This window comes from Pantherophis guttatus, chromosome 14, assembly GCF_059756535.1.
Source record: "Pantherophis guttatus breed Tessera chromosome 14, ASM5975653v1, whole genome shotgun sequence".
Taxonomy (NCBI): Eukaryota; Metazoa; Chordata; class Lepidosauria; order Squamata; family Colubridae; genus Pantherophis; species Pantherophis guttatus.
The window spans coordinates 20,188,603-20,309,407 of record NC_142076.1 but is presented as its reverse complement, the minus strand read 5'-3'; the positions used below and the strand labels follow the sequence as shown (position 1 = coordinate 20,309,407).

General features: G+C 47.0%; 2 protein-coding genes and 1 long non-coding RNA gene across 4 annotated transcripts; 2 read left to right on the top strand and 1 right to left on the bottom strand.

The window, feature by feature from the left end:
• The first annotated feature begins 6,540 nt into the window (after positions 1 to 6,540).
• LOC148112123 (uncharacterized) lies at positions 6,541 to 15,972 on the top strand. Its single transcript, XR_015729878.1, has 2 exons — positions 6,541 to 6,790; positions 15,751 to 15,972. It is a non-coding gene; the product is annotated as an uncharacterized LOC148112123 (long non-coding RNA).
• A 6,263-nt stretch (positions 15,973 to 22,235) lies between these two features.
• Positions 22,236 to 48,281, top strand: LFNG (LFNG O-fucosylpeptide 3-beta-N-acetylglucosaminyltransferase). The gene is made up of 8 exons (XM_060684067.2): positions 22,236 to 22,714; positions 40,290 to 40,338; positions 41,671 to 41,770; positions 42,121 to 42,274; positions 42,514 to 42,599; positions 43,389 to 43,554; positions 44,191 to 44,276; positions 45,482 to 48,281. The coding sequence occupies exons 1-8, from the start codon at positions 22,313 to 22,315 to the stop codon at positions 45,546 to 45,548; spliced, it is 1,110 nt and encodes a 369-aa protein (XP_060540050.2). The 5' UTR covers positions 22,236 to 22,312; the 3' UTR covers positions 45,549 to 48,281.
• Positions 48,282 to 52,367: 4,086 nt separating this feature from the next.
• On the bottom strand, positions 52,368 to 113,354 carry TTYH3 (tweety family member 3). Of its 2 annotated transcripts, XM_060684043.2 has the most exons (15): positions 112,970 to 113,326; positions 85,701 to 85,870; positions 81,120 to 81,231; positions 80,028 to 80,248; positions 78,669 to 78,764; positions 78,014 to 78,086; positions 77,110 to 77,185; positions 73,131 to 73,186; positions 70,228 to 70,320; positions 70,019 to 70,111; positions 67,275 to 67,411; positions 65,490 to 65,666; positions 64,493 to 64,568; positions 60,392 to 60,495; positions 56,642 to 56,716 (listed from the first exon to the last, which is right to left on the bottom strand). In XM_060684043.2, the coding sequence occupies exons 1-14, from the start codon at positions 113,108 to 113,110 to the stop codon at positions 60,415 to 60,417; spliced, it is 1,602 nt and encodes a 533-aa protein (XP_060540026.2). In that variant the 5' UTR covers positions 113,111 to 113,326; the 3' UTR covers positions 56,642 to 56,716; positions 60,392 to 60,414. The 2 variants fall into 2 exon arrangements, with proteins under 2 accessions (XP_060540027.2, XP_060540026.2); XM_060684044.2 differs by lacking the exon at positions 60,392 to 60,495 and having other exon boundaries at positions 52,368 to 56,716; positions 112,970 to 113,354.
• Positions 113,355 to 120,805: the final 7,451 nt, after the last annotated feature.

Here is a 120,805-nt window from a genome sequence, read left to right as displayed (position 1 = left end):
TTCCTGCCCCACTGGACTCTTAATCAAACATTTTTCCAGTTAAAAGGAAACAAAAATAGGGAACTGACATGCTGGGGAGGCAAGAACCAACCACAAAGTTCATGTTTATTCATAGGAATCCCACCCAGCGGTCACAAAAATCTCACTGGGATGGCACAAGCCTGGGGAACTAATTAGGGATGCTGGTAGGTCGAGAAGTAATTTTACCCAGAGTTTAACAGAATAACAGAATAACAGAGTTGGAAGGGGCCTTAGAGGTCTTCTAGCCCAACCCCCTGCTCAAGCAGAAGACCCTATACCATTTCAGACAAATGGTTTCCCAATCTCTTCTTCAGAACTTCCAGTGATGGAGCTGCTACAACATCTGGAGGCACAACTTCTGGAGAGCCCACACTCTTAAGTTGAATGTTCTGGAAAGTCCTACTCATGAAAAAGTACTAGTCATCGTTGCCGGCATTTTTAATCTCAGAGAGACCTCTTCAGTGTTCTTTGAGGTCAACGAAATGGCTCCAACCCATCAGCCAGTGTCAAATAGGAGGGTCCCCCATTTGAAGAAGACCTTCTTGTCTTTCTACTACCTCTTCATGGTCCACCTCAAGCTGTAAACATATAAAGAACAGTTGCAGGAATTAGATATGTCTAGTTTAATGAAAAGAAGGACTAGGGGTGACATGATCGCAGTCTTCCAATATCTCAGGGGCTGCCCCAAAGAAGAGGGAGTCAAGCTATTCTCCAAAGCACCTGAGGGCAGGACAAGAAGCAATGGGTGGAAACTAATCAAGAAGAGAAGCAACCTAGAACTCAGGAGAAATTTCCTGACAATTGAGACCAATTAACCAGTGGAACTGCTTGCCTCCAGAAATTGTGGATGTTCCAACACTGGAAGTTTTTAAGAAGAGACTGTACAGACATTTGTCTGAAATGTTATAGGGTTCTTCCCCTGAGCAGGGGGTTGGACTAGAAGACCTCCAACTTGTAATTCTGCTATTCCGTTATTCTGAAAAGTTGAATGAGTTGACTGGTTGAAAGTTTGGAAAAAGACGTTTGGAAAAAGTGCAGAGAAGCACAACTAAGACCATTAAAGGCCTGGAGATTAAACATATGAAGAACGGTTGCAGGAAGTGGGTATGGCTAGTCTAGAGAAAAGAAGGACTAGGAGTGACATGATAGCAGCATTCCAGGATCTGAGGGGCTACCACAAAGAGGGGGGCGGGTCAGACTATTCTCCAAAGCACCCAAAGGCAGGACAAGAAGCAATGGGTGGAAACTAATCAAAGAGAAAGCCAACGTAGAATTAAGGCGAAATTTCCTGGCAGTGAGAACAATTAACCAGTGGAACAACTTGCCTCCAGAAGTTGTGAATGCTCCAACGCTGGAAGTTTTTAAGAAGAGATTGGACAGCCATTTGACTGAAATGGTCTAGGGTTCTTTGCCTGAACAGGGGGTTGGATTAGAAAACCTCCAAGGTCCCTTCCATCTCTGTTATTCTGTTGCTCGGGATTTCCTCTCCAGCTCGGGAGGAGAGGACCAGAAGGCAGAAGTGACACCATCGACAGCAAGCACCAGCCAAGTTCCATCTGTCAAGTGTTAAAAAGCAGTGGCTGTCTAATTCCACTTAACAGCTCCGCTTTTGTTGCCTGTTCGAACAGCAGTGAGTGGATGCACCGGGAGCTTAATGAGATACACGCAGCTGGGAAAAGTTCCCATGGACTGGTTCACCACCTCCCTTACCTTGTCTCATCCCCTTCGCATCTGGCCAGCAGGATTCATCACTGTTTAACTAGCCTTCCCCCCCCCCCACTCACTCCCATGCCCACCTGCTGTTTCTCCTGAATCTCACAACCCTGGGAAATTTAGAAATCCCTCCGGGAGCAGATGGCTTTAGGTTCCTTGCTTGTGGGAGAAAAGAGGAGGGAGGGAGGGAGGGAGGGAGGGAGGGAGGAGGAGGAGGAGGAGGAGGAGGAGGAGGAGGAGGAGGAGGAGGAGGAGGAGGAGGAGGAGGAGGAGGAGGAGGAGGAGGAGGAGGAGGGCTGAGCTTCAGGCTTGCTTCTGTTCCTGATGGTCGTGGAAAACAAACACAATCCTGCACGATAACAGCACTCCAGCCTGATAAGAGAAGTGATAATTCTTGGAACTGAGTCAAAAAAAACCGAGTCAAGGATTTACCAGCGTAATCTTCCCAGCGTCCAGTCCAAGCAATTTTATTCGATTATCCCCCTTTGTAGCTAGTCCAGTGAGTTGTTGTTGTGGGTTTTTTTTTTTTAAATTCTTTTTCAGTTTGCCAACTTACCAGAAATTAGATTTATTCCAGATGCCTCTCATGCTGAAGCAACTCTGGAAACACTTAACTTTTTTCCTTCCTTACTTCGTGAACAATGGTGCAAGTGTGCATGCAAATTTGTACACGGCCCATGTTCAGATGCGCTATAGGCTGGGGTTGGAGGTTTATTTTGAAGGTTGTTGTGTTATGTTTGTCTTGGGCCGTGATGGTGAACCTATGCCACGTGTGCCACAGGTGGCACGCAGCGACCTCTCTGTGGGCACGCGAGCTGTCGCCCCAATTTAGTTCCGCCGCGCATGTGCGCATGTGTCCCACCAGCCAGCTGGTTGTCGGGTCTCTGCCGTGCAGGTGGGGGGGGGCAGGGTGCATGCGGGGGGCCGCACACCAGGGGTGAAATGCTCCCGGTTCGGACCGGATCACCTGATCCAGTAGCGATGGAGGTGGGTGGTTCCTCCCTCCATAGAAGCAAATTTCAATTTCCTGCGAAAGGTTGTTTAAAATAGAATAGGATAATGGGATTAAAAAAGGCGGATTTAAGCTACGATTATGTTACTGGGAGTATGATCCACTGTGCAACATCAGCCAAGGATCTAAGATCTCAGTTCCCTTTCTCCATCTATTCTTCCCCTTCTTTCCACCTCCCCTCCCACTCCACAAATATTATTTGGGGTGGGGTGAGTGGAAGTTTGGGCTGGTCATCCCTGCCTTTTGCCACCGAAATGTCACATGCCTCTGAATATCTTGCGGTGTTATTCACTGTCCTTCCCTACCGTGGTTACTCAATTTGTAAATCCCCCAAAGCCTCGTGTGGGAATTGCTGCTGCTCCCGTCACCTTGGCTGGTCCTGAGAAACAATGTGCAGAACTAAAGAGCCAGAATGACATTTTGGAAGTTAAAGTCAACAACTCGACGCTTTGCGGGTTGACCAACATCTCCTCGCTGGTGTTGACAGAACTTGTCGGCGTATGAAGATATGAAGCAGATGGCCCCTGGTGACTTCCAAAGGAACAGTTCAAGCCTGTGAATGCCTTCACCAAAAAATAAAGGGGAAAAAAAAGGGAATGGGGTGCAAAAGATTTGGAGGTCTAAGTGTCCAATTCTGACCTTAGAACATTCTACCCCAAGCTCAGGAGAACGTGAACCTAGAACCTTTAGAACTAAGGCGAAATTTCCTGGCGCTGAGAACAATTAACAATTAACCAGTGGAATGGCAGTTGTTCTGTTTCTTTTGAGCCTCTTCCCCTGCCCATTATCCAAATATGGGCCATGCTGTCTCATATCTAACTGTTCCGTAGACAGCATTAGGAGCCGCTGTCGTCAGAATGTGGTATTGCAGGCTAATTCATTTCTCACTGTCAGGAGTTCGATCCTGACCGGCTCAAGGTTGACTCAGCCTTCCATTCTTCCGAGGTCAGTAAAACGAGGACCCAGACTGTTGGGGGCAATAGGCTGACTTTGTAATCCGCTTAGAGAAGGCTGAAAAGCATTGTGAAGCGGTATATAAGTATTCTAGTCTAGTCTAGTCTAGTCTAGTCTAGTCTAGTCTAGTTTCGTCTCGTCTCGTCTCGTCTCGTCTCGTCTCGTCCATTCCATTCCATTCCATTCCATTCCATTCCATTCCATTCCATTCCATCTCATTCCATCCCATCCCATCCCATCCCATCCCATCCCATCCCATCCCATCCCATCCCATCCCACTATGGGATAGAATGCCATATTGCAGGCTGAGTCTGCTCACTGTCAGTAGTTCGATCCTGATCAGCTCAAGGTTGAGTCAGCTTTCCATCCTTCCAAGGTGGGTAAAATGAGGACCCAGATTGTTGGGGGCAATAGGCTGACTTTGTAAACTGCTTAGAGAGGGCTGAAAAGCATTGTGAAGCGGTATATAAATCTCTATTTCTATATTTCTATTTCTATTTCTATTATTTCTATTTCTATTATTTCTTCCCATCCCGCTGTGGTGGTGCAGTGGTTAGAATGCCATATTGCAGGCTGAGTCTGCTCACTGTCAGTAGCTCGATCCTGATCGGCTCAAGGCTGAGTCAGCTTTCCATCTTACCAAGGTGGGTAAAATGAGGACTCAGATTGTTGGAGGACAATGTGCTGACTCTGTAAATCCGCTTAGAGAGGGTTGTAAAAGCACTCTGAAGCAGTGTATAAGTCTAAGAGCTATTGCTAGCGCTAATAGTGCTCTCTTCATCCGGTCTCCCAAGGTCTTTCTCACAGGCTGTTCATCTACCTCTGTCTAATCTGGCAGGAAGGGCAGTTGGCAACCCCAAAAGATGGCTGAAATTGGTAGGACCAGAGTCAATTCCTCCTGTTCCTTTGAGAGCCGCCTACTCAGCGTCGGAAGGAGAAGCATCCCTCATTAGGATGCTGCTCATGCGCCTCTCTTTGGCAGGTTTCCCTCCTGCACTTGGACGCCACACCAGTTCTCACCATTGTGCCAGTCTCTTCCAGGCGGATGTAACCTTCTATTCTTCTGCCCGGCTTCTCACTGGAGTATCCGTCCCAATTAAGAGCCTCCTGGCACCATTGCCCTGGCAATGCAGATCTCTGATGGCCAGCTCCCCCCACCCTCCTCCTCCTCGCCTCCTTACGTGGCTCTCGAGACCAAGGACGCCCAAACAAAGAGATCTCAGTCCTCCTTTTGTGCGAAGAGTTTCTGGCTGATTAACGGTAACATGGTGGCACTTTCCACTTGGCTGGAATGGAGAAGACAATAAAGGATTCAGGACGTAGGATTTGGGGGGGGGATTCCCCCCCCAAGTTGTTCTTCTCGGGGTAATTGACCGCTTTTGCCCTTCCGTGAGGGGAGATGGAGATGTTGCTTTTGGAAACGGCCTACGTTCTTAGAGGCCTTGATTTTTGGGGAGAGATTTTTTTCCCTCGGAGTAGATCATTGTTTGGTGTTCTTTCATAACTGAGACTAATTAGGAATCCTCGGGGTGGGGGGTGGGGTGGGGATTCCTGACTGATTCATCCAAAAAGAGATTTGCATCAGGGATGGGAAGCAATCCGGTGGAGAAGGAAGGAACGGGGTTCAGGAATCATCTGGTCCATTGAAGCAGAATGTTGGAACCAGAGTGACACAGCCCATTGTTTGTGTAGATGTTGAAGTCCACCCACTGAAATCGTCCTCAATGGAGTTTTGAGGAACATTTACCCTCATGGCACGGTGGCTCAGTGGCTAAGACGCTGAGTTGTCGATCAGAAGGTCGGCGGTTCAGCGGTTCGAATCCCGAGGGCCGCGTAACGGGGTGAGCTCCCGTTACCTGCCCCAGCTTCTGCCAACCTAGCAGTTTGAAAGCAGGTAAAAAATGCAAGTAGAAAAATAGGGACCACCTTTGGTGGGAAGGGAACAGCGTTCCGTGCGCCTTTGGCGTTGAGTCATGCCGGCCACATGACCATGGAGACGTCTTCGGACAGAGCTGGCTCTTCGGCTTTGAAACGGAGATGAGCACCGCCCCCTAGAGTCGGGAACGACTAGCACATATGTGCGAGGGGGAACCTTTACCTTTACCTTACCCTCAACTAGTGAATCCTCAACGACTTTAAGATGGGTAGACTTCCACTCCCAGAATTCCCCTGCCGGAGAGTTGTTAAGTTTGCCCTGTTTTACGACCTTTCTTGCCACAGTGGTCAAGTGGAATCCCTGGAGTTGTGAAGTTAGTAACACGGTTGTAAAGTGAACCCAACTTCCCTGTTGACTTTGTTGGTTAGAAGGTTGGAAAAAAAAAAGATCACATGACACACCCACACACTGGGACGCTGCAACCGTCATAAATATGAGCCAGCTGCCAAGAACCTGAGTTTTGATCACGTGACGCTGGGGAAGCTGCAACGAAACGGTTGCAAGGGTGAAAAATGTTCCTAAGTCACTTTTTTTTCAGTGCTGTTGCAACTTTCGTCACTAAATGAAAGTTTGCAAGGGTGAAATCCACTTCTATCATTCTATTCTCAGCTGGGATTCCTGATCCGGTTTCTTTGCTTTGTCCCTGCAACCTGCAGCCGTGAAGGGGGGGAATCCCTTGGTGATCTTTGGATCTCAAAAACATCCTTTGTTCATCGCATTTTGCAAAGGCGGGAAGTCCGTGGGTGGGTGGCGGATTCCACCAGGGAGCACTGCAATTTTCAGTGGGTGTGTTTTCTTTTTTTTTTTTCCTTTTTAAAATGGGAACAGGAGGGTCACGTTTATGGATTGTAGTCAGTCTGCTTAATCTGCCTTGTGAATCTGTTTCCTGCCTTAAAAAACAAGGGGAAAGGACAACACCTATTTTTGGCAGGCAACCTGCCCTGTTCCAGCTGGAGGGGGTTTGGGGAATTGGACGGGAAGCACTTGGGGGCCGTGGAGAAATCCTCTGTGGGTTGCTGCCCACACATACGCAGTGCGTGCCAGACGCACACTGTGTGCGTGCATGCGTGGTGCACGCCAAACACACGCTGGACACATGCACGCACAGTACGCACCAAATGCACCCTTCGTGCAGAAAAAGGACCCATTTGAAGGTAGGTAGAACAGCGAGTGGGGGAGAAGAGCTGTCCCGCGCGATTAAGATTGGCTACAATTTTTTTTTTTTTAATTTGATTTATATGCCGCCCTTCTCCGGAGACTCAGGGCGGCTTACAATGCGTTAAGCAATAGCCTTCATACTTTTGTATATTTTATACAAAGTCAGCTTATTGCCCCCACAAACTGGGTCCTCATTTCACCTACCTTAGAAAGGATGGAAGGCTGAGTCAACCTTGAGCCTTGGAGAGATTCGAACCAGCAGTAATTGCAGGCAGCTGTGTTAATAACAGGGTGCTTAGACCACTGTACTATCAAGGCTCTCCTACTTTCTAGCGAATATAAATCGTGCGGCACAGCTAATCGTCGGAAATACCGGTTTAGATGAACCGGTAGCTTTTTTTTTTTACTACCGGTTCGCCCGAACTGGTGCGAACCGGTAGCATTTCACCCCTGCTTGGGGGATAACACAAAGTGAACCGTAGGCTCTCTTTTCCCCATTTTTTTTTGGGGGGAGGATATGGTAGGAGATCTCAAGTGTTCTGAAGATATTCAGAGTTGCAACTTAGAATCATACAGTTGTAGGGCTGAAAGGGACCGTGGAGGTCTTCTAGTCCAACCCCCAGCTCAAACAGGAGACCCTATTCCATTTCAGACAAATGGTTGTCCAATCTCTTCTTGAAAACCTCCAGTGTTGGAGCATTCACGACTTCTGGAGGCCAAGTTGTTCCACTGATTGATTGTTCTTCCTTTCAGAAAATCTCTCCTTGGTTCTAGGTTGGTTCTCTCCATGCTTAGTTTCCATCCGTTGCTTCCTGCTTTGGAGAATGGGTTGAACCCCCTCTTTCTTTGCGGCAACCCCTCAAAAATCGGAAGACCGCTATCTTGTCACTCCAAGTCCTAGCAATGATGAATTCTTGCAACTGTTCTTTGTATAATTTAGCCTCCAGTCCCCTAATCATCTTCGTTGCTTTTCTCTCCACTTTTTCCAGAGTCTCAACAACTTCTTTATATTGTGTCTACCAAAATTGTATTTTCCCGAACACTTTTATTAGGTAAAGGTAAAGGTTCCCCTCGCACATATGTGCTAGTCGTTCCCGACTCTAGGGGGCGGTGCTCATCTCCGTTCCAAAGCCGAAGAGCCAGCACTGTCCGAAGACGTCTCCGTGGTCATGTGGCCGGCATGACTCAACGCCAAAGGCGCACGGAACCCTGTTACCTTCCCACCAAAGGTGGTTCTGATTTTTCCACTTGCATTTTTTATGTGCTTTAGAACTGCTAGGTTGGCAGAAGCTGGGACAAGTCACGGGAGCTCACTCCATTACGCAGCGCTGGGGATTCGAACCGCTGAACTGCCAACCTTTCGATTGACAAGCTCAGCGTCTTAGCCACTGAGCCAACGCATCCCCACACTTTTATTAGCAATTATTAATTTACACACAGGATTCTTTTTAACAACAACTGAGCTGGGATGGGAGATCGGCTGTTTTTTGAAAACTGGGTGCAGAGAGAATGGGACGCTGCCATTTTGAACCTCCTGCAGCTTCACAGCCTCAACATTGGGGAATAGCTTCTCCTCGTTGTCCCTGCCTCCTTGATGCAGCTCTCCATGTCAGAACCGGAGATGACCGGAGCATCATCGAGAAACCGTTGCAATGTGAAACTCGGAGGCTTAAAAAAAACAAAAAAAAAAACCCACGCACCATCAAGCAAGAGCAATGAACTGTAGCTGCAATTTTTGCCGATTGCGTATCGTTGGGAGAACTTCCACGAGACGAGGCTGAGCTATACGGTTGGTATGTATACATTGTTTATCCTCCCATCAATTGCACATACCAGGCGTGAAGGAAGGATCTCCAGATGGGAAAAACTCTGTCGAGCACATCTGGTCCAAAGCTTGGAGGTCTTCCATCCATGGAAGCGAATGGAGCCCCATTAAAACACCAGTGACGTCAGTCGGTATAGGGTAACTGCAGATGTGGCAGCTTCGGGATTTTTTTTCTCATCCATCTGGCAGGGAATAAATTGCACATGGCAAGTTGATGGATGATGCCAATCACACATCAGGCATGTTTTAAATCCCAGGGATTGTGTCTGATTGCTTCCAAGCTTGCAGGCAGCAAATTATAGCCTAATTCTGGATCAATTAAGGGGATGGAATTTGGCAGAAAGAATTGTCATGTTTTGTATCTGGTTAGGAACAGTGTTAGTAATGTACGCTTGTGAAAGTTGGACCACAAGGAAGGCTGAGGGCCGAAGAATGGATGCTTTCAAATTGTGGTGTTGAAGAAGATTCTTGAGAGGACTACAAGTCATCATCATTCATCATTGTCTATCCACTGCAGGATGAAGGCCTCTTCTGTGTTTTTCCAACTCAGATGGTCTTGAACTTCCTTTTGCCAGCTGGGCCTGCTGATGTTTGTAGATCCACCTTGGTTTAAGTCTCTTTTGTGAATGCTTTTTTTATCAATTGAAATTGATTGGATTGGATCGATGGTGAAGAGAAGATCCTTGAGCGTCTCTTTTGACAGCAAGGAGATCCAATTGGTCGATCCTGAAGGAAATCAACCCTGAGTGTCCTTTGGCAGGACAGATCCTGAAGCTGAAGCTCAAATACTTTGGCCACCTAATGAGAAGAGAGAGGAACTCCTTGGATGGAGGTGAGGTGGGGAAGGTGGACCAATTTATTTATTCGTTTCCATGTTAGTCTAGTTACGTGCTAGTCGTTCCCGACTCTAGGGGGCAGTGCTCATTTCCGTTTCAAAGCCGAAGATCCAGCGCTGTCAGAAGACGTCTCCGTGGTCATGTGGCCGGCATGACTAAATGCCAAAGGCACACGGAACGCTGTTACCTTCCCACCAAAGGGGGTCCCTATTTTCCTACTTGCATTTTTTTACCTGCTTTCGAACTGCTAGGTTGGCAGAAGCTGGGACAAGTCACGGGAGCTCACCCCGTTAGGCAGCACTAGGGATTCGAACCGCTGAACTGCCGACCTTTCGATCGACAAGCTCAGCGTCTTAGCCACTGAGTCACAGCGTCCAATCCATCTCTACTGTCCTGTTTTTATTTGTATTTGATTTTTTGGTAGGGCCTATAAAGATAAGCCGAACAGAAACTGATCAGAGTGATTCCCAGGCCTCCGAATTGCACATCCTCTACAGAAAATAAAAGGAAGCCACGGTCAGTCAGGTTCGTTTAAGAGCCAAGAAGCCAAGCTTCTTTTAATTCCAACGGCAAAACCCAATCGGAGGATTGCTCCAGAGGACTCGGTCTTCTCCCAGCGACGCGACGCATTGGACACCCCGCCTGGGTAACGCGCCCAAGTCGAGAAGTGGGAACATTTAAACTGGGTTAAAAGCTCGCTGGGCCTCTTGAACCCTGAGTTAAAAGGGGGAGAAGAAGAGGAAACGGTTTCTCTCCGTGGCAAAGTCTGGATGAGAGAGATCCCTTTCTCTATTGTTCGTTGACTTGGAGGCCTTTCGATTCCCATAGCCGGACGGACAATCAAGACCCAACCAAGTCCTCTGGGAGAAAACCTAATCTCAGATACCGAGTCCTTTTTTGAAAAGCGCGTCCTCCGAACAACAGAGAAACAGAGAGCCAAAAAAGAAAAAAAAGGAAAGAAAAGAAAAGAACTCAGTGAAAAAGAGTTTTGGGTCCCCCTGAATTGGCAGACACCTGATTCTCCTGCTTGGGGCATTGATTGTTCAAGCCAAGCCCCCTCTTCTGAATGTGACACTTGTTTTCTGAAAGGCAAATGGAAAAAGAGGGTGGTGGGAGTCACGGGAGGCTCTCTCTCTCTCTCTCTCTCTCTCTCTCTCTCTCTCTGATGTTCCGAGTAGTGCAGTTTTTTGCAGTTCCGCTGGTGTTATTGCAGGAAGCTGCAATTTCTTGATGCGTTTTGTAAAATTCTTAGACATGGTACCAAGTGCCCCGATGACAAGGGGTATCCCTGTTATTATTATTTGTTATTATTATTCCCTTAGGCAGAGAGTGACTTCAGTTTTTAATCCTGAATTCCTCAATCACTAAATCAATAATTCTAGTAAAGTGGTCTACTGTGGGGAATCAGAGCCATTGTCATTTGGTTTTTAGACGGCACTTCCCTCCCTCCCCTGAGAAAAGGACTTTTTTTAAAAAAAAATTCCTGGGTTTTTACTTTTTCCTTCTTTCAATGATTTGTCTCCTGCTGTTTTACTGCTCTCGTTTTTTTGGCCTGTTTCTTTGGGCTAATTAGTCGTTATTGGACTGCTAAATTTATTCTTAAATGGAAGGCAGATGTTTGTTTATGGAAAAATCTGCTTTCTGTGTTATGTTGGGTGTCGCTTGAAATGCAAAATGCAGATGGTGGGATAGAACTGCATTTCCTTCATTGCTTAGATCAGCAAACAAGGCTTTTTAGAGGAATAAGTTTAGAAAGAAAGCTGTGAGAGGTTCTGGTAGAGAAGAAGGAGAAGAGGAGGAGAAGGAGAAGGAGGAGGAGGAGGGGAAGGAGAAGGAAAAGAAGGAGAAGGAGAAGAAGAGGAAGAAGAAGAAGAAGAAGAAGAAGAAGAAGAAGAAGAAGAAGAAGAAGAAGAAGAAGAAGAAGAAGAAGAAGAAGAAGAAGAAGGAAGAAGAAGAAGAAGAAGAAGAAGAAAGAAGAAGAAGAAGAAGAAGAAGAAGAAGAAGAAGAAGAAGAAGAAGAAGTCTGCTAGCATTTTTTCTAAAAATTATTTGGATGCAACCAAAGAAATAAATCGCAACTTACAAAACTTGGCTACCTTTGATTAAAACGTGGACGCATCCGAGGAAGTGAGTTGCAGATCACGAATGTTGTTGCCTTTGATTAAAATTTGGGCGCATCCAAGGAAGTGAATTGCAATTTACAAAAACTGGTCCTTTGAATTAAAAGCCGGATGCATTCAAGGATGTAAATGCAATTTACACAAACTGGTACCTTGGATGCAAAATTCGGGTGCAACTGAGGAAGTGAGTTCCAGGTCACAAAAGCTACCGCCCTTGTTAGTTGGAAAAGGTGTGATTTTGATGGTAGAAGTCACATACAGACAAAATTCTTCCTCCGTTAATCTTCTAGATCTATCTGGAATAAAGTGAGTTATAAACAAGACAGTTCTAGGCTGCATAAACAGAGGGATAGAATCAAGATCACATGAAGTGTTGATACCACTTTGTAATGCCTTGGTAAGGCCACACTTGGAATCCTGCATCCAGTTTTGGTCGCCACGATGTAAAAAAGATGTGGAGACTCTGGAAAGAATGCAGAGAAGAGCAACAAAGAGGATTAGGGGACTGGAGGCTAAAACATACGAAGAATGGATGCAGGAACTGGGTATGTCTAGTTTAATGAAGAGAAGGACCAGGGGAGACATGATAGCAGTCTTCCAATATCTCAGGGGCTGCCCCAAAGAAGAGGAGTCAAGCTATTCTCCAAAGCACCAGAGGGCAGGACAAGAAGCAACGGGTGGAAACTAATCAAGGAGAGAAGCAACTTAGAACTAAGGAGAAATTTCCTGACAGTTAGAACAATTAATCAGCGGAACGACTTGCCTCCAGAAGTTGTGAATGCTCCAACACTGGAAGTTTTTAAGAAGATGTTGGATAACCATTTGTCTGAAGTGGTGTAGGGCTTCCTGCCTAAGCAGGGGGTTGGACTAGAAGACCTCCAAGGTCCCTTCCAACTCTGTGATTCTAACCTAAACCAATTAGGAGTTTTGGATGTTCCCTTGTATCATTGGAAACAGCTCCAAATTATTATGTTTTAAAATTTTCAATTCTGACCCAATTAAAAGCATGCGGATAACTTAGACTGGGTTAGGAATATTTATTTAAACCATATCATAACGATAGTTCTTTAATTTGGAGAGATGGGTAAAATATTATTTGTTTCATTCTTTTCAAATGTAAGTTGCCCCACAGTCACTCTGGAGGGCAGCAGCCTTGAAACCAAGCCAATGAAGAACAAAATGAAGTTGAATCCAATCCCTTCCTTGGAAGTCTGTTTGGTAGACTTTCTTTATCCCTTCCCGATAGGGATTTTTTTTTTCCCCCAAGTGTTTATTTGTATGTGGTTAAAAGATTAAATAACTTTTTCCCCAGGGAAAAAGTAGGAGGGATTTTTATCCTTGGTTAGCCATGAGGAATACATTCCATTGCAATGACAAGTTTGCACGCTTGGGGTTTTTAAAATGGACTTTTCAGTAAAATGTATATATATATGTGTGTGTGTGTGTGTGTGTGTGTGTGTGTAATTATATATATAGATCTGAAGAAATGCTTTTTAGAAAACCAGCCGACCGCTATGGAGCCCTACCCACAGCATTGGAAGACTTGAAACTGATTGCATCTTGAAACGGTCAATTCCATCGTTGCAAATCTGGAGCCTCCGTTCACGGACTAGGTAGTTAGGTTCACCTGACATGCTAAAGACATATCACTGCTTAGTTAGGGCTCTAAGGCATTGACTGAGAATAACCATTGTAGCTTGGTTAACAGTCCAGGAGCCGGTTTGGTGTAGGGGTTAAGAGGTTGGCCGAGAAACCAGGAGACAGTGAGTTTTAGTCCTTTTCTTAAGCATGAAAGCCAGATGGGTGACTTTGAGCCAATCACTAGGAGTCTGTGAATTCTAGTTCTGCCTTAGCCATAAAAGCTAGCTGGGTATCTCTTGGCCAATCACCAGGAGACGGTGAATTCTGGTTCTGCCTTAGCCATAAAAGCTGGCTAGGTAACTTTTGGCCAATCACTAGGAATCGGTGAATTCTAGTTCCACCTTAGATGTGAAAACTGGCTGGGTGAGCTTTGGCCAATCACCAGGAGACGGCGAGTTCTAGTCCTTTTCTTAAGCATGAAAGCCGGCTGGGTGACTTTGAGCCAATCACTAGGAGTCTGTGAATTCTAGTTCTGCCTTAGCCATAAAAACTAGCTGGGTATCTCTTGGCCAATCACCAGGAGGCGGTGAATTCTAGTTCTGCCCTAGCCATAAAAGCTAGTTGGGTATCTCTTGGCCAATCACCAGGAGGCAGTGAATTCTAGTTCTGCCCTAGCCATAAAAGCTGACTAGGTAACTTTTGGCCAATCACTAGAAGACCGTGAATTCTAGTTCCACCTTAGATGTGAAAACTGGCTAGGTGAGCTTTGAGCCAATCACCAGGAGACGGTGAATTCTAGTTCCACCTTTAGGCCCGAAATCTAGCTGGGTGACTTTTGGCTAGTCCCTCTCTCAGCCCACCCCACCTCACAAGATTTTTGCTGCGGGGAAAATAGGAGGAAGAAGGATGCATGATCGCTGCTTTGAGCTACTTTTAAAGGCGAAAGTCTAATGAATAAATAAAATAAATAGATAAGATAGATAACATTGATGGCTCAGGACTGTCAAAACCAGTCCTAGCTCTGAGAAGATCGGCCCTCCGAGCTGCCAACGTGGAGGGAAACAAAAACAATGTTGGAACTCACTTAAACCGTCCACCGAGGTTTGGGTGGGTCCCCTTTATTTATTCTTCACACACACACCCCCAATGTGAAAAGTCAGCTTGAGTGACATGCATGAAAAAGCCGGTTAGGGTGAGGAATCCCCCTCCCACCGCCTGCTTTCACAGACCCTCAAAGCTTTGTCTCCGGGACTCCTTGTGTTCCTGACACCCATTTCTCGGTGCAAGAATGGGGTAACTAAGAAGGTTGTGGGGGTTGCTGGGGACGGAAGAATGCCGCAGGGGAAGGGCTGTGAAAGAGAGAGAGAGAGAGAGAAAGAGAAAGAGAGAAGGAGGGAGGGAGAGAGAGAGGGATCTCCTGCAGGAGTTGCCACAAAACTCCATTCAACCGAGCAGAAGAGAAGAAATAAAATCCCTTTAAACGGGAAATCAGCTTTTCTGAAAAGAAAACTCACCCCCTCCCCTTTGTCTCACGCCTTTGCTTTCTTATAACTGGGCGAGGGGATAAGCTACCCCCCACCCCCCAATGCATTAACCAGTTTTCACTTTGTAGGGCGTGCCACAATGGGGGTCTTCGTTCAGTGGCGCTCCCCCCCATTCCCCGTCTCTTTCTTCAGCAGTGCTCTTTTTCATTCTTCCTTTCTCGCCCTCTCTCCATCCATTTTCCCCGTGGCTCCTTCCGAAAGGCCCGATTCTCCTCAAGGATGCTGCGTGGCCATAGACCCCCTTCGTTCCTGAAATTAAAAGCAGAACGGTGGGGCTGACCTTGGAGGAAAGAGGCTGTCATCAAGGGGGAACTTCCAGAAACGTTGACTCAGCCCCAAGGACAGAAAGGGTGGGAAGAGAAACTCAGACCTGTCCTTGGTTTTATTGAGTGTTAAGAGGAGAGGAGAGAAACCCGAAAGGGAGCTATTAAGAGATTGTCATTCTTACCCTACAACAATGAAGAACAGAGGTGTCTGCAGAAGCCACCTGCAGAGAGGTCAAAGAAAATATAGGTAGTGCTCAACTTGCAACGGAGTTCATTTAGGGACTGTTTGAAGTTGCAACGGCACTGAAAAACAGTGATTTAGGATCATTTTTCACACTTACGACCGGTGCAGCATCCCCAGGCTCACCTGGTTTACGTCCAGATGCTTGGCAACGGACTTGCATTGATGACGGTTGCGATGTGTTGTTGTTTTTTTAAAAAAAAAATGGGGCAAGATTTCAACTGCATGATTGTGACTGTCCTCTTGACAGGGGTGAAATCCAAAATTTTTCCCTACCGGTTCTGTAGGCGTGGCTTGGTGGGCATGGCAGGGGAAGGATATTGCAAAATCTCCATTCCCTCCCCTCCTGCGGGAAGGATATTGCAAAGTCTCCATTCCCACCTCATTCCTGGGAGAAGGATATTGCCGAATCTCCATTCCCTCCCCACTCTGGGACCAGCCAGAGGTGGGATTTGCCGGCTCTCCGAACTACTCAAAATTTCCGCTACCGGTTCTCCCGAACCTGCTGGATTTCACCTCTGCCTCTTGACCTTCTGCCCACAGGCACCCTTGACAATGACCCATTCCTGGAATCCTTGCCTGGTTGCATCTTGACCTGGACGGGAGAGCGGATCCGTGCCAGGGTTCAAGGAACTGGACCATTGGCCCAGCAAGCCTATTGACGTCCCTCAAACCAACTTTACGCTTCCTTCCTGAGATAGGAGAAGGGGTGGGGGGGAAATAAATAAATAAATAAATAAATAAATAAATAAATAAATAAATAAACCAGGCTTTGCACATGTGTTTCGGACCTATTGTTCCTTCCTCTCCCCCACCCGTCCCTTCCCTTCTTTGCATTGTTTCCACCATCCCACCTGTTCTTTCTAATCCTAAAGCTTCTCTGAAGTCAGCCGAGTGGAGAGCAGTGGTGATGGGCAAGCTCCTTTGTCCGGATGAAATACGCAACCAACCGACCGCTTTCCAGAAGTCGAAAGGGGGGGGCATCGGCAGATAAGAGAAGCCTCCGAGCCAGCCCCCAAAATAACCCCGGAGACACGGGCCCTGTGGGAGGGGAGGGATGCTTGAAGGAGAGCCAGAGAAGCAGGTGGCTCCTGGGGTGTGAGATTTCGAAGGCCACCGCTGGGTTGGGAGAGAGGCCGGCTTGCCCCTTTGACTTGCAAAGTGTGCTTCCCAGGCTCCGCACGGGCTGGGAAAGGAAGTCCCCGGTCGCACGTCCCTCATTAAGGCCGCCTGCTTTCTGGCCCCACGGACAGGAGGGCTAATCATCCAGCGGGTGAAAAATCTCACCTGGAAGAAGGTCCGTTTGGCTCCAGGAGAATCTGCCGAGAGGCCTTCCCAGGCGTTTGTTGCGGGTTCCCATCAGCACAACTGCCAACAACACCCACCCCCCAAGAAGACAAACGGGCATCTTTGGTTCATGGCCCCCATCTCACCTCTGCCACGCTGGGTCACATTTTCCCAGTGGAATTAGCTTGGCCAGTTTGACTCATGACCCCACCACACCCCAATAAAAGCAGTGACCCCCCTTTATGTAAGCGACTGTTTTTTGGGGATAGCAATTTTGTTTTGGAATGATGTTCGTGATTCCTTCCTTCTTTCCTTCTTTCCTTCCTTCCTTCCTTCCTTCTTTCCTTCCTTCCTTCCTTTTCTTCCTTCCTTCCTTCCTTCCTTCCTTCCTTCCTTCCTTCCTTCCTTCCTTCCTTCCTTCCTTCCTTCCTTCTTTCCTTCCTTCCTTCCTTCTTTTCTTCCTTCCTTCCTTCCTTCCTTCCTTCCTTCCTCCCTCTCTCTCTCTCTTTTCTTTTCCTTCCTTCTTTCCCTCCCTCCTTCCTTCCCTAGCTTGACTCCCTCTTCTTTGGGGCAGCCCCTCAAATACTGGAACACTCCTATCATGTCAACCCTAGTTCCAATCAGTCAACTCATCCAAGGTTTGGGAGTAACAGAATAGCGGTATAACAAGTTGGAAGGGACCTTGGAGGTCTTCTAGTCCAACCCCATAGGGGAAGAACCCTATAACATTTCCGACAAACGAATGTCCAAACTCTTCTTAAAAACCTCCTTGGAACATCCACAACTTCTGGTGGCAAGTTGTTCCACTGATGAATTGTTCTCACTGTCAGGAAATTTCTCCTGAGTTCCAGGTTGCTTCTCTCCTTGGTTAGTTCCTATCCGTTGCTTCTTCTCCTGCCTTCAGGTGCTTTGGAGAAGAGCTTTGATCTCCTCTTCTTTGGGGCAACCCCTGAGATATTGCAATAAGGCATATATACCTTCCAAACAAATCCTGCTTGGGAAGGGAAGGGACAGCCTTGTTTGGCCCCTCGATGCCTTGGCTCCGGGTTCAGCAGACAGTCATCTCCCACAGCCCCAGCCAAAATCCCGAAGTGACGCCTGGAGGGGAAGTCTGGGGAGGGGACAGCCGGCTGGGATCCAGCGCCTTCTCTGGGGAGCTGTACTCCAATGAAACAATTAGCCCGAGCGGAAGTTGTCTTTCTGTCCTGCTGAAGTGGCAGGCGGCATCCTTGGCAGCCACGCTTTCCTTCCCAAAGCCCGTGCCACCGAGAACTGAATGCCCAACGTCCAGCTCACCCCTCCCTCCCTCCCGGATTCTGCCTCCAGCCAAAGGGAATAAAAAGGGGTGGGGGTCGTCTGAGATCCATTTTTAGAGACGCTCAAAGAGGGGAGGCTTTGTGGCGGGGATACTCCGCAGGCCTGGAATCCTCAGAACTTGATAGACCAGCCATTGTTGGGAAGCCATGGCCAAGGGATGGTCAGCAGGACAGGAAATGGAGAAGCAGCTGGCCTGCCAGAGAAGCTAACATCTGCCTGATGTAGCTTCAGGCCCAAGAGAGGAGGAGTCAAGGCGTTGAGATATAGCCCGGCCTTGTGTTGGGACACCCTTGCATTTAAGAGTTGGATAGGACTCGTAGGTCTTCTAGTCCAAGGGTCTCCAACCTTGGCAACTTTAAGACTTGTGGACTTTAACTCCTAGAATTCTGGGAGTTGAAGTCCACAAGTCTTAAAGTTGCCAAGGTTGGAGAGCCCTGGACTAGTCCAACATCAGTCTGGACAAATGGTTGTTGGGTCTCTTCTTGAAAGCCTCCAGTGATGAAACCCCCACAACTCCTGGAGATAAGCTGTTCCACTGTTTCATTGTTCTCACCGTCAGGAAATTTCTCCTTCGTTCCAAGTTGGTTCTCTCCTCGGTTAAGTTTCCACATCCATTGCTTCTCGTCTTGCTTTCAGATGCTTTGGAGAGGAGGTTGACTCCCCAACCCCTCTTCTTTGTGGCAGCCCTTCAAATATTGACTGACCACCACCCCCCTCCTCAAATATTGGCTGAAATTTAGCTGGTGGGTTTCCATGACTGGATTTTGCTGGTGAAAAAAAATCGGTGGGAGGACCTCCTTAGTTAGGAAGTTGTGCCACGCGTGTTGAAAGCCACGTTAGATCATCTCTCATCCATGGACATCAAAGCTGGGTTAGATGCTCTACTGCAGGGAATCGATCTGTTCCCTGCATGGCTTGCTCTTGCTTTGTACCTTGATGGACTTGTCCAGGGGACAGGGAAGTCTTCTTCAAGGCAAGCTCAGCTCCTGGCAACTTCTGCAGAACTTTCTTTTGGGGGGGGGGGGGTGGACCATGTGAAACTGTTGGCCAGAAGGTTGTGTGCGTTTTGCCAGCTTCCCAATTCAGTTTCAGGTGTTTTTCAAAAAATATTTACAATAATCCATGGTAAATCTTACGATCTCTCCCACCCGCCTGTTACTACTCTGTGTAACATCCAGCTACCTTAAGGAAGCCACATCTGCTCATCCAGCTGCCCTATGCAAATGGCTGCCTTTACCAGTGCCCTGCACTTAAGACACGGGATGGCACGGGCTCAGAAGGACGCCAGCTCCAGGGGGCAACTGGCAACGCCTCAGGAACCCCCTCCCCTTTGCAAGCTGGCCCTTTAACAACATCCTTCTCCAGCAAGCCCAGCGCCACCCCTCCCCATTTGGCACCAGACCTGACAGGCAATACACACACACACACACTCTCTGTTACTTTCTCTCTTTCTCTCTCTCTCTCTCTCTCTCTCCTTTTCGTGGTCTTTTTTTCTCTCTTTTTCTTTCTCTCTCTCTATCTTTCTTTCTCTTTCTCTTTTTTGTTGTCTTTCTTTCTTTCTCTCTCTTTCTCTTTTTTGTTCTTTCTTTCTTTCTTTTTCTTTCTTTCTTTCTCTCTTTCTTCTTTCTCTTTTTTGTTGTCTTTCTTTCTTTCTCTCTCTTTCTCTTTTGTTGTCTTTCTTTTTTCTTTTTCTTTCATTCTTTCTCTCTCTTTCTTCTTTCTCTTTTTTGTTGTCTTTCTTTCTTTCTTTCTCTTTCTCTTTTTTGTTGTCTTTCTTTCTTTCTTTTTCTTTCATTCTTTCTTTCACTCTCTTTCTCTCTCTTTCTCTTTTTTGTTGTCTTTCTTTCTCTCTTTTTTTGTTGTCTTTCTTTCTTTCTCTCTCTTTCTTTCTCTCTCTATGTCTCTTTTTTGTTCTTTCTTTCTTTCTTTTTCTTTCTCTCTGTCTTTCGCTCTCTCTCTCTTTCTTGTTGTCTTTCTTTCTTCCTTTTCCTTCCTTCTTTCTTTCTCTTTGTCTCTGTCTCTTTCTCTCTCTCTTTCTTTTTTGTTGTCTTTCTTTCTTTTTCTTTCTTTCTTTCTTTCTTTCTCTTTGTCTCTGTCTCTTTCTCTCTTTCTCTTTCTCCCTCCCCCCTCTCTCTTAATCAATCAATCAATCAATCAATCAGAATACAGCTGGGAAGGACCTTGGAGGTCTTCTAGTCCAGCCCCCTGTTCAAGCAGGAGACCCTCTACCATTCCAGGCAAGTGGCTGTCCAGTCTCTTCTCAAAATCCTCCCGTGATGGAGCTCCCACAACTTCCGGTGGCAAGCAGTTCCACTGGTTAATTGTCCTCACTGTTAAGAGGTTTCTCCTTCGTTTCTCTTTCATTTCCCCTTTCTCTCTCTTTCTCTCTCTCAAGGGCAGGTAAGGGGGGGGCAGCCTCTTCCACCACGCCCCAAAGGCTGGATTGGGAGGGCAGGGAAAGGACAGCTAGGGACACATTGACGCCATCTTCACTGCTGGCCTGCTGGGATGACCAAAGGCCACTGCGATTTTGCAGCCGGCTGGGATAATGGAGGTGTGTATGGGGGGGGGAAGCCTCTGGCGTGTGAAACAGATGCTTCGACACCTTGGGACTATGCTCTGCAGGCTCAGGTGCCAAACCCCCTTAACGGGGTTACTTGACAGGGTGGTGCCATCTTCTTTTTCCAGCTGCTCCGGCACCCGGGGAGAGTTTGCATCACAAACCCAGGCCCGAGTTGGCTGGTTTGGCTTGCCAATAAAACCCCAGGATGAGTCTCACCCCAGAAGCAAAGGCCAAGTCAAATGTTTCACCACTTCGCTCCTCTAGTTACGACGGTAACTGAAGCTTCGTGATTAATGCGGGCGAAATGCTTAGCGGTTCTCCCTGCCTGTCCATTCTTGCTTTCAAAGGAAGGCAGAGAAAAGGCAGAGCTTAGTAGAGTTTGGAGGCTGGCTGGGCAGGAGATGGATCGGGGGGGAGGGCACCATTTTTGCATCTCTCCCCTGAGGTGGCTGGGTGGGGAGTTGGGGTCCCACCAGCATCTGGAAGGCTGCAGCTCCCAACCCCCCGAGAGGAAGGGAGGTTTATGGGGTTCTGGGACTCAGCTGGGCCAGAGGGGTTCAGCCAGTTCTGGATCAGCATCAGAGCCTTCGCTAAAATGGGGCTGGTGGGTTTGGGGGTTCCCTATGCCTGGGAATACAGCCGAAGCATATACCGCCAATGACAGATGTCCTCCCTGGAGGGAAACAGTCTGGGGATGAGATGGGTGGATACCTAGATTTGACAAATAAATAAAAAGGAGGGTTTAGATGAGTGTTTTCCAACCCTTGGCAAATTGAAGTTGTTTGGACTTCAGTGGAAGGGAGGGAGGGAGAGAAAGGGAGAAAAAGAGAAAGAAGAAAAGGAGAGAGAGAGAGAAGGAAGAAAGGAAGGAAGGAAGGAAGGAAAGAAAGAAAGGAAGAAAAGAAGAGAAGAAAAGAAATGAAAAGGAAGGAAGGAAGGAAACAGTCTGTGGATAAAAAAGAGAAGGAAAAAGAGAGAGAGAGAGAGAGAGGAAGGAAGGAAGGAAAAAGGAAAGGAAGAAAGGAAGAAAAGAAGAAAAGAAAAGGAAGGAAGGAAGGAAACAGTCTGTGGATAAAAAAGAGAAGGAAAAAGAGAGAGAGAGAGAGAAGGAAGGAAAAAGGAAAGAAAGAAAGAAAGAAAAGAAAGAAAGAGAGAGAAGGAAGGAAAGAAAAAGAAAGAAAAAAAGAAAGAGGGAAGGAAGGAAAAAGGAAAGAAAAGAAAAGAAAAGAAAAGAGAGAGGGGGAAGGAAGGAAGGATAGAAGAAAGAAAGAAAAGAAGAAAAGAAAGAAAGAGAGGGAAGGAAGGAAGGAGGAAAGAAAGAAAAGCAAAGAAAGAAAAGAAGAAAAGAAAGAAAGAGAGGGAAGGAAGGAAAAAGGAAAGAAAAGAAAAGAAAAAAAGAGAGAGGGGGAAGGAAGGAAGGACGGAAGAAAGAAAGGAAATCAAAGGAAGAAAAGAAGAAAAGAAAGAAAAGAAAGAAAAGAAGAAAAGAAAGAAAGAGAGGGAAGGAAGGAAGGAAAAAGAAAGAAAAAAGAAAGAAAGAAAGAGGGAAGGAAGGAAAAAGGAAAGAAAAGAAAAGAAAAGAGAGAGGGGGAAGGACGGAAGGACGGAAGAAAGAAAGAAAAGCAAAGAAAGCAAAGAAGAAAAGAAAGAAAGAGAGGGAAGGAAGGAGGAAAGAAAGAAAGAAAAACAAAACGTTGTTTTCTTTTCACCGCTCCCTTCACACTTCCCTCCTTCCACTCCCCCACCCCACCCCCACGTGGGAGACCCGCGGCGAGCCCCAAAGTCCGTGGGGGGGGGGGACCCCCCCCCTTCTCCCCAGCCCTCCCTTTCCCTTTTGTCTCCGTGGGCGGGGCGGGGGGAGGTTTTAAAAGCCGGGCGGAGCCGGGCGAGGACGCGGGACGACCTCGGGGAGTGCGAGCTTCCTCCGCGGCCGCCGCGATGCTGACGGGCTGCGGGCAGAAGCTGCTGCTGTCGCTGCTGGGCTCCACGCTGACCTGCCTGCTGGTGCTGATGGGGGAGCCGCCGCCGCGGGGCCAGGGCTTCAGCCTGGGGGGCGGCCAGGGGGCTCTGCTGCGCCGCTTGAGGAGCGGGGAGACCCCCGCACGGGACCCTCGCCCGCCCAAGGGCTCTTTCGGCGGCTACTTCAGCCAGCTCAGCCGGGCCAAGAGAGAAGCCGGCGGGGGCAACGAGCAGCAGCAGCAGCAGCAGCAGCAACCGCCCCCCGCCCGGGAAGAGATTTCGCCCCGGGACCTTTTCATCGCCGTCAAGACCACCAAGAAGTTCCATAAGGCGCGGCTGGAGCTGCTGCTGGACACCTGGATCTCGCGCAACAAGGAGATGGTGAGTGGGGTCTGGGGGTCCCCCTTTGGGGAGGGGGGGGGGCGGCTGCTTTTTTTTTTTTTTTTTCAAATTTGATTTATATGCCGCCCTTCTCCGGAGACTCAGGGCGGCTTACAATGCGCTAAGCAATAGCCTTCATCCTTTTGTATATTTATACAAAGTCAGCTTATTGCCCCCACAAACTGGGTCCTCATTTCACCTACCTTAGAAAGGATGGAAGGCTGAGTCGACCCTGAGCCTTGGCGAGATTCGAACCTGCAGAAATTGCAGGCAGCTGTGTTAATAACAGGGTGCATTAAACCACTGTACTACCAAGGCTCTTGCTTTGAAACCCCCCTCTTGGGAACCCATCCCTAGCACAGGTCTCCTGCGTGGAGGAGGGGGTTCGGCTAGATGACCTCCAAGGTCTCTTTCCGACTCTACTGCCACTGTCACTGGCCGCTATCCAGGTGCTGGAAGGAGCGGCGCTCGGGGCATTTCCCCGGACAGGCCGGCCCTCTGCACTAGCCCAGAGGCGCTCTTGCCCGCCTCTGTCCCCAGCCCGAGCGCTCGCAAAAGCGCGGGTGCCTGGAGCGATGGGTAGGGAGGGCCCGCCGTGCCACGGGAGCGGGCGGCGGGTGGGTGGGCGAGTCGAGGCAGGCTGGGCGCCTTGATCTCCGCCCGCCCCGCCTCTGCCCCCGGGACTGGAAAGTGAGGAGGCACGCTCCGGCCCGCGCTGCCTTCCCCCTGCCGCCTCCCGCCGCTCTCTTTCCCCTTTGCGCGGCAGCTGGCGGCGGTTGGAATCCGGGGGCCCTCCTGCTTTGCACTCTGTGCATGCTCAGGGGTCTCCGGGGTAAAGACTTCTTGGCCGGCGGTGGGGGATCTGAGCTTCGCCTTCTGGAGCGCGGAGATAGGAGGGAGGGAGGGAGGGACGGTGGGTTCTCCTGTAAGAGAGGAGGGGGAGATGCTCCGTTGGTTTAAGTCAAGGTTGCAGGTGGGAATTGACTTCTTCTGTGCGGGGAGCTTTCCTGAAGGGCTCTAACCTAAACCCCTGATTGTGGGAACAGGGCTAGAATTCAGGAATGGGGTTGAAGGGTTGTGTGAATGAATGCAGGCAGTGCTGCCTTTAAATCAAGGGTGGTCAAACTCAAAAGCCCGTTGGGCAGGATCCGGTCCGCAGGATGCTTAGATCTGGCCGACCTGGAAACAGCAAAGGACTGGCCCTCGTTGCCTCTGCCAGGCTCCGATTTTGCTGGCAGAGGGTTGCAGGAAGCCATCGCGGCCGAAAACGGAGCTCAAGAGCCCGTTTTCGCTGGCAGCCTATTCTCGCTGGCAGCCCGTTTTCGCTGGCAGCCCGTTTTCGCTGGCAGCCCATTTTCGCTGGCAGCCCGTTTTTGCTGGCAGCCCGTTTTCACGGGCAGCCCGTTTTTGCTGGCTCGGGCCACCGTAGCTGCCCCCCCCGTCACGAGTGATGTCAAGCTGGCCACTCCTACCCTGGCCATGCCATCCCCAGCTCCCTCCCCACCCCCCCACTCTGAGGTCAAACAAAACCCTGATGCGGCCTTCAATGAAATCGAGTTTGACACCCCTGCTTTAAATGCATGAATTGGGCAATGGTGGTGGGGGGGAAGGGGCTGCACTAACTGGTATCCGGAGGGAGGGCAAACCCTGCTCCGAGGCTCTAGAATAAGCTCTTTCCCCTCATTTTCTTCCCTGCTGGAGACAGTTGGTAAAAGTGGCTGCATGTTCACACCCTCCCTATGCCTAGTGTTATGTCCCCTCCCCTATTTTAAGTGACATTGTAGGCCGTCTCGCTTGGCTTGCTAGCAGCAGATGGAGGAAAGCTGGCTTCCGTGTAGATCTGCATAAGCGTCATCTGCTCGTATCAAAGCTTTAAACTGGTTAAAAAACAAACACACCCAAAGACCTTACAGCATCTCATTTAGGACCTCAAAAAGAGGCGTAAAAGCAGTGGTGAAATCCACATTTTTTTTTACTACCGGTTCTGTGGGCGTGGCTTGGTGGGCGTGGTGTGGCTTGGTGGGTGTGGCAGGGGAAGGATACTGCAAAATCCCCATTCCCTCCCCACTCCTGGAGGAAGGATATTGCAAAATATCTCCATTCCCACCCCACTCTGGGGCCAGCCAGAGGTGGCATTTGCCGGTTCTCCGAACTACTCAAAATTTCCGCTACCGGTTCGCCAGAACCTGTCAGAACCTGCTGGATTTCACCCTTGCGTAAAAGGCCATGACAAAACAGATGGACCCTGTTTACATTGTGTTCGAGAAATCCTAGGAAGTCACTCTATTGTCACACAGTTTTTGACTTTTTTGACTTGGTCTGATGCCCCTTCCTCCATCCTTGCAACAATTGAACCCATGCTCCTCCTCCCGAAACTGTGAACCATGGGTATTGGGGAAGGGAGGGGGTCGTGATGTCGTGGTTTTTTTTAATTGGTATCATTTGTTGAAAATGGTTGAGAGGAATCGGATTGACCTTTGGGGAGAGGTGGGGACAGGGACGGGGACGGCAAGTTTGCGAACCCCAGAAAGGGTGAAATCTAATCATCTCTGGATTGGTTTTTCTCCTGACCTTAAAAACCACATTCCCACCACGGGCTAAACTATGGTTTGTTTAGCTAAGAGTTAGTCTATCGACTGCCGTTGTTTAAAGTTCGTGCGACACCTGACCCCCCCCCCAAACTAAGCAAAACCTGGCATGTTTCGTGAACTGTCCTCGCTTCAACAACTCTGGTTCTCTAAGGGTTGCCCACACAAACAAACAACACACCGGCACAGGTGTGCATTAATGTTTGTCCGTTTGCGCTGTGCAGGTTGAACAGATGTTCAGGCTCAGACTGAACTCTGGATCTGAATCAGCTGAATTTTTATCGCTTCCCAACTCTGATAAAGAGGCTAAAAAATTCACTGCACTTTTGCAAAGTTGTATTTGCAGGGAATGGCATGTTCCAAAGAGATTTATAAGCAGGAACAGAGGGTAATAAATCCTTTCCCCCCCACAATTTTTTTTTAGCAAACATCAGCTAAAGATGCAGTGACCTTCATTTTAAAGGATGGCCCGTTATTTCAAAATATGGCTCTTTTATTCGTTTTTATAAAGTTTTGCTCCAGTTTTTTTTTTTGTGCTTGAATTTTTCCTTTGAGAAACAAAGTCGTAAACATAAGCAATTCATTTTATTTTTTAAAAAAATCCTTACAAACTGATGTCAAATCTGCCCCCCTTTTCCAGTTTGTCCTTTTTATTTTATTCCCAAGAAAAATGTGGTCGTCGTGGCAAGACTGTTAAAAAGAGCGTTGCTGGTTTCTCTAAGGAAGGAGAATCAGAATAATAGTATTTCTTCCCCCACATCCCAAACCCCCCCCCCAACAATATAAAATGCAGAGGAACAATAAGAGTGGGGAATGGCAGCACCCCTCCCCCTTTGTGGCCTGAGCTTTAGGGAGTTGCTTGAATTGTTTAAAACCAGGTTACCTCGGGATCCCAGCCATCAGAATTACAAATTCTCCTTTTGTCTTGAGTTGCCTGTTTTTATTCATCCTGCCCCCCCCCGGCCCCTCCTTCCCCCCCTCCAAGGAGACAGTGCTGGGGGACCATGAAATGGCCTTTGAGCTTGTCAAATTAGAAAGTGGAAGTCTGGCCTTTAACTTCAAAGAAGAAGAAAAAAAAAGTTCTCAGCCTGGTTTAGGGCGAAAAGGAGGGTAACTTCTAAGCACCCTTTTGATTTACCTTTCTCCGGCCTTCATCCACAGAGATGTAAAGCAATTCTGGGCCTTCTTGTAACCTCTCACAAAGGAAGAAAGAGATGTTGGCCCACAGTCTCTTTCCTGTGGGATGCTTGGTGGCTTCTTGGCAGACGTTTCATTATCCAGATAGGTAACATCATCATGTTAGAAAGGAGGAGGATGTACAGCGTGGAGGAGGAAGAGGAGAAGGAGAACTATGGGGGTCCTTGGTTCTCTCTGAGCTTAGTGTTTTTCTTCCAGACATTTCATGACCCAACTAGGGAACATCATCAGTGCTAGAAGGAGGTGGGATTTGCAGAGATGAGGAGGAGGAGGAGGAGGAGAACGACAATGATAGTGGGGCCCTTGTGTTCTCTGAATTTGGTGGCTTTCTTGTAAACCTTTCACTACCACACTAGGTAACATCAGTGCTAGAAGGGTTTGTGGAGCGGAGGAGGAGGAGGAAGAAGATTGTAGGCTCCTTGGTGCTCTCTGAGTTTAGTGGTTTCTTCCAGACATTTCATGACCCAACTAGGTAACATCATCAGTGCTAGAAGGAGGTGGGATTTGCAGAGTTAGCTTAACTCTTCCACTGCCATCCTTGCTTTTACTTTTCAGCATTTATCGAGTCTTAAAGTCTTGTAAATTAAGCAATTAAGCAGCTTTAGCTTAATTGCTAAAGGAAGAAGGGAGGAAGAAGGAGGACGACTGTGGGGTCCCTGGGGCTCTCCGAGCTTGGTGGTTTCCTTCCAGACGTTTCATAACCCAACTAAGTAACATCATCAGTGCTAGAAGGGAGCGCAGTTTGAAGAAGCGGAGATGCTCCTAGAAGTATAGACATCTTTACTGAGCTTTCTCCTTTGCAGAGTGGTAGGACTACAGGCCCCATAATGGGGAGGGATTGAGAATGGCGGTCGTACATACCTAGAAGGGGCCGGCCTGGAGACGTTGCTGGGCCCTCCCATCAACGTCTGTAGATTTAGAGCCGTCTCACACCTGATCGGATTGGTAGACTTGCGGAAACTTTGCATTCTGCAGGCCCAGTTGGAGGAAAAAGCTGAAATTTGGATGGCCAGCTGCTGCGGTTCTCTAGGAGGGAGCAACAGGCCCCCATCTTGGGAACGGCTCCCCCTTTTTTCCCAGCCATTCGGCCTCGGTTTTTTGGGGGGAGGAGGAGGGGAAAAGAGAGTTTGTTCCACCTCGTTTGTCCTTTGGGCTTCCCAGCGCTTGGCGGCTCAGCTCTCACGCTGTCTCCCTAGGCAGGCTAACAAAGCCTCTTTTCTCTCGGGGGCCGAGGAAAGAGTCCCCGGCTGCCGCTTGTGTGGTACTTCGGCCGTGGGAAAACGCCGGGGTGGGGGGCGTTGAGGAGGGGTGGTGGGGGGAGGCAAGCTGGAGTTAGCAGGATCCAGGTCAGGTTGCATAGAGATGAGGGGCTGGGTGGACCAGAGAGCAGACGGGACCCACCGAAATCTCTTGTTCTGAAATATCTCGCTTATGGGGCAAGCAGGAGGGGGGGGGCTGAAACCCCCTCTGCATTTCTGTTTTTGAGGGCCTTTTCCCCAGCTTCAGCCTATCCTCTTCCTGAGCCCTCCCCCTGCCCGTCCCCCGCCCGCCCCCCAAAATAGCATTTGCAGGTAGTCCTCGACTTACAACACTTCATTTAGGGACCGTTCGAAGTTACAACGGGACTGAAAAAAAGGAACCTTTTTTCCACAGTTGCGACCTCCGCTGTTACGACCTCTTTCCCCCCCCTCCCCGCCGTGATCAAAATTCAGATGCTTGGCCACTGGCTCACAGTTGTGACCGTTGCCATGTCTTTTTGTGACCTCCCGAGGGGAAAAGTCAATGGAGAAGCCAGGTTCACTTCGTAACTACCGATTCGCTTAACAACTGGGGGCCGGCGAGGTCGTAAAATGGGGCAAACGTTTCTCGTTAACAGGAACGTGGGGCTCACAATTGTGGGTCGGTCAGTCAACCTGTCTCTTCTCATCCTGAGGATGCTGTCCTCATCCTTAGCGAATTCCCCCTCAGCTCATTTGCTATGAACATCACTTCCCCCCTCTTATACTCATATCCTCCTAGGTGGTGTTAATCTATTCAACGGTGTCCTTTATTACTTTGCGGTTGGCTGGAAGGATGCAACTTTCTGCAAAAACTGGAGTTGCCAGCTAAATGCAAGGTTGGCGCACAAGGATTGTTCCCTTGTAGCTTCCCCCCCCCCCAAAAGACACACACCGGTGTGTGTAAACACACAAACCTACTTAGTGACTTTCCAAAACAACATCTCTCCTTGATGGAAGAAATTCTTTGGAAAAAGCATTTAAGAATCATAAAGCGCTACAACCATTGTGTGGATGATAGCAGTGGGGTGGGAGGGAGAGATTGATTGATTGATTGATTGATTGATTGATTGATTGATTGGTTCGATTTATATGCCGCCCTTCTCCGGAGACTCAGGGCGGCTTACAACGCGTTAAGCAATAGCCTTCATACTTTTGTATATACCTGCTTAGTAGGGCTTTGCCCCCCCCCCAAGCGGTGTTCTTTTTCATACAAAGTCAGCTTATTGCCTCCGCAATCCAGGTCCTCAATTTACCTACCTCGGAAGGATGGAAGGCTGAGTCAAACCTTGAGCCTGGTGAGATTTGAACTCGCAGTAATTGCAGGCAGCTGGTGCTACTCAACAGCACTTTAGTCTGCTGCGCCACCAAGGCTCTTGCTTTAATGAAGCTGGGATCTTTCATTCTCTCTCTCCAGGCCCCTTACCTGCGCCCATCAATGAGAGGCTGAGTTTTTTCCCCTATCTGGTTTTGATTTTTCCTCTAACACAGTGTTTCTCAACCCCGGATAACTGGAAGACGGATGTATTTCAATTCCCAGACTGGACTGGCATTTGTCAGAAATGATGTAGGCAGGATCTCCTGCCTGGGTAGGTGGGTGGGTGGGTTGGACTAGATGACCTACAAGGTCCCTTCCAACTCTAATCTAAGCCCAGAATTCCCCAGCCAGATATGCTTGTTGAAGTCTTAACAAACATAGCTGGGTGGGGAATTCTGGGAGTTCTTCCCTCCCCTCCATCTTTCAGTGTCCCAGGTTGAGAAACCAGATCCAGATGTTTCTCTCAGCACTGGGGTGTGTGTGTGTGTGGATGAAAGTCGCAGGTCACTTTTTCACGGATCCCCCAAAATCCATGGGTTAAGAACATCTGAACGCTGCCCAGCCTGTGGCCAATTTTGGGGAAGCAGAAGCGTGCTCCGTGCCCCCATCCGCGTTCAGGAAAAGCATCATCTCCAGCCAGTTCAAAGATTGCCAAACAAGACTCAAAACTTTTGACCTCTGCTGCATTTTGCAAAGGGCCTGCAGTTAAGCATCAAAAGAACTCCTTCTCGTCGAGCTGAGCTTCTGTTTTTTTTTATCTCAGTTCTTCCTCTTTTGGGTCTTTTCAGACTGAGAAGGTGGAGATTTTTGAGGCGCTTTGGAAATTCCCGAGGCGCTGCCATCTGTGACGGGTATCGTCTTCCCTGAAATTCCCCCCACCCACCCACCCTGGTAAATCAATCTTTCCTCCCCTTCTTTTAAGGCACAGATCATTACCAGGCAGGAGTCATCCTTATTTGATGGTTAAATATTAAATAGCTTGCCCTTTTAGGTTAACACAGTTTTCCACCTGGACCGCACATCCTTAATCGATTATCTCATGCTTCATTTGTTTTGCTTCATCAGGCCAACTGGAATTGGGCTTCCTAAACCTTGGATTGTCCCTATGACTTGTTCTGCAAACCACAAAGAAAATCGTGGCTTAAGCAATTCCAAATGTGGGAATGCAGCCTCTTTTTTGATCCTTCTGGAGAAACTAACCAGCATCAAGCAAACCTTGCTAGTTTCACCAGGATTCCCCATTGCAACCATTCAGAACAAACACCGAGTGTTTTATGTGCAGACTTGAGACTGGGATGGCGGAGGGTGGGATGAGCCCGTGTTTTTGTGCTGAATGGGTGAAATTAGCCAGAGTTTCCTTCCTTTGGTCCACAAGTAGGCATGAAAGAAAAACGTGTGCTGTGTTAAGTTACTTAGCAGATGTCGAGATGAGGGATGGTCAGAGCAGCTAACAGCATTTGCAGTTTGCAAGGTGTGCAAAGCCAGATGGGCTTTGGGCTCGAGGCAAAAAAAATGCATTGTCTGTGCTGCAACCTTTCCTGTTTAAGTCTTTTAAAAGTTATCTTCCTTTTCGGTTGCTCCGAGCGCTTCGAAAACAGTTAGTTATTACAAGAAGTGGAACCTCAGCTTACGTTCTTCCTTCCTGTGGTTGAAGCTTGAGCTGTTAGGCAGAAGTCTCTGCAGGGAGCAGTTCTGCAAAACCGCAAAATCAGCCAGCAGACGAGGAAGAAGACTGGTGGCACAAAAAAATCTTTGGTCAAGTTGACAGAAAAGAAAAGGTTTTCCTTCTAAGAAGGAAAGGCCGATGGCGGGTATCTTTCAAGATATCTTGAGGAGTTGAATTGATAGGTTAGACAGGAAGATCCACTCTACCTCCGGGTGCTATTATTATTTTATTATTATTATTATTTAATCCCAGGCCTGTTTGGATAGTGGCATTGGCATTTTAGAATTTGAATACTGTGACGTTTAGAAAAGTCAGGTTGATGATGATGATGATGATAGGGATGATAACAGGGATAGTAAGGATGGAAAGGCAGACCTGAAAATCTTGAACTTTTTAGAGGAGTTTGCAAGAGGATTTTTTAAAAAAAATGTAGCTGGATTCACTTAACAAGCATAACAAAAAAGGGTGTAAAATCAGGCTGACTCTCTTAAGAGCAGATTTGCTTAGTGATGGAGATTCTGGTAGATAGAACCTATATCGTTCTATTTCTCCATCCATCCAACCAACCAACTCTTTATGTATCTATATCTCTGTATTTATTGTCTATTGATTATCCATCCATCCATCCATCCCTATATCTATGTCTATGTCTATGTCTATGTCTATGTCTATGTCTATGTCTGTCTGTCTGTCTGTCTGTTTGTCTATCATATCTATCTATCTATCTATCTATCTATCTATCTATCTATCTATCTATCTATCTATCTATCTATGCATCCATCCATCTCCTCCCTGTCTAAAAACAGGGAGAGGATGGTTTCCTTTCCTCCTCCTCCTCCTCCTCCTCCTCCTCCTCCTCCTCCTCCTCCTCCTCCTCCTCCTCCTCCTCCTTCTCCTCCTCCTCCTCCTCCTCCTCCTCCTCCTCTTCCTCCCTGCAAACCCCACTCCCTTCTAGTACTGATGATGTTCCCTAGTTAGGTAATGAAAGTTCTGCAAGAAAACAGCCAAGCTCAGAGAGGACTAAAAACCCCAACAGTCCTCCTCCTTCCTCCTCCTCCTCCTCCTCCTCCATCATGGAGAAATAACTTCTGACAGCTAATTCAGAGCTTAAAAACTTGGCCAGCCAGAGAGAGGAACCGGGGCGAACCAGGAAAGTGGCGGGAAGCTCCCTTGCCAAATTCCTGATGCGGTGAAAACTTTGCCCCAACAGGATCACACAAGAAAACCGATCCTCCTCCTGGCATTAGGAGCCGAGAGCCAGGAGGTCCTTCCTTCCCAAGGAAGGTGGTGGGTGGCCAGGCGTTTCTGCAGCCAGGGCTGGGCTATGCCATGACCTGAGCTGGCAGAGGCGCTTGCCACCAAAATGCCCATGATGAAGTTCTGCAAAAACATTTCTTGGGGATGATGAAGCCTCTCAAAAGGATCCAAGTGGGATGGGCCAAGTGTTTGCTTTTCTCCTTAGAGAAGAGCAAAGCAAACTTTTAAAAAATGAGCACACTTACATCCCTGGAAAGTTCAGATTTGCTCCTTAAAGTGTCTCCAAATAGAAATTCCTTCCTTCTTCCTTCCTTCCTTCCTTCCTTCCTTCCTTCCTTCCTTCCTTCCTTCCTTCCTTCCTTCCTTCCTTCCTCTCTCTCACACTTTCTCTCCCCTTTTCTTTTCTTTTCCTTTCTCTCTCTCTTTCTTTTTCCTTCTTTCTTTTCCTGCCTTTATTCCTTCCTTCTTCCTTCTTCTTTCATCTATCTTTCTCCCACTTTTATCTTCCCTTCCCTTCCCTTCCCTTCCCTTCTCTTCCCTTCCCTTCCCTTCCCTTCCCTTCCCTTCCCTTCCCTTCCCTTCCCTTCCCTTCTCTTTCCTTTCCTTTCCTTTCCTTTCCTTCCCTTCCCTTCCCTTCCCTTCCCTTCCCTTCCCTTTCCTTCCCTTCCCTTCCCTTCCCTTCCCTTCTCTTCCCTTCCCTTCCCCTCCCTTCCCTTCCCTTCCCTTCCCTTCCCTTCCCTTCCCTTCCCTTCCCTTCCCTTCCCTTCTCTTCCCTTCCCTTCCCTTCCCTTCCCTTCCCTTCCCTTCCCTTCCCTTCCCTTCTCTTTCCTTTCCTTTCCTTTCCTTCCCTTCCCTTCCCTTCCCTTCCCTTCCCTTCCCTTTCCTTCCCTTCCCTTCCCTTCCCTTCCCTTCCCTTCCCTTCCCTTCCCTTCTCTTCCCTTCCCTTCCCTTCCCTTCCCTTCCCTTCCCTTCCCTTCCCTTCCCTTCTCTTTCCTTTCCTTTCCTTTCCTTTCCTTCCCTTCCCTTCCCTTCCCTTCCCTTCCCTTTCCTTCCCTTCCCTTCCCTTCCCTTCCCTTCCCTTTCCTTCCCTTCCCTTCCCTTCCCTTCCCTTCCCCTCCCTTCCCTTCCGGCACAATTCAATGGTTCGCTTAACAATCCTGGCAAAAAAAAAGGGGGGGGGCTGTGAAATCAGGGACATGCTTGCTTAGCAACCTCTTTGGGGGCTGCAGCCTCTTCCCGAAACATGAGGACTAGCAGCTTGAGCTCCGAAGGACTCTACTGGCGTGAATGTTTGACATAGGCTCCTTCATACATAGGTCGGAGGGGGGGGTGGCAAACGGACTTGGCCTCATCATAAGGAGCCTGAGTGGCGTAGGAGGTTAATGCCTCCTACTAAGGCAGCATTTAACATCCAGCTGCCTGCAATTACTGCGAGTTCAATTCTCACCAGACTCAAGGTTGACTCAGCCTTCCATCCTTTCTAAGGTGGGTAAAATGAGGACCCGGTTTGTGGGGGCAATAAGCTGACTTTGTATAAATATACAAAAGGATGAAGGCTATTGCTTAACGCACTGTAAGCCGCCCTGAGTCTCCGGAGAAGGGCGGCATATAAAAAATAAATAAAAAATAAAAATAAATAAAAATAAGAAACCAATCCTTTTGTCCCTTCAGTTCCGGATTTGCGAGCCGCTTTCTTGCAGGATCTCTTGGGTTTTTTTTCTCCTTCTTGTGGGGGGGTTGTGGAGGGGGGGCATTGTTTTCAGACCAGCGCATTCCAACGCCCAATTTTTCCCGCCCCTTGGCTAGAATATCTACCCTGGAGCAGACAGGCAGAGGCAGGCAGGCAGGCTGGGGTGCGTGCCGCAGTGCAGTCTGCGGCACGCACCCCCCCCCTTAAACCCCACCCCACCCCCGATGGCTTCTGTGTACAGTGTAAACACGGCTTGGCTTACTGTTTATACTCCAAACACAGGTGGAGGACTCAGCTGGCTGCCTTGGCAGTGCCGGCCGAGTAGTTTGGGTCATTTGGCTATGGCTTCAGCTGGATTTTGGGGGTGGGGTGTGGGAAGAGCCAAAGTCTCCTGCCTTTGCAAAGATTTGAAGGGGGGGGGTTATGGTGACTGTTAGGGATGCTGCAACAACGGTCGTAAGTGTGAAAAACGATCCTTTTTTCCCAGCACCGCTGTAACTGGTCACTAAACGAGCTCTCGTACGTCAAGGACCGCCTGGGTTTCTTTCTTGTACATAAATGTGAAATGGATAAACGGATATTTCTTCCTATGACCCGTTTCCGCTGGGTTGCTCCGTTCTTCCGAAGAGCTTCATTCAGAGACCCCAAATTATTTTCTATAACTCCAGAAGCCCTTAAGACAGTGTTTCTCAACCTTGGAAGCTTGAAGATGGGCGGACTTCAACTCCCAGAATCCCCCAGGCTGGGGGATTCTGGGAGTTGAAGTCCACCCATCTTCAAGCTACCAAGGTTGAGAAACACTGCCTTAAGAGAAGGGGAGAAGGTCTCCTTGAGTTGAGCAGATCAGTTGAAGGTCATAATAAACCAGGGCATCCGGCAGACGGAGGAGAATAAGAACCCAGGTTTAAAAACAAACCAACAAACCAGGTTAGCAAAGCCGGAGAAAACTTGCTAAAACAGGAGGTTTCTTGGCTCCATTTTTTTCCTCCAAGAAGACCAACTTGCAAAGTTCTGAAGGAAGACAAGGGGTTAATTGTCTCACCAGCCTTTATTACAGTTCCTTAAAAAAAAATCAGATTGCTGTTGGTGCAAAGGTCAGCAGACGTGATGTATGTGTTTCTCTGTGGGTGTTGCGTTTGATGCAAAACTCTGCAATCTTGTGCCCTCGAAAGGGCCGTTTTCCAGAGAGGTTCCTGCCAAGGGCACCGGCAGGAAAGGTGGGGAGGCCTCTCTTCCCCCCCCCAGGACCCAACCGGTTGGCTCTTTCTAGGATGCCCTAACCCAACAACTTGGAGAAAGTTGGCATTTTTTTTTTTTTTTGCATTTTACAGGGCTCCTTTTGGGTGAACAGGAAGGGGAAATGAGTCACGAAAGCACGGGGGAAATTAGGGTAAAGAGAAGAGAACTCCCACTGACCACCGATGGGGGCCTCCCCAACTGAAGGACCATCTCGTGGTCTGTTTTCTGGGGGATCCTGGATCCCCCTTCCCAAAACTCTGACCTGGCGAGACCGGCTGGGTTGTTTTCTGATGGGACTCGGCTATTGTTCTCCAGGACTCCATACATCCTGTGTTTCTTTCAAATGCAGCCTTTTGGAAACAATGCGGTTTCCTGTCTATCCCCCAAGCTGGGATGCTTGGACAATGAAGGCTCCAAAGTCAAGCTAGGCAGAGAAACCGTCTTTTCCCCTCCTTTGATTTGCAAGGTTTCCCCTTCGTCTTTGACAGAGACAAGGAAGCAAGAGCGGCCATGTCTGGTGGTATCTCTGGAACGGGGGGGAGAACTTCAGCGGGAGACCGCAAGTTCCACATGGGAAAGTCGCCTTGCTTAAAAGGGAACTGACCCTGTTTGGTGGGACACCGTCTGTCAGGTTTCGAGGTCGTCTCAAATAAATTGCATTTCAAACGAAGTCTTTGAAGGAAAACTCCTATTTATTAAGCAAGACATTCTAAAATCCGACTCCATCAAAGCCAACACAGACCCAAAACCCTCCCTTTCCATTCCCCACTCCCCTGCACTCATTGGCCATCTTCCAAGTCATTCTACCCCTAATCTACTGCTCCAGCTCAAAGGAATTTCCCCCCTCCCATCCCATCTCCTAGGGGATATTATCTCCAGGGAAAATAAGTAGGTGAAAAGTCAAACGTCCCTTTCCAGACGCCTCCGCTTCTCCTTCTTATGTCAGCACTAGAGTAAATGCAGCTTAAAGTGCTGACACCGTTGCTCTTCCAAACAGCGTTGGAAGATCTACAGAAGATGGATGGTGTAGGAGAAGGAGTGGCAGAAGCTGAGGGTGGAGTTAAAAGAGGAATCGGCCTAGAATCCCCGAGTAGCCACAAGCGAACTAAGTCCGGCCACTTTGAGTGCCCTTGAACCCTATCTAATTCCGAGCACGTGTCTACTGTTAAGTTGAGAAGATTCCTGCGCGGAGGCTTTTAGCAATAAAGCAGTTTCATTGAATCTTCACCGGCATCTGGTCTTCAGTGCCTGACAGAGGTTGACCAAGGGTTGACTCTGGTGTAGCATCTTGGTACACATGTGGAGAATAACAGAATAGCAGAGTTGGAAGGGACCTTGGAGGTCTTCTAGTCCAGCCCACTGCTCAAGCAGGAGACCCTACACCATTTCAGACAAATGGTTGTCTAATCTCTTCTTTAGAAAAACCTTCACAACTTCTAGAGACAAGTTCCGATTGTCACCATCATGCGTCTCCTCAAAAGGGGAAGTTTCTGGGCAGTTCCATCATTTCAGGACCTTCAGAGTTTCTGGGGAGGGAAGTCCAGTTTTCTGGAGGCCTCTTGCCAAGGCGGGGTTCTCTTCCTGTCGGAGCAGCTCAGCTGGGCTTCTCCTGCTTCCAAGAAGAGGCGTTGGCTTGATTCTTGGCATCTTCCGGATAAGCAGCCTGGGCATTAATCAAATGAAAATATAATGGTCTCCCTTTGGGTTATTTTTAGCAGGAGGTGGATGAGCACAAGGCTATTTTTGGGTGCGGAGTTGCTAGCGATGGCAGGCCTGATCTAATCTAGTAAATATGATGGGTTTTTCCCTCCCCCTCTTTCCTTTCCTTTCTTTTTTTTTATGAAATTCCCGTTCAAGGGTTTTCAGCAGATCTGGCCTTTTCTGGTTAGCAGGCCGGCCACGATTCCAGTGACATCCTGGTCCTCCTCTTGCCCTTAAACCCCGGTTGCTTCCTTCGAGAAACGCTGAAATAACCAGGAAGGCGGTTTAAAGAGCCGAGGTGGCACAGTGGTTAGAGTGCAGTACTGCAGGCCACGTCAGCTGACTGCTAGCTGCAGTTCGACAGTTCGAATCTCACCAGGCTCAAGGTGGACTCAGCCTTCCATCCTTCCCGAGGTGGGTCAAATGAGGACCCAGATTGTTGGGGGCAAGAGGCTGACTCTGTAAACCGCTTAGAGAGGGCTGTAAAAGCACTGTAAAGCGGTATATAAGTCTAAGTGCTAAGTGGGAAGGACGGAAGGAAGGAAGGGAGGGAGGGAGGGAGGGAGGGAGGGAAGAAAGGAAGGAAGGAAGGAAGAAAGGAAGGAAGGGCCATGGTGGCGCAGTGGTCAGAATGCAGTACTGCAGGCTACTTCTGCTGCCTGCCGGCTGCCTGCAATTTGGCAGTTCGAATCTCACCAGGCTCAAGGTTGACTCAGCCTTCCATCCTTCCCGAGGTGGGTAAAATGTGGACCCAGATTGTTGGGGGGCAAGAGGCTGACTCTGTAAACTGCGTAGAGAGGGCTGGAAAGCACTGTGAAGCGGTATATAAATCTAAGTGCAATTGTTATTGCTATTAATCCTTGACTAGGTCTACTGGACTTAGACGCAAAACTCCAGATGGCCACAAGGGGAGCCAAGGAGTTTGGCTGCCTTCTGGAGTTTTGTAGCCAGGGGTAGTCCTGCTGAGGACTTAACCTGAACCTTCATGGCTTACCTTACCTGGCCAAAAAAAGCGAAGATGGAACGAAGGCGGGGATGAACCAGGCCTTCATCCACATGCCTGCCATGGTTGTTATTGAGTTTTTTTTTAATAAAAAAGTTTTATTTTCTTTATACCCCAGCTGCTTCTCTGAAAAATGCCAGGGATCAACCGGGAGGCATAAATGTTGGGAGGGGAGGATGCAACCGTTTGTGGCCAGAGAGGTAAAGAGAGGTTACTGCTACTTGTCCCCTGGCTGGACACCGGGTGCAAAATTTGCTGACTTTGCAATTTCTTTCAAACACGCAAACGATGGTTTATGTTTAGTTTTATGGTTTATTTCAAGACGGTGGCGCAGCACAATTATCTCGGTTTGTAGGACAATAAACTTTTCTGTGTTTCTTTTCCTGCACATACTTATGGGGTTGTTTTTTTTGTTTAATGGAAAGACACGTTATAAATCATAGGGGTTGACCTCTGAATCTGCAGGGACGAAGTCTTGACGGGGCATTGAGGGTCTTTTACAAAGGGCCAGGATGGGCGGGGGGGGGGGGGAAGAGAGGAGGAGGAGGAGGGGAGGGACTTCTCTTTTGTTTTCCTACTCTGTGAGTCTCCCCTGTTTCTTTGCTCTTTGTCTCGGGCGATTAAACCAAGTTTTTGGCTGTAGACACCCTTCCCAAACATCCCTGGCCTCCCTCTGGTTAACCAATCCAGCTGTATGCTAATTGAGAGCAAGTTCCAGCCTCCCCTCTTGCCTTAAGTTGGCTGCAGGACTATTGTTCAAAATCCCTTCAGCTTCCTTTGGCGGAAAACTTTTTTTTTTTTTGTTCTTTAAATGGAATGGGAACGAGGGGTGGGTGGGTGGGTGGAAGAATACCCCATGGACCAAGTTAGAGAGAGCAACTTAACTTTCTTTCTTTCTTTCTTTCTTTCTCTCTCTCTCTCTCTCTCTCTCTCTCTCTTTCTTTCTTTCTTTCTTTCTTTCTTTCTTTTTCTTTCTTTCTTTCTTCCTTCCTTCCTTCCTTCCTTCCTTCCTTCCTTTTCCTTCTTCCTTCCTTCCTTTTTCTTTTTTCTTTTTCTTCTTCCTTCTTTTTCTTTTTCTTCCTCCCTCCCTCCCCGTTCCTTCTGTCCTTCCTTCCTTCCCTTTTCTTCCCTTCTTCCCCTCCTTCCTTTTCTTTCTCTTTTTCTCCTTCCTTTCTTTTTCTCTTTTTATCCTTCCTTCCTTTTTTCTCCTTCTTTCATTCCTTTTCCTTTTTCCTTCCTTCCTTCTTCTTTTTCTTTTTCTCCTTCCTTCTTTTTCTTTTTCTTCCTCCCTCCCTCCCCATTCCTTCTGTCCTTCCTTCCTTCCCTTTTCTTCCCTTCTTCCCTTCCTTCCTTTTCTTTCTCTTTTTCTCCTTCATTCCTTCCTTTTTCTTGTTCTTTCATTCCTTTTCCTTTTTCCTTCCTTCCTTTTCTTTCTTTTTCTCCTTCCATCCATCCTTCCTTCCTTCCTTTTATCTTTTTCTCCTTCCTTCCTTCTTTTTCTTTCTTTTTCTCCTTCCTTCCTTCTTTCTTTCTCTCTTTTTCTCCTTCCTTCCTTCCTTCCTTCCTTCCTTCCTTCCTTCCTTCCTTCCTTCCTTCCTTCCTTCCTTCCTTCCTTCCTTCCTTCCTCTCATCTCTCCCAACCAGATCCTGAACAATCCCCACTCCTTGCCACCCCCACCACCACCACCCCCCAGGCTGCCAGCCCTCCCAGACAGGCAGCAGATGCCAGGCCCTCCCTCCCTCCCTCTGTCAATAAGAAAGTGCAGCCAGGCAGGTGGTGGAGATGGCAGGGCGGGGCGGCCTTCGCCCGTTTTGGCTTCTGTTCAGGTGGCCGTTGGAGGCGAACCACTTCCAGGCAAGGAGGGGTGGTGCTGCCACCCGTTATCAGCAGGGCCTAAGGGGCAGGTGTGGGTGGAGGGTGAAGACCAGAGTTGGCAACCCCTGGATTTGTGGTGTGATCACAGCAGCTTAATGGACAGATGAACCCAGAAGGTGGGGAAGCAGGCAGGCCTTGGAAGGGTTGGGGGAACCACAGCAGGTGTGCCGTGCCCGAATCCCCCAATTAATGCAAATCCTCAATGCAATATTCCAAAGGCAACAGATGGACAGGTGAACAGTCACCTGGCGAAGGCACCCACCTCTTCATTTTTTTCTCCTGACCTTCCCTGGCTTTTTGAAGTGTTTAATCAATAATCTCTTTGCAATGCAAATGAAGCTTGTGCTCCAGGCTGGGTTTATTTTCCACTTTTATCTTTTTTTCCCCAAAACTTCTCCTGGGCCTTTGTGCAAAAACTTGAGATCTCCCTGAAATATCAGCGAACTCAACCTGGTGACCCGAACGCTTACAGTGGGAGGGGTGGGGGTGGGGGGCAGAGGCACCAAAACAGCTTGGCTTAAAACAACGTTTACCCAAAAACATCCCAAGCCTGGTTTGCACCCCGCTCTATAAGCTTCAAGCCATGATTTATGCAACAGAATGCTTATGCAAATCTCCATCAAACGGCTGCAATTTGCATGGGGGATTTGAATGAATGCAATCTTAGATTTGTAACCCTCGATGCCCTAATACGTCGTCGGCTTGACATGATTGAAAGCAGCACATTCCTAAATATTTTCCCCTCCCCTCCCCTCCTTTTTAGACCTACATCTTCACCGATGGCGAAGACCAAGAACTCAAGCAGAGAATGGGTGAGTTGATGGATTTCCTCTTTGGGCAGGTGTCGAAAATGCCCCTTTCTTACAGACCCTAATGGTGGGAATCCGAGGGAATGTGGCGATTAACTTTCCCGAGGGGATGAGGGGAGAAGGTGGATACTTACTCAGTGAGTGTTTAATGAGACCCCCCCTCCCCTCCCCGCCTCTCCTCCTCCCAGGCCCTCCTATTCTTCTGATGCTAATGGGCTCTATTCATGCCTTCAATTGATTCCCCTCCAGACAGCCAAAGGAGTAGCAGGTGGCAAATGATGAGAAAAGATTGGCATGAATAAGCGGGACAAGGACTTCTCCCCCTGTTAAAAGGGGGCTGGGAAAGATCCAGTTTTCTGTTCCACTTCCCACGTTTTTCCTTTCTGAGTTAACACTTGGCTGAGTTAAGGCTGGGAACAAAGGGACTTCCATTTGGTCAACAAGAAGACAATGCATCTGAGTTTGTCTTGGCCAATAGTTAAACATCTGCAGAAGGTTGCTCCTTTGGGGAGGAAATATTCCGGGAATCAGCTTGAAGCTTTAGCTACTATAAAGACATGGAGATTCTCCACCATCCAGGTCATGGTTGTCCCAAAGGTGCTTTATCAAAGGCAACTGAACTTTATTGGGTTTTTTTTCTTCTTTTGCTTCTCATCCAAGAAGCTCCTTCAGATGAGAAGTGAAAAGTGTTCAAGGAAGAAATCAAGAAAGTCCAGTTGCCTTTTGGCAAAGCAACTTTGGGTCTACTATCAAGGATGGTTTTCTTGTTGGTTACTCAAGTCATCTTCTGGTTTTGAGGAATTGGGAGATATTCCCAATTCCTCAAGGGAAGTGTGACTCTAAAGGTATCAAAATCCTTGGACAGGTGTGATGGTTGCATGTTTCTCCACCCACCTTCTGGTTGAACTTTCCTACTTACAGCCTGAAATTTTCAGCAGGATGTCCCGTGCCTGAATATTGAGCTAATAAGCTCAATACAGTATGAGAACTTGAAGTGATCTTGTAGGGTTCTGATCCAGGGATGAGGAACTTGATCACAGGGCTGGATCAAACCCCTAGCTGAGATCTAGATGGTCAAGATGGATTGATAGATGCAGGATAATGGAGAACATCATAAACCAAATGGGTCCGTAGGCGGGAAAAATATCCATAGTTGGACATCACTGTTTTGAGGAACACCACAATGTCCTCAAAGAGGATGCAAAACGTTTGAAAAGCATCCCCTTTGCTGGGCCTAATGAAGATCCTTCTCATGTTACGGATTTTTGAATACAGTTGTAGTAACTTTGTCTTTTAAGTCAATTGAATATTTTTTCCCCCCTTGTCTCTCTTTAGGAAACGTCATCAACACCAATTGTTCTTCTGCGCACAGTCGCCAAGCCTTATCCTGCAAGATGGCGGTGGAATACGACAAGTTCATCGAATCCGGACGAAAGTAAGAGCAGAGAAGAGGGTGGTTGGGGAGGGAGATTCAAAGCCGTGGTTTCCAAAGCTGTAGGATCTGGATACCCTTCTTCTGGAAGGGAAGATAGTTCAGGTGTAGGACATCCCCTTGATCCACGCAAGTTCAACACTTAAATGGAGGACTGAATTCTTCTCCTTTGTCCTTCTTGAAGGACATATTCTCCTTGAATATGGTGATCCTGCCCACTGAGGGTCAGTTAAAATGCTTAAAGGCTAAAGTTCTTGAGTTGGTGTCCTAATAGATCAGAGATCAGTGATTTAAGCATCTTTGAATTCCCTGGTTCCTGACCTAATCCAGTCTTGTTTTCATCCTTGCATTAGGTGGTTTTGCCACGTGGACGATGATAATTACGTGAATGTCCGGATGTTGGTCAAATTGCTCTCCAGCTATGCTCACACGCAGGATATCTACATTGGAAAACCCAGTCTGGACAGGCCCATCCAGGCCACCGAGAGAATCAGCGAGAACAAGATGGTAAGCCAACAAGGAGAATGAGGGGACTTGGTGGTGAACATTCGGGGTTGTCCATGCGCATCTTCTGAAGGAAGGGACTCTCCTGGTCACCCATTTCTTGGAGAAGACCTTGGATGGGATTCTCTCTCTAGGTCCCAACTATCTCTGGGATGTTGGCCAAAGCTTTGACTCCATGTGCTCTTCTGTGTCAAAGAAGACCCTTCTTGAGTCTTCATCTCTTGATTCTTCTCATCCCACAGCATCCGGTCCACTTCTGGTTTGCCACTGGTGGTGCTGGTTTCTGCATCAGTCGTGGTCTGGCACTGAAGATGACCCCTTGGGCCAGGTAAGAGACTACTTTTGGTTGAGTGTAAAGTAGAATAGAATTCTTTATTGGCCAAGTATGATTGGACACACAAGGAATTTGTTTTTGGTGCACATGTTCTCAGTGTACATAAAAAGACAAGATACATTCGTCAAGAATCATAAGGTACAACACTTAATGATAGTCATAGAGTACAAATAAGCAATCGAATCATACTAGGAAACAATCAGTATAAATTGTAAGGATACAGCAACAAGTTACAGTCATGCAGTCATAAGTGGGAGGAAATGGGTGATAGGAACGATGAGAAGATTAATAGTAATGCAGAGTAGTTGCAATATGGAAGCTGGAGGATTAAAAATAAGCAAGGTATGCATATCAATCATCCCTGACACATTTCAATGGTGGCTTACAGATCAAACTCCATAATATTTATGGGCTACTTTTTAGCATCTTTGATGTGGAAGGCCGTTTCTTAAAAGTATAAAGCAAGGTGCTTCCTGGGACACCAAAGTTTTAGCAAGTTTCCCCCTTAATTTTCCAAATTTCCCTATGCTCTGGGTTTAACCTCTTAGGAGACCCAATTGTGCTTAGCAAGTCGCGGCTGAATGCGACACCTGAGATTCCCACCAAGTTGAAAAACCACATTAACGAATTGTGTTCGCACTTACACATACACAGATATAAACGTGAGGGCTTTTAATGTTAGAGTTTTTGGGTTTTCAAATGGGGAACAGGCGGAATAATAATAAAACCTATTTTTTCTGACTCTTCTCCAATTCTCGTCCTTTTCTCTCTCTCCCTCTCCAGCGGTGGGCACTTCATGAGCACCGCGGAAAAGATTCGTCTCCCTGATGATTGCACCATTGGGTACATCATAGAATCTGTCCTGGGGGTGAAACTGATCCGAAGTAATCTTTTCCACTCGCATCTCGAGAATCTCCATCAAGTGCCCAAATCCGAGATCCATAAGCAGGTAAAAACGCTAAAGGATTTAAGTCACCCAGGCCCAGAAACAAAGCTTTAAAAATGCAGATGTTCAGAGGTTGGGAATCTGGGTCAAATTTACCCTAGCTGAAATCATCCTGGGAGGAAGGCTACAAAGTTGGCCAGGAGATCCTCATCTCTCCCCACCCCCACACACAAATAAATGTTCTAATGAATTGATATTTTGGGTTGGAAGGGACCTTGGACGTCTTCTAGTCCAACCCCCTACTCCGGCAAGAGACCTATCCCATTTCAGATAGTGGCTATCTGGTCTCTTCTTAAAAATCTCCAGTGGTGGAGCACCCATAACTTCTGGAGGCAAGTTGTTCCACTGGTTAATTGTTCTCACTGTCAGGAAATTTCTCCTTAGTTCTACAAGTATCTTCTCTCCTTGATTAGTTTCCACCCATTGCTTCTTGTCCTGCCCTCAGGTGCTTTGGAGAAGAGATTGACTCCCTCTTCTTTGGGGCAGCCCCTGAGATATTGGAAGACTGCTCTCATGTCACCCGTAGTCCTTCTTTTCATTAAACTAGATATACTCAATTCCAACAACTGTTTTAAAAAGGAGCGCCTCTTTGCTGCCTTTGTAGCTCAGTCTTGCAATTTTTTTTCACTTTTTCCCAAGGTCACTTTGAGTTATGGGATGTTTGAAAACAAGAGGAATTCCATCCATATGAAGGGGGCTTTCTCGGTGGAGGAAGATCCTTCCAGGTAAGAATCACATCTGTTTGTCGTCTGATTTAGCTGAAATTTACACTGTATGAAGGAAAGAGGTTAGAATGACAGAAAGGAAAATCAACGATATTTCCACCCCCCTAATCTTTGCAGATAGATAGATAGATAGATAGATAGATAGATAGATAGATAGATAGATAGATAGATAGATAGATAGATAGATGATAGATAGATGATAGATAGATAGATAGATAGATAGATAGATAGATAGATAGATAGATAGATAGATAGATAGATAGATAGATATGGATGATGGAGGGAGGGAGGGAGGGAGGGAGGGAGGGAGGGAGGGATAGATAGATAGATAGATAGATAGATAGATAGATAGATGATAGATAGATAGATAGATAGACAGACAGACAGATGATAGATAGATAGATTGATAGACAGATGATAGATAGACAAATGATAGATAAATAATAGATAGACAGATGATAGATAAATAATAGATAGATGATAGATCGATAGATGATAGGTAGATGATAGATGATAGATAGAAGATACTGTAGATAGATAGATGATAGATAGATAGATAGATAGATAGACAGACAGACAGAGACAGACAGATAGACAGATAGATAGATGATAGATAGATAGACAGATGAAAGATAAATGATAGACAGATGATTGATAGACAGATGATAAATAATAGATGATAGATCGATGGATGATAGATAGATGATAGAAGATAGATAGAAGATACTGTAGATAGATAGATAGATAGATAGATAGATAGATAGATAGATAGATAGATAGAAAGATAGATTTTGTCAGAAGTCCCTCTGGCTTCAAAGGATTTACTTCCAAATTGTGAGATTTAGTTTTGCAACCTGTTGGGCATCCGCAGGTATTTGCAGTGGCCTTTCACACCACACAGGCAGTCCTCAACTTAACAACCGCAACCGAGCCCAAAATTTCCATGGCTAAGCAAGACGGTTGTTAAGGGAGCTTTGCCCCCTTTTGCGACCTTCCTTGCTGCCTTTGTTAAGCTAGTAAGGCGGTCCTTAAGTGAACCTGGCTTCCACGTTGGCGTTGCTCATCAGAAGGTCGCACAAAGGAATCCCATCCCCCCCCAAGACGTTACAATTTAGATCACAAGTGTACGCTGATACTGATCTGGCTGTGTCCTTCTTTGACGTTCCTCCCAACACCCGTATTTTTTCTTCTTCTTCTTCTTCTAGGTTTCGCTCCATCCATTGCTTGCTCTACCCGGATACGCCTTGGTGTCCTCCCGACGTCGTGTACTAAAGATCTCGACGTCCCTTTAACCTCGTCCCGAGTTCTCCGGTATCCGAAGAGCTTCCGGGACCCGTATTTTTTTTATGATCGTGTCTGTATGCGTGCGCCCTTCGTTTGCTGTGAAGCAATGAGCTCCTAATTACTGTGGTTAGTTCACAGTGTATGTATGTGTCTGTTTCCACCGGCTGCTGTGTGGTCTTGTGGTCCTCGCTGCGTCCGTCTCCCGGTGACTATCAGGGTATAAATATTTTAGAAGCTCCCGATGCAAGAACAATTGTGATATAGTTGTTGTAAGAGCTTCAAGGCTGGTTGTGTTTAAGAAGATCTTTCCTATCTGCCACCTGCTGAAGAGGCAACTCTGCAGGTTTCTTTGCAGAAAAAAGTCAGCCCTTCTCCAGAATATTTTGAGAGGTGCATCCTTTCCCTGCCCATCCCACCCCCCTCCATTTCTCACGAGCCGTGAAAAGCCCAAAACACACTGTGCAACCTGCCAAATCTTAAGCACTTTTAAAACCACGTATTGTGGCAGATGCTAAGCAGGTATGGGATTGCCCCCTTTTAACTGGTTGAAAGAAAAGTCCAGTAAGCGTTTCTCAAACTCGTAACTTTTAAGACGGGTGGATTTCAATTCCCAGAATTCCCCAGCCACCTTCCATGTAAAGCGTACTGGCTGGGGAATTCTGGGAGCTGAAGTCCATGGGGCTTAAACCATGCTAGGTGGTGGGGAATTCTGGGAATCGAAGTCCACGCGTCTTAAAGCATGCTGGTTGGGGAATTCCGGGAGCTGAAGTCCACCCATCGTAACTTTGGGGAATTTGAGGAGTTGAAGTCCACCCGTCTTAAAGTTGCCCAGTTTTGAGAAACACCGGACTAACGCTTAGCCTGGTTGTATAGTGGTTTGGGCTGTTTAAGGCTACCAACATCTACAAGATGGCGTTCCACAGCATTGTAATCAAAGCCAAGATGCCATTTTGCAGATTTTTCCACATACCCGCCTCCCACCTCAAACCTGATCTTTTTCAGCTGGGATCCTTTAGCTTTGTGGCACTCCAGTTCCAATCATTTTTCTGGCTGGGAACTATTGGAGTGGGAATCTAACATAGCTAGCAGACGTCCCCTTGAAGAAAAAGCTACTTTTGGCCATTGGCTATCGTTTTTCCTCTTTTTTGCATACCTTTTCCCCCCGCCCCACCCCTTTCCTGCTTTTTCAGGCTCCGCGTAATTTTTCAGATGAAGGTTTACATAGGAAACAAGTTTTTTTTTGCTGATTTGCTCTGTGTGTGTTTTTGTTCCTTTCCCTCGTGCTGTCTGTAGACTTTCCTCTGAGAGGTATTTTTTTTTTCTCCCCTAAATTCATTTAGAGCTGGTCTCTTCAACGATCGCCTTTACAGAAGCTTTGGTGGGCTTCTTACGAGTAAACAGGCAAAGGATTGCAAAACTGCACCTAAGTCCAGAACTATGGAATGCACCCGTAGTTGCGTAGTTGCATTTAATTCTGATTTAATTTAATTAAATCAATATTCAATACCAAATGTAAGCAAGGAGTTGATAGCAGATTGGAAGGCTACAGCTCCAGAAATCCTCAATTCCTATCTGTCTCTCTCTCTCTCTCTCATCTCTCTCAGTATCTCTCTCTCTCATCTTTCTCTCTCTCCTATCTCTCCCACTCCCTCCCTTCCTCCCATCCTCCATCTCTCTTTCTCTGTCATCTCTGTCTCTCTCTCTTTCTCTGTGTATCTTTCTCTCTCTCCTATCTCTCCCTCTCCCGCCCTCCCTCTTATATACCGTGTATCTATCTATCTATCATCTATCTATCTATCTATCTATCTATTGCAAACACTCACTTTGCTGTATTCCTAGTTCTGTCTTGCTGCACAAATGTCGGTAAGAATGACAACAGAAGCCTATGTAGATTCAGAATTTTAGACCCTTTGAAGATGCAATTATTTTGATTCTACTAAATATAATTTATATATATATAATGAGCAATCCTCTGTGGAGTTTACTCAGGAGGAGATCCTACCCTGTTGAATGGGGTTTGTTCCCAGGAAAGCACAAGATGTTGGCTCACGACATAGGGCCCCACCTGAATTAATATTTAAGTAAGTAATTTAAGTCATATTTAATTTTACTTACTGTAAGTAAGTCTTTTAATTTTATGGACCAATTGGGAGGAACCCGTGTCCGTTAAAAGCCAAATGTTCATTAAACCCAACGTTATGTCACGCCCGTGAATGTTACGCGATGTTCATAATATTTATGTCGTATACCCATGTACTTTACAAAAAAAAAAAAATTCTATGCGCATGGTCTGATTTACCAAGCTGTTGTTTGCCGAAGCCACCCAAATGCAGATATTGTCTGTTAAATCCAAAGTCTGTTGAATCAGGGTCTGTAAAATCGAGATGTGATCGTAGCAACATCCAGGCTCAACGTTTTGCAGTTGGTAGGAATGACTCATGTATTAATTTAAAAGGAGTATAAAGATGTTAGAAGCAATGAGGGATCCCTGGTAAATTGGACATGGTCTCCTTTCGCTGCAAACTTCTCTGTCTCTGGGCCGGGGAGATTTGGCTGTAGCATTTTCACCACAAGAGTTCAATTTAACTCTCCTGCAAAATGCGGTATGAGTTTTTTTTCTTCCTAGGTCCCAAAGACAGAGACGGAGAGGCGAAAGCTTCCCTTGCAAACGAAAAAAATAAAAAAATAAAAAACAAAAACCAACAACAACAACAACAAAAAGGCCCATACTGGGTAGTGTTTGTAAATATTTTATTGCAACAGTGTTATTTACTGTGCCTTTTTGTGTGTGTGTGTGAAAAACGTTGAGTCCTGTGTGATTTTTGTCAAGGGTGGGTTTCAAAGTGTGTTTTTTCTTTTCCTTGTGGATCAGCAAAAAAAAAAAGGAAAAATGTTTGTTTTTTTTCCTGATCTTTTGAAAGAACAAACAAATGGAAAAAATTTTTGTGTCGTTTGTCACTTATCTGTAATTTATAAATCCCAGTATCTGGGAAGTTGCTTTCTGTAAAGTAGTGTACATATACATACATATATATATATATTATGTGACTCTCGCTATAAATACATATATATATATATATATATATATTAAAGAAGAAAAATGTGTGGGAGGGAAATAATGATTAATATTCTCAGGGAATTAAACCTGATCACTGCCCCAGAGTGCCTGTGGCCTGTGTCTTCTCTGTGCTTTCAATAAAAGAATTTGTTGGCTAATTAATTACTTGAAGCTCTTCTCGTTGTTTTTTTGACCACTTATTGCTTTCTCTGCTTCCTGGGGAATTCTGGGAGTTGAAGTCCACACGTCTTCAAGTTGCCAAAAGGTTCCTTCCAACTGTTACTCCGTTCTAAATCATAAGAACTAACCTAGCTTGTGAGTAGAGGCTTGACACCCAGGAAGGGCAGTGGGTTGGACTAGAAGACCTCTAAGGTCCCTTCCTCCTCTGTGATTCTAGGAGTCCACATCTGAAAGCCCGATGGAGGAATTTACAGGTAGTCCTCGATTTACGACCACAACTGAGCCCCGAAATGACTTGACGCTAAGCCAGACATTTGCGAAGCGAGCTTTGTCCCATTGTACCACCACTCTTGCTGCACGTTGCTAAGTGAATCCCCGCAGTTGTTAAGTTAGTAAGATGGTTGTTAAGTGGATCCTGCTTCCCCTTTGACTTTGCTTGTCGGGAAGTCGCAAAACGGAATCACGCAACCCCCCTCCCCCCGGGAGGCTGCGACCGTCATAAATACGAGCCAGCTGCCAAGCGTCTGAATTTTGATCACGTGATCAGCGGTCGCAAGTGTGAGAAATGAGTGTGTGGGGTTTTTTTCATAAAGAAACGGTCGTAAATTGAGGAATACCTGTATGCTAATTCTACCTGATTTTCAATGGAGAGTTCTCCTTTGTCCATGGAAAACGCAGACAGGTGCTGCCACCTTGTGGAAGGACTAGGTACAACCCACCAGACAAATGATAAAAGCCACTAACAGCGAACAATATAAATCAGGGGTGAAATCCAGCAGGTTCTCACAGGTTCTGGAGAACCGGTAGCAGAAATTTTGAGTAGTTCAGAGAACGGGTAAATACCACCTCTGGCTGGCCCCAGAGCGGGGTGGGAATGGAGATTTTGCAATATACTTCCCCCAGGAGTGGGGAGGGAATGGGAGATTTTGTGATATTCTTCCCCCAAGAGTGGGGAGGGAATGGGGATTTTGCAGTATCCTTCCCCTGGAGTGGGGAGGGAATGGGGATTTTGCAGTATCCTTCCCCTGGAATGGGGTGAGAATGGAGATTTTGCAATATCCTTCCCCTGGAATGGGGTGGGAGTGGGGATTTTGCAGTATCCTTCCCCTGGAGTGGGGTGGGAATGGAGATTTTGCAGTATCCTTCCCCTGCCACGCCCACCAAGCCACGCCCACAGAACCGGTAGTAAAAAAAAAATTTGAATTTCACCACTGGAATAAACCATTCATTAGCCGAAGCAGAGCCTTTTCAAAGTTGTTTATTTTAAAACATGAAACCCAAGCGGAATAGAAACCACAGGAATTACATTTAGAATCATTTCTGTTGTAATATCTGCAGAACAGAAAGAACACAAACCAGTTCAAAACAAAACAAAAAACAGCTACAGTACAATGTCGTAAAAATCAACCAAAAATTCAAAAGAAAAGTTTTTTTTAAAAAATAATCGTCATCAGGCTGAAACCCCACCCCCTCCATTTAAACCCCCGTGAAATTTCAAAAATGTTTTTTTTTTTCGGAGGAGGGGTATCCAGTGGAGAACTCTGAAAGAAGCTAGTCGTGTCTAAAGGCTTTAAAAAATTATATTTATATATATTTCATATACATATATTATATATGTATACATAAAAGTAGAAGGCTGTATTAACCATTGTGGTTTAAAGCAAAAAACCCGGGTTGAAAACGCCAGTTTGGAGTTTGACTTGGTAGAATTTGCCACACCTCTCAAATAATAATAATTAAAAAATTGGAGATCGACAGAATTAAAGTTACAATCAATTTCCCAGGTTTGCATCTCTAATGAACAGAGGAGAAAATACAATTTGCTGGTTGCAAACGGACCCCAGCGCCAAACTCACCAAATTCACGGGCAGGCAGGAATTCAGAAGGTGAAGCTTGGCCCTTGCGTCATAAGAGGTGGCGTTGCCTGCCCAATTTAGGCTGCGTGTTGGGATGGGTAATAAACCAGGATTCTTTGTAACTGGGGTTTTAATGGGCTTGCTTGCTCTGGGGGCGAAACATGAAAGACGCAGCCACAATATCGGCAAGCCTGCTAAGAGAGACTTCAACGCAAAATTGATTGAAGTAGGGGAAAGAGAATGAAACAGGGCCCAGTTCTTGACCGCAACACCAATATTCCTGGGAATCAGAAGCTCTCGAGGGATTACAATGCCCAGAATCCCCATCCAACCTCCCTGAAAAACTGAGTTGATTCAGGGAGACGTCAGCCCAACTCCCAACTAGATTGGGGAAGCCTGAGAGATGGATCTGGGTTACCAGAGAGGAGAGGGGTGAAAACAGGAGGAACGTCCCACCTTGCATAGAGACAAAAGTGTGGTTGTTGAATACACAAAGCACCAAAGAACCAGCCTGACGCTAGTCCAGCAGCTGCCGCTGGTGGCTGTGGTTGTTGCGTTGTTGAAAAGCGTAAGAAAATGTTCAGCCCTGCTTACTGTTTGGTCCCAGGCGCACCGTGTTCCCCCTCTCAGAAGCTCCCTGAGGTTGGGAGATGGTCTACAGCAGGGGTCTCCAACCTTGGCAACTTTAAGACTTGTGGACTTCAACTCCCAGAGCCAAGCTGGCTGAGGAACTCTGAGAGTTGAAGTCCACAAGTTTTAAGGCTGCCAAGGTTGGAGACCCCTGGTCTACAGGGGAAATCTGAAGATTAACTAACAAGGATGGGGAGGTCTCCCACCACTACATATTAGCTGATGGTGGAGAGAGGTCCCATCAGTTTCTCAGCACCTGTCCTTGGTGGCACAGGGAGTCACCTCTCTCAAAGAGAACTCATTAGCTACAAGCAGGAGCATCTGCCATAGATTGAACCAAAGCACTTAGTACTTGGTCCTCTTACCAATGCCTGGTGGTAACGTTTTCTGCTCCATTTGGAAATGATTAAGGACTGGATCTCTTGCCTGCAAGGCATATGCCCTTCCACTGAGCAGTGGACCAGAAGACCTGGCCAACAACCTGCTTTGATACGTGGAGGAGCTGGTTCCAGTTATCGATGTTCCAAGGATCTCAAAGCTAGCTATGCATCACCATGACATACTCACAACACCTAGGATCTAGAGATCTAACTCTGGGCCTGTCTAAATTCCTTCAGGTCTGAGAGGTTCACTCTTAAAAGAACTTTGGTGATCATGCATGGTCTGAAGCATCTCTCTGAGGAACACACCTCAAAAATGAGCAGAGATCTAGATGGGGGTTTTTTTGAGTCCTCGTCTACCTACTTGGCCATCAATTACAGGATGAAGAAGGACAAAAACAGAAGGCGGAAGGCTCAAATTTTTTTTTTGCTGAAGAAAAGGCTTTTTTTTTAACCCAACGTGGTCCAAGCCTCTTGAAGACAAGAGCTTGCAAGCTGCAGGAAGCTGCGATCCACATTTCTCTATTGTCCCTCATCTGAGACGCCTGAACTGGACCTCCTCACTTTAATTAAGCTTCATACTTCCCGGAGGAAGATGCCTGATTGATGGGGGAAGCAGCCAATAGAGCACCTGCTCTTAAGCAACAGCTCAGAAAGGGTGGGGTAAGGACCAAAGTTGAACAACTCCAGCCTTGTTTCATCGCTATGGCTTTTAAAAGACTTTATTTTTGGCACAGGTACGGTTGAACAATGTCCAGAACCTTCACCGCAAGAAGCTTTTTGACATGACCTGATGTACTAAGTCCTAGATCTCGGTCTTTCAAAGAAGAAATGGGCACAGTTGGTCAAGTGAGTGTCAAAGCAGACATACCCAAAAGGGACTTGCCTTCTGCCCCAACGGCCTCCATCCACGGTCAAAACTGAACTATGGACCAGACCCATCATTCAACCTTCTTCTTGGCCTTGCTGGCTACACAGATCGCACCCCACCCCATCTTCTGGCCTTCCTCTCTACTCAAGCTGACCACCCAAGAGATCACAATCTTGGCCTTCTCGAACACACAAAGGATCCTAAGAGAAACACCAACAGATATTCCCAACTACTCAACTTCCTAGTTAGTAGATCTTAGGAAGCGCTAGCATGCTTTGGGGGAAACTATAGATCTTGGGTCCCTTATGGGCCACAGATAAACAAGCACAACAGATCTACGTGGCAAGTGTGCTGAGTCGAGCAGGAACTGAATTTAACGCACACATGAGAAATGCACACATTTTCGGTGATGCTCCAGAAATTTTGCCCTCAGTAAAACTGTTCCAAGTTTAGGCCAGGTTTAAGCTGCTCCTTCCTCTTCCTTCCAGTTTAAAAGCTGGCCACGCACCTGAGGTATTTAATTCACACACACCCTTCAGATTTCCTTTTTTTGTGTTTTTGTTGTTTTGTTTCGTTGCATTGAAGCTGGTCGAGAAGAAATTAACCTTCAAGTCTACATGGATGAATATCAATATTTTTTTTTCTCTTCACCTTAAAACCTTTTCTCATCTGAAGAAGCCAAAGAAAATCCAAAAACGAAGTGAGTTAATATTATACAGATAGGATACAAAAACACAACACTTTTTTTTTTTTTGGACAGCACACACAAAAATAAATTCACAGCCAAGTCTTGATTCGATTAAAAAAAAAAAAAAAAAACCCCTAAAACAATTACAATGCAGTCTTCAACGTTGGGCGGGAGAAGTCCATCCCCATGCTATGTACATGTCACATTGTGGAGAGATGCCTCATAAGCTGCAGATGGTCCCTAGTTTCCTTTAGGATTCAAGAAAGGGCATGTGATGTTCGTCGCGGGAAAAACCGATTCCCTTGCCAATGGCTCTCAGGAAAGAAAGGAAGGGGAAAAAAGGAAGGAAGGAAGGGTTTTAGGACTCCGCTTTTCCACTCCAACCTCTTGTCCCCTACTTCAGGTTCTGGCCAAGCAGTCTTAGCGACCTGCCACTCAACATCTCTTGAATTTCTTCAGCCAAAAAGTCCACAAAGATGGTTTCCACCCTGACGCAAAGAGCCGGAAAAGTCTACGGCGCCATCCTGAGAGTTTTTAACTTGCAAACAAAAACAAAAAAACAAACCCAAAGAGAGAGAGAGAGAAAGCTAAGAAAACAGGAAAATAAACTATTTGGTGGGGTTTTTCGCCTACGGTGCCAAAGAAGCTGGTGCAGAAGACCTGATGAAGACACGGAGCCAGCCAAAGGTCAACGCTCTTTGCCAAGCCAAGAATTGAGGGAGGAAGTGGGGAGGGGGAGGGGGTAAAACTTGGGACAAGCTGGTTTGGAAGGAGAGGACAGCCAGCGGGTGAGCAGCCCTTAGCAGTCGAAATGGTCGCCACGGATGCTTGGCACGAAGGAGAAGACGGGGGAAAGTAACCCCGGCTTTTCTTTGAAGGCAAACGAGTGTCCATGCAACACAACTCACATTTTCTGAAAAGAGAGCCATTCAGACATGCCTCACGAGAGCTGCACGGGCTCTTGGCGTCCCCAGCAATCCATATTTACACAGGTGGGTGTGGGGGGTGCATCCGACACACACCCAGTTGGCTCCTGCCCCCGTCGATAGAAGCACGCACCATAGTTTTGAGTTTGAGATGATTCTGTATCTCGGTTAGTTGAAAAGCTGAGCCGAGTTCAAAGTCCCTGGAGAAGATTCACCCTGCGCCAAACTCCCGACCAAGATCTCACAACTTGGGTCTTCTCCACCAGGTTGTCTTCTGCTTGTTGGAAAATGCGGGGGACATCTTCCATTCGTGCAGGACCACCCCCAAGCTGAAGTTTCTTCACCATCTAAGCGATGGCGACTTCTCAGGAGAAAGTCAAATTTCTATAGTGGTTATGATCCCAACCTACGTTGCCGGTTCCTTCCTTAAGATGATCCCGCTCATGTTTTTTCTTCTGCCTGGAGAAGACTGGAGCAGGAAGGGGTTGTCCTGCTTCCTGCTCTCCACAAACTGAGCTACCAAGAATGTCCTTCTGAAGATCTGTGATCACCTATGCATGATCCAGAAGACTAAATTTTGTTTTTTTAAGGGCACGCTTCAAAAGGTGGTCTGTGAAGGAATGTATTTTTTTTTTTGGAGGTTTCATTTTTGTACAAATACCTTCCTGGTCAGAAGTAGGTCCAATGCCTGTCCCAACACCACTGGGCGATGAGCTGCGTGTCTGGGATCTAGAGATCAGATTGCGAAGCTGAGTAGGCTCCCTGCACTTACACACAAATAATGGCTTACGTCACCCTAGTTGCTCAAGAAAGACCTAACAGTGGTTTTTGTATCTCCTCGTTCTGCTGCAAGCTGCATCTAAGGATTTCAGAGCCTTTGGACAGGCTAAGTTTTCAAAGCAAGCAAGCAATTATGGCGGAGGTGATTGTGTGTGTGTGTGGAGGGGGGGGGCATCTCTCAAGAGCGAAAGCAAGCAAAACCTCCTCCCAAGTGTGCAAAACCTGAAAAGGAAATCTCCGTGCTTTCAGAACGAGAAGACCCAAGAGATAAATAAGAATAGGGTGCAACTATTCAACTATCCTAATCATCTCACACAGTAGGTGTCCTGCAGCAACTGTTCTTCCTCCCAATTTGCTGCTCACCTTTACTGTCAACAAGTTAAGAACTGGTCCCCAGATGGCCTTCAAATTAAGGGGAGAGCCTATCTGGAGACCCCCTTCCAGCCCTGAACTTCAAAAGTGTCTTCCCATAACAGTATTTTTTTAAAATCTTTGCTTCCTGATTTAAGGATACAGGACCAGTGATGACTCTCCTTTCTCCATCTAACATCAACACTTCCAGGGATTCGGCTGTCCTAACTCCCCAAAGAGGCCCAAATGATAAGCATGGAGAAGTCTAACCTAGGAGGACCTTGGGAGGACCTTTGAACTTCGAGAAGAAGCTCAGTTTTGCTGGTATCTCCTTGACGTGTCAAATCCTTCTCCCAAAATTTGATATTTCACAGCCCTCCCCATCCAATCTACAGCGCTCCTTAAGTATTTTCCTGGAATATTTTGGCACCGAAAGAGTGATCGTTTCCAGTTTGATGACTTCACATCAGCTCAAGAGATGTTTGGTGGGAGCTGGTGGGAAGGACAGATACAAAGGAGGAAGGCAGACAGAGCACAAACAGTGTGTGCTCATATAAGGCTGTGTTTGTATGTGTCTGCAAACCGAGCACATACATCCAAGCACATACAAGCTGGTGCAGGAAGCCTTCTCCCTTCTCTCCAGGACTTTCAACCCAGATAGTAAAACCGAGGAGTAAACTTGCAGTAGAGGTATCCGAGAATCGCAAAGGGTTAAATTAGCAGACCACGTTGTAATAGGGAAGGGACCAAGGACTTGCGAAGATCCCAGGTTGGAGATCCACCAATGCTGGCAGGAGAACCGAAGGTGCCTCTACAGCAGCTCCAAGAAGAGAGATCTGGAGGAGAAGCTGAGAGATCTCCGAGCTTCATGGCAGAGCGGACATTAAAGATGGCTTTAGTTTCAAGCGTGCCACATCAACAGCACTTCCAGACCGCGATCCAGTTTTAAGTCATCTGGTTCATCCAATCGTTTCTGGTGGGTTAAACAGAAGCCTTAGGGAGGAGATGGTCAACTTGACCATTTCCGGGCATCAAAAGCGTATTCCCTGTACAGCGAAGGAACACAAGAGGACCAGGAGGTCTTCAGCACGTGGACATGAGCATGAGGAGGTGTGTTCCCTCTCTCTGTAGAGAGAGAACTGCGAGGGAACAGAGCCCAGAATCTGCAATAAGCTTCTACGGAGGTGTCTTCACATGGACATGGGCCAGGTCAAGCTGGGGAAGAAGCAGCAGGAAATGCAACTGAGCTGGATCCTGGACTCGGGGAGAAAAGCAGGATAGAACTGCGAAGACAACAGAGACTTTTGCAATGTTGGCCCATTTCGTTCCATTTTTTTTTTTTCACTTTCCAGGTGTCCTCGTTTTCAGTGCACGCTTCCAGAATCCGGCCGAGGCTGGTTGGTGGCGAGGTATTTGGCTCTCATGCTGGAGGTGTACTAGAGAAAGAACAGAAACCAAGAGAAGAAAACAAGAAGATTATCAACTCACACCCATGTGGCAAGAACGACTTCAGAATCATAGAGTTGACAAGGGACCTTGGAGAGCTTCTGGTTCAACTCCCAAACAGGAGAGCCCCTAGACCAGTGTTTCTCAACCTTGGAAGCTTGAAGATGGGTGGACTTCAACTCCCAGAATCCCCCAGCCAGCGCTGCTGGCTGGGGGATTCTGGGAGTTGAAGTCCACCCATCTTCAAGCTTCCAAGGTTGAGAAACACTGCCCTAGACCATTTCAGACCAATGGAATCTCCAGTGTCTTCTCGAAAAAAATCTCCAGTGATGGAGCACTCACAACTTCTGAAGGCAAAATGTTCCCCTGGTGAATTGTTCTCACCGTCGGGGAATTTCTCCTTACTTCAGATACAGTGATGGTCTGATGGACCTTTGGAGAACTTAAGATTTGCACTGAGTTACATATGAAGGAGCTGACACTCAACTGGAGATCACAAACCCACATGGCTTTGCGGATGTGCTGAAGAGCAGCGCTGAAGGGTTTTGTGGGCAGAACTGCTAACATCCCACTTCAAAAGTTCAAAGAAACCCAGGGCAGGAAAAAAAATAAATATCATCCTACAGATTTTAGTTCCACAAAGAGAACACAGCCTTAAAAATGGGATTCCATTTTAGTAGACAGACAAGGAATCCTCGACTTACCACCTGTTCTGAGTTATGATGGACCTCCCCAGAGCTCCTTACGACCCATTTTCAGTGTTTTTTGATGGCCGTACGGACACACAAGCACAACTGTAGTGATGTGATTTAGGTGCTTGGCTACTGGCTCACGTTTATGGACGTCTGCAGCATCCTAAGTCACCTGGCCTCGATTTGTGATATTTTCCCCCCAGCTTCTGATGTTGACTTCCAGAGTCCAGCAAAAAAAACCATCCTGTTCTATTCCTTCTGTAAATGTATCACGAATTTGAAAGAAAAGGGCAGAACATCCCCATCGGGGGGGTGAGCTGCTGAGGGTTCGGCAGAACCTGTAGCTAAGATTCTGTGCAGTTCGGAGAAGCCCCAAATCCCACTCCTGGCTGGCCCCACTCCACCCCTCCCCACACGGCCCGTTTTGGATGCAGGTATGTGCAGGGAGGCTCGGGGAGAGTGAAAAACGGGCCTACTGGAAGCTCGAGAAGAGGGCCTCTGGAGCCTGGGGAGGCCATTTTCACCCTCCCAAAGGTTTGAGAAAAACCTCCAGAGCCTGGGGAGGGCAAAAACACACACCGCCGTGGTGCAGGAGGCCAACTACCACCCGGGCAGAGAACCCCTTGCTAAAATTTTTGAAGCCCATCCCTGATCCCCATGTTGGTTTCATCACTCCGATGAAATTTCTGGGTTCTTGCAGACACCTCTGTCCATCTCTACACCTTTCGTTTTATGTGGTTTCGTCACGAGGGTGACCTTGTATCACCATGTTCTGGAGCCCCCTCTGGTGTGCCCTTCCCTTAAAAGTCACACTGGCCATCTGGACCTCTCAACGCCAAATATAACTTGTCTTGGCTTCCCTGCTTCTCAAGACGAGTTGGCATTGGAAGAAGGAGCTGACAAAGGAGGTTGAGAACATCTGCCGACACTTCGGACCCTAGCAAGAAATGTTCTGGTCTTAAAGACTACCTTCTGCCCCTCTCAAGTTCTCTTCCAGAAAAAAGCAAAACCAAATAAAACAAAGATGTCTGAAATACAAGAGTCGTAATACAGAACATTGAGAAAGGAACGAAAATGCAGTGAGCCAAACAGCCACGACGGGACCCTGGGATTCCTGCCCCCACGTTTGAGTGGGACCAAGCGAGGCAGAAATAAGAGACCAACCCAGAAGCAGAAGATCACAGGCAAACATGCACCCGATAACATACGCAGTTCCTCCTCATGCGCGTGTCGGCTCATGCACCCCAAGCAAAGCATGGTGCCCTTTTGACAATCCACGCTAGAGCAAAAGGTTTGCCGTGGTGGAAAAACCCAAAACTCTAGAGATTCTCAAAAGCATAAGATGAAGCAAAAAGCCAGGATGGATAAACCAGGCAAATGGCAGCAGAGATAAGGTAGGTGTGTGCCTGTCCTTGGGGGGTGGGGTTTTTTTGTGTCCTGAACACTTCACAAAAGTTAGGATACGTCTCTTCTCTCGAGGGTTCTCTAGATGTTCATCGGTTCAGAGATATTTTTGCGCCGGTCTGATTTAATCAGAGTTGAGCAGCAGCAGGTAGCAAGCTAGCTGCTTTGAAGGCTACCGTTTTCTGGAAGGGTTCTGGAGGTTTCTTGCCGCGGGATCCTGAACTCAATCTGGATTGAGGGATGCATCTGAAGGACTATGTCTAACTCTTGGTGGAATTCCCCAGGATCTGTGTTGTATCGAGGGGATGTGACTAGCTGTATCGCGGAGATCAGCAGGAGACCAAGGATAATGGTCTTCTCAGCCACCAGGGAACTGTGTCCCATCATCAATGGTGGAGCTTGGAGGATTTAGCACGCTGTTGGTAGCTCCCGTATTCAAGGTTTACTTCTACCTTATGGAAGGTAGATGGAGCTAAGAGGCAGCACCCACCTGGGAGATATGGAATTGGTCAGCTTCGTGAACAAAACCAAGATAGAATTAGACCAGCCCAGACAAATAATCCACATTAGAACTAGGGGGAAGAACCCCTAGCTTCTATTCTTAGATATATAAGAACAGACCTTAACTTTGCCACTAGATTAGCTAGTTTCTTTCAAGGAGGGTGAAACCTGTACCAGATTAAACACTTATCCTGGTTTAAGCTAGGGTTGAGAGTCAACAATGATATCTCGTTGTCGCTTCTGAAGCTGGTTAGCCCGCCGCTAAATCAGGTGGCAAGAAAAAAAAAAGCTAGGAAAAACTCTGCTTGAAAATGGAAGGGAGGCGATTTCAAAACCCAGCTGGCTGAATCTTAAGACCTTCTGGGTTTAAAAATTTGTCAGGAGACTGTTAGCAATTTTACGGCACTCGCTCACTCGGCATCCTGGGGTATGGTTGACAGTGGTTGGTCTTTTCAGTTTTGCACGCTGCCCGGAATCTCTTGTTACGAGATAGGCAGCTACAGACACGACTTAAATCACCCAGTCAACTTTAAAAAAAAAATTAATAAAAATACACAGAAACTGTGACACAAAGGGAAAGAGATTGGGAGAGAGAGACAAATAAAAGGTTTGGCAAGAGAGATTAGCTACGTATGTTTTCAGGTGAGCTCAGCTAGCTAAAACTCCACGGGGGGAGAGTTCCATGGAGGAGATGCATAAGCCAATCCAGATCCAGATCCAGGTCTCCAACTTGGAAGTTCCCAGAAGAGCCAAAGCGAGAGAGGTCCTTTCTTGATTGCAAAACTCCCCAGGGTTGGGGAATGGGTGAGGACTGGAGGCTCCGATTCTCAACAGCTACAAGGATTGCAGGGAGCTTTGCCATGGAAAGATGGAGAGGTCCCTCCGCGACGGAGGAGCAGGGCGTAGAGACCCTGGTGGGGAGAAGGACGGGGGGAGGGAGGGGGAAAGTGCAGGGAGAGGAGGAGACGTGGAGTCTTGGGCAGGTGACCTGAGGAAGTCAGTGCAGGATGGCAGGATTGGGTGGGTGAGTGGGCATTTCAGCGAGAAGGACCCTTGTTTTTTCAGTACCTGTTCCGTTTTTGCGGGCGCTGCTACCAGTACGTCCGAGCACTGTCCGAGGGCTTAAGCTGCCAGCTCATATGGCTGCTACTGTCCATGGCAGCCAAATACAACTGTGATGATGCAGGAAAAGAGAGAGAAAAAGAGAGAGAGAGAGTGCAGCCTCAACGTGCATGAAAAACCACAAGTGCAAGCATGTGTGACCCGTTGTGGTAGGGATGTCGATGATTGAGGGGGAGGGGGTCATTTTTGGAAAACAGACCTTGGAGCCGGGAAGGGGAGGAAAACGAAAGAAGGGATGACTCGGGGGACAAAAAAAAAAGAGAGAGACAAACAATGAAGAAGACAACTCTTTCCCTACCGGAGAAGCAGACTTGGTATTCCACAAGTTGGGTCCCAAAAGGAACGAAATCTTGACGAGCGCTACTCTATTCTGCTTTGGTTCAGAACTCTCTTAACCAGAGATGGGTTTCAGCAGGTTCTGACCAGTTCTGGAGAACCGGTAGCGGAAATTTTGAGTAGTACAGAGAACCGGTAGTAAAAATTCTGATTGGCCCCACCCCCATCTATTCTCTGCCTCCCAAGTCCCAGCTGATCGGGAGGGAATGGAGATTTTACAGTATCCTTCCCCTGCCACGCCCACCAAGCCACACCCACAGAACCGGTAGTAAAAAATTTTGAAACCCACCACTGCTCTTAACGCTATGATCTTGTGACTTGGTGTCCGCCAACACCAACTTGGGATTTGGGGTCCAGTTCTGGATGCACACTTCTCTGGGTTTTTTTGGGCAGCCTTAAGCCAACTCTGATCTCATCAGAGAAGCTTGGTGGGACATGGGTTGGCCAAGTCAACCGTTGGTACTCTTGACAAGGCTACTTTCCACAAAGCAAAGGGTTACTAAGAAAGGTCCCATTTAGATGGTGTCTACCTTTTTCACACCACCTCTGAGTGCAGTGTCTCAATGGCTAAGACACTGAGCTTGTCGATCAAAAGGTAGGCAGTTCAGTGGTTCGAATCCCTAGTGCCGCGTAATGGGGTGAGCTCCCGTTCCTTGTCCCAGCTTCTGCCAACCTAGCAATTCGAAAGCACGTAAAAAAATGCAAGTAGAAAAACAGGGACCACCTTTGGTGGGAAGGTAACAGCGTTCCGTGTGCCTTTGGCGTTGAGTCATGCCGGCCACATGACCACGGAGACATCTTCGGACAGCGCTGGCTCTTCGGCTTTGAAACGGACATGAGCATCTCCCCCTAGAGTCAGGAACAACTAGCACATATGTGCGAGGGGAACCTTTACCTTTACCTGAATGCTACAGAAGAACACTTCCGTTTTTATAAGCCGTGAGTCTCCTCGTCCTCTCAACCTCCAAAGCATGGACCACCCTAAGTCCTAAGATAAAACTCAAAACGTGCTGGTGCTTGCTACACCTTCTATAGTGGTGGCAGTGCCTGTCTTCTTAGATGTTGAGGTAGGGCACCAAACGTATCTCTACACCCCAGGTCCTAAAACTAAGACATGGCATTCCCATGATATCAACTTGAAACTCCTTTCTCTTTTGAAGACGAGATCTCTATTCTTCCAGATAGAATAGAATAGAATACCAGAGTTGGAAGGGACCTTGGGGGTCTTCTAATCCAACCCTCCTCTTTAGGCAGGAAACCCTCCACCACTTCAGACAAATTGTTATCTAATCTCTTCTAAAAAGCTTCCAGTGTTGGAGCATTCACAACTTCTGGAGGCAATTAATCCACTGGATAATTGTGCTCACTGTCAGGAAATTCCTCCTTAGTTCTAGGTTGCTTCTCTCCTTGATTAGTTTCCACCCATTGCTTCTTCTCCTGCCCTCAGGTCCTTTGGAGAATAGCTTGAAAGGAATAGAATAGAATAACAGAGTTGGAAGGGACCTTGGAGGTCTTCTAGTCCAACCCCCTTCTTAGGCAGGAAACCCTACACCACTTAAGACAAATTGGTTATCCAACGTCTTCTTAAAAACACAACACTGTCTTGAAGGCCGCAACTGCTTCTTTCCAATCTTCTGAGAATTAGGATTTATTTATTTATTTCGCCAAAGGAGAAGAGTAGGAAAAAAAGCTCTACCACTACGTTCTGCCCATAAGGAACTAAAGATACTTTAAGAGGTTGTATTGAAGGTGTCCAAACATTTGCAGCAACAGATTCCATCACCACTACCACCATAGGCATAGTCAGAAGAATAAACGTTTTCCCACTCTCCACCAAAAAAAGAATTTGCTCTAAAAGGCTCGCAGCTTGAATCTTTCTGAAATCAAAAACGTTTCAGAATTAACTGCAACGTATTTCTAATTACGGCGTGAACTGCTGGTCTAAGCATCTGTTTTCCTTTAACAAGACTAAAATCTCTTCGACGAGACCCAGCCATTTTTTTTCCTTGCAAAAAAAAAAAAAAAGACTGTTTTTTTTTTGGTCTTTTAATATACTGACGGCATAAAATATAACCGATCCCCTTTGAAGATATTCCATTGCTGGCAGAAGACCGTTGTATCGAGACTGCCAGGACAAAGACCAGAATAAATCGAAATATAAGATCGCAACTCAGGAAATTAAAGAAAATAAACCTAGGGTTTAAATAATAGCTCCTTGTTCAAAGATAATCTTCCATAAAATGCATCGTTTTCTTTCTGGAAATCAGATTCTCTCTTCCCCCCACCCAAAGAAGGAAATTATGAATACTAAAAACCCAAGATGAACTCAAATAGAGAAGGGAACACATTGCTATCTTATCTTTCCTTCAAGGCTGATTTTTGGGGTCACCATAATGTCCCGTGGCCACACATTACCGGCTCTTTTTTTCAGGATACGAGACCTCTGCAAAATTTTTGCTTGTGGTCCACAACTCCGTGAAGGCCCCATCGTCACAATGACGTCATGTTTTCTGGGTGGGTTTTGCAGGTGAGTGAATGTCAGCTTGCCCGCCATAAGACAGAGTTCCATACCGTGTTTCCCCGAAAATAAGACCCTGTCTTATATTTTTTTGAACCCCGAAATAAACGCTTGGCCTTATTTTCGGGGAGGTCTTATTATTTTGGGGTGCGTGGGGCAAGATGGGGCTCCTCTTGCCATCTTACCTGATTTCCAGCTGTGTCTCCCTAACCCTAACCAGAGGAAACGGAGGGGACCAGCTGTGTATGTGGTTAAATATTTTTGGGGGGGCTTATTTTAGCGCATGCGCTCAAAAACCCGATTGGGCTTATTATCCAGGGAGGTCTTATTTTCGGGAAAACAGGGTAATAATAATAGAATAATAATAAAATAGAATAGTAGAATAGAATAATAGAATTTTTGTTAGAATAGAAAATAGAATAGAATATACCTGTGTTTCCCCGAAAATAAGACCTTGTCTTATATTTTTTTGAACCCTGAAATAAGCGTTTGGCCTTATTTTCAGGGAGGTCTTATTATTTTGGGGTGCATGGAGCAAGATGGGGCTCCTCTTGCCATCTTACCTGATTTCCAGCTCTGCATTTAAATATTTTTGGGGAGGGCTTATTTTCAGGGGGAGGCTTATTTTAGCACATGCGCTCAAAAGCCCGATTGGGCTTATTATCCGGGGAGGTCTTATTTTTGGGGAAACAGGGTAATAATAATAGAATAATAATAGAACAGAATAATAGAACAGAATAATAGAATAGAATAATAGAATTTCTGTTAGAGTAGAAAATAGAATAGAATATACCGTGTTTCCTGAAAATAAGACCCTGTCTTATATTTTTTTTTTGAACCCCGAAATAAGTGCTTGGCCTTATTTTGGGGTGAGTGGAGCAAGATGGGGCTCCTCTTGCCGTCTTACCTGATTTCCAGCTCTGCGTTTAAATATTTTTGGGGAGGGCTTATTTTCGGAGGGGGCCTTATTTTAGCACATGCGCTCAAAAGCCCGATTGGGCTTATTATCAGGGGATGTCTTATTTTCGGGGAAACAGGATACTTAATGAAAAGAAGTGGGTGGGTGAGTGGGCTTGTCTCTTGGATGGATTTGTGAATCAGGGGCGAGAAGACCCCTCCCTGCAGCGCTTTGTCGAGATCTTCAGAACAGATTTGTGGTTTTTAACCTTTCAAAAAGGAAGACCAGAACTTACAGAAGGAGGCGGAGATTCCCGGCCAATCAGTGGAGTGTTCTCGCAACGGGGGTTCTGGAAATTGGCATTCTGGGTCCTGGGAGCAAAAGAATCAGATTGGAGATGTGATGTTTATTCAAGATCTCAAGGAAGAGTCCTTGGAAAAGGTGTGGTCTCTCCTCTTGGAAACTGGGGGATTTGGGGAATTGAATTCCACATACCCGTATTTTTCAGAGTATAAAACGCTCTGGACTGTAAGATGTACCTACCTTTTTTGGGGAGGAAAACAAGAAAAAAAAAATCTGCCTCTGCCTCCCAGCAATTTGCCTCCTTGCAGCAAATAGCCCGTTTCAATTTCAGCTTCTTCAGCACAGCCTGATTAGCACAAGCAGCTGATTGTCGGTTGGATCGGCCTCCCGAAGATCAGCTGTTTCAGGCTGCAAGGATTGCGATAGCCTATTGCCGCCTCCGCGTGCCCCATTTTTCGGGTGGGCGGCGGGTGGGCAGGGCTACATTCGGTGAATAAGACGCACCCAAATTTTCACCCTCTTTTATGGGGGGAAAAAGTATGTCTTATATTCCGAAAAATACAATATTTTAAGGTTGCTGAGATTGAGAAGGATTGCTTTAAACTCACCAAATAGCCACTAGTGTTCTTGTCATTCTTTCTGGAATCGGTGGGCGGTGGCAAGCACGAAATGGGTTGCTTTGAATCTGATGATCCTCACAGCAGTGAACAACCCAGATTAATTTAGATCAGGGATGTCCAACTTTGGCAACTTTTAAGACCTGTGGACTTCAACTCCCAGAATTCCCCAGCCAGCATGAAGTCCACAGGTCTTAAAAGGTGCCAAGGTTGGGAAGCCGTGATCTAGATCGAGAGAGACGCTAAAATGGGGGAATCGGGGTCTTTCGATTCGGTTCACTGCTCTGTCTGCTGTATTGTGGCTCAACTCCAGCTAGATGCAAGTTTCTAAGGCTGGGACCTCAACGGCAAACCCCAAATGCTTCCACTCACATGTACTCCGTGACGGGGGCATTGCTGACGGTATGTGCAGCTGCCGGGATGCTGGTTTCGCTGCCGTAGCTACTCCCACAACTGTAGAGACTCGGCATATGGACTCGGTACAAGTTGTCGTGAGTTTGCCGATTGCCTTGAGCCGTAGATTCTTCCTCTCCATCGTCTTCGGTGCTCCTGGTGGAGAAGAAACGGAGAGAAAGGTCCTGACAGTGAGAACAATGAATTAGTGGAACGGCTTTGCCTTCAGAAGTTGTGGGTTGCTCCATCACTGGAGGCTTTTAAGAAGAGATTGGACAACAATTAGTCTGAAATGGTAGAGGGTTTCCTGTCTGAGCAGGGGGTCGGTCTAGAAGACCTCCAAGATCCCTTCCCGCTCTGGTATTCTGTTCATCTCAGCTGCTTTCATTAAGCTGTGCTTTGACGTAGCAATATCACCAGCAATAACTAGTGATATAAATAACTCTTAGATTTATATACCGCTTTACAGTGCTTTCCAGCCCTCTCTAAGCGGTTTACAGAGTCTGCCTTTTGCCCCCAACAATCTGGGTCCTCATTTTATTGGGACTTCAGAAGGATGGAAGCCTGAGTCAACCTTGACTCGGTCAGGATCGAACTCCTGACAGTAGGCAGAGTCATTCTGTTACTCTGTTAATTGATCAATGGAACGGAAGTAGCCTCCGGAAGTTGTGGGTTGCTCCACAACTGTGGAAGTTTTTAAGAAGAGATTGGACAACCGTTTTGTCTCAAATGGTAGAGGGTTTCCTGCCTGGGCAGGGGGTTGGACTAGAAGACCTCGAAGGTCCCTTCCCGCTCTGTTATTCTGTTTCTGTTATTTTGTTTTTCCTGTTATTTAAGGAACATTAAAAGAAAAAAAAAATCTGGATTCTGGACACAGGCTCATTTGCAGCCGACGCCACAAGGGGGCAGCCCACTGTTGCTGTAGAAGGCAAATTGTGAGTCAAGGATGACACATCTACCACAAACTGGCAAGCAAGGCGCTCCACATTTGGCAGTGCAGAAAGTGGGGGTGTCCTCGGGGTGTCGATCCAAAGCGTCAAGATGGCAGCTGCGATTGTACGAATGAAGTCTGGAGCCTTTTAAAACACACGCGGACTCTTCCCTACTCCGGAGAAGGAGAGTTTTTTAAAAAAGTTGTGGGTGCAACACAACTATCTTGGCCATCTTTAGGAGTCGCTCATTCCGCCTTAAACTTTAGCATTTCTATTTGAGTGTCCTTTTTTTTTTTTGCAGCCTGCAGAGATCAGGAAAGGGATGCCCTAAATCAGGGATGGGCAATTGTGGCCCTTTTACAACCTGTGGACTTCAACTCCCAGAATTCCTGAGCCAGCTTGGCTGTATCAGGAATTCTGGGAGTTGAAGTCCACAGGTTGTAAAAGGGCCACAGTTGCCCACCCCTGCCCTAAATATTATCGTCCATATGGTCGGCTAGGAGAGTGATGGTGCAGTGGCCTAGAGGTGGAGCTCTCGCCTCCCAATCAGGAGGCTGTGAGTTCAGTCCTAGGTAGAGGCAGATATTTCTCTCTCTGGGCACAATGAGAATATAGCTGCTGAACAAAACTCCGCACTGGCGACAGGGAAGGGCATCCAGCCATTAAAACACTCTGCTAGCTCCGTTCAGTTGCCCAGGGATTATGGGGTCATTAAAAGAGGATGATGATAAGTAAATGGATTAAATCTATAAAACCAACATTCACAAGTCATTGCTAACACGGGACCCTGCCCCCCCCCACACACACTTACTTTTATTTTTTGCACACCTACCTCTTCTGCTGCCAAGTGTGCGGGACGCTACACACAATGGAGCTGAACATCAGGGCCGTCACAAAGGAGAACAGGACCAGGTAGATGAGTCCTTCTACACCGTCGTAACAGAAGCCGGTCAGAGCTTGGACATAATCCTAAAAGGAGATATAAATACATTACAGGGAGTCCTCGAATTACAACGGCTCGTTGAGCGACCGTTCAAAGTCACAACCGCACCGTGAAAAGTGACTTGTGACCGGTTTTTCACACTTACGACCGTTGCTGCATCCCCATGGTCATGTGATTGAAATTCGGACGCTTGGTCGCCTGGCACGTGCCCACTCCTTTTCCGGGTTTCTGGCACGCATGTGCAAACGACGATCAGCTGGCCTTCGTGCGTGCGGCAGTGCCGAAAACCACAAGAGCTGCTCTTCCATTTTCTGGTGTGTGCATGCGCGCCGGTCAGCTGATCGGTGCGTGCACATGCGTGGCAGTAACTAGAAGACTTGCTGGCCGACATGTATGCGCGCGCTGGAAACAGGAAGTTCATTTTCCGGCATGCACATGCCCCCTGTCCTAATCCTCTTCCTGGTTCCGGCCCAGATGAGGCGTGCACATTCAGCACTTGGTGCCGAAAAGGTTCGCCATCACTGGTCTATCTATTTCTGCGCAATCTAATGTTTTTTTAATTACCGTATTTTTCAGAGTATAAGACGCACCTTAGTTTTTGGGGAGGAAAATAAGAAAAAAGCTGATTGGCAGGTGGATCGGCCTCCCGGAATACCCCCAATCAGCTGTTCCCAGAGGTGAATTTTAGCAACAGGTTCCTTGGTTGTGAGCTCTGTGCCTTGCTTTTTTTTGGCTTTTTTTCTGCCTCTGAAACTCCATTTCAGAAACAACTTTTTTTCCTGCCTCCGAAAGCCTCCGAAACAGAGCTTCAGAAAAAAAAAGCCTCTGAAGCTCTGTTTGGGGGCTTCTTTTCTGAAGCTTCGTTTCTGATGCTTTTTTCAGCCACTGAAACCTTTGAGAAGCTGGGTGGGGCTACATTCGGAATATAAGACACACCCAGATTTTCACCCTTTTTTTGGGGTGTATGTGAAAGGTGCGTCTTATACTCCGAAAAATATGGTACATCTCCTTCTCTCGGTGTTTCCTCATTTATCCAACACTGTGCAAAAACAATCCTTTAGCCGCCGTCAAAAACGTGCACTACTAAATGCAAATTCCCTTTGATTATATTCTTCTGGTACTATCCCTAACAAAAATACTTATTTTTGGCTTATCATCTATACTGGCTTATCATTTATATGCAGCTTTCACATTTTTTTTTTTCTAACCACGTATGTATAACCACGAAGATCCCGGACCTGCGCACGTTTCGCCGTGCTCTCAAAACTTTTCTATTTCAGCAAGCTGGCCTGGCCTAACTCCCCTCTTTTAAATTATTTTTTAAATTTTTTAATTCGTGATTTTATAAATTGGGTGTTTTAATCTGTGTTTCGGCCAAAATATTTAATAATTTTAAGGGATTTTTAATATTTGTATTATCTGTATTTTATCTTGGCTGTTCACTGCCCTGAGTCCTTCGGGAGTAGGGCGGTATAGAAATTTGATTAAATAAATAAATAAATAAATAAATATTTGCAGGTTGTTAAGTCACTTCCTTCCGTGCGGGGGTAGCTTCCGAACAGCCGCTAAACCGAACAATGGTTAAGTCAAGGGCTGTCCATACACACAAAGCAGTTGTGTTGTTGTTGTGTAGCCACTTCTGGTCCCTCTGAAGGGCTTCTTCGTTTCTCCTGCAAATCTTTCGCATCGAGAGGAGCCGTTGCATGGCAACGAGGAGGTTAAAACCGCATCTCTGATCCCATTCTTGGTTTTCCTCCCGGGCAACCTCTCCATAACAACATCAGATCTTAAGAGGACTTCTGTCAGAACAGAACATGCCCAAGGCATCCCGAACACCGACATCGTTTCCTTCAAGACTTGAAACGAAGACAGACGTGTCTTTGGAAGGCTACATGGTCCTCTTGTTTCTCAACAGCTTCCGACTCCGATTCTGCAGAGAGGCGTTCCTCTCCAAGGACGAGGAGAAAGAAAAACCTAAGCTGGTTGATGGGGGAGGATTTTTTTTTTGAAGGCCACCAGACTCGGTGTCGTAGGAGATTAAGGCTGACCACAGAACGGGTTTCAGTTCCTCTGTTGAATGAGGAACGTTCAGAAGAGGAGGAACCAGCTGGCGTCCTTCCATGAGGTACGTGCTGTTGTTATCGTGGTTCAAGACTTTATTTTTATTTTTTTTCATGAAAACAGAACCGTAAATGGTCTCGGTTGACCTCCTCCAGTCAACACGCTCTTTTGCACTCGTTTCTTGATGTCCTTCAAACACAGCTCTGCAGCCACCCGTGTCTACATTGGTGTCTCTCCATCTTGGTAACTGTAAGTTTGGTGGACTTCAACTCCCAGAATTCCCCAGCCAACTTGGCTGGCTGGGGAATTCTGGGAGTTGAAGTCCACCCATCGTAAAAGTCGATGGGTGGAAGTTGGGAGTTGACCTTCACCCATCGTAAAAGTTGATGGGTGGAAGTTGGGAGTTGACGTCCACCCATCGTAAAAGTCGATGGGTGGAAGTTGGGAGATGACGTCCACCCATCGTAAAAGTTGATGGGTGGAAGTTGGGAGTTGAAGTCCACCCATTGTAAAAGTCGTTGAGGTTGAACAAGCCCTCAACCTGTCGTTCGCCATCCTTCCAACAGACTCACCAAATGAAGACTCCGACAGTCAACCAAAGCGGTTAAATGTTGCAGGTTGACCTCCGTGGAGTTCAGCACTTCTTGGATTCGAATCAGGTGCTCCTGTGGAGTTTGAGAGGACAGGAAGAAGTTTAGCAATCACCGGCTGGCTTTTTGATGACGGAAAGAAAAATGAAATGTGGAACGCCATCCCTTTCGAAGGCTGGATCCAGCGTTACCTTAGAGGTAGGATATTCCTTAACAGCCAACTTCAACAGCTCCAGGACGTCATCCTGCATTTCTACCAGAGCTTTGTGGCTCCCTGACAGCTTCTGTTCAACACAGAAAATATCACTTCAGTCTTTCAACTCAAGTCCCTTCACCCCTACTCCCTTCACCCCTACTCCCTTCTAGCCCTGATGGTGTTACCTAGTTGGGTCATGAAATGTCTGCAAGAAAACCACCAAGCTCGGAGAACACCAAGGACCCCACAGTCCTCTTCCTCCCCTCCCCCTCCTTCCCTTCGCCTCCTATCCTTTTCCTCCTCCTCTCCTCTTTCCCTTCCTCCACTTCTCCTCCCCTCTGCTCCTTTTCCTCCTCCTCCTCCCCTTTTCTCTTCCTCTTCTCCATCCACAAACCTACTCCTTTCTAGCACTGATGATGTTCCCTAGTTGGGTCACGGAACGTCTGCAAGAAAACCACCAAGCTCAGAGAAGGACCAAAGACCCCCGCATGTCAACCTTGAGCTTCAAACATTCCCTCCTACTGGTTCCAGTTAGCCTGGACACACGCACTGGGTGCGTTTTAATGGCTGTTCTCCTAAAATTCTCAAAACATCAGCTACCGCGTATTATTGACTATTCAAGAAAACATCTGAGTTTTGCAAGTTAAACCCATGAGACCCAACATACAGGCAGGTGAACACGGGTTCCAAATTCTCCTTTGATAACGAAGCATGAACCAGTCCCTCAAACCCACCTCTAGGGATGGCAACCCAGCCAAGCATCCCTCCCAGAATGGAAGCTCTAATCAATCTTCAGACATTGTTTTTATTCTTCCTGCTTACCTCCCTCTTAGATCTTTCGTTCAACAAGGAGATTGGGAGGGTTTTGAGAAGAGCAAAAGACGTTTTTGTTTTTTTTATGGTGTCCTGCCAAGGAAGACAGCTGCGCGACCACCTCAAAAGCTTCAACTTAATTAGCAGCCCCCCCCCTCCCTTGCCTCTCCTTTTATCTCATCATACTAGTATGGCATTTCTTTTGACAGCCAACCCTTCTGTTACCCATCGCTTTCCTTCCAGCTGGCAGGATATTCCTTTTGATAAGATTAAGAAAACCTGCTCTGGCATTTAGGAGAACGTGGGCTTCTGCGAAGACTTCTGGTGATGAGAAGCCGTGGTGGCGCGGTGGTTAGAATGCAGAATGGCAGGCTAATTCTGCCGACTGCCAGCAGCTCGATCCTGGCTGGCCCAAGGTCGACTCAGCCTTCCCTCCTTCCGAGGTCGGTAAAATGAGGACCCAGATTGTTGGGGGCAAGAGGTTGACTCTGTAAACAGCTTCACGGTGCTTTACAGCCTTCTCTAGTGGAATATAAATCTAGGTGCTATTGCTAAGTAGGAAGGGAAGGAGGGAGGGAGGCAGGAAGGAAAGAAGAAGAAAGGAAGGGAGGAAGAAGGGAGGGAGGCAGGCAGGCAGGCAGGCAGGCAGGAGGGAGGGAGGGAGGGAAGGAGGAAGAAGGGAGGCAGACAGGCAGGCAGGAAGGAAGGAGAGAGGGAGGCAGAAAGGAAAGAAGAAGAAAGGAAGTGAGGAAGAAGGGAGGGAGGGAGGCAGGAAGGAAGAAAGGAAGGAGGGAGGAAGGGAGGGAGGCAGAAAGGAAAGAAGAAGAAAGGAAGTGAGGAAGAAGGGAGGGAGGGAGGCAGGAAGGAAGAAAGGAAGGAGGGAGGAAGGGAGGGAGGCAGGCAGGAAGGAAGGAGGGAGGGAGGCAGGAAGGAAAGAAGAAGAAAGGGAGGAAGAAGGGAGGGAGGCAGGAAGGAAGGAAGGAGGGAGGAAGGGAGGAAGAAGGGAGGGAGGGAGGGAGGCAGGCAGGCAGGAAGAAGGGAGGAAGGGAGGAAGAAGGGAGGGAGGGGGGCAGGCAGGCAGGCAGGAAGGAGGGAGGGAGGCAGGAAGGAAAGAAGAAGAAAGGAAGTGAGGAAGAAGTGAGGAAGGGAGGGAGGCAGGAAGGAAGGAAGGAGGGAGGCAGGGAGTCAGGAAGGAAAGAAGAAGGAAGGAAGGAAGAAGGGAGGGAGGGAGGGAGGGAGGGAGGGAGGGAGGGAGGAAGGAAGGAAGGAAGGAAGGAAGGAAGGAAGGAAGGAAGGAAGGAAGGAAGGAAGGAAGGAAGGGCCATGGTGGCACAGTGGTTAGAATGCAGAATTGCAGGCTAATTCTGCCGACTGCCAGCAGTTCGATCCTGCCTGGCCCAAGGTTGACTCAGCCTTCCATCCTTTTGAGGTCGGTAAAATGAGGACCTGTAAATTGCTTAGGGAGGGCTGTAAAAGCATTGTGAAGTGGTATATAAGTCTAAGTAATATTGCTAGTGATACTGCTATGTCCAAGCACAGCTTAATCAAAGTATCTCAGAATATCAGAGTGGGAAGGGACCTTGGAGGTCATCTAATCCAAGCCCCCCGTTCAAGCAGGAGACCCTACACCATTTCTGACAGATGGCAGTCCAGTCTCTTCTTGAAAGTCTCAAGTGATGAAGCTCCCACAACTTCTGAAGGCAACTTTTGTTCCATGGGTTGATGGTTCTCACTGTCAGAAAGTTCCTCCTCATTTCTAGGTTGAATCTCTCCTTGGTCCAAGTTTCCATCCATTATTCCTTGTCTGGCCTTCAGGTGCTTTGGAAAATAGCTTGACCCCCTTCCTCCTCTCTGGGGCAGCCCCTCAAATATTGGAAGATGCTATCATGTCTCCCCTGGTCCTTCTCTTTACTAGACTAGCAGGCCCAGTTCCTGCAACCGTTCATGGTATGTTTTAGCCTCCAGCCCCCTAACCATCTTTGTTGCTCTTCTCTGCACTCTTTCCAAAGTCTCAACATCTTTTTCATATCGTGGTGACCAAAATTGGATGCAGTATTCCAAGCGTGCAACTTGAAAGACACTCACCTGCTGGAATGGATTAGGGTAGCCAACACCACAGACCAGGTAATAGTTCAAAGTATCTATCAAAAAGATCAACAGAGAATCATCAATCGAGGCTTGTAGGTAACCTGGTTACATTACGTCACTCTTGAAGAAGCAAATGAGTTTTGTTAGGGGCAACTTGTAATGGAATACGTTAGAAAACTGCATTTCAAACATTTCCCACCAGGGGTGCTATTCAGCAGGTTCTAACAGGTTCTGGAGAACCGGTAGCGGAAATTTTGAGCAGTTCGGAGAACCGGCAAATACCACCTCTGGCTGGACCCAGAGTGGGGTGGGAATGGAGATTTTGCAGTATCCTTCTCCCAGGAGTGGGGAGGGAATGGAGATTTTGCAGTATCCTTCCCTTGCCATGCCCCCAAGCCACGCCCACTAAGCCACACCACGCCCACCAAGCCACGCCCACAGAACCGGTAGTAAAAAAATGTGAATTCCACCACTGTTCCCCACGTATTTTACCAGGAAACATGGATAAGACAGGCACGAAAAATCAGCACCCTCCTAATCATAACAACGCGCTCCGAATCCGTTGGCGATGCCCATTTTGCTCTCTTGAGAAGTGCAAAGAGCCACGATCAATGTGCCAAAATAATGAGTCCTGTTTTGGCTCCCTCTGGAGATTTTCCCATCTCCCTTCATCTGATAAGGCTAAAGCATGGGGCCGATGGACTCTTTGAATTATATTTCCACCAGCTGTGTTTTTTCTTCCTTTCTCTTAGAGAGAGAACTTGGGGTGTTCTAAGGAAGAGCGGCTTCATTATGAAAACCTGGGCAGGCTGCCGTTTCTTGGGAATTTAGCTTCATGCACGTAGACCGATCTGGTCTGATAAAAATAGAAGCTTGTGAGAAAAGGAAGTCACTTCCTTTCTCCTCTCCTCCTCCTTCTTCCCCTTCTTCTCCTCCACCCCCTCCTTTTCCCTCTCCTCCTTCTCCACCACTCCTCCTCCTTTTCCTCCACCACCTCCTTCTCCCTTTCCATCTCCTCCTTCTCTACCACTCTTCCTCCTTCTCCTCCATCCCTCCTTCTCCCTCTCCTTCTCCCTCTCCTTCTGCCTCTCCTTCTCCCTTTCCATCTCCTCCTTCTCCTCCACCCCCTCCTTCTCCCTTTCCTCCTGCCTCTCCTTCTCCCTTTCCATCTCCTCCTTCTCCACCACTCTTCCTCCTTCTCCTCCACCACTTCCTTCTCCCTCTCCTCCTCCACCACTCCTCCTGCCTCTCCTTCTCCCTTCCCCCCTCCTCCTCTATCATTCCTTTTCTTTCTCCCTCCCCTTCTTCTCCTCTTTCTCCACCATTCCTTCTCTTTTGGAGAAGACAGAAATATCTGAACAAGGATGACCCATGTCTGAGTAGGTGCTTTTTTTTTTTTTTTTTTTTTTTTTTGTGCAACCCACATGTTTCTGATTGTCTTTTAGGAGGCCTCAGCATCTAAAAAGACACTAAAATATGGTTTCCAAGCTCGGGCAACTTTAAGACCTGTGGACTTCAGCTCCCAGAAACCCCCAGGCAAAAAAAAAAAGGGGAGTTGAGGTCGACAGAATTCCCCAGCTATTTTGGGAGTTGGAAGTCCACAGGTCTTAAAGTTGCCAAGCTTGGATACCCCTGTAGTAAAGCATGAGGAACTAAAACAACATGAGGATTAATTTCAAGGCTCCATCCCTTCTGCTCGTGAGAAAGAAAGAAAGAAAGAAAGGAAGGAAGGAAGGAAGGAAGGAAGGAAGGAAGGAAAGAAAGAAAGAAAGAAAGAAAGAAAGCAAAAACCTCCAAACCACAAGCTTGGAAGTTGGCCAAAACTCGTGGTTCGCATTAGATCCTTCCTTTTTCTCTTTTGTTGGCTTTGCAAAGTCTGCATCCGCGTGATTTCTGTGAAAGAGGCTTAGAAATAGTAGAGCCAGGGTTGGCTGAAGTTCAAAACGCCCCGATAAGATACCAACAGCTCGTTGTGTTGGGGGAACTGAAAGAGTTATTTCAGTTGTTTCCTCCCCCCGAATTCTAAAACTCAGAACTTGGCCAACAAGAGGTAGAAGTACGAAGCGCATACATTTGCACAAAACTTGCAAATTACTTTAGTTTTCGGGCAAAGTTTTCACGCAAACTTTGATTAACCTTGATACCTAAGAGCCTTGATAGTACAGTGGTCTAAGCACCCTGTTATTAACACAGCTGCCTGCAATTACTTGCTGGTTCGAATCTCTCCAAGGCTCAAGGTTGACTCAGCCTTCCATCCTTTCTAAGGTAGGTTAAATGAGGACCCAGTTTGTGGGGGCAATAAGCTGACTTTGTATAAAATATACAAAAGAATGAAGGCTATTGCTTAACGCATTGTAAGCCGCCCTGAGTCTCCGGAGAAGGGCGGCATATAAATCAAAATTTAAAAAAAAAAAAATTAAAAAACCTATGATTAAGCCTCCAAACGTATTTCTGGATACCGCTGGTTCTCAACTTACGACCAATTCATACAGTAACGGTTTTGAAGTGAATACGGCATTGCAAAAAGGGACTTAGGACCAGTCCTCACACTTACAACTGCTGGGGTCATATAACCAGTGTCAGGAGCTTGGCAATCGGCACATATAGATGCTGTTTGCAGCGTCCTGAGATCGTCTGATCGCCGTTTATGATCTTCCCAGCCGGCCTCTGACATGCGAAGTCAAGGGCGAAAGCCGGATTCCCTGAACAACCGAGCGAGTCACATAATGACTCTTAACGACCAGGGCAAAAAGATTGTAAAATCGGTGCAGCTGTTAGCAAATGGAAATTCTGGTTTCGATTGTGTCCGTTAAGTCGAGAGCTACCTGTAATTTCTGCTTTCACCTTTCCGTTTCCAACCATTTCAAAGGCAGAGAACAAATGAGCGTACCCCAAGGCCACAGATCCACCCCTACCGCCTGAAATCCTTGGTCAGATGCAGAATAACAGAGTTGGAAGGGACCTTGGAGGTCATCTAGTCTGACCCCCGCCCAAGCAGGAGACCCTACACTATTTCTGACCGATGGCAGTCCAATCTCTTCTTGAAAGCTTCCAGGGATGAAGCTCCCACAACTTCCGAAGGCAACTTCTGTTCCATGGGTTGATTGTTCTCACTGTCAGAAAATTTCTCCTTATTTCCAGGTTGAATCTCTCCTTGGTCAGTTTCCATCCATTATTCCTTGTCTGGCCTTCAGGTGCTTTGGAAAATAGTTTGACCCCCTTCCTCCTCTCTGTGGCAGCCCCTCAAATATTAGAAGACTGCTATCATGTCTCCCCTGGTCCTTCTCTTCACTAGACTAGCCATGCCCAGTTCTTGCAACCGTTCATCATTCATCATGGTCTTTTGCAAATTCTCTTTCTGGACCATAACATTGCTCTCTTTCTTCACCTAATCTTCTATTTTTTGACTACCGTATTTTTCGGAGTATAAGACGCTCCGGATTATAAGACGCACCTATCTTTTTTTGGTGAGGAAAACAAGAAAAAGAAATCTGCCTCTGCCTCCCAGCAATTTTGCCTCATTGCAGCAAACAGCCTGCTTTACTTTCATTTTCGTTTTCAGCATAGCTTGATCAGCACAAGGTAAAAAAAAAAATCTGCTCCCAACAATTTACCTCCTTGCAGCAAGCAGCAGAGGCCGCCGCAAAACAGCTGAGAGCAAAACAGCTGAGAGTCGGGAGGCCGATCCAATCAACTTGTGCTAATTAGGCTGTGCTGAAGCTGAAAGGGGCTGTTTCTTCTTGCTGCAAGGAGGTAAACTGCTGGGAGGCAGAGGCCAAAGGGTGGGGGGCAGTGGGTGGGCGGGGCTACATTCAGTGTATAAGATGCACCTAAATTTTCATCCTCTTTTAAGGAGGAAAAAGGTGCGTCTTATACTCCGAAAAATACGGGTATGTACAAATCACCCTCCAATGTCTGCCTCAAAATCCCAAAGCCGCCCACTTCTTAGGACTTGTTCTCAGCAACAACTTATTACCTGCATTCAGCACTCTGTAAGCTTCCACTGTCCTGGACACGTAAGCATCAGGGTTAATGCAAAAGTCGCTGGAACCCTAAAAGGAGCAAAGAAAACCCGAGGTAACTCACCAAAGTCCCATTCTAGGCCACGTGCCCTGCAAAACTCTCTGGCGTTTTTCCACGTGGAAAAAAAGAGCAAATGTGTTTTAGGAAGGAAAAATCGAAACCACGCCTGTGAACCTCTGGGGAGGTTGTGAAGAAAAGTGAAGCGAGCTGGGCAAAATGGCACGCAGGATTTTGGGCCGTTCTCCATCATCCCCAAATCTGAAAACTTGCCCTACAGATAGAAAAGTCAGCCTTGCAGGCCAGAATTGTTGTGGCTTTTTCACTCCTCTGCTGCGGCTCCCTGTCACTCAAAATAGGCGTCACAACTGCCAATGTGCAGCACGTGATTTATTGAGCTTTTCAACCCCTGGTAGGCCAACCACGGATAAATCCAAGAAAAGAAAAGTTTCAGAAGAAAACAGAACGTTTAATTCAACTACATAGGCTAGTTTTGTGGCCGCTCAAGAAATACTCAGGCGTGGGAAGAGTTTTGTGGCTCCCGGTGTTTTCTTTTCTGTGGGAAACGGGTCCAAATGGCTCTTCGAGTGTTTAAGGTTGCAGACCCCTGCCCTAGGCCATTGTTGGCTTAATGGGGCTTTACTAAGGGAATACACAAATGAATGGCTTTACCCAACAGACTAAGCCACGAATCGTGGCTTATAGTGGTAAGTGAACCAGATCAAAGCCTCTTTTGTACATGGAGTTAACGTGGAGACAACTAGTGCTAGTAAGCTAATTCTTTGGCTGAGCATCTACCAGCAAAGGGGGTGCCAGTGAAGAGAGCGATTCTTTTTCCCTGGTGAAACTAAAATACTCACCACAGCCACCGCCAGTTCAAGCCCCAGGGACCCCCAGCTCACAGTTAGGGCCAGCACCCCGAGAAGACACACACTGCAGGAGGAAAAGAAACAGAGTCAAAGTGCCAGACACGTTGGCTCCAGTTCTGGTGGCTTAATCTTCCCTGTAGATTGTAATTCAGAGTTCAAACGGAATGGAAAAAAAGAGGAACCACTGGCGATGGCGGCATCTGGCAGTTTAAAGGCACAAGCGGCTCCCTGCATTCTTCAGGCAACACTCCTATCAGCACCAGAAACACAAACTAAGTTATCTGGCAGAAGCTGTGAGAATCCCAGTCCACAAGTCTTAAAAGTTGCCAGGTTTGGAGATCCCAGCTTCAAATGATCAGCGTCCAAGGAACTATGACAATCTTATGACATCTATAAACTCAGCCATATTTAATAAATAAAGTCTAATTACTTTAGCCTACAGGCCCCCCTCTCTATCAAAACAGGAGCAGGAAGTTTGCAAAGATTACATCATTTAAATATCTGGCAGTGCACACTGGAAAGTATCATGGCATTCAATGATCTTCCTGCATTTCTTCTCAAGAACCTTCACAAATAAAGACCATCATCCAGTACCATGGAAGAATAACTGATTTTAAGGATCTTCAAGGTTTTTTTCCTGACTTACCCAATGAGAATGGCCTTGGAGTTTCTGATGAGTCCAAATAGCACCAGCAGACATATCACGACATGGAACATCAGCAGGCCCAAGTAGCCCAACCACCTATGGTGAAACCCAATATATAGATGGTTAAGACATAAAGCCGTATGTAAAAAAAAGTTATAGGCAAGGATTGGAGCAGTCGTAGGACCATGGCTTTCAGGAGTCGGTATAATTATCTTTGGGTTTGGAGAAGTCAACGGCGTTACGCTGGTCCAAAGACTTGATATGCTTCTGAACCGCCTGTTTTAGCATCAGGCAATTCAGATCTTAATGATGGTTTTGGATCAATGTTCCCAAAATTTCCATCCATAAAAGGTAAGGGTTCCCCTCGCACATATGTGCTAGTCGTTCCCGACTCTAGGGGGCGGTGCTCCTCTCCGTTTCAAAGCCGAAGAGCCAGCGCTGTCCGAAGACGTCTCCGTGGTCATGTGGCTGGCATGACTCAACGCCAAAGGCACACGGAACACAGTTCCCTTCCCACCAAAGGTGGTCCCTATTTTTCTACTTGCATTTTTTATGTGCTTTCGAACTGCTAGGCTGGCAGAAGCTGGGACAAGTAACGAGAGCTCACCCCATTACGCGGCACCGGGGATTCAAACCGCTGAACTGCCGACCTTTCGATCGACAAGCTCAGCGTCTTAGCCACTGAGCCACCGCGTCCCTTCCATGGGGAAAAAGAAAACAAACCATCTTGGTCTGTAGGTTACATAAGAAGCCACACTTTTTATGGGTCACAATGTCAACCGTCCCGTTGGCATTCATAGCAAAAGAAACTCCTGGGACATTTTTTTTTATTACCAAGAGTAGTAAAACTTTACGGACAGATCCATTCAGGCACAGAAGAAGCAAAGCCAACTCTGAGGTTTTAGTGTGAAGTATAATGAAACCCCTCTTTTCCTTTCCCCACCAGAGCCACCCAGTGTCTACCTATCTAGGTTAAGCATTTTATTTCGGGAAAGCGGTCTGCACCTTTCGAAAAATCTTCAGATCGTGACCTTGGGATTGCCGAGATTTTCTCAGGCTACCAACAGCTCACGTAGATTCCTTCCCTCCCTCCCGCTTCCGACACATCCCAATCATACCCTTCCCCCCTCCCTTAGCTTCTTTGTCAAGCTGTGAGCAGAAAGAGGTGTCTTGCGAGTCACCCTTCACACACACACACAGACACACACACATTCACACATAGGTCATACGTTCACACAGGTTGCACAGTTAGACCAAAGTGACTCCATCAGTGCCATGACATCCTCATTTGTCCACCATCTTGGTGGACCATCACCCGCAGATCGAGATGAAATAAAAACAGGGTTACATCCTACTCACCTATACCAGTCGTACAGGTCGATACGAATGGCCAGCTCTTCTAATGAAACCTGGTGGTTCTTCCAGAAGGGGATCTCTGTGCTTTCTCTTACCAGGTCATCCAAAAGTCCCTGGATCTTCTGAACCACGTGCAGATACTGAGTCTGCTTACTGAATATTATCTCCAGGTCTCCTAAATTGGGCTCGGCCGTTTTGTTTAGGGCAATGGCTGTGTCGTAAACCTGGAGGTGCAGACAGATCTGGGTTGAGTTAGCATTCGTTGAAGGACAACAAGAAAGCTGAAGATCTTCAAGAGATCTTCAGAGCTTCAAGAGAAGATAGCTTCAAGGCAACAGCACATTCAATAGGTTTACTCGGCTTGTTCAATGTGCCACAGGTGGCACGCGTAGCCATATTGGTGGGCACGCGAGCTCAGCTCCGCAGCTGAGTTTCAGGCCTTATGGGCCCACCAGAAGTAGGGGAAAAGGCTGTTTCCTGCCCCCAGAGGACCTCGGGGGTGGGTGTGGAAGGCCCGTTTTTCTCTCTCCCCAACCTCCAGAGCCTTTCTAGAAGTCTGGCGAGGGCGAAAACAGCCCCTTTGCCAACTTCCGGTGGGACCGGAAGTCTTGTTTTTTTGCTGTCCCCAACCTCCAGAGCCTTTCTAGGAGTCTGGGGAGGGCAAAAACGGCCCGTTTGCCAACTTCCGGTGGGACCGGAAGTCTTGTTTTTTGCTGTACCCAACCTCCAGAGCCTTTCTAGGAGTCTGGGGAGGGCAAAAATGGCCCGTTTGCCAACTTCCGGTGGGACCGGAAGTCTTGTTTTTTGCTGTCCCCAACCTCCAGAGCCTTTCTAGGAGTCTGGGGAGGGCAAAAACAGCCTCCCCTTCCCCCGGAGGCCCTCTGGAGGCCAGAAACGGTCCATTTGCCAACTGACCGGAAGGTGGCAAACGTGCCGTTACTGAAAAAAGCCAACCCTTCCTTCTCTTCATCTTCCTTCTGCTAATAGCTGTTGAGAATTAATTGAAGGGCAGACCCACAAGTGAATGAGACTCCGAGGACAGCGGTTTATCACCTCTGGACCTGTCCCTCTCTTCCTCGGGGACAGCTAACTCACCCGGTCTTGAACACCGGCCACCGTGCGATTGGCATGCCGTAGGGAATATGTTACTCGATGGATGCCGTCGCTGGTCTCCCCGTTTCCGTAGAAGCCCACCGCGATGCCAGCGCTGCAAAGAGACAGAAGACCACAAGGAGATCATCTCCATCTATGCCCATTGAATTAGCTGGCTTCAGACTTAACAACGGGGTGATTGGCTTAACAACTGTGGTGACCCACTTAACGGGGCGTGAAAACAGGCGTAAAGTCAAGTCCGGTCGTGTGGGGATTCAACTTATAACTGCAGTGCCTTACGACCAACATTCCAGGCTCAATTCTAGCCGTAAGTTGAGGACTACAGTGTATACGTTGGTTAAGGCACCAGACTGGAAACCGGGAGACTGTGAGTTCTAGTTCCATTTTAGTCATGAAAGCCAGCTGGGTAATCTCGGGCCAGTTTCTCTCTCGCATCCCAGCCCACCTCACAGGGTTGTTGTTGTAGGGAGAAAGGAGGAGGAAGAAGATGCATTGGATCTGTTCGCCGCTTTTTTCATGATAGAAGCGGCATACAAATAATATAAATAACAACAATGCAGGTGTAGTCCTCGACATACGGCCACAATGGAGCCCAACGTTTCCGTCGCTAAGCGAGACACTTGTTAAGTAGAATTTTGCGACCTTTCTTGCCACAGTTGTTAAGCGAATCACAGCGGTCGATAAAGTCAGCAGCACGGTTGTTCGGTTGTTAAGTGAAACTGGCTTCCCCGTCATCGGAAGGTCCCCAAAAGGGGATGACGTGACCTTGCGACCCAGCGACGGTCGTTAAATACGAAGGAATATAAAACCCTTCCGTTCCCCACCATCCAGTCAAGAGCTGAAGAAGCTTCTCGGATGAGAAGCGAAACGTCTTCGAAGAAGGAAAAAAACCCAGAAAGTCCAAACAAAAAAAAAAACACCACACCATCAGGACATCCTTGAGACACAATCCAAGAAGAAAAGAGGGGGAAACGCCTGACAACAGAGCATTAAATATAGTCTTCTCCAGGCCTGAAAGAGTTAAAAAAAACCCGCACACTTCCTCTCCTTCTGCTTCTCGCTATCCGGCTGGAAGAGCTGTGACAAAAATATGTTTCTGATGATTAATTCCTTATATACCCACAAGCTAAAAATATCAGCCTCGGAGATGTTCTGGGTTATATTAAGTCTCCAACTAGCAATGGGGGGCTCTCGGGTACCAAAGACAGAGGCGGGAGCGGACGGGAATGGCCGGGCAGGGAGTTGAGGATTAAGAGAGCCCCTTCCTTTCCCAACGATGCTCAATAATAATAATAATAATAATAATAATAATAATAATAATAATAATAATAATAATAATAATAATAATAATAATAATAATAATAATAAAAATAAAAATAATAAAAATAATAAAAATAATAATAAAAATAAAAATAATAAATCCAGCATGGTTATCTTGTTTGCTGTGTATACTGTCAAGTTTGTGTATAATAATTATATAATAATAATAATTAATTATTATTATTATAATCAGGAGATGCCAAAGTCGAAGAAAAAGAACTGGAAAAAAATCACAAAATATCGCGACCTGGCCATCGAAACTACACGGCTATGGATGAAACATGTGACAGTGATACCCATTGTCATTGGGGCACTTGGTACCATGTCCAAGAATTTTATAACATACATCAGCAAATTGAAGCTTCCTGCAATAACACCAGCGGAACTGCAAAAAACTGCCCTACTAGGAACATCGTACATCTTAAGAAGGTACTTGGTTGATACCTGTTCTGCCCCAGCTCCGGATCCCAAGGAGTTATGACACACACAAAGCCCCACCAACTCCGTTTAATACAAACAGACCCCTTTCAAAATGCAGGCCTTCGGTGCAAATGTCCTTATCAGCCTGCTATGAATTATAGAGAATAAACAAAGTCCGACAAGAGTTGGCAACCAGCCCAGAAACCACGATGTAACAAGAAACTCACTCTCAAAATGCTCTGCGTAATAATTAAACGTTGTTTCCAGCAGCGTTTGCTATCTGTGAGCGAACTTAAACAGGCTAAGGGAGTGGCCAATTTACCCCAAGCCTTACTCTCGAGGAGACCTCCTCCTGAGTAGCCACTCCTGCCTTTTGGCAGCCCTGCGTGCTCGAGCATCGAGAAGAGGCTCCTCCACTTCACTCTCTTCACTTGAAGGAGCCTCTGGAGGTTCGGAAGGCCCTGGCTGAGTCTCTGCCTCTGGCACCACATCCTCTTCAGCCTCCTCACTGTCCGACTCGAGCGCCGGCTGCACAGGCTGCTGGCGCGACACCACACCAGCCTCCTCCTTGTCGGAATCAGCCACAATCTGTGCAGGCCGCTGGCGGGCCACAACAATATCTAGGACGCTGGCAGCAACCCGTATCAACCATTAGCACCAGTCCATGGTATTGGTGGTGCATTTTTGAATGTTCAGTTGACTGAGTTTCATGTTTAATGAATAAAGTTAATAATAATATTGCGTCTTTAATTAAGAGGCGTTTCACAAGCTGAGTCCTTTGCGTGCAGCCCACACTTTAAAATTCCTCTTGAGGCCCGAGCTAATTTTCACATTTCTTTACCACCTTATTCTTCCGACGCCAGGAGAAGGTGCTATTTGGGGGGGGGGAGGGCGAGATGGAAAAGCCTCTCTTTTCCACATCCAACATGCTGGCGCCCCAAAGATACAGACCAAAGTCTACACTTCGAATCAACCCCACCTCCCCGTCTCGTGGTGTCTGCTTCCTGCCCTCTTCTTCCTCTGTTCTTCTTAAGTTCTGCTGTCCCCTACTATTTCCGGAGAGCTGGAAAAAAAATGTCAAAATCTAGCAAGAACATGCTGACGCATTGCAAAGGGCAAGCATTGCAAAGGGCAAGCGTTTCCTTCTCCCCTGGTTAGCCCCACGAGTTCAAACTCAAGTTAACGAAGTTGATGCAAATTTGTACCAATAACGGAGAATATTTGTGGCTCAGGGCTGAAAATGAAGGGTTTTAGCGCTCTCTGAGCTTGGTGCATCTTCTTCGCTACCCAGCCAGGTAACATCATCAGTGCTAGAAGGCAGGGGGGGGGGGTTGTGAGGAAGAGGAAGAGGAGGAGGAATAGAAGGATTGTGGGGTTCCTTGGTGTTCTCTGAGTTTGCTGGTCCTGCCTTCTGGTGCTTTGGAAAATAAGAGCCCCTCAAATACTGAAATACTGCTATCATGTTCAATCAAATTCTCCCTCTGGATATTTGTAGTGCAGCCAAGGAGGTCTTAACTATCTCCACTTGATTATCATTGGATAGATTTATATCAGAGAAGGAGGAGGAGGAGGAGGAATAGAAGGATTTTGGGGTCCTTTGGTGCTCTGAGCTTACTTGTCTTCTTCCAGATGTTTCATTACCCAACCAGGTAACACCATCAGTGCTCGAAGGAAGAGGGTTTTGTGGAGAGGAGGAGGAGGAGGAGGAGTGGGAGGAAGAGGAGGAGGAACAGGATTATGGGGACCTTGGTGCTCTCTGAGCTTCCTTGTTTTCTTGCAGACGAGGTAACATCATCAGTGCTAGAAGGGAGTGAGATTGGAGGAGGAGGAGAGGGGGGAAGAGGAGGAGGAATAGAAGGATTGCGGGGTCCTCGGTACTCTCTCTGAGCTTGGCTATTTTTCTTGCAGTTGTTTCATTACCCAACCAGATAACATCATCAGTGCTAGTTAGGAGAGTAACTAGGTTTTTTTTTTTTTGACAGATGTTTCATTGGGTAATGAAATATCTGCACGAAAACAACCAAGTTCAGAAAGCAACAAGGACCGACCCCTCGTGAGGTCATGTTTGGCATTTGCAAGGGCCAACCCAACACCGAACAAGGTTGATGCGTGATCCTTTGAGTTCCGATGTGGAGAGAAGCCTTGTGAAGTTGGAAAAAGGCACAGCTGCTTTCAAAGGACAGCAGGAAGCGGCTACGGTAATGCTCCTGCACATTTTGAAGTCCAGTTTCGGAAGTGAATTTGAAGCATTGCACGACTCTGATATAAATCTATCCAATGATAATCAAGTGGAGATGGTTAAGATCTCCTTGGCTGCACGACAAATATCCAGAGGAAGAATTTGATGGAAGATGATAGCGGTATTTCAGTATTTGAGGAGTTGCCACAAAGAAGAGGAGGGGCGAAGCTATTCTCCAAAGCACCAGAAGGCAGGACAAGAAGGGACAGATGGAAATTAACCAAGGAGAGAAGCAACCTGGAATTAAGGAGAAACATCCTAACAGTGAGGACAATTAACAGAAGGTGCCGTCAGAAGTTGTGGGTGCTTCATCACTGGAGGTTTTCAAGAAGAGACTGGACAACCACTTCTCTGAACTGGTATAGAGTCTCATGCTTAAGCAGTGGGCTGGACTAGAAGACCTCCAAGGCCCCTTCCAACTCTTGTTATTCTGTAGACATCCTAGAATTTGTTTCCTAAATAGAGCAAGCTGCGGTTCTGGAATTCCTCAGATCCCAAGAGATGGGTTACATGGGCGGGGCCTTGCTCCTTGTAGGAAATACAACTTCATCCTGGTGGAAGTCTTCAGATGGGGCAAAACTCACCTGCATACTAGAGTTGCAATGATGACGCACCACGCCGTACAGCAACAATCCGCATTCAGCTGTTCTTCACTCTTCCGATGGTGACAACACAACCAGAAGGAGTAAAAGAGGAGGAACAGGAGATCCAGAGCCAGGCACATCAAAGAGACCGCTCCCAACAGCAACAAGGCCTGAAGAGTTAACAACAAATCGAGTTAAGCAATAGGAGCTTACGCAATGCCAGCTGGACAATGACTGATAGCAGTTCTGAACAATGAATGACTAGGAAAGACCTTGCTGATAATGTAGGAAGTCTGTGTCTAGATATAATCTCATTAAACCAGTTAGCAATGCTCAAACTCCTTCCGTTAATGCTCAGAAGAAGATTATTTTAGGTTACATATATATTCCTATTCAGGGTCATCCATGGGAAGGGGCTTCAAGAAGAGAAAAGCAAGAAAGATGATCAGGGGATTGGAGGCTAAAACATATGAAGAACGGTTGCAGGAACTGGGTCTGTCTAGTTTAATGAAAAGAAGGACTAGGGGAGACAGGATAACAGTCTTCCAATATCTCAAGGGCTGCCCCAAAGAAGAGGGAGTCAAGCTATTCTCCAAAGCACCTGAAGGCAGGACTAGAAGCAACGGGTGGAAACTAATCAAGGAGAGAAAAAACTTAGAACTAAGGAGAAATTTATTGACAGTGAAAACAATTGATCAGTGGAAGACTTGCCTCCAGAAGTTGTGAATGCTCCAACTCTGGAAGTTTTTAAGAAGATGTTGGATAACCATTTGTCTGAAGTGGTGTAGGGTTTCCTGCCTAGGCAGGGGGTTGGACTAGAAGACCTCTAGGGTCCCTTCCAACCCTGTTATTATGTTAAACTGTTAAATTATGTAATGTTGATTTTTTAAAAAACAGGGATCACATCTGCAGCATCTGTACAAAAGGGGCACCTGTATACTCGTGGAATATTCCTTAGATGGTAGGTGAGAGCGTATGTTGTAGACCCAGAAAGCAAGCAGAAAAATCAGACTTGACAGCAAAATTCAAATATTAACTCCTCGGTTCTAAGACTTTGACAAGAATGATACATCTCTGCAAATGGTTAGCCTCGGGGCAGGAAAAGATCGCTTTTTAATCTATAAAATGTTTAGGCTGGGCTATTATTGGGTTACTGTTTTTCTATACAGAGCAAAAGAAAGAGACTGGCGTCTGTTCTCATGGAAATAACTATCACTCTGAAAACTAGAATGTGTGTGTGTGTGTGTGAGAGAGAGAGAGAGAGAGAAGGAAAGAGAGAAAGAGAAAGACAGAGACAGAAAGAAAAATAAAAAGAGAAAGAGAGAGAAAGGGAAAGAGAGAGAAAGAGAGAAAAAAGAAAGAGAGGAGAGAGAGAAAGAAAGAGAGAGAGAGAGAGAGAGAAAGAGAGAGACAGACAGAGAGAAAGAAAAATAAAAAGAGAAAAAGAGAGACAGGGAAAGAGGTAGAGAGAGAGGGAAAAAAGAGGAGAGAGAGAGGGAAAGAGAGAAAGAAACAGAAAGAGAGGAGAGAGGGAGAGAGGGAGAGAGAAAGAAAAAGAGGAGAAAGAGAAAAAGAGAGAGGGAGAGAGAGAGAGAGAAGGAACGAAAGAGAGGGAGAGAAAGAGAGAGAAAAATAGAGAAAGAGGGGAGAGAGAGAAAGAGGGAGAGAGAAAGAAAGAGAAAGAGAAAGAGAGAGGGAATGAGAGGGAGAGAGAGAAAGAGGGGGGCACCAATGAATAGACAACTTATTGTTTTACAATGCAGTAGAAGCGCTCTAAGAATTTACCCCTTCTACTCAGGGGTTGGGCAATTAATCCCCACCGATCTTCTCAGGATGATCCACTGGATTTCACCTAGATTCCCTGACTAGCCAGCTCATACCATTTCCAGGGGCAAATCCATTGCCCAAAATATCTAGGCAGAAGATAAAAAGAGTCCAATAGATGAAGAGTTTCCGCCTCAAGAGAAAAGTGCCAGAAAGAACATTCCCCCATCACTGCTGGCAACTCAACCGCAACCTTGTTCAAAAATTAATATAAAAATGAAAAATAGCACATTATTCCTTTCCTGGCATCCTTTGAGCTGGATTTTGGAGACCAGGTGGTTGGGCAATCTGCTCCTATCTATTGTGCCCAGGAACCGCTTCATTTCATAACGATTCTGTGTTGATGGATAGCTTTTATGTCAATATTATAGTATTCATTCTATTTCGCTAGTTTTTAATTTTTGATTTCACCTTTCTATGCTGATATCATCATCATTATCATTATTATTATAATTATCATCATCATTATTAGCCACCCGGATGTCATAATTGGAGTAACATACAACTCCTGTAAATAAGTCCGTAAATAAATAAATATAGAAGCCCCTTTTTGGGCAAGAACCTGCTCTGAAAATTATTATCTGTTTCTGCAGGACTGATCCTCTTTTCTATTACCTCTGGAACGGGCTGATGGCTCCTCCACAGAACAATAATTTAGAAAAATATCTGCCAGACTCTGAATGACATTTGTACTGACATCTCCCCAAAGACAAAAGCATGATTAAATGAAGCTAAGCTTCTGACAGCTTGTCAAGTTAACACACTTGCTGAAAAGATGGATTTTCTGGCAGAGGTGTTTTTTTTCTTTCCTTCCTTCCTTCCTTCCTTCCATCCTTCCCACTTAGCACTTAAGACTTATACACCGCTTCATAGTGCTTTCCAGCCCTCTCTAAGTGGTTTACAGAGTCAGCCTCTTGCCCCCAACAATCTGGGTCCTCATTTTACCCACCTCGGAAGGATGCAAGGCTGAGTCAACCTTGAGCCAGTCAGGATTGAACTCCTGGCAGTGGGCAGAGTTAGCCTGCAACACTGCATTGTAACAAATGCGCCACAATGGCTTCCTTCCTTCCTGCCTGCCTGCCTGCCTGCCTGCCTTCGTTCCTTCCTTCCTTCCTTCCTTCCTTCCTTCCTTCCTTCCTTCCTTCCTTCCTTTCCTTCCTTCCTTCCTTCCTTTCCTTCCTTCCTTCCCAAGCAATAGCAGACTTATATACCATTTGACAGTACTTTGCAGCCCTCTCTAAGAGGTTTACAGAGTCAGCCTCTTGCCCCCAATAATCTGGGTTCTCATTTGACCCACCTCGGAAGGACGGAAGGCTGAATCAACCTTGAGCCTGCTGAGAATCGAACTGTCAAACTGCAGGCAGCTGGCAGTCGGCAGAAGTAGCCTGCAGTACTGCACTGTGACCAGCGTGCCATCGCAGCTCATTCAAGTTAAAGTAGGATTGAGTTGCGGATACAGGCTGGAAAGGACATTGTTACCCGAAGTGTGCAATACACGTTTAATTTTTCCTGCAACTCACCCTTAAATCATGCCACATTCCTGCAAGAAATTCAGCATTGACCCATCAATTCTCCAGGTTACAAAGAAGCCCAGATCCTATCCTGCAGGGATTCTCAATATTTTACACAGGGGGACGGGACGGGATGGGACTGACCTCCTCTCTTTAATTTATGGCAACGCAAATCACAATTCACTGCCCTGGCAGGAAAGGCGTTGATCTCCTTTGAGTACTGATTTGTGTATTAAAACTGGTCAGGCAGGAGAGAAACAAGTTGGATGCGAATCTTTCTTTGAGCTGGTTGAATATCGAACACCCCAAGAAGGAAAAAGACCCAGAAAATGAAGGGTGAAAATACTCACTAATTAGAGGGATTGATTTCTGCGGGACTGAAGTAGCTTTAGGGAATTGGGAGACCAAAGATAAATCGTATTTTCTGTTCTATCATTCATTAATTGCAAACAGAGGCCCACCCATCCTCTGGTCCCCTCCTGCTGGCCGGATCCATCCTAAACTGATCCATCAAAGCTTCCTTTGTAAAACTTATGTATAGAAGAACCCAGTGGTGAAATCCAATTTTTTTTTACTACTGGTTCTGTGGGTGTGGTTTGGTGGGCATGGTGTGGCTTTGTGGGCACGGCAGGGGAAGGATATTGCAAAATCTCCATTCCCACCCCACTCCTAGGGGAAGGATACTGCAAAATCCCCATTCCCTCCCCACACCTGGGGGAAGGATACTGCAAAATCCCCATTCCCTCCCCACTCCTGGGGGAAGGATACTGCAAAATCCCCATTCCCTCTCCACTCCTGGGGGAAGGATACTGCAAAATCCCCATTCCCTCCCCACTCCTGGGGGAAGGATACTGCAAAATCCCCATTCCCACCCCACTCCTGGGGGAAGGATACTGCAAAATCTCCATTCCCTCCCCACTCTGGGGCCAGCCAGAGGTGGTATTTGCCGGTTCTGCAAACAGCTCAAAATTTCCACTACCGGTTCGCCAGAACCTGTCAGAACCTGCTGGATTTCACCCCTGGAAGAACCTAACTGCAGCAAATATTTTTAGAAACACAACTCATGCGTCTCAAAATACTTTTTTTTTTTTTTTTGGCACAGCACGAATAATTCACAAGTAGGCGCAGGTGCAAGAAAAAGTTGTTGTCGTCGTGCAGAGAGCTATTCTTTCAGCAAGAGCAGGTCGGTGTGGCGTCTCTCAAACGATGTGCCCCGAGTCGCATCTCTGAAACCCAAAGAGAAGGCTGGAGTCCATCCTGGGTTCCATTCCGTGGCTACGGTACAGGTAGGCCCCCGACTTATGACCGTAACGGAGACCCGAATTTCTGCGGCTGAGCAAAGACGTTGCTACGTGAGTTTTGACCCATTTTTACAACCTTTCTTGGCAGAGTTGTTACGCGCATCACTACGGTTGCTCAACTTAGTGGCCCGGTTGGCTGTTAAGTGAATCCGGCTTCCCCATCGCCTTTGCCTGTCGCAAAAGGGGATCACGTGATCCCGCCAGGACACTTTGACTGTCATAAATATGAGTTGGTTGCCAAGAGTTTTTGATCACGTGATTGTGGGGATGCTGTGACGGTTGCAAGTAGAAAAATCGGTCATAAATCACATTTTTTCAAGTGCGGTTGTAACTCCATTCAGAGTTACAACCATCACTAAATGAACCGCTGTAAGTCGGCTGTATCTATACAGCCAATTTACGTATAGGTGTAAGATTTGTGTATTAGATGAACATTACAGTCGTTAGTTATTCTCCAACCTTACCCTGGAGCTGTCTTTTCACGTGATGTTGAGCTAGAATTCTTACAATACTAGACAACACAGTATCAACAGTAAAGACCTTCAAATTTCTAGGTTCTACCATATCTCAAGACCTAAACGTCATCAAAGAATGTTCTTTATGCGCCAACTCAGGAAGCTCAAACTGCCCAAGGAGCTGCTGATCCAGTTCTACAGAGGAATTATTGAGTCTGTCATCTGCACCTCCATAACTGTCTGGTTTGGTTCTGCAACCCAACAAGACAGACAGAGACTTCAGAGGATCATTAGAACTGCAGAGAAAACAATGGCTACCAACCTGCCTTCCATGGAGGACCTGCATACTGCACGAGTCAAAAAGAGGGCTGGGAAAATATCTACAGACCCCTCGCATCCTGGACATAAACTGTCTCAACTCCTACCCTCAAAACGACGCTATAGAGCACTGCACACCAGAACAACTAGACACAAGGACAGTTTTTCCCCCGAACGCCATCACTCTGCTGAATAAATAATTCCCTCAACACTGTCAAACTATTCACTAAGTCTGCATTACTATTAATCTTCTCATCATTCCCATCACCCATCTCCTTCCATTTATGACTGTATGACTGTAACCTTGTTGCTGGTATCCTTACAATTTATATTGACTGTTTCCTAATATGATTTGATTGCTTATCTGTACCCTATGACTATCATTAAGTGTTGTACTTTATGATTCTTGACGAACGTATTTTCTTTTATGTACACTGAGAACATATGCATCAAAGACAAATTCCTTGTGTGTCCAATCACCCTTGGCCAATAAAAAAATTCTATTCTATTCTATTCTATTCTATTCTATTCTATTCTATTCTATTCTATTCTATTCTATTCTATTCTATTCTTCATTCCAATGTTCTATTCTATTCTATTCTATTCTATTCTATTCTATTCTATTCTATTCTTCATTCCAATGTTCTATTCTATTCTATTCTATTCTATTCTATTCTATTCTATTCTATTCTATTCTATTCTATTCTACCCTACCCTACCCTACCCTATCCTATCTTCCATTTATTTTGTTTATTGATTGATATCTCTTTATTATTTTTACAAGTAACTCAAAGGGGCAAACTCCCGAAATTCTCCTTCCTCTTTCCATTTCATTTATTTCTTTATTTAGAAAAGTTCTGTGGCTGCCCACTCATCCTCCGTGATTCTGGGCAGCTTAAAAAAATAAAAAGCCAATATATAAATAACGCCAGCCTCCTGGCAACGGCAATCAGTCAAACAAGCCAAACATTTTCCTATTTTCACTTATTTATCTCTCTATGGGAAGGACGTATTATCTACCTGCTTTCCCACACCTTTCAAAGTGGGTTTTTGACATCAAAATGCAACGTATTTAGGTCTCATTCCCTAAACATGAGCTTTTCTGATCAAATGATTTTTTCAGGCTTGAATTATAGTCCATGCCAGCCTGTGGAGAGGGAGAGAGAGAGAGAGAGAGAGCAAAAAAAAAACCAAAACGCCAAGGGAAACCTTTGAAATTACATAGAATTATCTCTGATCATATGCAACTGTAATTTCAGAGGATATTATCTCAATCCAACCATCCTCCCTGTAGCAATCCCGTTTTCCTTTCTAGGAACCAGCCGGTGGAATTCACCGCCAGAATGCAAAAAGCAAAAACTTTTGCCTGCTTCAAACAGCCTTGCCCCCCTGTATTTTTAAATTTTATTTATGTATTAATACTAAAATACCAATAAAGGAGAATATTTGTAGCTCAGGGTTGAAATGAGGGGTCTTTGGTGCTCTTTGAGCTTGCTTGTTTTCTTGCAGACGTCAGATACAAAAAAATAAGACCCCAAAATACAAAAGAAAATAGTAGGAAAGACAGGGGAGGAAAAAGGGAAGGGAAAAGTGTGGAAAAAGAGGGAAAAAGAATGAAAAGGCGTTGACTTCCAACTCCTTTTGCTGCATTAGAATAAAACAACAACCTCAAACCTCAACTTTTTACTTTGACGACATAGCATTTCCATCACAACAAAACCTATCTAATTGGTAAAACCCAAAATCAAAGTTTCATTTTTCCCTCCCACCTCAAGCACAAAGTCCAGAAACGGTTTCCAAGTAGGAACAAAAGTAGTTGTCTTTTTGTCTTTTAATCAAAGCCTTGTGCGATTTTTATGCAAACACAATTACATTTTTAACGGCTGGTTTTTTTTATTTTATGAGGAGGAGTGTGATGTCCCCTCGTGATTGCAACTGTTGTTAGCAGAAATTCAGATTTATTCCACGCCACTCGAGTTTCCCACTCTGCAAAATGCATCGAGGCATTGTCAGGAGTTTCATAAAGGGACAGAAACATCTATAGAATCTATTCCGAGATGAAGCGTTGCTAAGGGAATGCAATCGTTTGTTTGCTTGCAAAGGGCTTTAAAGAAACCATTTTCACGTGATTTTTTTTAAGAAAAAAAAAAAAAAGAAGAAACAGGAACTTCCGGGTCCCCATTCCTCTCGCAATTTAGATCTTAGAACTTACTGATTGTAGAAATGTTTTTTAAAGCAAAGTTTAATGTTTTAAAATTTAGGAAAAAGTTGTTTTTTCCCCCCTCCTTTTTAGAGGTTTTAAAAAAAAGATCTGAAAGAACACCGCGAATTTTATTAATATAAATTGTGACAGTCTAATAAAGATTAATCAGCAAACAGAACTATATATTATTTCCCACAGCAAGGAAAAGCAGAGATTGTGAAATTGATTCTTTTCTCCAAAGAGGGCAATATATTTAACTTTGTTTCTATTTGGAAATCGCTTTGGGACTTTGTGCTTTTGATGTGAGGAAAAAATGAAATTTTGTTTCTGTGGATTAGATAGGTTTGTTGTTATAGAAATGGCTAGTATATATACTATTGCATAAAAGTAAAAAGTTGAGGTTGTAATGTTATTATCTTCTACTGGGCCAAAGAGTGTTAAAAGTCAATGTCTTTTTTTTTTTATTCCTTTCCACCCCACATTTTCTCTTCTTCCCTTTTTCCTTCCCCCTAGTTTTCCATTACTTTTTATTTTCCTTTGTATTTTATATTTCAATATAATAATAATAAAAAAATTGATACACCCCAAAAAGTGAATTTTTAAACCACAAAGAATGCTTTCTGTGTTTCAGATTCAGGGTGGGAAAACTCCCATCTGTGGGTTTTCATATTATTCCACATTATTATAAATTACGTTTAGGTTTGGATGAAAAAAATGCTCTGGTTTTTTTTCAAATACGGCCCTCGAAACCAAAATGCAAAATTGCAATAGCCCTCGACTTACAAACGCTTGTTTAGCGACCGTTTGACGTTACAACAGCGCTTAAAAAAAAGTGATTTAGGAGCAATCCTCGTACTTACAACCGTCATAGCTACTCCAGAATCATGGCATTTTAAAATTTGGGCATTTGGCAACCAAAATATGTATTTACGACGGTTGCAGGCTCATGCAATTTCCCGCCAGCTTCCGACAAGCAAAGTCAAGGAAGGAGGCCGGATTCGTTGAACTGCCTTGTGATTTGCTTAATGACTGCAGGGACTCAGGGACTCTGCAGGAACTGCAGAGACTCGCTTAATGACCAGGGCAAAAAGGCTCACAAAACAAGAAAGGAGAGAGAAGAGAAGCAGATACAAAAATACAAGTATGATGCAGAACAGAAATAGAGAGAAGAAAAAAAACAAACCCTGAATATGGAAATTGTTCAGAAGCTTGCTTTCATATTCCGCACAAATCCATTTATTAAATCCTGAAAAAGGCCTCTTGTTCCGTTTTCATATCGGCTCAGTGAAACAGTCCACATTTCTTTTCTCCTTCCCCCCGTCCACATTCACCATGAATTCCACTGTGACAGCAAAAATCTGGTGAATAGCTTTTTATTTCCTCGCCTGTCCTTCTAGGGACGCTCCACAACTGCGCATAACCCTCAATTGTTCTTTTGTTCGTCCACAACTTCACAGGCCTCAGAAATCAGGAATTCTCCGCTAAAGACACTGAGGCTACTTCGCCGAGTTATTGCAAATTTATTTATTTATGATGGTTCTATTTTAAATAATAATAATAATAATAATAATAACAACTGAGTTTCATTTTTAATGAATACAAGATAATAATAACTTTATTGTCATTGTACGTATTTATATCTCGGAGGACCTCTCATGGACTATGAACATTAACATGCTTGCGAAGAAGGCACAGAAGAGGCTGTACTTCCTAAATCTATCTCAGCATCTCCTTCTGTCCTATTATCGCAGCACCATTGAGAGTGTCCTGACATACGGCATTCTTGCATGGTATGGGAGCAGCTCTGTAGCGGACAAAAAAAGTTCTACAGAGAATCATTAAAACTGCCCAGAATATCATCGGACTCCAGCTACCAGCCCTGGACGACATCTTCGAATCTCGCTGTTTGAGAAAGTTGCATAACATTCTCAGAGACTCTTCCCAATCCTGCTTACAATCTTTTTGGACTGTTGTCTTCTGGCAGAAGAGACAGAACAATTAAAACTCGGACCGCACGTTTTCTGAATAGTTTTTATCCCAGAGCTATAATTGTACTCAACCATGAACTAAAGGGCCACCATCCGTGAGCTGTTGGACAGCATTACTTGATCTGTCGTGTGGATGTTTGGGTGGTTTAGGGGTGGGGAATTGTGGTGGGTGGGGGTGTGTTTGGGGATTGTTATGTGTGTTGGACCTGGTCTTTGGGTGTTAAGTGAATTTCGTTGTATGGGCATACTGTGTATACATGTACAATGACAATAAAATTATTATTATGTATATATGTATTATGTATATAAGTCGAAGACTACCTGTATAATGCCCCTCCCCACAAATGGAAATGAGCTTTCTCTACAAAACCTTCTTCTTAAGTTGTAGAAAGTTCATGGATTCTTCTAGTTGGCTATTCTTTTCTCTCTTTTTTTTTAGTGTGTTCGGTTTTTTTCACTCAGGCAGTGTCTGGAGGACTTTTATCATCATGTGATTCATCCGCGTTCGAGGCTCTGCACAATATTTATTTTTTCCTCCGATGATTAGGCAGCTTAAAAATAAACTTGGAAGCCTCCAAGACTGCGGATGACGGGGCTCCATCTGCATCGCAGATGGCCACCTCTGTCCTGCCAGATGTGGATCGGTTGGGAGCCCAAATACACCAATGGTGAGCCACACTGGGAAATCCAGGGTGTCCCTCTTTTATTTTATTTTATTTTATCTTTTATTTACACAACAGGCCGTGTATCCAAGGATCTTGTTTAACAGGCTTGCAAGAAGCAAAACCACAAGCCAATGGCAACACGATACAGATTTACAACAAGATCTATTTAGTGACTGCTCCAAGTTATGATGGCACTGATAAAAAGGCACTTGTGGCCGTTTTTCGCACTTCCAACCGAGCAAAATTTGGGATACTCAGCGACCGACTCATACTTATGACGGTTGCAGTGTGCTTCCCTTTAGTGACCTTCTGACAAACAAAGTCAATGGGGAAACCAGATTCACTTAACCAGGATACTGTAGTGGTTCACTTAACAATTGTGGCAAGAAAGATGGTAGAACGGGACAAAACTCACTTAACAACTGTCTCATTTAGCAACGGAAATTTTGGGGCTCAATTGTGGTTGTAAGTCGAAGACTAGTTCAATGGATGTCAACAACATTTTGGGGGAACAGTAACTTTAAAATAGATGCCAGCCCTCTACATGTGTTCAATAACTACTAATCTTGGCTAGATTTAAAGATATAACATAGAAATTGAATAAATAAATATATCAATGAAAATAAAGCATCCATCTTTCAGACTGTCCAATTTGGTGGTCTTTTACTCAAATGCAGATTGATTTCCCAAGGAGAGATCTTTGCCAGTCAGATCACTGGGAAGATTTAACGGAAGATCAGAATTAAATCCTTAGGATCTTTTCCTGCAAAATGTTAAGTTCTCTTACAGCTATTTTCTCAAGCATTTTTCGATTTTCCATTTCTTGGATTTCTGCTGTTTTAAGATTATCCGGCCACCACAAAGAACAAGGTACAATTTTTTTCAAAAATCGGAGACGAGCCGAACAACGTGTTGTGAACAATCGAAAAAGGCAATGTGGAGTTTCTTGGAAGGAAGGAAGACTACGAAGAGGGGAGGGGGGGGGGAAACCTAATAGAAAACAAAGGTACTTTTGTCCAGCAAACTTTTTTTTTTAAAATTTTGCACGCGAAAACTTCCGTTTCTGCAAATTAGTGTTTCCTTAAATTGTCTGGGCTGAAATTCGCCACCGTTCCATGATTTTCGAAGCAAAAGCTACCGAGAGGGTTCCAGATTTCTCGTTTTGAGGCACGTAAGAAAGAAGTCCCTCCATAAAAACAGCTTCAAGAAAATGGGATCCCAAATGGAATTACAATCCTTTTCGTCCCAAATAATTTACTGGATCCACCGCTATCGGCTGTCCTGTATGGCAAGTATAAAAGGATACCGTTCACGGAAAGACTCAGTCCCTGATGGCTCAGTGGCTAAGACGCTGAGCTTGTCGATCAGAAAGGTCGGCAGTTCGGCGGTTCAAATCCCTAGTATAGGTCTCCTGAGTGAGCAGGGGGTTGGACTAGATGACCTCCAAGGTCCCTTCCAACTGTTGTGACCCAGGCTCACTTAGTCATTACAAGACACAACTGGTCCCAAACAAAACTTGTTTTATTATAACAGCTGATAATTACGGATAGCAGATACGTATAGATACGTCTACGGATAGAGGCGGATAGCAGAGAAGCAAAGGAACAGGAGGAGCCTGTTCCTAGTGCACGCATGCGCAGAGCTGCCAGAAGGCAAGAACAGTTAAAGCAAAAGGGACGACTCGGGAGTAAGGCCTGGAGATGATTGGCCCCTCCCATAAGGCTTAAAAGAGCAGCAAAGGCTCTTGGGCTCTTTGTAGGAAAGCAACGTTGCTAAATCTGTTTTCCAATCAGCATCTCTTGTTTCTGAACTTCGTGGGGCTTTGCCAAGTAAGGCCTTTGGCAGGGTGTCAAAGAAGATAAAGGTTTGTGATAACCCTGAAGGACTTTTTCTGAAGGATTTGTTTTGCAACTAATTGAGACTTAGCTGGGAATGAACGCAATTCTCAGCTGTTACAATAAAATAGGTTTGCTTGGGACTAATTTTGTATTGCAATGACTCAAGAAGCCTAGGTCACAACACACACACAGGTAGTTCTCAACTTGCAACGAATTGTTTAGCGACCGTTTGAAGTTTCGGTAGCACTGAAAAAAGTGATTTATCAGCAGTCCTCGCACTTACGACCGTTGCAATATCCCCACATCACATGATCAAAATTCAGGCTTTTGGCAACTGGCATGTTTGGCTTTTTGGATGGTTGCAACATCCTGGGGATACATGTTTGCCAGCTGAATTCGCTTAACGACCGCATGGTTCACTTAACAACTGCGGTTAAAAAAAGGTCATAAAATGGAGCAAAATGTCATTTAACAAAGGTCTTCCTTAGCGACAAAACATTTTGGGCTCAATTGTGGTCGTAAGCCGAGGACTATCCCTAGTGTAGTCAACTTTAACTCTGGTTAGCCGTGATTGCGTGGCCACCCAGGCCCACATCAGGAGAGAAACCACAGTTAAGAGTGCTGTTTATCCAAAATTAACACCGACTATCGGTGCAAAACACGACAATTCGAAGGTATTGAACTCCCAGCGAAAAGGTGGAATTTTCCAGAAATTTCTTTTAATACCATTCCACTGTGCAAAAAAAGCAACAGATGTTATCAGCCGTAATAAAAATGAGATCTGATTTCTGGAAAGCTATTTTTAATTTTAATATATATATATATATATATATTTTAAAAAATGTGTAAATTCCCCCCTGGTTCAACGGAGAGAAACAGTAAAAACAGATGCTTGGAAAATTCAACTTCCTGCTGAGAATATCGCTTTCCTGTCCACATTCCACAGGCCAAAAGAAATTCAATGTGAAGAGTAACCAGAGAACGCGGGAATTGGCTCCCCCTTTCTTGAAATACGCATTTGTTCGCCTATATCACATAGGGCACCGAAAACAAGACAAATGAGATTACATCATATATATATATATTGTTTCTTCAGGCCTTCTAAATTGCTCTAGAAATAAAAGCCAGGAGCTATTAGAAAGAATAACGCCGTTTATTGCTAGCAACAATTGACTCTACTATGTAATTACAAGTCCTTCATTGGAGTTGGAAAGACTCACAACTCTTTTGCGGCCTTTTGCCTTCAGCTCCATGACACAATAATTGGTATTACTGGCTCTAAAAATATCTCTTGCTATAAAGGTTGGATCCAAAGAGCTGCTCGAGAGTCAGATATGGGTCCACCAGAAGTTGGGAATGCTCCAACACTGGAAGTTTTTAAGAAGAGGTTGGATAACCGTTTGTCTGAAGTGGTGTAGGGTTTCCTGCCTAGGCAGGGGGTTGGACTAGAAGACCTCCAAGGTCCCTTTTCAACTCTTCTCTTCTCTTCTCTTCTCCCCTCCCCTCTCTTCTTTTATTCATTTCTTTTCTCTTCTCTTCTCTATTCTATTCTATTTTCTATTCTATTCTATTATTATTTTATTTTATTCTATTCTATTATTCTATTCTATTCTTCTATCCCATCCCATCCCATCCCATGGCATGGAGCAAGGAAGAATTTATGGGGTTTTTTAGGGAATTTTTTAAAGATTTTAAGGGGTTCTGGGAGGGGGGTTTGTAATGATCTTTCTAGAGAAATTGGGAAGAAGACTCTGGGGGATGGGGGGGGAAATCCACCAGGGTCAGAGCCGAGCCCGGCACAGGGTAACGATTTGGGAGGTGTTGGTCGAGGGACTGGGAAAGAGATGGGGGACGATACCTATGAGGTCTGTACCATCTGCACGGTAGATGGGAGGGGCAGATATGGCGGGAGCAGAGGACCATATCATGTGTTGGGGGCTCGCACTCGCTGTTTGAGAGCAATTGCTTGCCCCGGTCCCCATGGCTCCTCTCGGAGACTAGGTGGCTTAGACACTCAGGATCTGGGCCTTCGGCTGATGTTATGCAATGCCAGGTCCGTGGTTAATAAGGCCCCCCTCATTCACGATCTTATACAAGAGGGAGGAGCGGACCTGGCGGGTATTACGGAGACCTGGTTGGGCCCGGAGGGTGGCGTCCCTCTGGTTGAAATGTGCCCACCAGGCTTCAGAGCATTCCATCAGCCGAGGGCCCAGGGGAGGGGCGGGGGGGTGGCGGTTATTATTAACGAGGATCTGGATCCGAGGGAGACCACTGTGCCTCAGATAGCCGGATGTGAGTCCCTCCTTGTGAGGTGGGGCCGTGGGGTTCAGATGGGCTTGTTGCTTACGTACCTGGCTCCCTGCCGCGTGGCAACAGCCCTACCTGAGCTACTCGACGTGATAGCCACGGTGGCAGTAGATACACCCAGGCTTTTAGTCATGGGTGATTTCAACTTGCCATCCGTCGGTGAAACATCTGAGGTGGCTCGGGAGTTCATGGCTTCCATGACGGCCATGGACCTGACCCAGTTAGTTCACGGCCCTACTCACAGGGGAGGTCACACTCTGGATTTGATTTTTGTCTCTGGCCAGTGGTTGAGTGGTCTTGTTATAGGGGATATAGACATGGAACCCTTGTCATGGACTGACCACTCACTCCTTCGCCTAGATCTTCGAACCGCGACCCCTCGCCGCAGGGAGGCGGACCCAATTAGATGGATCCGCCCCAGGCGCCTGATGGATCCTGATAGGTTCCAGACGGAGCTTGGGCCATTTCCTGAGGATCTAGCACATGACTCGGCCGAGGACCTGGTAGCCGCCTGGGATCGGGCGGCTGGTGGGGCCTTGGACCGAGTTGTGCCTTTGCGGCCTCTGACCCGATGCCGATCCCGGGCGGCTCCTTGGTTTACTGAGGAGCTGAGGGAAATGAAGCGCCGGAAAAGACGCCTGGAGAGCGGTTGGAGGGCCAGTCTCGCTGAATCTGATCGAACACTGGTAAGGTCGCATATTAAGACCTACCTAGTGGCGATAAAGACGGCAAAGTCTAACTACTTTTCCGCCTCTATTGCGTCATCAGGGAATCGTCCGGCCGCCCTGTTTAGGGTGACCCGCGCCCTGCTCCATCTGGGAGTGCGGGAGGATCCCTTAGAAGGCAGGGCGGAGGATTTCGGACAATACCTGTATGACAAAATCGCTCAGATCCGGGGGGATTTGGACTCTGACTGGGTAGATCAGGGCAGGGTGACGAGGAACAGTCTTGAGAATGTTATCTGGGAGGAGTTTGATGCTGTGACTCCTGATGATGTGGACAGGATTTTGGGGAGACTTAGTGCGGCCACATGTTTACTGGACCCGTGTCCCTCCTGGTTGGTACTGGCTTCCCGGGAGGTTACACGAGGCTGGCTCCAGGGCGTCATTAATGCTTCGTTGAGTGAGGGTCACTTCCCCGCTGCCCTGAAAGAGGCGGTGGTGAGGCCTCTCCTCAAGAAGCCGTCCCTGGACCCAGCAATATTGGCTAACTATCGTCCTGTCTCCAACCTTCGCTTCATTGCGAAGGTTGTTGAGAGTGTGGTCGCGCAACAGTTTCCACAATTCCTGGAGGAAACATCCTATCTAGATCCGTTCCAGTCGGGTTTCAGGTCTGGGCACAGCACGGAAACGGCATTGGTCGCGTTGGCGGATGATCTCTGGAGGGCTCGGGACAGGGGTTACTCCTCTGTTCTGGTCCTATTAGATCTCTCAGCGGCTTTTGATACCATCGACCATGGTATCATGCTGCACCGGCTGGAAGAGTTGGGGGTGGGAGGCACCGTGTTGCGGTGGTTCTCCTCCTTTCTCTCCGACCGGTCGCAGTTTGTGTTGGCAGGGGGGCAGAGGTCGACCTCGAGGCCTCTCATTTGTGGAGTGCCGCAGGGATCGGTCCTCTCGCCCCTTCTGTTCAACATTTATGTGAAGCCGCTGGGCGAGATCATCCGTGGCTTTGGGGTGAGATACCACCAGTACGCTGATGACACCCAGCTGTACATTTCCACCCCAGGCCACCCCAACGATGCCCTTGAAGTGATGTCCCAGTGCCTGGAGGCTGTGCGGATCTGGATGGGGAGGAACAGGCTCAGGCTCAACCCTTCCAAGACTGAGTGGCTGTGGCTCCCGGCATCCCGATATAGTCAGTTGACTCCATCACTGACTATTGGGGGCGAGTCTTTGGCCCCCACTGAAAGGGCTCGCAATCTGGGAGTCCTCCTGGATAGGCAGCTGTCTTTGGAGGAACATCTGACGGCTGTTACCAGGGGGACCTTTTATCAGGTTCGCCTGATTCGCCAGTTGCGGCCCTTTCTTGATCGGGATTCCTTGTGCACAGTCACTCACGCCCTCGTCACCTCTCGCCTTGACTACTGCAACGGTCTCTACATGGGGCTCCCCTTGAAGAGCACCCGGAGGCTCCAGCTGGTCCAGAATGCAGCAGCGCGGGTAGTGATGGGAGCAACATGGCGCTCCCATGTAACACCGCTCCTGCGCGAGCTGCACTGGCTCCCGGTGGTCTTCCGGGTGCGCTTCAAGGTGTTGGTTATCACCTTTAAAGCGCTCCATGGCATAGGGCCTAGTTATCTCCGAGACCGCCTGCTGCTACCGACGACCTCCCACCGACCCGTGCGCTCCCACAGAGAGGGCCTCCTCAGGGTGCCATCAGCCAAACAATGTAGGCTGGTGGCCCCCAGGGGGAGGGCCTTCTCTGTGGGGGCTCCTACCCTCTGGAATCAGTTGCCCCCGGAGATAAGAAGAATCCAGGACCTCAATGCCTTCCGTCGTTCCCTGAAAACCCATCTTTTTCAACAAGCCGGGTTGGCCTAAGAAGAAATTTTTAAAATTTTAAAATTTTTAAATTCTTTTAATTAGTCTGTGATTCTTAACTTTCGGGCCAAAATTTATATATATTTTTAAATGTTTTAATATTTGTATCCTATGTTTTTTATCTTGGCTGTACACCGCCCTGAGTCCTCAGGGAGAAGGGCGGTATATATAAATTGGAAATTAAATTAAAATCCCATCCCATCCCATCCTATTCTATTATTCTATTATTATTCTATTCTATTATTCTGTCCCATCCCATCCTATTCTATTATTCTATTATTATTCTATTCTATTCTTCTATCCCATCCCATCCCATCCTATTCTATTATTCTATTATTATTCTATTCTATTATTCTGTCCCATCCCATTCCATCCTATCCTATCCTATTCTATTATTCTATTATTCTTCTATTCTGTTCTCCCGTCCCGTCCCGTCCCGTCCCGTCCCGTCCCGTCTGATACTATCCTATCCTATCCTCTATCCTATCCTATTATCCTATTATCCTATTATCCTATTATCCTATTATCCTATTATCCTATCCTATCCTATCCTATCCTATCCTATCCTATCCTATCCTATCCTATCCTAGATAGTCCTTGGTCAGAAATATTCCTACCTCACTCCAAGCCCATTTTACAACTGTTCCTTCTTCTCTCCCCCCCCCCCAAACACTGGAGCTACCAAGAAACTTTTTTTTTAAAAAAAAAAAACCAGTCTCAAGACGGCTTGTATTGCAGATTTCATGGCTCGGATAAGGTTTTGGTTTTTTTTTTTATTCCTTCTGACACAAGGCCAGATTTTGCCTTCAACCCACCAACTCGTGTTGGTGAGAACGTTTTTTGGTGAGAAGTCAGAGACGGAAGATAGCAACGTCCACCGAACTATTCAAAAGCAGCTTTGAGAAAACTGTTCCTTCCAAGGTGACCCATCTGGAAAAGGTCATGTGAAAAGGACACGGACACACAGACACACTGCATTGCCAGTAGAAGAAGTGCACACAATGCAAAGTTCACCCAGGGATCTGACAAATGTACATTGCACTAGCTGTTTGTTGGCTTGGAGATACGAAGACACTCCTCAAGCCAGTCCAAAGTAAGCAAACGCAAGTCTTATAGAAACATTTGGGTGCCTGTCAGAGCTGCAAATCGATCGGAGCAATCCATTGGGTTGAGAACGGAAGTCTTACCTATCTACGGAGAGAAAAGTTTGGGGCGACTGCCCTACGGAGTGGGCCTGGATTGGAAAAGCCCTGCCTGCAGAAGATCTAACACCAATTCCTGGTGAAGTCCCACTGACCCCCCCCCTTTTTAGAAAAACACGCAGTACCTAATTTTGGGGTCCTTGGTGGTCTCTGAGCTTTTATTTATTTATTTGTTGTTTGTTTTCGTCAAGCATTTATTAGATCAGGGGTCTCCAACCTTGGCAACTTGAAGCCTTGGCGGACTTCAACTCGGGCTAGGGAATTCTGGGAGTTGAAGTCCACCAAGGCTTCAAGTTGCCAAGGTTGGAGACCCCTGTATTAGATAACAGATATAACTATAAACATAATTATGAATGCATGAAATACATACGAAAAGCTTGCTTGTTTTCTCGCAGACGTTTCATGACCCAACTAGGGAACATCATCAGTGCTAGAAGGGAGTGGGGTTTGCAGAGAGGAGGAGGAGGAGGATTGTGGGGCCCTTGGTGCTCTCAGAGCTCGGCTGTTTGCTTGCAGATGTTTCACGACCCAATTAGGTCCTGGTGGCTCAGCAGACTGATAGCATTGTGATTAACACCAGCTGTCTGCAATTACTGTAAGTTCGAATCCCACCAGGCTCAAGGTTGACTCAGCCTTCCATCCTTTCTAAGGTAGGTGAAATGAGGACCCAGTTTGTGGGGGCAATAAGCTGACTTTGTATAAATATACAAAAGGATGAAGGCTATTGCTTAACGCATTGGAAGCCGCCCTGAGTCTCCGGAGAAGGGCGGCATATAAATCAAATTAAAAAAAACAAAAAAAATTAGGTAAAGTCATCAGTGCCAGAAGTTTGCTCAGAGAGAAAATTCCACTCACTTCTACCACGGATGATGTTACCTAGTTGGGTCATAAAATGTCTGCAAGAAAAACAAAAAACAAAACTTGGAGAGCACCAAGGACTCTTCAGTTCTCCTCCTCCTCCTCGCATCCCCTCTCACTTCTGGCACTGATGATGTTACCTAGTTGGGTCATGAAATATCTGCAAGAAAACAAACTCAGGGAGTACCAAGGATCCCACAGTCCTCCTCCTCCTCCTCTCCACAAACCCCACTCCCTTCTAACACTGATGATGTTACTTAGCTGGGTCATGAGATGTCTGCAAGAAAAACCACCAAACTCAGAGAGCATCAAGGAGCCCACAGTTCAACCATGAGCTACGAATAGTCTCTTCCTTCTATTGGTACTTAGCTCGGAATTATTTGCCCATTGGCTGCACCTTCGTTCTACCCCTTTAGCTTCTCTCCATAGTTGCAAAGCTACTTAAACCCTACGGGGCTCTAGCAGACTGCGTGCACTCCAGAAACATGGTGCTATTGCCATAAACGACGCTTCGTTCATCAGACTAACCACCTGTCCCATAAGAGGGCATCACAGGTAAGCACAGTCATCTTCCCTATTCATGTTCAAAACTCGAAATATTGGGCCTTTTTTTTTTCTTTTTAATGAAATAGATTCAGTAGCAGGTTCCCTACAACCAGGCTCATTTTGTGAGCAATTGTGATAAAATGGCTAACAAGCAAGATATCATCCAATGGAATCCCTCATGCTTTCTGTGTCTGTAATTTTAATTATAGCCAGCATGTATTCTTGTGCAACGGAGCTTTTGTCTTAAATATTTCCCCTTGCTCTCTTTTTCTGTTTTTTAACGGAAACCCGCTGATTCAGCGTAGTTTTATGCCGAGACGGAAGCTCCCACAACAGGATGTGAATCAAGGGTGCGCCGTCGCTTAACTAACCGAGGTTCCTAACCAAGATGAGCAGTCTTATCAAGAAACTGGCCAGCCTTTCAACCATGGAATGGAATGGAATGGAATGGAATGCAATAGAATAGAGTAACAGAGTTGGAAGGGATCTGGGAAGTCTTCTAGTCTAGGGGTCTGCAACCTTAAAGAGCCATTTGGACCCGTTTCCCACAGAAAAGAAAACACCGGGAGCCACAAAACCCTTCCCGTGCCTATTTTTTGAGCGGCCACAAAACTAGCAGGGGGGGGGCAGGGATTTTTGCTACCGGTTCTCCGAACCACCCGCCGCCATCGCTACCGGATCGGGAGATCCGATCCGAACCGGGAGTATTTCACCCCTGGAATTTTGCCTCATTGAACGAACTTTCCTTCCACTATTATTAAGCGAATCACCGCAGCTGTTAAATTAGCAACGTGGTTGCTAAGTGAATCTGGCTTCCCCGTTGACCTTGCTTGTCAAAAGGCCGCAAAAGGGGATCAAGCGACTCCGGAATAGTGGCAACCGTCTTTAAGTACATGCCTCTGAATTTTGATCACATGACCACGGAGATGGCATAACGGTCGTAAGTATGAAAAACAGCCATCAGTCACTTTTTCAATGCTGTTGTAACTTCAAACGGTCACTAAGTCAAGTGAGGGATGCGAATTCCAAAGCAAACACAAACCTGAACACAAACATTGCCCAAATATATAATATTAAAGTAAAAAAAAATGGCGCAAGAGAAATTCCAGATTATGCATTCCACCGTGCTTTGTTCACGTTTCCCCCCAAAAAGTTGGAACCCTTCTTATCAGCTACCACCACATTCGAACTGTTGACAGTAGCAGATTGATAAAAAGCCTTTCCCTGGAAAATGGAGGTTGGGGGAAAAAAACATAGGAAAGTTGAATTCTCCCGTTCCCTTAAAGAGGGGGGTGGGGGGCAGGGAGGTTGGAAGAGTTGACAGAAAAGAAATGGATCATCTCAAAATGAAATTGCAAAACTTGTTAACTCAAGTCTAAAAAGCAATTTCAACATTGTAGGAGGATAAGCAAGATGGAGGTCATTTGATAGTTTAAGTCATGTAAACGAAGAAATAAAGGGAGACTAGTATAGATTTATTTCAAGCTTTTTAGCTTTCATCAGCTAGCCATACCCTTACTCGGATTCGAACTTGGGCTTCCTGCATGTTAGGCAGTTGAATTAACCTTCTAAGCCACAAGTTCTCCTCCCTTCATCAGCTTGAGCCAGGGGAAAGATTAAGTGTTTTTCTGTCGAGACACCTGATCTACCCCAACATGTGGGGAGAACTTGTGGCTCAGAAGGTTAATTCAACTGCCTAACATGCACGAAGCCCAAGTTCGAATCCGAGTAAGGGTATGGCTAGCTGATGAAAGCTAAAAAGCTTGAAATAGATCTATACTAGTCTCCCTTTATTTCTTTATCAGCTAAATATAAATTTGATATATATATATATAAAATGTCCAGGTTCATAATGGCTTTCCCTTAATAATCTAACACTGATTCTCCAGGGACAGTTTTAAAGTCATTTTTCCTTAACGTTTCTACTCGAGATCTGGCCAATATTTTGAACCTCTCCCGCTACCGTCAGTGGTTCTCAGGAACTGTCAAGGGTGCTGAAAAGATTCCGTAAAATCCCTGGAACTCAACTGCAATTCCCAGGATCGTTTGCAACCAAGGACCTGCGAGGAAATAAACCTGAAAATAATTCACATTTATAATCTAGAGAGTTTCCACTCAAGCCGGCACAATGATAAAAACAGATACAGCTGGAACAGGTTTCTTACTCCAGATCTAATTCCAACTTTTACGGGACCAGCAAATTCAGCGGGAAAGATCACCGATGAAAATTCCAGAAGCAGGAATAGGCGAATCGTGCCAAGAAATAAAGAAGAATAATTCTGCAGATCCGTTCCTGGGGTCTCTCAACTGAAGGGGGGGGGGAAATCCACGGCTTGGCGGGAATTTTTATGCCTTGAAGTTTCCATACCCAGGACTAGGAAAAGAAACTCAAGAGGGAAGCAAAGATTTCAAGGCAAAAAACAAAAAAACAAAACAAAAAAAAAAACAGGCCATCCTGAGCTTTTGCAAAATAACATCCTGGTTGATTTTCTTTCCTTTGCATCCCACATTTCTACCAAAGAGTCCTGACAATACGTCCAAACTCAGGAGTATCCTAACTTACCCTAAGAGAGGTTCTTGGTGGTCTCTGAGCTTGGTGGTTTTCTTGCAGACCCATTTAAGTAACCTTATCAATGCTAGAATGGGCTTGTATATGTAAGCAGAGAGCAAACTCCTCTCTCTTCTAGCACTGATGTTGTCACCCGGGTGGGTCATGCAAGGTCTGCAAGAAAAGAACCAAGCTCAGAGACCACCAAGGACCACACAGTCCTCCTCCTCCTCTTCCTCCTCCTCTTCCTCTTCCTCCTCCTCCTCCTCCTCCTCCCTGCAAACCCCACTCCCTTCTAGCACTGATGGTGTTACCTAGATGGGTCGTGCAAAGTCTGCAAGAAAACAACCAAGCTCGGAGAACACCAAGGCTTACACAGTCCTCCTCCTCTTCCTCCTTGCAAACCCCACTCCCTTCTAGCACTGATGATGTTCCCTAGTTGGGTCGTGCAAAGTCTGCAAGAAAACAACCAAGCTCGGAGAACACCAAGGATTACAGAGTCCTCCTCCTCCTCCTCCTCCCTGCAAACCCCACTCCCTTCTAGCACTGATGATGTTACCTAGATGGGTCGTGCAAAGTCTGCAAGAAAACAACCAAGCTCAGAGAGCACCAACCAAGGACCCCTCATTTCAACCCTGAGTTACAAATATTCTCCTCTATTGCTACCCCCGAAGATAAAGAAACCAGGTCTCCTGTGCTGACACATACAGACGGCAGCCCGTGTGTACTTTAACCTCTCCGGCGTGTAGTCACAAGGGTGGGTTAATAAAAGAGAAAGTGGTTATGATTAACTCTCCTATTCAGAGAGGGTTTGCCCGCATTCTCAGTGACCTCTTGGCTAAAAGGGGCTGTCTATTGTCTCGTGCTCCGAGCGTGGCAGGACACACAACTGGGACAAAGAGACCCAAATACAACATAGCAAAAGGCATGCAATTACCCCGAGGGGGTTTATGGTCATAAGTCAAGAACTAGTATATCATTGCTGAACATGGGAGGGAGAGAGGGAGGAAGGGGGAAAAAATAGGGAGGGAGAAAGGAAGGAAGGAAGGAAGGGAGGGAGGGAGGGAGGAAGGAGGGAAGGAAGGAAGAAGGAAGGGAGGGAGGGAGAAGGGAGGGAAGGAAGGAAGGAAGGAAGGGAGGGAGGGAGGGAGGAAAAAGAGAAGAGGGAGGGAGGGAGGAAGGGAGGAAGGAGGGAAGGAAGGAAAGAAGAAGGCAGGCAGGGAGGGAGGGAGGGAGGAAAAAGAATAGGGTGGGAGAAAGGGAAGGAGGAGGAAAAAGAATAGGGAGGGAGAAAGGGAGGAAGGAAGGAAGAAGGAAGGAAGGCAGGCAGGCAGGGAGGGAGGGAGGAAGGAAGGAAAAACAATAGGGTGGGAGAAAGGGAGGAAGGAGGGAAGGAAGGAAGGAAAAAGAGAAGAGGAAGGGAGAAAGGAGGGAAGGGAGGGAGAAAGGAAGGAAGAACGGAGGGAGGAAAAAGAAGAGGGAGGGAGAAAGGGGGAAGGAGGGAAGAAAAAGAATAGGGAGGGAGAAAGGGAGGAAGGAAGGAAAAAGAATAGGGTGGGAGAAAGGGAGGAAGGAGGGAAGGAAGGAAGGAAAAAGAGAAGAGGGAGGGAGAAAGGAGGGAAGGGAGGGAGAAAGGGAGAAAAGAGGGAAGGGAGGAAGAACGGAGGGAGGAAAAAGAAGAGGGAGGGAGAAAGGGGGGAAGGAGGGAAGAAAAAGAATAGGGAGGGAGAAAGGGAGGAAGGAAGGAACGCAGGCAGGGAAGGAAGGAGCGAGGAGGGAAGGAAGGAAGGAAGAAGAGGGAGGGAGGGAGGAAGGAAGGGAAAAGTGACTAGAAATCAGAGTTTGCATTTGCAGTCAGAGAAAGAAGGAAGTGACTCCGGCTGCAGGAGGAACAGGATGATGTAATTTATTTAGCCCTTCACATCGGCAAGCAATAACTCTTAACCTTCATGATTTACAGATGCTTTGCAAGTCCTTCAAAGCCTCTACAGATATGTTTGCCAAAGCTGTAAAAACAGACAAACCTTCATTAAGAGAGGGAAACCTAGAAAGGGAATTTTCGAAACAACATGGTGGGGAGTGGGGGGGGGGCTTTAAGCCAACGCCGTTCATCCAGAAGCCCACCAACATGATTAAAATAAAGACGATAAGAAGCCAGAAGTGGCAGCCTTAGAAAGGAAAGGTGTTTTATTCCCAAAGGGGGAAGGGGGGGTGTTGTAGGACATCTACCCTACAGCTGCCTCCCCTTTTTGGGGCCTTTCATTTGAGGGAGACAAGGGGGGGGGATTTCTACCCCTCTGCACTGAACCAAGCAGACGATTGAGGAAAGCAAATCGGAAGGATGAAAGAGATCGTGGGGGATACTGGACTCTAATAAATGAAATAAAAACGGTTCCCCATCATGAATGAAGCGGGAGCCAAGGAAGAGGCGAAGCACAAAGGGAAGCCCCCCCCCCTTCCCACCCTCTCCTGCCTTTTTTTAAACCTCCAAACTCTGCATTGCTTCTGGGAGAATGTGGGGAGAATGGATCCTTCCGGCCATTTTTAGGGCACCAAATTCCAGCATCAGGAGGGGGGGGGGGTGTTTGGCAACTCCATTTGAGATCCCGGCTGGCTTTTAGGAGGCCAGGCAGAGCTGAAGCCCCTCCAGCCGCTTCTCCATTGGTGTGTGTGTGTGGGGGGGGGAGCCTGGCTGGGGGAGGGGAGAGGGGGAGGCCGGCAGGTATATGCAGCGATGATGATGGTGGTGGTGGTGGTGGTGTCGCTGCTGCTGCCCCCTTGGCTGATTTGCCTGCCGGCCTCAGACGTCCATCATGACGTCATTTGCACCCCCAACTCAGTGCACGTGTCCCCACACCGGCCACTTGCTGCAGATTCTGCTGGGGAGGCAGCCAAAGAGGCCTGGGGAGAGGAAGCAAGGCGGAAAGGGAGGCCCGGAATAGGATTCACCAAGCAGGAACTCTCTCTCCTTCCTCTATTTCTATCTATTTCCTTTCTTCCTTCCTCTTTCCATCTCTGTTTCCTTCCTCTATTTCTTTCTCTCCCTTCCTTCCCTTTTTCCCTCCCTCCCTCCCTTTCTTTCTCTGTATTTCCTTCCTTCTCTTTCTCCCTTCCTTCTTTCTCTTCCCTCCTTTTTTCTTTCTCCCTCTATCTATAGCTCCTTCCTTCTCTTTCTCCCTCTTCCTTCTTTCCCTTTCTTTCTTTTCTTTCTCTCTCCCTCTTTCTATCTATATTTCCTTCCTTCCCTTTCTCCCTCTTCTTTCCCTTTCTTTCTTCCTTTTCTTTCTCTCTCTCCCTCTTTCTATCTATATTTCCTTCCTTCTCTTTCTCCCTCTTCCTTCTTTCCCTTTCTTTCTTTCCTTTCTTTCTCCCTCTTTCTATCTATATTTTCTTCCTTCTCTCTTTCTCCCTCTTCCTTCTTTCCCTTTCTTTCTTTCTCTCTTTTCTTTCTCTCTCCCTCTTTCTATCTATAGTTCCTTCTCTTTCTCCCTCTTCCTTCTTTCCCTTTCTTTCTTTCCTTTCTTTCTCCCTCTTTCTATCTATATTTTCTTCCTTCTCTCTTTCTCCCTCTTCCTTCTTTCCCTTTCTTTCTTTCTTTCCTTTCTCTCTCCCTCTTTCTATCTATATTTCCTTCCTTCTCTTTCTCCCTCTTCCTTCTTTCTCTTTATTTCTTCCTTTTCTCTCTCTCTCCCCTCTTTCTATCTATATTTCCTTCCTTCCTCCCTCCCTCCCTCCCGATCTCTCTATCTATCTTTATCTGACCGTCTGTTTATCTCTCCAAAACAACAACAGAACCTCAGGTTCCCTCCGGGCAGACTTAACAATGGCAGCTCTCAGAAACTCTCCCCCCCCACCAGCTCCCCCTCCTCAGGCCAGGCAACCCCCCCCCCCTTCCTCTCTCTTGAAGGCCTCGGGGGTCTTGGGAACGCTACAGGAAGAAGGTTCTTCTCGGGAAGCAGACCTAAGGGGGGGGGGAATTCACACACAGGGATTGGCGAAGATCCAATTCAACCTTGGAACTGGGGGAGGGAGGCAAAGGAGGGGGGGAAAAAACCAGGATGCAACAAACCAGCATTGGGGAGGGGTCATCATCAGCCGCTATTTCTAGAAGGGGGGAGGGGGAGGGGTGGCTTTCGGAATTTAGAAAGCCCTCCAGTTTCCTCCCCCATCCCCCCTTTCTAGGGAAAGACTAGCCAGGAATCGAGGTTAAAGCAGCACTTGGGAGGGGGAGGGGGGCCTCCCGGGCAGAGATGAAAGGGAAAGCCGCAGATCAAGAAAGGCTTGTGGGGGGGGGAAGCCCTCCCCCCGACCGAGCTGCTTCTCGGGGCCCCCTCCTCACCAAAAGCAGCTTGGGAAAGATCCGCGGGGGCCGGGAGAAAAGTTTGGGGGAGGGAAAGGAAAGGCGGGGGGGGGAGGGAGAAACGGGGCTCCGCACGTAACACCGGGCAGCTCGAACCACGCAAGACGGCGAAGGCTTCGCCCTCCCCCCCCCAAAGAAGGAAGACCCCCTCCCCACTTCCCCGAAAGCCCTCATCGCTCCCAGCCACGGACCAAAAGGGGGGGGGGGAAGAGGGAGCCGAAAGGCATCCGGCTGAGCTGGCAGTTGCAAAGGAGGCTGGCTGGGGAGGATGGGTCTCTCGGTCAGCTGGGGAGGATGGGCGTCCAAATCAGTTGGGGAGGATGGGTCTCCCGCTCAACTGGGGAGGATGGGTCCCTCGGTCAGCTGGGGATGATGGGTCTCTCGGTCAGCTGGGGATGATGGGTGTCCAGATCAGCTGGGGAGGATGGGTCTCTCGGTCAGCTGGGGATGATGGGTGTCCAGGTCATCTGGGGAGGATGGGTCTCCCGTTCAACTGGGGAGGATGGGTCTCTCGGTCAGCTGGGGAGGATGGGTGTCCAGGCCAGCTGGGGAGGATGGGTCTTCGGCTCAACTGGGGAGGATGGGTCTCCCGCGCAGCTGGGGAGGATGGGTGTCCAGATCAACTGGGGAGGATGGGTCTCCCGCGCAGCTGGGGAGGATGGGTGTCCAGGTCAACTGGGGAGGATGGGTCTCCCGCGCAGCTGGGGAGGATGGGTCTCCCGCGCAGCTGGGGAGGATGGGTGTCCAGGTGAGCTGGGGAGGATGGGTCTGGGGAGGGGAGTCGCGACCCCGCCGGGCTGACCTGCTGGTATTGGGTGTCCTCAGGCCGGAACTCGTCGGGTGCGGCCTCCCAGCTCAGGCTGAAGTGCGGCAGGCGATGCAGCAGGCTGACCCACCAGGGCGGCGAGTAGCTCACCCCCGCCGCCGCCGCCGCCGCCGCCATCCCCTCCCGGCTGGGCAGAGCGGCGCCCCTTCGCCCGCAGCTGGCAGCGCCGCTTCACGAAGCCCGCCCGCCGCCGCCGCCGTTGCTGCTCTCTGCGCTTCCTCCGGCTGCTGCTCCGGCCATGCGCCCGGCTGCGCTCCGGCCGCCGCCCCGCATGGCCCGAGCGCCCCTCCGCCCCGGCCGGCCGGCGCTCTTTGTTCGCCCGGAGCCTCGCCTGCTCCGCCTCGGCCGACGCGCCGCCCCCGCCGCCTGGCACCGCCCGGGAAGCGGCAGGAGGAGGAGGAGCAGCAGCCAGCCTGGCTCAGCCCAGCGGCGGCAGGGAAGGAGGCAGGCGGGCAGGGAGGGCTCCGGGCGCCCCCCGATCGTCTGCCCCGCCTGGGCTCCCCGCTTTGGTCCTCTCTTGGCACGGGTGCCCGAATGCCTTGCTGGACCTGGGCAGGAGGACGGAGGAGATGGTCTCTTAAGGTCCCTTCTTCCTCTTCTTCCCCTCCTCCCTCTTATGCTCAATGCCCCCCCATGTCCGCCTGCATAAAGTGGCCAATCTGTGCCAGCTACTGAACCTGGGCAAGAGGACGGAGGAGATGGTCTCTTAAGGTCCCTCTTATGCTCAATGCCCCTCTATGCCCGCCCGTATAAGGTGGCTGATCTGTGCCAGCTACTAAACCTGGGCAGGAGGATGGAGATGGTCTCTTAAGGTCCCTTCTTCTTCTTCCCCTCCTCCCACTTATGCTCAATGCCTCCCCTTCACGCCCGCCTGCATAAGGTGGCCAATCTGTGCCAGCTACTGAACCTGGGCAGGAGGACGGAGATGGTCTCTTAAGGTCCCTTCTTCTTCCCTTCCTCCCACTTATGCTCAATGCCCCCCCCTGTCCGCCTGCATAAGGTGGCCAATCTGTGCCAGCTACTGAACCTGGGCAGGAGGAGGAAGGAGATGATCTTGTAAGGACTCCTCCTCCTCCTTCCTCTTCTTCCTCCTTTTTCCTTAAGAGATGGTCTCTTAAGGTCCCTTCCTCTTCCCCTCCTCCCTTTTATGATCAATGCCCTCCACCAGCCCACCCACATAAGGTGGCCGATCTGTGCCAGCTACTGAACCTGGGCAGGAGGACAGAGGAGATGGTCTCTTAAGGTCCCTTCTTCTTCCCTTCCTCCCACTTATGCTCAATGCCCCCCCATGTCCGCCTGCATAAGGTGGCCGATCTGTGCCAGCTACTGAACCTGGGCAGGAGGAGGAAGGAGATGATCTTGTAAGGACTCCTCCTCCTCCTTCCTCTTCTTCCTCCTTTTTCCTCCTCCTTCCTCCATCTCCTCCCTTCCGATTAGTTCAATGTTTTGATGGGCCAGTAGAGTCCACTGATGCTTCCCCGACATAAGGGCCCTGATCTGTGCCAGCTACTAGACCCGGACAGGAGGCCCAATGATATGCTCTCTTAAGGTCCCTTTTCCTCATCCCCTTCCCTCTTAACACTGAACGATTTGCTGGCAAGGGTCAAAACTAGATGGCTCTCCAACCCAGAGCAATCTTGCAAGAGAATCCTTGAAGCTTTTAGTATCCGCCTTTCCGAAACGTGGCAGCTTTGACTTCCACTCCCAGAATTCCCCAGCCGGCATTGCTAGCCAGCCATGAAGGGGAAGAGCATCGCTTCCCCCCCAAATTCTACCGTAGAACTTGGCGTTCCTCTGACGAAACCGCCAAGGGCCAGCAAAACTGACCACTTCCAGGCAATGCAAAGGCTATTCGTCCCTCTCTCAGGCCGTCGTGAGGCTCGCTCGGTGTAAAGGAGGAGCCAGCCTTGTGCAAACATTACTGTCTCGGTTTTTTTTGTCATTTGCAGGGATTTTCTACAACTTGGCTTCCTTCTTCTCTGGTACTAGGGCCCTAATTCTGTTTGGCTGCTTCGCTCCATTGCAAAAAGATGCTCTAATTCCCCCACAACCTTCCTTTCATACAAGCTCACGTCAAGGCTGAACGTTACTCGGTTCTCCAAGCCTTAAGATGCCGTTTCGGAAACAGCCTTTAATTCGTTCCCTGGCTCGAATTAAACACTCGTCACGTGGCGATCGTGGATCCACTGCGTATTCTCCGCGCCGTACAAAACTGGGCCTGGGCCAGCCCCATATTGGAATAATTAAGCGCCAATGCCGGCTGGATGAAATTAAACAGCTCCCTTCCCCTATTCAGAAGGCAAACGGAGCCTCTTAAAAGATGGGGAAGAAGTTTGTTCTCATTCGCTTCAAGATGGTGCAAAGAAACGGAACATGATCACAAGTAGCCATTGGTTGATATTTTAATATATTAGGAAGGACTCCCTGGAGAAGAGCCTGATGCTGGGAACAATTGAAGGTGAAAGAAGAAGGGGACAACAGAGAAGGAGGTGGCTGGATGGAGTCACTGAAGCAGTCGGCGTGAGATTAAATGGACTCCAGAGGATGGTAGAGGACAGGAAGGCCTGGAGGAACGTTGTCCACGGGGTCGTGATGGGTCGGACACGACCTCGCAACTAACAACAACAACAAAGGAAGGCTGAGTGAGCGCCAAAGAATTGAGGCCTCTGGTGCCGGAGAAGACTCCTGCGAGTCCCTTGGACTGCAAGGCGATCCAACCGGTCGGTCCTAGAGGAGATCAACCCCGACTGCTCTTTAGAAGGCCAGATCCTGAAGAGGAAACTCAAATACTTTGGCCACCTAATGAGAAGGAAGGACTCCCTGGAGAAGAGCCTGATGCTGGGGAAGATGGAGGGCAAAAGAAGAAGGGGACGGCAGAGAACGAGGTGGCTGGATGGAGTCACTGAAGCAGTCCGCGTGAGTTTAAATGGACTCCAGAGGATGGTAGAGGACAGGAAGGCCTGAAGGAACGTTGTCCATGGAGTCGCGATGGGTCGGACACGATTTTGACTTCCCGACTAACAACAAATATATATATACAGTGGATTTATTGCCGGGCCTCGTGCGAAGATTAGCTTACGGATGCGGAGAGGATGGGGAACATTTGTGCAAATGGTTTGCATTAGGGAAGGAATGTGGCCCGATGCGGAAATACAAACTCGTACCATGAAATTTTCAGGAATCTTTCAAGGAGGGCCCCCCCCGCCCTGCTTTAATGCAAAAGCCCATCAGGTGGATAATATGCCATTTGCTCCACCTCTTCGTTATCGCCTGCTTAAGACCTTTTGCGTAATGATGACTGAAATACAGTGTTTAGGAAAGGATGGGTGTTAATATTTCGGATGGTTTGTTCCCGAGAATAGAGCAGGACTGGGAAAGTCGACTTAATGGGGGGGGGGGTTGGCATCCTCAAATCTTCTCCACCCCCAAATAAAGTCCGAATGCAATTAAAACAAGTCTTTTAAAAAGCAGCCTGCCGACCCACACGGCTCGTGCCAACTGCGGGGTTCTTTTTTTTTTTAAGCTCTTCCGAACGAGGGCCCTTTCCTCCCCACATCCTTTTTCTCGCTTTCCTGGACTTCTTTTCTCATCTCAAAGGGTTACAGCTACTGAGGAGGTTTTTGGGATGTGGGTTCAAAGATGCATTTTCCCTAATGTATTTGTATGCAAAAGGTTTAATTTTTAAAGGCAGTTCTTTCCTAGGAGGGATAATCTGTTTGCTCAGGAAGCGATTCCTTCTCCTCCCTCCCTCTTTCTCTCCTTCCTTCCTTCCTTCCTTCCTTCCTTCCTTCCTTCCTTCCTTCCTCTTTCTTTTTCTTTCCTCTTTCTTTCTTTGTTTCTTTCCTTTCCTCTTCCTTTCTTTCCCTCCCATCTTTCTTTCCTTTCTTTTCCTTTCTTTTCTCTCTCTCTCTCTCTCTCTCTCTCTCTCTCTCTTTCGCAACTGTGGGAGCCTGTTATGAATTTTGTAAGCCTGTCTCTATCCCCCTTTCCTAAGCAGCAAAAAGGCAACGCCCTTATCAGGGTAGCACCAGCCCCCCCTTCCCAAAGACTCGGCCTTCACAGCAGATCAGCCTTGTGCCTCCAGATAAGCATTGAAGCTCCTACTTCAGCTCAACATCTCCTCCTCCCCCCACCTTCCTCCTGTATCTCCTCCATTACATCATCGCAATGGCAGGTCATCAGTGCTAGAAGGGAGAAGGGTTTGCAGAGTTGAGAAGGAGGTGGGAGGAGGACTATGGGGTCCTTGCTGCTCTCTGAGCTTGGTTGTTTTCTTGCAGATGTTTCATGACCCAACTAGATAACATCATCAGTGCTAGAAGAGAGTGCAGAGGAGGAGGAGGAGGAGGAAGCGGAATGTGGGGTCTCTGAGCTTGGTGGTTTTCTTGCAGACATTTATTGACCCAACTAGGTAACATCATCAGTGCTAAAAGAGAGTGGAGTTTGCAGAAAGGAGGAGGAGGAGGGAGGAGAAACAACTGTGGGGTCCCTGTGCGGTGCTCTCTGAATTTGCTTGTTTTCTTGCAGACATTTCCTGACCCAACTAGGTAACATCATCAGTGCTAGAAGGAAATGGAGTTTGTGGACAGGAGAAGGAGGACTGTGGGCTCCTTGGTGCTCTCTGAGCTTGGTTGTTTTCTTGTAGATATTTCATGACCCAGCTAGGGAACATCATCAATGCTAGAAGAGTCTGGATCACAACAATTCGGGACCCCTGTTCCCTGCCTTGTCGCTCGCAAGCGGGCCAGCCTAAAACCGTAGAGAAAATGCAGATAAGAATATTTGTCCTGCTGGATGAAGGGACGAGTACGGCCTACAGCCAAAGGCCAACATTAAACTCCTTCTCTGTTCCTGCCTTTTGAATAAATCAAATTGTGCCCTGCGGTCAGAAGGCCTATCCTGGCCCAGGGCGGAGGCGAAGATCTTTCAATCTGCGAGATCGATTTGATCCTATTTAGGAGCCGCGCCTTCCAAGGAAGCAGATGGCGAGCAATCCCTTAAGAATTATGGCTCGCTCAGCCTGGGCTGCTGTCTATAATTTTTGAGGCGCTTCCTATGCTGCTTTGCCTAATACCCTTCCCCACCCACGCCTCCTGTTCCTTTGTTCCAGAGAGCAACGTGGGAAAACGCGAAAAGGGGGTAACAAGACGCTCGGGGGCTGTTCGACGAAGCCGCCAACCTGTTTCATTTGGCAGGAATTGGCCGAGTGAAAACTTACTTATTGGAAAAGGCTTTGAAGGAAGGAGGAGGAGGAGGAAATGCTGTGTTTTAAAGGTGCGCCTTGCTTCCTTTGACCTTGGCTGGCTCCATCGCAACCGGCCTCTTGCGATGCTACGGGGGACCAACAGATGCCTTGAAGAGTCCGAAGGTTCAACAACTTCGTTCTTGTCTTCGCAACTTTTTCTGGATGTTGGCGGCGGCGATTTGCAATTCTGGGGTCCGTCAATCCCTACACATCTGCAGGACACCAGAATGAAGAAAGCTACTCTCAGCCCTGGAGGCCATCTTAATGTTTGGATCTTCAGGGCTGCTTCTTCCCAAATCGGACTGTTCATTGTGCCAGCATTTTATGAATTCGGCTCTTCGGTTGTTGGAAGTAATTCTCTAAAAGCAGTTACTGAGATGGAATCCTTCAAGAGCCTGCTTTTAATTAGAACCTCAGATGCTTTGTTTATGTCGTTGTAAACTGAGGAAGGGAGGAAGGAAGGAAGGAAGGAAGGAAGGAAGGAAGGAAGGAAGGAAGGAAGATGGAGAAGACAGAGAAAGAAGGCAGGCAAGGAAGGAGGGAGAGAGGGAGGAAAGGAAGGAAGGAAGATGGAGAAGACAGAGAAAGAAGGAGAAGGCAGGGAGGGAGAGAGAAGAAGGAAGGAAGGAAGATGAAGAAGACAGAAAGAAGGGGAAGGCGGAGGGAGGGAGGGAGAAGGGAAGAAGTTAGGAAGGAAGGAAGGAAGATGGAGAAGACAGAGAAAGAAGGCAGGCAAGGAAGGAGGGAGAGAGGGAGGAAAGGAAGGAAGGAAGATGGAGAAGACAGAGAAAGAAGGAGAAGGCAGGGAGGGAGAGAGAAGAAGGAAGGAAGGAAGATGAAGAAGACAGAAAGAAGGGGAAGGCGGAGGGAGGGAGGGAGAAGGGAAGAAGTTAGGAAGGAAGGAAGGAAGATGGAGAAGACAGAGAAAGAAGGCAGGCAAGGAAGGAGGGAGAGAGGGAGGAAAGGAAGGAAGGAAGATGGAGAAGACAGAGAAAGAAGGGGAAGGCAGGGAGGGAGGGAGGGAGAGAGAAGAAGGAAGGAAGGAAGATGAAGAAGACAGAAAGAAGGGGAAGGCAGGGAGGGAGGGAGGGAGAAGGGAAGAAGTTAGGAAGGAAGGAAGGAAGATGGAGAAGACAGAGACAGAAGGGGAAGGCAGGGAGGGAGAGAGAAGAAGGAAGGAAGGAAGATGAAGAAGACAGAAAGAAGGGGAAGGCAGGGAGGGAGGGAGGGAGAAGGGAAGAAGTTAGGAAGGAAGGAAGGAAGATGGAGAAGACAGAGAAAGAAGGCAGGCAAGGAAGGAGGGAGAGAGGGAGGAAAGGAAGGAAGATGGAGAAGACAGAGAAAGAAGGGGAAGGCAGGGAGGGAGGGAGAGAGAAGAAGGAAGGAAGGAAGATGAAGAAGACAGAAAGAAGGGGAAGGCGGAGGGAGGGAGGGAGAAGGGAAGAAGTTAGGAAGGAAGGAAGGAAGATGGAGAAGACAGAGACAGAAGGGGAAGGCAGGCAAGGAAGGAGGAAGGGAAGGACAGAGGGAAGGCAAGTGCTAGCTTAAAAAACAAATCCAATTTTTCTCACTGGTGTCAAACCAGAAGGTCAGTCCTTGACCTTAACTTAGTTTAGGGATTTGACAACAGGAAGTCAGCAAGAGGTCGACAGACCAGATGTCTTCTACTCTGCTTTTGGCACTGCTCCTCCGTTTTGGTGAAAATGCAAAGGAGTTGCGAACCTTGAGCTGTGCGGTCTCACACAAAATACCCTTTGGCTTCCTCTACCCATCACTGCTACCTTTTCTCTCCTCTCTCCCCCGTTGTGCAAAGCAACGTTGCAGTTGCTGGGCTGATACCAGATACGATTCCAACTCTCCCGTTTCTTTGAGACCAGATCCCTCATCTTCATCGCCGTATTCTCCACCAAAACCAACCTCTTCCAATTATGAGCGTCCTCAGAACTCATTGTCTACAAGATGGTAGCTCGCTGAGCTTCCGAGGTAGGCCACCGCTTCACACCTGGAATCCAGAATGCAACTTCTACCCCGTCGTTCTATTCTTCCACCACAAAGCATCAAAGAGCCACTCACTGCGGACTACGAATGGCTTACATAAATTCAGATGTCTGGCTGCTTAGGAAGGAAACCCAACTTTGCTCTTTCTTGAAACACAAGTGCTTGGTTTTATTTATTTTATTTTGTCGAGCACATATTAGATAATATATATAAGTATAAGCATGAATTGAATACATAAGATGAATACAATTAAACGGAACATTAGGACAGGGGCGGTGGGCACGCTGCTGCTCTTATGCACGTCCCTTACAGACCTTCTTAGGAGTGGGGTGAGGTCTACAGTAGACAGTCTAAGGTTAAAGTTTCTGCTTTTCCTCCTCTTTCTGTTGAGAGCTTTGTGTCTTCGCGGACTTGGCTCAACCAAGGACAATGAAAGACCTTGCGTTGTTCAAAAGAACTTGCCGAGTGCCCAGCGTGCTTTTTTTTTTTGTGGTTTCTCCTGCGGTGCATCCCAGTCCATTATTTCGGAAAAATGGGGCTAATTTCATTAAATAAGTGGCTTTGAAAGCCGT

Bases quoted from the DNA above. Each gene is read 5' to 3' on its own strand.
- LFNG (XM_060684067.2), top strand. From the start codon at position 22,313: ATGCTGACGGGCTGCGGGCAGAAGCTGCTGCTGTCGCTGCTGGGCTCC. The intron at 41,771-42,120 runs GTAAGAGCAGAG...TCCTTGCATTAG, and splicing joins TTCATCGAATCCGGACGAAA to GTGGTTTTGCCACGTGGACG. The intron at 44,277-45,481 runs GTAAGAATCACA...TTCTTCTTCTAG, and splicing joins GTGGAGGAAGATCCTTCCAG to GTTTCGCTCCATCCATTGCT.
- TTYH3 (XM_060684043.2), bottom strand. From the start codon at position 113,110: ATGGCGGCGGCGGCGGCGGCGGCGGGGGTGAGCTACTCGCCGCCCTGG. The intron at 81,232-85,700 runs GTGAGTTTTGCC...GTCTCTTTGCAG, and splicing joins ATTGCAACTCTAGTATGCAG to CGCTGGCATCGCGGTGGGCT. The intron at 78,087-78,668 runs GTAAGTCAGGAA...TTCCTCCTGCAG, and splicing joins TCCAAGGCCATTCTCATTGG to TGTGTGTCTTCTCGGGGTGC.